Source organism: Camelina sativa, chromosome 2 (genome assembly GCF_030686135.1).
Source record: "Camelina sativa cultivar CO46 ecotype springtype chromosome 2, ASM3068613v1".
In the NCBI taxonomy this organism is placed as follows: Eukaryota; Viridiplantae; Streptophyta; class Magnoliopsida; order Brassicales; family Brassicaceae; genus Camelina; species Camelina sativa.
Window position 1 is genome coordinate 1,498,339 of NC_141881.1, and position 135,837 is coordinate 1,634,175.

Below are 135,837 nucleotides of genomic sequence, written 5' to 3' on the forward strand. Positions count from 1 at the left end.
GGTTGTGTTAAGATCAAGGAATTGTTCAAGAGCTGCAATTATGTGTATGAACTTTGCTCTAGGTAAACTCTTGAGGAACTTCTTAACAATTTTTGTTTCTTCAATCGTTTCTCCCAAAGACGCCGATTTGCTTGATATCTCAGAGAGTTTTCCGACAAAATCATCTATTGTATCAGTATCTTTCATCTTCAATCTATCAAATTCAGCCATCAAGGTCTGTAGTCGAGCTTCTTTCACTCTTTCAGCACCAATGTTACGTGATTTAATGGCATCCCAGACTGCTTTGGACTTCTCATGATTACCAACCTGCAGAAGCAGTGCCTCTGGTATGGATTGAAACAGCAAGGCCTTGGCTAGGTCATTCCTCTCGATATCTTCGAACCCTGGATCAATTGTCTCCCAGACTTTGTTTACACGCAGTACCACCGTCATCTTCATAGCCCAAACCGTATAATTTGAGCTCCCAAACATCAGACATTGCAAAGATGAAGAACTACCTTCCTTCGTCTTGTTAGGTGTTGTCGTAGTTGCCAATTCACTCATCTTTCTTCCACGATCGTATCTTGAATATCAAAACGAACCTAGGCTGCTCTGATACCAAATCTAGAATTTGTATAGCAAGATCAAGATATAAAAGCACTCCTTTTATTAGCTTTGAAAATCTCTCAAAACAAAGCCTCTCAATCTCTTTCTCACAAACTTATAGGTTAACCACATCTTGGCAACTCTATATATAAAAACCTCAAAAACACTTTTCCAAAACAATTAGGAAACATAACTTATTTAGATATCTCCTATCACACCAATATGTATATTTGAATATCTCTCAAATATACTTGCCTAATCATCTTTAACCATTGCTCGGTTAGCTTCTTCCTCAAGCTTATCCAACAACCAGGGATAAAGGATTTGTCGCGGATCATCTTGACTAGAAAAGGTCGTCATTTTGAGTTTCATCTCTGGTAGTAAAGTATCCGTTGGAGAATCGAAGCTCTGCCATAAGTAACCTTCCGGGTCGCTGAAGTCCTTCACCACGAAGTTGCCATTATCGAAAAGTTCAGCCACCATCCTAGACCTCACACCTCCTCCGGTCAGATTGGTCCTCCATACAGGGATATTATCTTGTCCGAACAGGACGAGGTTGTTGCCGAAGAGTTTGAGGATTCCGACAGGTTTGGTGAGAGGTTTAACTCTGTTGGCTACCCATAAACTAGTTCTCTTTGGGTCTTCCTTGTACCATATCCCAAGATACCAACGAGAAATGGACTCATTGGGTTTGAAGAGACCTAACTCGAAGACATTTCCTGGAGACACAAGGGTTTGGTTGCTTGAGACTGTAAGACTTTCTGGAGAGTAAAGTACTGACTTAGAAGAAGAAAGCTCATATAAAAAGCAGAAGAGGAAGAAGAATACGGAGGTGACACAAAGTGGAGCTCTCATCTTAACCCAAATCTGAGAGCTAAGTGTTTTCTAGGAAAGACTTGTTTGATTAGATCGCCAAGAAAACAACAGGGACGATGAAAACAGAGAAAAACGAAGATGACTGTCTGCTACAAACAAAAACAACGTTAGACACTTGTCTTTACACCCCCATAAAGTAATAACTTTAAAAAGTCTCGTCCTCAACCAGATCTAGAGTATGGAGTAGAGTATGGAGCAAAATTGATGTTAAGCTATTACCACACAAAGGAGAAAAAATCTACTCATAATAAAGAGCCATTGAGAATTGAGACGACGAAATGTGATCATCTAGTGGTTGTGGAAATACAACTAGCTAGTTAACATTGTTTGTTGTGATGCGATCCCCCATTAACAAAACATGATTGGTTCCGTTCGGCATTGACATGTACGTAAAGCTACGTAATAATTAGTTAAGAGACAGAAGAGTAAATGTTGAAAGACTTTTTTACTTCTGGTTCAGTTTAGGTGTCCTGTGTTTTGTTAGCACACTGATAAAACCAGTTAGATTAGCTTAAGTCAAAGTCTTACCATATTCATGACTAAGAAACGACATGATTGGAAACTAAAATAAATAAAATCCTCAACTGAATTACGTAGAGAATTTTGAATTTTCCTTTTGTATGATAAGTTCCTTCACTGTGGTTATTTTTCCATCTCAATTAGAATTTTTTTTAAACTATCAACCGATTATTGCATCATTTTCTTATACGTAAGCAAAAAAATACAGTTTTTAGCTAGACACTTTAATTCCCTTAAACCCCCATAAGCAAATAAGTTGGAACAACTAAAAAAGTCTCTCGTGCTTTCCTCAAGTACTATATCGATCCAACAGTGCCCATTTTTCTCCCAAGCTTGCTCTCTATTTAATTTAAATTAAAGCATCATTTTTTTTTCTTCTTTATGAATTTATTCGACGTTAGGCGGCTAGCAATGTCATATCTTTCTTTATGGTTGTTGTTGAATTGTGGGGTTGGTTATAGTTTGGGCTAGGTTTAACTTTTTATTCTTAACAATGAAAAATTGTCTTACGAAAGCAGAGAAAACCATGCGTCCATGCATGTGTGTGTGCTCAAGTGGAATGGTGCGAAGGAGTTTGCCTTCTAAATGCATTGAAAACTTAAAAGAAAAACTGAGTATGGAGCAAAAACCTTTCAATGCCACTGCCATCATATTCTAGTTGTTACATACTTACATGCAATGCACACAGCAGAGAAAAAAACCTTCCCGTAATAAGGAGCTAGCCATTCAGACTCTCAGATGCATTTTAGACGACGAAGGATCAAATTAATTAGTAGTTGTGGAAATGCATGGAACTAACATTGTGTTTGGGAAACTACGAAAGATTTCTAATGTGACACTAAGTCACTAACCAAACATAACCACTGGGAAGATATATATATCAGGTATTCAGGTACTCATTTTGAGTGCATCAATTGTTGTTTTCTTTGTAACATGTATATATCATATAGTTAACTAGGTTCGAAACCGCACATACGTGCGAGGTTATGTTTGTAAATATTTTTTTTTGATACAAATTTTTTTGTTTGAATTTATGAAAATAATGATGGTTTCATCAATAATTTATATTTCGGAATGACCTAGGGAACATACCAAAATAAAACCTTAACTTCATTAATGGTCCGTTAGATATTTATTAAACACATGAACTATTAAATTTCGTCTAAAACGACTGAAGCCCGTTTAAAACAAATATAAATATTTTGGAAAGAGACATAATATTTGTTATGTCTTATACATGGTCTCAAATTTCTGTCGCATAATGAACGCATTTCCGCACATACATGTGGGATAATATTTATATAAATATATTTAATATAATATATAAATTCAAACTCATATCAGTTGAGTATTTAGTTTGATTTTTCGTTGGTTTCAATCTAATTTATTATTGTTTGAAAAATTATTTTCAATATTCTGTTCTGTTCTCGTTTTTGCAAAAAAAATTCTCCAATTATTGTTTCCAACCTTAATTAGGGATGTTAACTATGCATGTTTCCTTTATATATAAAATCAAAACATAATCAATGAGTGAAACTGAATTAAAAAATCAAGTGAGTCGTAAACTCCTCAGTCCTCACTAATAAAGTAAAAATACTTGCGATTAAAAAAATCATAAAATAACAGTTTTGTGAAAATCACTTGTTTAACACAATATCTATTATCTTGTAGTTGTATAAAAATTTACACTTGTAACTTGTCCTTAGAAAATTTTGACCACCATTAAAATTTCCACTGGAAATTAGCATCTATCATATTTGAAGGTGCATTAACATGAAATTAAAAGACAGTTCCGTAGGCATAAATGAATAAAAAATTATTTATAACACCATATATGATATTTGAAGTTAAGAATGGAGTTTGATGTTTTGACGTCCTTAAGCTAAAATCTCCCGCTTTGGTCGGTTGTTCACAATCTGAACTATAAGTCTATAATATATGGAAATAGAAAAGAAAAAAAAAAATCAGATTACAATGTATTTTAAAAGAAAACTGATATAAATTAAGTAAATAACATTTATAATATATATATATATATCTTTGTGAATGGATCAATAAGCTGACTTGTGATCAAGTGTTATACGTGAAACCAAAAAAAATAAGAATAAGCATCAAAGTTAGTAGAATTTGGTAATATACATAAAGATTTACTTTAAAATTTCCTGATTGGTTGTAAGGTTACTGCGTCGAGATATGCATAGTATTTATAGGAAATAATTTGTATTTCAAAGTTAGGCTTACAACTATTATTCTATTATTTTGTGATCGAAGAAATCATGAAGTAATATATAATTAGGAAGAAAAAACCAAATGTCACATAAATACAATAGAGTAGAAACTCATAAAATGATAGTTTTGTGTAAAAGTAAAGTTAAGGGAAACAACACTTACGTTATCTTTTATCAACTTCTGCTATGACTTCTTGATGCATGGTAGAGTCCATCTCTCATACTATACTCGTTTATGGCGACTTCAACTCATCCATCCTGATAAACCTGCGGAAACGATATACATAAGTCGAATATAACATCATCACAATTTATGATTAAAAATCCAAAAAAATAATACGATTTTAAAATAATTCAAAAAAAACTCGTAGTAAAAATGATGAGAAGTAAGATTTAACCTTTAAACGCAAAGAGAAAGAACTCCATTATCTTCAAAATTCTTGAGTGGTTTTCATGTGTCTGTAAAGATCAACGACATGTTCGAAGTCAAAATCTACCGACAAACATGATTCCAGCAACACAAAGACACACTCTGTGTTAGTGTCCTAAACGAAAAGAAAAAAAAAAGCACATGAACTAAAGAGAAATAAAAACGACGACAATAAGTGATTATAAAAACAACGTCGAATAGCCTTTTTATATTGGGAATATAATTGCAGAAACAAAAATGTTGGAAATATTGGGAGATATTATTGTTTACTATTTAATGGATAAACTAGGTAGTAACCCGTACCATAGCACAGGATAAATATTTTTTATAAACGTTATTTTCATGTAAATTAAAATAAAAAACCTAGTCGTGTTTAGTTTGGAACGAGAAATACGTCATATTCTGTCCAACCCCTCACATCCCAACTCATCCCCTCTTGTTATGTCTCATCCGTTTGTTCTCGTTTCGTCTCGTTCCGTATCCATCAAATTTTTTATCTGATGTTCTTTCTCTTTTATATAATTACTCGGTAGACAATGTTTACTAAAAAAAAATTAGGTAAGCTCCGTTGAATATTTTATTTATTTAGTTAGTTGAAAGTATTCAAAATTATAATTTTCAACAATATAATTGTTTTCAAAAATAGCAAAATTTTCAAAGTGTCAATTCCAAAATGGTTTATTACCTGTCACATAGTCAATCTTTATCTAAATTAGTGGAAACTTGAGAATTGAATTTATCTACCTATATTTTCTGATTTATACTTTTACTTAAAATTTAATGTCTCCGTTGAATTTAAAAAAATTAGGTAAGCTCCATTGAATATTTTATTTATTTAGTTAGTTGAAAGTATTCAAAATTATAATTTTCAACAATAAAATTGTTTTCAAAAATAGCAAAATTTTCAAAGTGTCCATTTCAAAATGGTTTATTACCTGTCACATAGTCAATCCTTATCTAAATTAGTGGAAACTTGAGAATTGAATTTATCTACCTATATTTTCTGATTTATACTTTTATTTAAAATTTAATGTCTCTCTTTTTTTTTTTTTTTAAAAAATTGATCAGTATATTGTTTTTCAATATTTGAATTAACCGTTTCAGTTTACTTATACTATTTCAGTATATGTACTTAATTAGTAAAATAAATTACTTAAAAACACTGATAAAACATATATTCAGTCAAATAATAAACATTTTTAGGTTGTAAAATTTTAATTGTATAATATTAATATATTCCATAAAAATTAGGTTGCCACTCTTTTATGGTGTTTTGTCAATATTTTGGTGTATATGTAGAATACTGCAACCCGTAGCTAAAATAAATATGATCATCATCTTCATCAGTTGGAAAATATACATTTTTGCAATCTATCTATAATAATCAAGCACAATCCGTGTTTGTTAAAAATGTTAAAGTAATTTTGTTACGGGGTGTTAAATCTCGTTCCGTCGCATCCCATTCCGTCTTGTCCCGATCTATCCTGTTAGAAATTTTCAGTGTTCAAGAAAGCGCTAGGCGTTAACTAGGCGGTGATGCAACGCCTAGCGCCTAGAACGCCTAATCGGAATTTAGACGGTTTTAGGCGGTTTAGGCGTTTACATTATAAACTATTATATATCTGATATTATATACAAAATATATATAAAATAATAAAAATATTAAATCAAAAACAGAAAAATAAATAAAAACATTATTTTAATTCATTTTAAATAACATATTAAACATTTATAATTATGTTTATAGAAGTAAACTTTAAATATTTTAAATTTGTGCAATTAAAATTTTAAAAATACACTAAAATGATGATACTACAATTTTAGGCGGTCAAAGCGGTTTGTCTAGGCGGTGCTATAGCGCCTAGCGCCTAGACGGGGCGGAGGCGGACGCCTAGACCGCTTTTTCGAACAGTGGAAATTTTATGTCCCATAACCATTTCCTTTTAAAGAATTACTCATATAATAATGTTAGAAATTTAGAAAAAACACATGATTCTTCATTTGAATGTTTAATATATATATATATATATATAGTTATAATTCCATTTGGGCTGAATTTTTTTTTTAAATATGTTTTAGAGGAATTTTATTTTAAGTTGTGAAAATTATTGACCATGGATCCATACGTACATGCAGGATTATATTTTATAAATTTATTTATTTGGTATAATATTTATAATACAAACCTATATTAGTTTAAGAATATTTTAAACTAATAATCGTCTCGCCATGAGCTTTGGATTGACATGATGGAAAATCTGGATCAGATGTCAACCGAATTAGCGATCGTTAAAAACTTGAATAATTAAATAAGATAAAAAGCCGAGAAAAAAATAAAACTTCCTGAACCAAATGATCTAAATAAAATTGGCAAACGTGTCAAACCCGTCTGCTAAGGGCATCTGCATTGGGAGAACATTTTTGGGTGTTCTTAGAGTAAAAATATTATGAAAATAATGTATGATCCTAGAATGTTAACTCAAATCCACTTCTGTAAAAAGGAGAGTGTACGAAAATCTCTAAGCTACAATCCTACCAAAAATAAATACCTTTCGAAACGATTTAACCAGTCGTATCCTCCTTCTCCAAAACACTGACAGTTCTGTTTCTCTCTTTATTCTAAGGAAAAAGGTTGATCTCCTTCTCTTTCTCCTTTACACCAAATAACCAAGAGTTATCTCTTTTTCTATTAATTAAACCAAAATCAATTAAAATCCATCCCTTTGGATTACTCAACACATCCCAAACTCTATTCCTGGAACACGGATGTTACAAATCCTAACAATTATTTAATTTGATTTTTCTGAATTTTCCTGAACCTATCTTCTCTCTTATTGAATTAAATCTTGTTTTTATTACTTTTTCTGTTCTTTTTATTTTAATAATATTTATTCTGTTTAGCATAATTAATAGACTATTAAATATATGGTAGAGTCTCTGACTCTCCGTAGATCTGATCCCTAAATACTACAATGATTTCTTAATTTGAGACAGTAGCTTTATGGTAAATTTGAGCATATCAAATTTTGGCTCAGTTGCTGGAGACTCTTCGATTTACCAATAGATGAAAGTCTTTGTTTTTGTCTAAATTTTTATTTTTTTTATTTTTACTAACACGCTTTTTGTTTATCTTCTTTTGTGTGTTTCAGGTACATGCCTCCTAAGCCTAACATTAGGAACAATAAAACTGGTCAGTTTACGAACCAAGAGTTAGGTAAACTAGAGCGTGAGAACAAAAAAACAACCCAAAAAAAAGATTCTTTCCATATTTTTATTAGTTAAGACCACATCAGTAGCAAACAACTTTGGAATGTGAAGATAATAGCAACATAAGGAATCTTGGTGAAGAACATAATTAAAAGTTTAAAACCCACGGACCATGTGAAAACTGTCTCTTATCATCGATTTATCATTTATCCTGGAATCAAATATTTTGTGCATAGTCTCATAGATCACATAAATTCAATGACGAAGACTCAACTCATTTCAAAAATTAGAGTAAATTAGTTTTTTTAATCCCAAGAAAGTAGAAAGAGTATAAATTTTATTATCAAAGCTACTTTAAATGTAAGCATTAATTTCATGCGTTCAGTTTACAATAAATTATCTAGAAGGCCATGGGGGCTAAGGCGTTTGCTGCTATGAGCTAGTTTCGTTTTTGTTGGAAATTGAGATCTGCAGGTAGACCAACAGGAGTAGATTCAAGCTTGTGTGAAGTGTCTCGTGGATTTTTCGGCGGCGTGAGCGGTTCCTTTACAAAACCGGGTGGTCGAATATCCGGTACATCCTCATCGGCTGGAGTCTTCGGATTCGCTACATCATCCAAACCCTACAAACAACATAGAACAAACAACTTAGTTCTAACAGCTAAACTTGAAATAAATTTGAAATGAATGACAAAAACAACCCAAGTTAAAAATGGATAATACTTTATGCAAACATATATAAATATATAATATCAGGTGCTAAAGTTTAAGTAAATATAATGAACATACTTCGGGGTCTGATGGAAAAAGACCAGGCTCGTCTCCATCGTTACGAGCATGAATCTTCGGATCAGCGGTTCGACCAGAAGAAGCTAGTCTCTTCGCATTAAGACGACGACCAAGAGTAGTACGTGCTGCAGTAAGAGATGGTGAAGACAGCATTTTATCTGGCTATGCTATGTTGTTTTTGTCTGCTCGATAAAACAATGAGGGTGTTTAAGTGTTTTAAATACACGAAATAAATAGTCACAAAGCCAAACCCTAGTTTCATGGTCGATGGCTCTTGTTTTGAATCTAAGACCTATTCTACCTCCTCTGTTTTCTAATATTGCGGGTCAAAATAATTTACCTATTGAATAAATAAATAAAAAGTTTATGGTTTTGCTTAGACATAACCACGATTTTTGTAATAGCACTAGATTTTCACCCGCGGTACACCGCGAGGCTATTTTAAAAAAAAAGTATAATGTAATTTATTTAGTAAATTAACTATATATTTAACTAATATTTTTTAATATTTTATATGTATATCCGCTATATATCTATATTACGTTATATATCTATATTATTTAGTGTTCAATTACCATATTTTAGGTTTAATGGTTTAAAATATATGACGGACTGGGAAGTGTCTTTAGTCAAGTGGTTACAGCACCACCTCTGCGACCAATCCCACCGGAGTTTGACTCCACTAAGTCGCGTTACCCCGCGTAGTAGGGTTTTTCATAGAGTGAATTCACTAAAAAGTGGGTACTTGGAAATATACACAGTTATTTTTTTAAAAAAATTTGTAGCTAATAGTATATATTTTTATCATCCCATAATTTTAACTGTTAGTGAAGGACAATTTAGCTTTCTCATTTTCAATTCATATATAAATAATTTAACACTTTAGTATATAATTAGTAAATTCTCAAAGACAAAGCAAACTTACATGCAGATCCACTCAAAAAACTCACCATAATTATGAAACCAATATAATTACGTCAGCGTAACTAAGTCAATAAAATAAATAATCTATCGCAGTAGTATTGTATTAGACAAAAAGAGTTATGTTAATTGTTAGCTTATGACAGAGACTGTGACGTCCATCCGTTCAAGTCCGCTCTTCATTTTGAAATATCCCTCCAAAAGCCAGAGGGCTATGGTGGTCAAGCTCACTCTGACTAAAAACAGTGGTATTCTCCAACAATGTGGTGCACCGCAAAATTTCTGTTCCAAATCTGTCAATTTTCCAAGAGTAAGATGCACCAGTTAGAATTAGTGAACACATGTAGTCAGTAGGACACCAATGAATGGAGAGACAACATAGTTAATTGAGTTGGCAAAGAATAGTTTTTTTCTCTTACTCTATAGTTAAATAGAATGACATAAGTCACTATAAGAATACAGAATTAGTAATTTCGTGTTCTAGTACTTTAACGTTAATCTCTATGTGGGTTGTAAAATTAGACAATAACCCACCTTTTATATTACCTCGAACTGCTAGCTATTACTTATTATATATGTATTTTTTAGCAGCAATTTAAGTGTTCGTCAGCTATATGAGAGCTTAAAAGTTTTGAAGCAAGGAATGAATATAGATTATAAACAACAAAAACCACAACCGCTTATGACGCTCCGCAAGTAACTCAGAAAGATACCTGCCAAAACAGAAACATGTGCATAGTATCCAAATTAGTAAAGCCTCAACAACAAAGCAAACGTACAGGCAGAACTACGTTCCACCCAAAAAGCTCAGGAAGTCAGGATATAGTCAAGCTTTACTATGAACACTTGCATATTTCTTCGATTCTGTATTTTTCAATCTCATCAGATCATAAATTCTCTCTTTTTGCACTTGTTTTCCATAATCTAGGTAAGGTGTTGCATGATCTATCATTCACAAAGTATGATTTAAAAAAAATCAAAAGTAGCAAAGAGAAGAATCAAACCATTACAATCCTGTCTTTGCACTTGATTCCAACAACAATCATGCCAAAAAAAGAGAGAAAGGAAAACACCTTTAAAACTCCTAATGTTGATATGGTGATTTGGCACACATCCTTATCTCGATTTCACCGTATCGAGAGAGAATCACAAAGTTTTTCTAGTCATAATCTATTGAGATACCAACACAAAGTTTCACAAAAAAAAAAAAGAGACAGTGAATACACACACATATGTCCCACACCCTACAAATTTAGCACAAAAAATGACAAATACATCCATAATTCATGTTGTCTAGAGAAATCATCAGTTTATAGAGTAGAGAAATGAATCAAATTATTAACCTCAATCAAAACATAAATTGAGAACCCCTTCACTATCATCTTGAAGCCCTCGAATTCTCTGGTAAGTTGTTGTGTTTTCTCTGCTTAACCCATTAAAAAAAACTGCAATAAGCCTTTGGAATTGTGATGAAGCCATTTATGTTTTATCTCTATTGTAGATGATAATGATGAATCAGTTTATCAGAAGAGGATATAGCGGCAAGAGAGATATAAGATATATTGTACCAAAATAAAAGCTCTAAGATTTTCTAATTTTCATGGATGATGATTTGATTTAGGCAATGTTACTTTCTCAAATTTGTCATGGAATATATGGAGAATATGCCAATTAATTTGTTTCTCATTTAACAACTGAACTATGAAATATTTCCTTATCCATTGTTAATATCAAAGAGTTATTTTTGATATATACTAATTATCGTTAGCATTGAATCTTTTTTTTTTTTGATTTTTGGATATTTAATACAATGGCAGTCTTGTAAATAGGTGGCAAGTTTAGGATTTATCTGCTAAATGTACTTGCAAAATGTATATATAGATGGAATGATATTATCATAAAAGAGAAGAAAAAAGTGAACTTTATTCGAAAAAAAACGAAATAATAATGGCCAAACTGAATAACATTGAGACAAACTTCCAAAAATAAAACCCATATCCACGTACAAATGTTTCTTCATATCCACGAGTTGAGGAGTGGGCATGGAGAGAAAGAGAAGAGAGATATTTCTTCTTCGTGACGTTACCACCGTTCAATATGTGACTTACTTTATAATAAGGTCCAAAGCAACTATTACTCAATTCAACTTTTTATACCTTTCAAATAAAGTTGAAGTGACCAGGGGGAGGAACATTAGCGCTTCCGAACTGGAAACCAGATTGTGGAGCATGATTCTCATCGTTGCCTTCTTCTTCATTGTCTTCAGTCCAAAAATTTTCAAGGATCTTCACGGCTCTTTTGTATATATCATTGTTGTCGTGACTCTGAAGATTCTCAATCTTCTCAAGTCCTTCAGCTTCATCAATCATTTGAGCGTAGAGGTTGTCATCTCCTGTGTGACCTAACTTCTTCTCTGCTTCTCCAACCACGAGAATGTTCTCTAGCGCTTCTAAGCAAACCGTTATGACCTTCAGATCCGAGCAAGTAAGGAGATCGCATATCGGTTTTATACAGCCTTGGTTCACCATAAACCTGAGAAGAAACAATGGATATATATATAACAAATCAATGACCTTCTTTAATTGACGGAAACATTTGTTTTCTGTTTATGTGTTTTACTTGATTTGATCATGAGTGCCACCAGAAGTAGCATTTGAGATTGCCCAAGCAGCTTCTTTTTTTACTTCAAATTCTGCACTTTGAAGCACCCAAACAAGGGACTGGATTATACCTGCTTCAATCACTGCCTGCACATCCGGGTTTTAACTAAAATCAGACACGGGAAAGTTCAACTTTCAGCTTTGTTGTTAAGTGCCATATATAAAACTAAACTCACTTGTATCTGATCTGCAATCCCAGCTGTAATGTTTGAGATAGTCCAGCAAGCTTCCTTCTTGATACTCTTCTTGTAAGTGTTTTTTAAAAGGTCCAATAGACAAGGAAGCGCTTGATGGTCGATAACCATCTGTGTTAGGAGAATAAGTTAGAGACACATTTTCTTCTGAAAACTCGAAAGTAGAAATATATTATATGCACCTGAGTCTGTAGATCATCGCCGGTTACAATATTTCCAATGGTACGAAGAGCGGGAATCAGCACTGATGGTGACGAATGGCTAAGCAGAGGAAGAAGAAGCATATAATTCAGATAGTGTATATTCATGCCTGGCCTGTAAAATTAAGATCACTATCAGATGCTTACGCTAAGAGCTCGATGAGGCGAGGGACAACTCCTGCTTGGATGACCGCTTCTATTCTGTCATTTGAATTATCCGAGAGGTATGACAGGGCCCAGCATGCATCTGTGAGAACTTCTTCATCTGTTGATTGCACAAGGCGCTCAAGAACTGGTAAAGCTGGTTGTGTCTGCTCAGAAAATGTAAAGAAACAACATATCAGACGCATGTTAAAAATATTGTAGAGAGTTCATGATCGGTCAATAAAAAGAGTGTATAATCTTTAAGAAAACCTGTTCAAGTGAAGGTTGGGGCTTCCCTCTGCAGAAGTTTGATAATGTCCATGTAGCATTCCTCAACATTGAAAGCTTTGTATTCTCATTGAATTGAGTCAGAAGAGGCATCATGGCACCATAACTTAGGACAAGATCACGGCATTTTGGTGAGTCTCCAGCAACATTTCCCAACGCCCAAACAGCCTATACTCAGGAAATAAAAAAATAAAAAAAACAGACCTCAATGTGGTAACAGTCTCATTGAATTTACTCCTAAGGTCTAAGAGTTTCTCTGAAAACATTAGAAAAACAAACCAACAACAGTGGGGATTTGAAGCAAATACCTGTTCGCGGACATCTTCGCTTGCAGAGCTGAGAAGTTGGATGAATATCGGGACAGCGCCACTTTCAATGATGACATTCGTATTCTCTGATGTCCCTGAAGCAATATTGGTGAGCGCCCAAGCTGCCTCAAACTAAAAGCACAAGACATAAATGAACAGCAAAAGGCAAGTTAACAAAATTACATCAAACTAGTAAGTAAACTATCATATCTATCCATAAAAAAAAAAACCAAAATCGCAGAGATCAACTCACCTGAAGTTTGGGGAAGTCATCCCTGGAAAGAAACTTCACAACACGAGGAACAACACCAGAGTGTACAACCTCATTGATAGGAGGGTTTTGCTCTACAAATATTAAAAAAACAAATTGCTAAAGACTTCCCAACCCAAAACGCTGATTGTCATATACTACTACTACTATTGATTGATGATTAATAATAACATAAAATCACAAACCAATCGAAAGCAGTTTCCGCAAGAGATTTGTCGCCTCCAATTGTGAATTGCTATCCTCTGACCAGATTCCATCTACCAATGCTGGTAGATTTTCTTTTAACTGCAACACGAAGAAGAGACAACTATAATAATAATCCACAAATCTACTCTCTCTCTCAGGTAGCTAAAAGCAAAATCTGACAATCTCCGTTGAGATATTAAACTCTAATTCTCTCTACATGTCAAATTCAACACACAGAGCTCAACCTAGATCCCATATAGCAAATCTCCAGTTCAATTAGAAACAAACACTTGCAATCTAATACAAAAATCGATCTCCAATTACATAATTCATATGAAGTAGATACGATCCCTAAACCAAAACAAAATCAATCTCCAATTAGATCCATAAAAAAAAAAAGAAATCATCGGAAAGGTGAAATCGTAAACACAAGAAAAGAATTCACATACTTGCTTGGCTGAAGAAAGATCCTGTGACGCGGCTGAGCCAAAAGCCGCAGAAGAAGCCGTGAGTCCTTCGCGCCGCTTCTTCTGTAAATTCTCCTCTCTCTTGTTCTTCCTGATCTCAACCATGTTATCCTCTCGCCTCCGCCGTCCTTCATCCGCATCCACCGCTACTTTGTACCGATTCCTTCGTACCTCCGTCTTCGCGCTCGGTCTGAGTGACATCGCCGCTAAATCGAATTCGAAATCGGAAGAGAGTATCAACGATCGGAAGGTTTTTTTTTTTTTGTTTTTTTAACAAACAACACCACACCACACCACACACACGAGTTCGATTGAAGAGAGTAGTGGGGGTTGTATTAAGTAAGGGTTTTGGAGTTTTGATGCGAGTGTATATTTATACAAAGAGCGTCTACACGATTCAGGAGACTTGTTGTTAATTAAATCCAATATTGACCCTGCCTCTTGTTATTAATTACGACGCTGCCACGTAATTCTTTTTTTTGTTTTCTTTTCTTTTTTTGAATTTGAATCTTAACGTCTCTCTGCTTTTTTAGGTACACCGACTAATTATGGGATTAACCCTAAATACAAATATATCTTTTCCTTTATTCTCTCCACGCAAATATTTTATTTCCTTTTCTGCAGCAAATGTTTTGATTTAGAGAGGCTTTTAAAAGGCCCAAATATATTAATGATTACATAGCCCAAACTTGACTTAAATATAGCTCCCAACGTAACAAGACGATTCTGAAATGGGGGTTAAAAGGTCAATGTGAGTGAGAGCATTACAAAGCGAGATTAAACTTTAAACATAGCAGCCACACTCCACAAAACTATTTGCTCTTCTATGCATCTTGGAAAGATGAGAACAATATGCACAAACAAACTTTGTTTGCTATATGAATATGATGTGTTATGCATCTGGCTTTGCCATATATATGGATACTGGATACACCTTCCAGGCTTCCACCATATCAACTAATTAGCAACAACTCTCATATATACGTACTGCTAGAAGCTAAGGAGTTACATTCAGCTACGTACTGTCATTCCAAAATTTTTTTTAAAAAAAAACACAAAAAGCTAGCTGCAGTTTGGTTCTAGCATCATGACTTTAAGAGGATATATAAAGTTATAAATACATAACTAATATAAATTACGTACAAATTCATCAATTAATACAAATACACTCAAGAATCTATAACTGAATTCAGTATATATATATATATATATATATCATAACTTAAATCAAATTAAATGTACGTATAAAAATAATTAAAGGCAAAGACTACGTAAGAACCAAATTAATAACGTTTTCAATTAATATATACGCACATCTCCATGCATATATGTACGTATATTCGTTTAATATATAAAATATGCTTAAATGACTAGAATTACAATATGCGTTTTAGACAATCATCATCTCTGATTTAGCTTTGTAACGTTCTGTATAAGCCTGGTTTTGCACCCTCATTTGTTCATAAAATCTCACAATAAACTCCTCAGCTTTCGCATCAATCATCTCATCACCTCCATCATCATTACCATAATCATCATCATCATCATCATAATCATCTTCATCGAGACAATCCATATCGCGCAACGACTTTGCTGATCCATATCCCGCGATTCCCGAAGAGCAAGAACTAGACGTCGCCGTGAAAACCTCGACCATCTCCGATACCTGATCGTCACTACTCGCCGCAGCCTCCTCCATGGCCGCCGGAGAAGACGATAGTGGAGTTATCGTAATATTTGACGATGGCAGTGTCTTAATATCGTCGTTTCTCAACTGACGAAAGGAATCGGCAAATCTTCCCCAAAACCCGTTATTAAACGGCTTGCTCCTCCTCCTCCGACGGCGAAGCATGTACAAAACCACACCGATCACATGCAAACCACGTGACCGTTTCTTCTTCATCATATTCTTGATCTCTTCTTGGCCACCATCGATCATCATCTGATTTTGAATTTCCATATATGGTGATTAAAATTGAGTCAAGATGGGGGAGACTTTTCCCTGCTCATAGCAGGGAAGAGAGATTTTGGAAGAAGATCCCAAGGTTCTTTTGCGTACAAACCAAGTCTATTTATATGAGAATAAAATAAAAGGGTGTATTTTACTATTTTAAAAAGTGTATTGGGGTGAAAGCTGTAAGTCATGAAGAGTTTGGGGTTTAATAGTGAAAGTTAAGGCTGTCTCTTAACTGCTTTTGTTACGAGAAGCGGAAGTTAAAAGAAAAACAAAAGACAGCTAAAACCAAACATATATTATTTAATATTACTAGTACTAATTGTTCTGTTAATCAAATTAGTTATTGGCTTAATTTAATTGTAGTACGTCGTCGTTGATGCATACTTTATCATCTCCATGCACTGATAATCAACGTGTTTGGGGTCATTATAGACACGTGATCGGATATTCGAAGGCCAGTAGTACCTGATCCGCTTTCTATATAATGCTTTGTGAAGTAACCAAAAACAATGCAATTATAGGCTTATAGCCTAGTAAACTATATTACTACTGTACCATCACAAGAGACAGAAACCACCTATTGATGTATATAATGTTGTAGAGACTTACTTACTTCCTGGATGGACTTTGCTGGTGGAGGATGAAATACTATGTTATACTGAACATTAAGAAAAGAGTGGCATCGGCGAATATATGTCATTCTCGGTTAAACATGGATCCTTCAATTCAATCTATTGTCGAAGGAGAAACACCGATATTTGATTCTCATGTTTAGACGGTTTCAACTTCCCCTGTTGAGAAGTGTAGGCATTTTTTTGTGACAGTTGATCTTGGGTGGAATTAAGCTCTGTTGTTTTGATGTTGATGCTTGCTGATCAAAAGCTTTTCGATAAAGTGAAAATAAAAAGAAGATATTGCTCCAAATTCTAAAACTTCTAACTCGAGTACTATAGCAATTTCTTTGATTTATTATGTACGTAGGAGGCTGCATAGCATCCAACATTGAGTTATTGTCAAAACAGCAAACATTTGGTTTAGAAGCATGGTTAATGAACCCAAAAGAAGAAAGAAACATCATCTCTAATGGACATGTTAGAAATGCTACATCGAAAGGGAAAAGAGACCAAGATTGACGTTTTGCACATATATATATATACGATACGAACTTGTTACATTTTAAAGTATTTTGAGTTTTACTTTACCTTTTATCAATGCTTTTACTGAATCGTATATGGATTCATCTTATATTAATTTAGTTTTGAGTTTAGTTTTCATTTATTAATGTGCGTTTTATTGTATATGATTACTTGCGATAAAAAGAAGAAGAGAAAAAAAATCGTTTATTTTAAGAATTCATATATAGTGCATGGAGTCAAATAATTGTGGACATAGCCACCTAAAATTAAAAATAATTAAAACTGTGGTCTACTATAGTAAAATAATATATAAGTACGATGATGTTTGGTGTACAATATACATTCACCCACCCACCCAAAAAAGAAAGCGTAGAAAAAGTCCATCAAAGTAAAAGAAAAGTATTGGAGAGAGAGAAAGACTTGAAAGAAGATTTCAGATTCAATTTTTCTTCTTTCTTCATCAAAATCTTGTAGAGAAAGACCATGGATTCTGAGGGAGTGTTAATGCCGTTGGTCCATGAGCATCCTTTGGAGGTAAACCATTCTTACCATCCTTGGCACCCTCTTAAGCTCCACACAGGTAAGCCACCAGACTATTCTGACAGAGCATGTCGTCTTTGCCTAAGAATGGTTGATGAGATGTTTTATCATTGTTCTTCGTGTAACTTTACCTTGGATATGGGTTGTGTTTCAAACCCACCACCAAAAACTCTGATGGATTTGAAAGCTCATGATCATCAACTCACCCTTCTCCCAAGACTCGATTCTTTTACATGTAATGCTTGTGGGCTGAAGGGATCTCGAAGCCCTTACGTATGTTTTCAATGTGGTTTCATGATCCATCAACACTGTCTTAACCTTCCACGCCTCATAAACATTAATAGGCATGATCACCGTGTTTCTCGAACTTCCATTCTTGGTGTTGTGAATTCTGTTTGTGGAGTTTGTCACCAAAAGGTGGATTGGACTTATGGAGGTTATTCTTGTCAGCGGTGTCCTAGTTATGTCGTTCATTCGAGATGTGCTACTAGATATGATGTGTGGAACGGGATAGAACTCGAAGGAGTACCTGAAGAAATAGAAGATATAGAGCCGTTTGTGGTGATAGATGACAACACAATACAACATTTCAGCCACAATGAGCATTACCTAAAACTCCACGTTAATGGTGTTCTGTGTGATGACAACAAGCGGTGCAGCGCGTGCAGCCATCCCATATGTCTCCAGTCCTTCTACGGATGTATGGACTGTGATTTTATTCTCCATCAAAACTGTGCTGGATTTCTTAGAAAGAAACGACATGTGCTACACAATGAACGACTTACTCTAGTGACAACCGATAACAAATTCTTTACATGTCATGCTTGTGGTAACATGTCCAATGGTTTCAGGTACCAGCATGGGGATATAAAAATCGATGTTCGGTGCAGTTCAATTTCTGAGCCATTTGTCCATTCAAGTCATCCTGATCATCCCTTATATTACACTGTATTACATGAGTGTAGATTTTGCCATGGTTGCAACACGAATCGTTACCATGTGCTTAGATGCATTGAAGATGGTTGCAAATTTTCATTGTGCTTCAAATGCGCCACTCTACCACTAGTGGTAAAGCACAGAGTTGAAAATCATCCTCTCTCACTATGCTATGGAGAAAAGGCAAGTGGTAAATACTGGTGTGATATTTGTGAGAAAGAAACTAATCCAGAAACATGGTTCTACACATGTAAAGATCACCAAGCTAGTTTGCATAGAGATTGTGTGCTCGGAGACTTTTTAGGTCTGATGCCAAGAAGCACAATAGAGGGTGACCCTGAATTATATGAGGTGGTGCTCAATAACAGTATATATCGTCCATTATGCAGAAAGTGCAAGTTGCATTGCATTTACCCTATCGTCGTGAAGATGCTTGGAACCTCAGATGAATACTTGTGCTCTTTAAGATGCGCCACTTACGATTAAAGCCCAAAATGAAACAGAAAGCATGCATGTTAATGTATCGTTATTTCTTTAGATTTCTTGTGTCATTTCTTTTACAAGTTCATTTGCATTGTGAATTGATTTCCTTAATGTATCGATTTGATATATATGATATGATCTACCTGGTTTTCTACACAATCTTCCCATATCTCTTAGTTTGATGAAGTAACCAAAAACAGTAAAGTTATATATAAATCTTGCAAACTGACTCTCCGTAATTTTTTCTCAAGCTCTAAAATCTGCATAACGTAAAAGTCAGCCAATCATGTGATCTAAAAAAAATTTATAAAAACGATGTGAAAACTAAATTCAAGTTTCTTATTTTAATATCTAATTTAATAGATTTTAAGGATTATTATATGTTAAATAAGAAAATATAAAATAATTAATTTCTCGTGGAGTGTGAATATATATATATTTTTTTTTGCTAAACTGCAAATATCATATAAAATGAAATAGTAGTGTTTCCACCCTTACAATTGTTTTCTTGGCAAAAAAATAAAACAAGAGAACAATAAATCTCAGTCAAGACTGATTCCTTACAACCAACAACTCATTAGTTTCTCAAACCGTTTGTTTAAGCGCCTAGCGATGATCACGTTCCTTATCTCCCGGTAAATGCCTTTGAAGAGTACAGATGGTAGCACTTGAGCTTGATTATGAAGAAGGTTGTTTCTCTGTTTCCAAATGGCATATATGACTGATTGAGCAACCAGTTTCCTAAGCGTTGGTGGGGACCTGCAATTCTTTGTTCTTGTCCATACAATCAAGTCCAACCAAGAGGTGAAAGATAACTGAGGGAGGTGTAGTCTCACTCTTACTGCTTCCCAAAGGACGAGGGCATAATCACAATGTAGCATCAGATGATCCCTCGATTCCAACTGAGAAGAACATAGATCACAAGTTGTATCGATATTCAGTCCCCAATGAGCAAGCCTTACTTTCGTTGGAAGACAGTTAAGGTTTGTGACCCACATATTGAACGCATGCTTCGGTATTGCTCCCTTGTACCAAACCGTGTGAAACCAATCAACCAAGTCTGCTCTGGGTCGTACGCTAGCCCAAGTGCGAGATGAAGAGAAGCCTTCACATATATGATCCTGCACCACCCAGTCATAAGAGTCCATACCTTGATCATCATGAGGAATTTGAATGGTTGTTAGATAAATCTGGAGGTTTAGGGCCTGGTCCGATCTCGGGTTGGCGATAATCCATCCATCACTTGCGCAAAGTTCACGAACTTTGGCATTTTCGGGAACTCGCAAATCCCTGGGGCCATCCGCACCGATATAGTCAATGAGGGGGCCATAAGGAGTCCATATATCATACCAAAAACTGGCTGACCTTCCATTTCCCACATTACATCTGACAAATTCCCTTGCCAAACCTCGTAATCTTAATAAGCTTTTCCAGTTCCATGAGTCTGAAACTTTCTCCGACTGGTCCCAGAAACTTAACCGAGAATTCCAATTTTGGTGTTTATGCCAAGCTACCCACAGTGAACCACTATTGGAGAATAATAGCCAGATCATGCGGAGACAGAAAGTTTTGTTTAAAGGTGCAAACCTCCGAAGACCCAGGCCTCCCTCTTCTTTTGGCAGACAGACTTGAGACCAAGCTACTTTTGCCATTCCTCTAGAGTCACTTCTGCCTGACCATAGAAACTGGGAGCACAAGGATTCAATTTTTCTTATACAACCCAAAGGAAGGATGAATGTAGAGATCCAAAAGGTTACAATTCCTGAGATGACTGTAGCTAGAAGTTGGACTCTACCCGCAAAAGATAAGGATCTGACAGACCATGAGTTGAATTTAGCTTGGATCTTCTCAATCAGTGGTGCATATTCAGCCACTTTCAATTTTCTACTCATCAAGGGGAGTCCCAAGTATCGAATAGGGAGCGAGCCAGTAGCAAATCCATAGGAAGTTAAAGCCTCAGTTTCTGCCTGGCTCAATCCTGCATGAAATATTTGAGTCTTCTCTGGATTCATGTGCAGACCAGACCAACCAGCAAAGTCTTCGAGAGTTTCATAAATACCGTGAAGAGAAGAGCTGTCTCCATTGAAGAAGATCATCATGTCATCAGCAAACATCAGGTGAGATATCTTCAAATCGGAGGTGTTTGGGTGATATGAAATGTACCCTGAGTCAAACCTGGACTGAAGGAGATTTGAGAACACCTCCATCGCTAAAACAAATAAGTAAGGAGAAAGGGAGTCTCCTTGCCTTAGACCTTTGGTACTTTTGAAATATCCTCCCGTCTGACCATTTACCAAAACAGAGAAGGAGGCGGTGGACATGCATTCTTGAATCCAACCTATGAATTTTTCTGGCAATTCGATTGCTCTCAACATTGCTATAATGAAATCCCACATGATTGTGTCGAAAGCTTTCCGCAGGTCCACCTTGAGCATTGCACTAGGCGCCACATTTTTCTTGTTATAACCATGAACTATCTCCGTAGCAAGGAGAACATTCTCCAGCAACAGTCTGCCTGGTAAGAAAGCTGATTGGGAGTGGTTGATTATAGATGGGAGGATCTCCTTAAGCCTGCCTGCCAACAGCTTTGAGATTACCTTATAGAGAGTATTTAGACAAGAGATAGGTCTGAACTCTGACATGGAAGATGCATTTTGAATTTTGGGGATCAAAACCAAATTTGTGGTGTTCCACTGCTTCAATATTTGACCCGATCTGAAGAATTCTTGCACTGCTTTTGTAACTTCTCCGCCAATGACAGGCCAACAAGCACAAAAGAATTCCGGTGTGTAACCGTCTGGACCAGATGCTTTATTTTTTGGAAGACTGATGAAAGCTGCTTTTATATCTTCGGTTGAGAAAGGAGCCTCTAGAGATGCTATATCTTGAGGAGAGCATCTGTAGCTCAGCAGATTTGAGATATCCTCCTGAATGAAGTTTGGTTGGTCTTGATACCCTCCCAGGTTACTTTGAAAGAACTCCACACAAACGTCTTGGATACCTTGTTGTGACTCTACTCGACTGCCATGTTGATCCGTAAGAAAATGAATATGATTCATTGATTGTCTAGCAGAAGCCATTTTATGGAAGTAGGACGTGTTCATATCCCCTTCCCGAAACCAGGTTACTCTGGATCTTTGAAGAAAGAAACTTTCCTCTGCTGTAGATAGGATGTTCCACTTCCTCTGGCAATCAAGCTCAATCTCAGCATTTGAAGAAGTTGGATGAGAAAGCATAATGTTTTGAGCCTCACTTAACTTTTCTAGAGCTTCTTGAGTTCTCTTTTCCAGGTTAGAATAGTTTTGCTTACTGAACTCCTTGATAACTCGCTTCAACACTTTCAACTTCCTTGAGACTCTAAACATAGCAGATCCAACAACATTTAGAGAGAACCACTGCTCGCCAATCAGGGGGAGGAAGTTTTCATTTTTCAGCACATAATTGTAAAACCGAAACGGTTTTTTTGATCTAGGATTTGATGCGTCCAGAGTCACCTCACAACAGGAATGATCAGAGAAAAGAGGTTCACCAAACTGTCCCATGGATACAGGAAAGAGTGACGACCACTTATCATTCACAAGAATGCGATCGAGTTTCTTAGCAACTGGATCCCTCTTCCTTTTGTTCCACCAAGTGTAAGTGTTTCCCCTGTAATTTAGATCCACTAGCTCAGCATTCATCAAGGTGTCCTTGAAAATTCTGGTAGATCTATCAACATTAGGTCCTGAGGAAGTAGAATGCTCATTTGGGGATAATATCTGATTGAAGTCTCCCATAACCAACCAAGCTTTGTTCAAAACCGTATTTGATGTAGAGAAAGAGACAAGCTCATCCCAAAGAAGCAACCGAGATGCCTCATCATTTGCCGCATAGACCGAGGAAACAATGAAGGATTCAGAGCAATCTGGAAGCTTCACTTCGCAGCAAATCATTTGGAGAGACTTTGTTATAATATCCACTTTGACACTCGGGTGCCATAACAACCAAATTTTACCTAAATCCGAATATTCATAATTATTATCAAAAGACCAACCTGGCAACAATGCATTAAGGAATTTCTGTTGCTTTGGTTGCTTGACATGAGTCTCCACCAGACTCCCAAAAAGAGGAAGATGGCGTCTATGCCATTTCTTAAAACCGCGGCGGTGTGAGGAAGAATTTAATCCGCGAACATTCCAACAAAAAACGTCTATACACATGATTGTTTATGGGATTTGGGGCCTTTGCCCCTGGCACTTCGTTGTTGTCTTTGAGACAACACTTCCGTGAACCTCTCTTCATCTTCTAGATCTAATTCATCTTCTTCAGATTGACTAGATGGTTGGTCCGAAGAATCCTCCTCTTCCTTAGAGGACGATTTGTCGTCTAACCCTTGATCAATACGACTTCTCGATCCCTTGGGAATTGGGAGAGAGACCTCACCCTTTGATGAAGAGGACTCCTTTGACATAGACGGGGTGGAGTTTTCCAAGGAAAGAACCTTGTTTCGAGAGCCAACCCTCACCCATTCTCCCTCCTTTGCCATTGGTTTTGGGGTTTTTGATCGTCTTCTCCTGGGCTTAGCCTTCGGAGTCTGCTGCTTATTTCGGAGACAGTCCTCCGAGGAGTGGAGAGTAGAATTACATCCTTTACAAAGGATTGGGGCAGCACGACACCGCTTCAGGCTATGTCCCACCTCTTTGCAAAAGGCACAAACAGGAGGCATCCAAGGACTTGAAACCTCAATACGTCTTATGTCGCCTGAGTCGAATTGTACATTTACCGCCTCAGGGAGGGGCTTTCTCGGGTCGATGATCGTGAAGACCTTTGCTACTTCAAGATTTCTTTTGCTTGCCGTGTCAGGATGAAGAAATTTGGGGTGGCCAACCAAGCTCGCAATTCTCTCCAATCCTCCCTCATTAAAGAATTGGAGGGGAACCTTCCGAAGCTCCAACCAGATTGGCGCTGATGAGAGTTCAGGTTTCACCGGAATGACACCCGGTTCCCATTTCGCTACAAACATTGTTTGGCCTTCAATTTGCCAGAGGCGTTGGTTTAAAACCCAATTCTTTGTATTCACATTTGGGATTCAGAAAAGGAAAGCATTTCCTTCCATCTTTGATACCGATACATCCCGAAATTGCTTACTCCATATCCCATTAACAATATTGTGAATTGTTCCTTGAGCAGGAGGGTCGGAGTAAAATTGCCCCAGAATGAAGGATTCCCAAGATTTCTTATGTTTCTCGATTATTGAGTCTGGAATCTTCACACAAGGTTTACTCGAGGGCAGTGTGAAGGCTGTGCCAACCTTTTTCAGTCTCGTTGATGTTCCCTTGAACATGTCGCACCAACTTTCTTCTTCAGCCGGTGTATTAACTGTAGCAGATACTGGGCTTGCCGCAACAACCGAAACGGGTGCAGCTTGCGCAGATGAGGTGGGGAGAGTCTGAGCCGTAGCTAGTTTCTCAGCCAGTGAAGGAGGTACCTCTGAAGATTCGACTCCTTTTTGCTCAACCGATTGACCTTGAGTTTCCAGATCTAGAGCAGGTCTTAGATCTGGTTTTTTGGTGGCGACCGAGACTGTCTTAGAGACTGCTGCGAGGTCAGCCATACCAAGTGGGAGAGTGCCTTCGACGGTGGAGGTAACTTTCTTAGAAACAGCTGAAGAGACGGACTCCGGAGAGGAGGATCCTCCCTTCACAGGATTCAATTTTCCACTGGAAATGGGTTTCTTGAGACGGTTTTGTTTCCCCATGGTAAAGCTTGGGCTTGGCGATTCGGAAGATGCGAGGATCCGGCGCCGTTGAAGACGCCGGAGGTTTGCTGAGAACAAAACCACTGTTCACCGGTTTGGGAGAAAAGACGCACTTGGGAGAGAAACCTGTTTTGTCGTGGAGTGTGAATATATATATATATATGATATATCTTACTTACCTTGTTGTAATTAATGAATCTCGGCAAATATCTAGTGATGTCTGAGACAATTATGGGTACCGTTGATTCAAACAGAAGAGCAAAGAGTCTGCTATCTCAGCCAGTCTAAACACAGTTCTGTGTTCCCATGTGTACATAAGTAACATTGATTTGAAGCCTTTAATTTACTCTATCTGTCAACTGAAGCGCTTCTGTTCCGATACGTACAATCTTTGAGACCATCTTCCCTGAACTCTCATGTATCGATAAATGTAACTATGTGCAGAGAAATTTAACCAATTATAAACATCATAATATAAAATACTAGTTTTCTCACAAAATACATGTCAAAAAACGTCACAGGCAATAGTAAAACAAGACTTCTTTATACTTTGGCGGTGCCAAGCCTTATAATATTACCAATATAGTGTGGGCGGCACTAATTTGCATGAAGATATATTTTTATTTTATTTTTAACATTATTGTTGTTCCTTTTTTTGGTTGTCAATATCGTTGTTCTAGAAGTTGAGAAATATACATATATATATATATTTTATTTTCATTTTCATTAATCTATATACTTTCTGAGATCCAACAAAGAACGCACGTTACAAATACAGTATCTGGAAATGGAACACGGTTTCGTGGAAACTGGAAACTATGATAAAGAGACAGCCGCAACAACATGATTCAATGGCACACACAACTAAACTAATACAGCCTACTCTCCCAAGTTTTAATTATTCATTACTTTTTAATAATAATCCCTATTTAATTATAATGATAGTTCAATTTTTGTGTATTCGTTTTCTTCTATTAGATTATTAACCCCTATTTTCTAACCGTTGCAAGTTCAGTAATGATCCAGCTTAACTACCACATAATTATAGACTTGGAACTATTCGTTTATCAATTTATTTTATCCAAAATAAAATTGCATTTCTTAAAAGACAAAACTCTTTCTAGTCAAATCATGTAGAACTCTTCTAACACTTTTATTTGTTGTAGCATCTACAAAAATTTGTAATACAAACGGCAAGAACCATTATGTAAATATAACGTATAAACATCTAAGTTAATTTTAAGATAGATTGATAAATAAATGAAAAGAAGACGATATCTAAACGTATACACATCTGGAGATTGAAAACGTGAAACTAATAATTATGTTGAAAACAACAAAAATGTATATGCATAAAGACTAAAAGTCTAATAAAAGCATAACAGACAAAAGAAACAAAACGAAAAAGCATAAATTGAGAAACAAAACGGCTAACACAGCTAAGATATGGTCCGAGTCCAGCCGTGAGTCCGTGACCCACATGAGTTATTTGTAAAAGTTTTTCTTTTAAAATTTTGTTTGTAAACGCTTTTTTTTCCCCCATTTTATGAGTAATGAAGAAAATTAAATGATAATATCTTAAGTTTTTAAATTTCGGGGGCATTCTTGTTTATAGATTTTTGTTTCTTAAATCGAGTACAAAAACTAGTAATAAAAAAAAATATATATTTTATACAAAATAGCTTACTTTATGCACTAAATGTCAGTCACGTTAAATATGATAATTTATTTATTTTTGTTACTCCGCGTTGGGCAAATTGCAAACAGCAAGCAAAAGTTGCACAACTTTTGCGTTTATATATCACACAATCATTTCAAGAAACCATAAGCCACACACAACAAAAAACACTCTTCATTAAGAAAAGAAAAAAAAAAAAACCATATCAGATCAAATCACTACTACAATTATTAAGATTTTGCAGAGTATATATCAAACCATCAATGGCGGATTCGTCTCAGAAGAAAACCAGAAGAAACGCAATAACACATAAAGCATGGAGTCTCGTCAGGATGGCTCTTCTATGGGGAAGAAAAGGTGGAGTTTTCAAAAGATGGCCTTTGTTCGAACTACGTAGCTTGTTCTCCAAGCATCTCAAAGCCCTAGCGCATATGCGTCATCATAGTAGTAGTAACGGTGACCGTTATTACGGAGAACGCCAGCTTTCGTTTGATGAAACGCCGTTATTTAACGTCAAGAAACATTGTCCTACTACATCGTCTATGAGGTTCCTCCTCCTTCCCTGCATTGCTCCTCCCGTAGATTTTGACTACGACTTTGAAATGGACGGTCAGGATTATTCCAATGAGGTAAAATTGTACGGTTACGATGAATTAAAGTATGAATCTTGTACGGAAGAAGATGATGAGGAAGAAGAGAAAGGGGTGGATGTGAGAGCAGAGGAGTTCATTGCTAAGTTTTATGAGCAGATCAAGTTGCAGAGACAAGTCTCTTATTTGGAATACAAACAGCACAAAGACGCCGTATAGTTTATAGATTTATGGTGATGATGCTTATTATTTTTGTTTATTTATGAATGCAGCTTTTGTCTTTTTTCTTTTCTTTTCTTTTGTAGAATATTTTCTAATTACGACAAGCACATAAATATTTCAATTTTTTTTTTTAAATCTTTTTCTTAATTTGCACTCACATATTTCCCCATATATTATGATTTTTTTACCATATGTTATTGTTTAGAAAAATAAATTCATGGTAGTATTAAAGTGGCCCAATTACACCAAAGTGAGAGATTTGATCGATGTTAGTGTCACCAGACCCAGTTTGCTTCAGATCCGGAAATTATTTGGTCCAACCAAATATGGATTCGGTCTTAATAGTTTAGGATAAGTTGGTGCATTTTGGGTCAGATCATCCAATGATTCGATTTGCACTTTCACCATGAAGGAGGGAGTAGGCGTCGTTCGTTTCACGTCGCTGTTCAAACGAATTGATGGAGTGAGTGCAAAGAGAAATTGAAAGCTAATGGGCTCTCAGAGAGCCAAAGTCATAATCTCATAACTCAAAAGCTAAAGTCATAAACTCATAACTCAAAAACCAAAGTCATAATCTCATAACTCAAAAACCAAAGTCATAAACTTAGACAGCAACAATATTCCCTTCCTCTTCAACAAACTTGAACTCTTCATCACCTACGACATTCAAATCAATAAAGTTAAAAATTCATCACCTACAACATTCAAATCAACTGTTGAATTTGAATTCCAACTGTTTCCATACAATTCTGAAACAAATCAATCCTAGACTGAGATCCCTTGACATACTTAATACTATCTCTGATGTTATCCAAAGTTCCACTAAGCACATCCAAACCATCTTGCACAATCAAATTTAAGATGTGCGCTGAACATCTTACATGAAAAAATTCCCTATTGCAAACCAAATCTTTTTGTAGCTTTCTCTTCAAAATACCTTGCATACTATCATTTGCAGAAGCGTTATCTACTGTTAGAGTAAACACCTTCTTCTCTATTCCCCAATCTTTCAATAACTCAATAAGCTTCATTGCTATAGCTACACCAGTATGAGGAGGCGGAAAAGCACAGAAAGATAGTATCTTGGTTTTCAAAACCCAATCAACATCTATGTAGTGAGCTGTTAAGCAAATGTAACCCTCTATTGTTATAGCTCTCCACAAATCCGTTGTCAAACAAATCCTACCAGAGATTTTACTTAAAACTGTCTTAAGCTTACTTTTCTCCATCTCAAAAATCTTGAAACAATCTGATGCTGCAGTATTTCTACTCCAAAACTCTATAGAAGGATTAGCATAAGTAAAAGCCTCCCTAATCTTTTCATATTCAACAAAGGAATATGGGAGATTATGCTGAATTAAAGCCACTGCAATTTTTTCTCTAAAGACAACCATATCCAGCTTCCTATTAATGCTAGGTGTGCTCCCAGGAGTCTTTGAACAAGATCGCATATGGCGATTCATGGTGTTAGTACCATTTCGACTCAGATTCAAACAATAATATCTCTTACAGTGTTTGCATGTAACATCATGTTTACCAGCCTTAGGTCCATCAACATGTTTCTTTCCTAGTGTAAAGTTCTTCCAACATCTAGCATGACGTCTACTAGAAGGTTTTGAACTACTTGTACCTTGTTCAGTAGAAGAAGCAGTTTCCTGAGGTACAATCTCATTTGCTGGTGGCATATCTTCATCAGCCAAACTGTCTTCATCAGCCAAATTGTCTTCATCAGTCAAGTGTTCTTCATTAGCCAATTGATCAATCAGATTTTGACTATCCAAATCCATTATCCTAACCTGAGAGTAGCAAAAAAAAAAACCAATATACTTGACTATCCTTCTCGGTAAAGAATTAATCAATTATTAAAGTATAGAACAATTATTAAAGTATAGAACAATACCATGTCTCCTTCTCTTTCAGCAAAATTCTGGAACCATACGAGATGTTCTTCAGCTCTTGTACTTGGTTGAATCAATCTGAAACGCAAGGAATATCAAAATGATAACCATGTAAGAGTCGTATATACGTATAATTCTCGATGAAATGAAAGAGATGATGAACTCGATGATGAACTCTTAAAAAACAGAAGCTTATCATATTTATATACTCGATGATGAACTCTTAAAAAACAGAGAGAGATTGATTACCAGAGCAAGAGTGCTGGTACCAAAGTAAAGTCTAATGTTTCCCGTAGTAATGATGCTCAGCTTCAAACAATCCCAGCTTCAAACACCTGAATTACATGTTACGCAATGCTATATGAGAAAGATGAATGAAACAATCAGAAATTTACAAGCTTAGAGCTTTAGAAAGAGACAGAGAGACAAAGAGTAAAACGGGTGATCAGGTTGGAGACTCATGCTCAAGCAAACTTGACTACACACCTCTATGGTTAGAACTTCTAACAAAAGCTTCGTGCTTTACAGGCACATGATCAAGTGACTAAGTAAGGCAAGATACGGCTGTAAGAGAAACATAGAGATTCGAGTTTGTTCCTTATCATCTAAACAACTTAAAAACTACCGAGAAAAGCATTCTCAATCCCAATCATTTGTTTTTTCAGTGTTTTGCATCAAAGTGTGTTTTATAATAATGCCCATACATATACATATGTAACCCTTAGCCAAAGCAATAAGCTTTGATCAGAAATGAACAAAGTAAGAATTCTGAGTTAAAGATCAAAAACAAAGTCTACACTTCTATTATTTTTGCGATACATCTTGAACTATTAAGGATCAATCAATCACTCATTCAAAAACACAAAAACGTTGTTTCATTGCTGTTTATGAGAAACAACGAACCAGATCAATCAATCACTCAATCAATCAATGCTATTGTGTCTCTATGCATAAACCCATTTACTAAAAAACCCACTAGGTTCATAAGCTCAAATCAAGTTCGTACCTATGAAGAGGTACTTGGAGATCTCACGGCGATTCTTCTCTGATATGATCTGCAAATATGAGAAACAAGGGTCAGTTTGCTTTATACTCAGCATTTGGAATCAGTGTTGGATTAAGGTAACGAGTGATTTAGAGAGCAGAGATGCCTACCATGGTTGCGATGAGATTGACAGAGGAAGAGGCGACAGAGAAGGTGACTGCGTTTGTATGTGTTTTGCTTTCACTTCTTCTGCGTTTGCAAGACGAACACGAGAGAAGAAGAAGAGAGTATCTATGATGAACGATGGTTGAATCCTCTCATCTGATGTGAAATTATAAGAATTTGATCTGTAAATACGATTGTAGAAGAAGAAGGAAGAAGACTTTGATGATCGATTGTAAAATCTAATTTTCCCCCAAAATTACATAACCCTAGAATTTTAGAGAATTGGGCATGCCCAATGTCCATATGGTTTTGCCCATTTGGTCATGGTTCAAATTTGGTCTTTGGACCAATGGGACCATTTAATTATTGGGCATGTCCATAGCCCGCCCGTAATAGTTTGGACTGGTCTCGACCATGGGCCGAGAGCCCAATTGACAGCTATAGGCTCTCTTTTAGTCTCTCATTGTAATTGTGCTTTAGTTTGATCCTTTGAGCATCACCAGTGTCTCCATCTTCTTCTTTAATTTTGACCTCTCTACATCACTTAGTAATTGGTTCAGTGAAGAACCAAGGAGAGATGGGGCAACCGGGAGATGAGTCTATGGAGGCGATACTGTACGTTAATGGTATTCGTAGAGGTGTTGCCCTGATGGCTTGACTCATATGACCCTTCTTGAATATCTCAAATTAATCAATTTTAGATACATGATCACTTGACTCTAAGCTCAATTTCTTAAAAATCAATTTTACTCTGGTGTTGGAAATATTCTTCTTAGATATGCAGATATGTGTATGTGTGCCTATTAGTTGAGTTGTGCAACTTTAGATTTTTTATAAACAGAGAGATGTGTTCCACTTTCTCTTTATGTCTCTTAGTTTAAAGATGGCTTGGTAAGGCTATGCTCCAACAAGAGTCAGAGATGATGTTTTTTTCTTCTAACTTGCTCATACTTTTGTTGTTTCCTTTAGATTTAGGACGACTTACCGGGACAAAGCTCGGGTCCGGCGAAGGTGGTTGTGGAGCTTGCACGGTGATGGTCTCTAATTATGACAGAAAATTAAACATATACGTGTGCGTTTCTTTTTCTCTATATGTTGTTGCTTCTGTTTTTCTTAAAAGTTTAGGCCTTCTTGTTGATTCTCTCGACCCCAACTGTAACTTTTGATTGTAGGCATTATGCTCTCAATGCTTGTTTACCACCTCTCTATATAGTATAAGAAAAGGAATGCATGTAATATCCATTGAGGGAGTTGGTCATCGCAAACTTGGCTTGCAAGTTGCACCCCACCCCGTTCAGGTAACTTTACTTTTGCAGCGGTTCTTTCAGGTTCTAGTTTCTTCTCTATTTTGGAGAATCGATGTCGCTAAACCGGTGATGTGTTCTTGTTCTCTCAGGAGTCATTGGCATCTTCCTTAATTAAGACATCGCTTTGGAGTTATTGGCATCTTCTCATGTGTTCTGCTGGGTTTATCAAAGCTATGTCTTAATTAAGGAAGAATGCTCCTGGTGGCTGGTGGAGTTTCGGAAATCTCTAACCCAAAGCTTCTTCTTTCAATTTTTCTTATGGGTTTCTCATCATAAACATGATGTCAAGCAAACTAATAGAGAGACTTTCCCAACCTCACCCATATGACAGCTATGCAGATCTGTATCTCGGAAATGTAGAATTGGAAGACAAAGACACCATGTTGGGAAAGTCTATCTTGTTATAGAATCAAACCTTCAATTCTAAAATAGAGTTGGTGAAAAAGAGCCTAGTACTAGTGTAGCAAAGCTTCGGGATGAGCTAGAGTCTTTAAAAACACAAGGAGTTTTAAAAAAGCACGTGGGAATCACGTGAAGTCTGTTACAAAACTCTGTTTTTCTTCAAAAAAAATACTCTGTTTCGGTGATCTATCAACTGTGCGTCTGTGCCAGACTGCCAGTTTTGGTGTTTCGTTCGTTTTAATAATAATATGATTTTTCGGATTATACGTTCGTCTATGTTTAGTCATCTAGTGGACTTTTGTTATTAATTTTCCCCACAGTTATATTGTGCACTATTCAACCATAATACTTATTTTTATTGTTGTTAATGAAAGAGAAAGACCACCAATGCAAAAGTCTGATATATTAGAATTCAACTAATAATTTTTTAAGAGTGTCGTCGTTGAGATTAACGAGAGAAGACTTTTGAGACAGGATCATATCTTTGTTGAGATTTCAGATCCAACCTTTTTCTTCTACTTCTTCTTCTTCTTCCCAATCTCTCCTAGTCTAAAGACCATGAATTCTGAGGGAGTGTCACTACCGCTGTTCCACGAACATCTTATGATGCCTTGGAATGATATGAGGAGAGGCGACTGCTGTAGACGCTTTGAAGCTATCAGTGACGGTTACTATTGCAAGTTCTGCGACTTTTTCGTCCATGAAAAATGTGCGGAGTTCTCTGAATATATCGAACACCCATCTCACTCCATTCATACTCTTCGGCTTCGAAATAGACCACGTCATGTATGTGATTTATGTGGAAGGTCCATAAAGGATCTATGCTTTTGTTGTGATCTTTGTGACTTCGACGTGGATTTATACTGTGCAAAGCACCCACCACCGGAGGTTATTGACATCTCCGAGACGCATCACCACAAGCTCACCCTTCTCAAGGACATGAAGCTGATCCAGTTCGTTTGTGATGCTAAATGTGGGAAGGTTTCTTATGGGTTTCCATACAAATGTCTTGAATGTGATTTAGCCTTCCATGTGGATTGCGTATGGCAACCGTCAGAGGCTAAGCATCCCTCACAAGTAAGCCACGCTCACCACTCCTTACATACTCTTAAGCTTCTTACTGGTCAACCACCGGCTTATTCTGATGGAAAATGTCGTCTTTGCGGAAGAAAAGTTGATGATGAAATGTTTTATCATTGTTCGTCGTGTAACTTGACTTTGGATATGCGTTGTGTTTTACACCCACCACCGCAGTCTCTTTTGGATTTGAAAACTCATGATCACCAACTCATCCTTCTCCCAAGACTCATCTCTTTTACATGTAATGCTTGCGGCTTGAAGGGTGATCGAAGCCCTTACGCTTGTTTTGTATGTGATTTCATGATCCATAAAGACTGTTTTGGCCTTCCACGCCTCATAAACATCAATCGACATGATCATCGTGTTTCTCGTACTTCTCTTCTCGGAGTCGTAAATTCTGTGTGTGGGGTTTGTCGGCAGGAGGTGGATTGGACTTGTGGAGGTTATCTTTGTCAGAGGTGTCCTGGCTATGTCGTTCATTCTAAATGTGCTACAAGAAAAGATGTGTGGAACGGGAAAGAACTTGAAGGAGAGCCTGAAGAAACAGAAGATGTAGAGCCATATGTGGTTATAGATGACAACACAATACAACATTTTAGCCACAAAGAGCATTACCTAAGGCTCCACGTTAATGGTGTTCTATGTGAGGACAACAAGCGATGCAATGCATGCATTGATCCCATATCTTTTCAACCCTTCTATTGCTGTATGGATTGTGATTTCATTCTTCACCAAAACTGTGCTCAATTGCCTAGAAAGAAACGGCATGTTCTACACAATGAACGACTTACATTAGTTACAAGCGAGACCAATTTCTTCACATGTGAGGCTTGTTTTAGAATGTCCAATGGTTTCAGATATCAGGGTGGGAATAAGACATTTGATGTTAGGTGCGGTTCAATTTCTGAGCCATTTGTTCATCCAAGTCATCCTCATCATTCCTTATATTACATTTCACCAGAGAACAATGAAATATGCAATGGTTGCAACAAGAGAGCAAATTTTGTGCTTAGATGCATTGAAGATAGTTGTGGGTTTGTCTTGGACTTCAGATGTGCCACGTTACCACAAATGGTAAAGCATAGAATTGACGATCATCCTCTCTCACTATGCTATGGTGAAAAGGCGAGTGGTAAATATTGGTGTGACATTTGTGAGAAAGAAACCAATCCGAAGACATGGTTTTACACGTGCAAAGATCACTGGGCCAGTTTGCATATAGAGTGTGTGCTCGGATTCTTTACAGGGCTCATGCCAAGAAGCACACTAGACCTTTTACATATATCAGTTGAGGTGATGCTCAATAATGGTGTATCTCGGCCATTATGCGGGTATTGTAAATCTCGTTGCATGAATCCTATCATCTTGAAGACGATCGGAACCTCAAACTCATACTTTTGCTCTTTACGATGCCCTATTTTGTACTCAAAGCCCGTGCGAATGATGTGAAGATATATTGTTGAAGCCCGAGATGAAATGAACTAATAAAGTATGATGATAAATCGTTGGTTTTTTTTTCTTCTTCTTTTACAATTAAGCGCAAAAAGTATCTTTCAAACTTTCTTAATATTTCTTCTACAATTTCCTTGTTTATCATGTACGTGTTGATTGCATTAATAATGCTATACTGTATAGTCTGTATGTCTTAGGCCATCATTACAGGGAAACATCAAAAGTATTCTAAACCCAAAAAAATTAGAAAATAATGAATAGTGGCTTAGAACACTTTTTTTAGTTCTTGATGTAAAACTGATTTTGGCTCAGTTCTAAGCTGACGTGGCAAGCTGTGAATTGATACAATTTTTTGCAAACAATTTTTCACAAATTAAAAGAGGATCTGATTGAGAATATATGGAATAAATTTGGACATTAAACTATGTAGTAATTAAATAAAATGTTTGTGTGCTTTAATTAAGTAATATGTTTTTTTATCTTTAATGTTTTTTTTGTTACATAAAAATTTGGTATTGTATTTTGAATTTTAGTAAAAGTTTTATAAGTTTGCAATTTAAATGTTATTTTTAAAGTTTTTCTAAATGTAATATGTTTAAGATTATTATATTATTAAATCTTATGATCTTAAACATGTTCTCCTAATAACAAACTTCTTAACAAAAATCTAAACTAATGATCTTACATTATTTTCATAATATTTTAACTCTAAGAACACCCAAAAGTGTTCTCCCACTAAAGATGCCCTTAGGATTTCATATGAAGAACTGATGCAGCGCATTTTCAACGCAAACGTTTGAGCTCATTCATTATTTAGGTTTTGTTTCTTATGGGCTTAATGTATATTTGGGCTTGTATTTGTTTGCTTCTTCTTTCGGTTAGGATTTTCATCATCTTCTTCTTATTTAAAGAGACCGACTCATTATTGATTATTGAATAAACAAATTTTACGAGAGCTTTATGTAAAGCATAGAGAGGAGGATTTTTAACCTAAGAGCTTGTTTTCAAACCCTGCAAGAAAGACTTGCAATACCACGTTGATATCGCTCCCAATCTCGATCCTATCCTTATTGCTTCTTCGTCAAGTTACGACAAATTACGACGTTCTAAGCAAGATCTATTTGTAAATCCAAATTCTCCTAGAGTTCTAACGTTTTCGACAGTTATTAAGCTTTCGCTCTCTATCAAGAACTAATATATTAATATAAATATTCACAAACATTTTAAATTTCGTATAGAATCTTTTAAACATTTTATAAAAATGGAAAAGAAAAACGAAGACAGCTAATAATTATAACCAAAATTGACTAATTTTGGCAAGTGGTTCGTCTTAATAATATTTCATGGTTTTCGAAAACACCAAAAGATTCCTTCGTCTATGTTAAGTCATCTAGTGGATTTTGTAATTGCTTTTTTTAATATAACGACTAAGGATCGTTGAGATTAACGAGACAAGACTTTGATTCGCAAGAAACAACTTTTCTTCTTTCTTCTTCCAAATTTTGTAGTATACGACCATGGATTCTGAGGGAGTGTTGATGTCGTTTCTCCATGAGCATCCTATGATGCCTTGGAATGATCTGAGCAGAGGTGAATGCTGTGGATTCTTTGAAACTATCAGTGATGGTTACTACTGCAAACGCTGCGATTTTTTTGTCCACAAAGAATGTGCCGAGTCCTCCGAAACAGTCAAGGATCCATCTCACTCCATCCACACTCTTTTCCTTAAAAGTCATTACGATAAACACTGCAGCTTATGTGGGATATACATCGAGAATCTATTCTATCGTTGTGATGGCAACTGTGACTTCAGCGCTCATTTACGTTGTCTAAGGAATCCACCACCAGAGGTTATTGACGTTTCTGAGAAGCATCACCATAAGCTCACACTTCTCAAGGAGCGGATCCACTTCGACTGTGATGCAAAATGTGGGAAGATGATAGGTGCACAGTTTCCATACAAATGTCATGAATGTGAATTATTCTTCCATGTGGATTGTGTATGGCGCCAATCAGAGTTAATTCACCCTTCAGAGGTAAACCACTCTTCCCACTCGTGGCACCCTCTTAAGCTCCACACAAGTCCATTACCGGGCTATTCTGATGGAAATTGTCGTCTTTGTGCGAGAAAAATTGATAATAGATTGTTTTATCATTGTTCTTTTTGTAACTTCACCTTGGATATGCGTTGTGTTTTGAATCCACCACAACAATATCTTCTGAATCTGAAAGCACATGATCACCAACTCACCCTTCTCCCACGACTCGATTCTTTTACATGTAATGCTTGCGGTTTGAAGGGAGATCGAAGCCCTTACGTGTGTTTTCAATGTGGTTTTATGATTCATCAAGACTGTCTTGACCTTCCACGCGTCATAAACATTAATCGGCATGATCACCGTGTTTCTAGAATTTCTGTTCTTGGTGTTGTGAATTCTGTTTGTGGAGTTTGTCACCAGAAGGTGGATTGGACTTGTGGAGGTTATTCTTGTTTGCGGTGTCTCGGCTATGTCGTTCATTCGAAATGTGCTATTAGGAATGATGTGTGGAATGGGAAAGAACTTGAAGGAGTACCTGAAGAAACAGAAGATATAGAGCCGTATGTGGTAATAGATGACAACACAATACAACATTTTAGCTACAAAGAGCATTACCTAAGACTCCACGTTAATAGTGTTCTATGTGATGACAACAAGCGGTGCAGCGCATGTGCCCATCCCATCTGTCTCCAATCATTCTATTGTTGTGTGGATTGTGACTTCATTCTCCACCAAGATTGCGCTGGATTTCCTAAACTGAAATGACATGTGCTACACAATGACCGTCTTACTTTAGTTACAAGAGATGCTGATGTTTTTAACTGTTGTGCTTGTGGTAGAAAGTCTAGTGGTTTCAGGTATCAGCATGGGGATAGAAAGTTTGATGTTCGATGCAGTTCAATTTCTGAGCCATTTTTCCATCCAAGTCATCCCCAACACCCCTTATATTACACGACACGTTCGAGGTTCGATGAAAAAGTTTTATGCAATGGTTGCAACAAGAGTTCATACGATGTGCTAAGTTGCATTGAAGATGATTGTGGATTTGCCTTATGCTTTGAGTGCGCCACTTTACCAATAATAGTAAAGCATAGAGTGGACGATCATCCTCTTTCACTATGTTATGGCGAAAAGGCAAGTGGTAAATACTGGTGTGACATTTGTGAAAAAGAAACCGATCCAGAGACATGGTTCTACACGTGTAAAGACCACCATGCTAGTTTGCATACAATGTGTGTGCTTGGAGACTATTCAAATCTCATGCCAAAAAGCACAATAGAGAGTTGGTACAAATACTATGAGGCGGTGCTCAATAATAGTATATCTCGTCCATTTTGCAAGATGTGCAAGTCGCGTTGCATTTTTCCTACCATCATAAAGATTCTTGAAATCTCAAATGAATATGTTTGCTCTCGTGAATGTCTAAATAGGAGGATATTTGAGGGCCTGTATTGAAAGCAATCAAAAGGTTATCTTTTTTTAGATTTCTTGTATTACCTTTTTTTAAAGTGTTTATTTTTATGAGTTAAGTATTCCTATAATGTATCATTATCTAATAATCTTGCAATTTTAATTAATCTATATAAAACGAAAAAAACACAAGTTTATCAAATGCAATTTGCTAACTGAGAATGTCCACAAGATGGTGGTAATCAAAGAGTTGCATATGAGGATCGGATCATTTAACCACCTCTACTATGCTAGAGTCAATGAGCATACTACTATGCGCTTTTCGCTTTTACCGACGTCCGAAACCATGGTGGCTAAGAGTGTCTTGGTAACTATGTCTGGGAGAGTTTCCGATATTTTTTTGAAGTCGGGTTAATAAAACAATTATGATTTCGAGAACATTAAAGATATACTCGTTCTATGTTAGTCATCTAGTGAATTTTTGTAATCTTGTAAAAGTGAAAGGTTCTATCACACATTATTCTCAATATCTTCAGCATTGCACAAAATATATTAATCCTTAAACTAAGTCAGCAATACAATTTGAAAAAAATTGACTATTTTTTACAAGTGGTTCGTTTTAATAAAATATTCTAGATTTTTTAAGCTTTTTTTTGTTCCATTTTATAAGATTTTTTCAAGTTAAATTGTATAATATTATTGAACATAAAATAATAAAATATACAAAAATTTGAAATTTCATCGAGATTAGAACGTCTCATCGTGTTTCGGAACCGATGGTACAGTTGGCCTTTATTTGGATGGTTACCAAAAGTCAGCTAAAGAATAAAAAAAATGACTGTTTTTTTTTACAAGTGGTTTGTTTTGATTATACAATATGATTATTTCTAAATATTGTCACTATCATACAAAAGTAATAACTATTCATATTGTTAACGGAAGACCACTAAAACAAAACGTCTGGAAATATCTAAAATATAACTGTTACAGTATTTTGATAAGAGCATTGTTGGGATTAATTAAGAGAAGACTTTTAACTGTGGAAGAAACATGAAAGGAGCATTGATTTCAGATCCAACCATTTTCTACTTCTTCTTCTTCTCTTATTTTTCTTCTTCCTCTTTCCTTTTTTATTCCAAACATCGTAGTATACAACTATGAATTCTATGGGAGTGTCACTACCGTTGATCCACGAGCATCTTATGATGCCTTGGAATGATCCTAGGAGAGGTGATTGCTGTGGCCAATTTGAAGCTACCATCAGTGATGGCTACTATTGTAAAAGCTGCAATTTTTTCGTTCACAAGAAATGTGTCAATGAGTCCTCCGAATATATCGAGCATCCATCTCACCCCAATCACACTCTTCAGCTTCGACGTCCTGACCCAGACGGCCGTGTATGTTGTGATTTATGTAGCAAGTATATCAAGACTCTATACTATGGTTGTGAGATCTGTAGCTTCGACGTGGATCTATACTGTGCCAAATACCCACCACCAGATGTTGTTGACAATTCTGAGACTCATCACCACAGGCTCACCCTTCTCAAGGAGCTGATCCACTTCGGTTGTGATCAATGTGGGAGGATTGGTTATGGGTTTCCTTACAACTGCACTGAATGTGATTTATCATTCCATGACCATTGTGTATTGCTTCCGTTAGAGGTAAACCACTCTTACCACCTCTGGCACCCACTTAAGCTCCACAGAGGTAAATTACCAGAAGATTCTGATGGAAAATGTCGGCTTTGTGCAAGAAATATTAACTTTTATGATAAATCTTCTTATCATTGTTCTTCCTGTAACTTCACCTTGGATATGTATTGTGTTTTAAACCCACCGCTACCACATCTTCTGAATTTGAAAGCTCATGATCACCAACTCACCCTTCTCCCAAGACTCCGTTCTTTTACATGTAACGCTTGCGGGTTGACTGGCGATCGAAGCCCTTACATATGTGTTCAGTGTGACTTTATGATCCATCAGGACTGTCTTCACCTTCCACGCGTCATAAACATTAATCGGCATGATCACCGTGTCTCTCGAACCTCTGTTCTTGGTGTCATGAATTCTGTATGTGGAGTTTGTAGGAAGAAGGTGGATTGGACTTGTGGAGGATTTTTTTGTCAGCGGTGTCCTGGCTATGTGGTTCATTCAAAATGTGCTACTAGGTATGATGTGTGGAATGGGAAAGAGCTCCAAGGAGTACCTGAAGAAACAGAGGATATAGAGCCATATGTGGTGATAGATGACAACACAATAATACAACATTTTAGCCACAAAGAGCATTACCTTAGACTCCACGTTAATAGTGTTCTTTGTGACGACAACAAGCGGTGCAACGCATGCACACATCCCATTTGTCTCCAGTCCTTCTACGGCTGTATGGATTGCGACTTCATTCTCCACCAAAACTGTGGCGGATTTCTTAGAAAGAAATGGCATGTGCTACACAATGAACGTCTTACTTTACTTACAAACGAGGCTGATTACGAGGCTGATTACTTTAAGTGTGATGCTTGCAAGAGATGGTCCAATGGTTTCAGATACCATCACGGGCATAACACATTCGATGTTCAGTGCATTTCAATTACTGAGCCATTTTTTCATCCAAGTCATACTGATCATCCTTTATATAACATTTCGAAAGATAGAGAGATGAGTTGCAATGGCTGCAATGAGAAGGGTTATGATGTGTTAAGATGCATTGAAGATGATTGTAAATTTGTCTTATGCTTCAAATGCGCCACTTTACCACAAGTGGTAAAGCATAGAGTTGATGATCATCCTCTGTCACTATGCTATGGCGAAAAGGCAAGTGGTAAATTCTGGTGTGACATTTGCGAAAAAGAAACCGACCCAATGACATGGTTCTACACGTGTAAAGGTCACCATGCTAGTTTGCATACGAAGTGTGTGCTCGGAGACTTTTCAAATCTCATGCCAAGAAGCACAATTGAGAATTGGTTCCAATTGTTTGAGGTGGTGCTCAATGATACCATATCTCGTCCATTTTGTAGTTACTGTAAGTTGCGTTGTATTTTTCCTATCATTTTGAAGAGAGCTGGAACCTCAGATGAATACTTTTGCTCTACTTTTTGCTATAGTACCGTCTGAAGCAAGATGTCTAGCGAGTGGGGGTTTTCTTTTAGATTTGTACCATTTCTTTTTACAACAGTTCATTTCCATTATAAGTTGATTTCCTTTAATGTGTCATTTATCTAAGAATCTTGCAGTTTTAGTTCTATATGACCTAACCTGTTCTGCCTTTCGTTTTCTACACAATCTCACCTTAAACAAAAAAAAAAAAAAAAAACCCAAGCTTGTCAAATACAATTTGCTAACTGAGAATGTCCACAAGATGGTGGTAATCAAAGAGTTGCATATGAGGATCATTTAACCACCTATACTTTGCTAGAATCAATGAAGCATATACTACTAATGCTAGAATTAATTAGGGATGAGTTAAGAGAGTCTTTGAAACACAAGGAGTAAAATGGCACGTGGAGTAGTCTATTTATATTCTGTTACTCTGTATCTTCAGTGAAGCTATAAACCGAAAAGAATTAATGCTGTTTCTATCGAGTCTGTGATTGAGAGCGATACTCCATTGTTGTAACACATTCGCCCTCGAGTTGATACGACAATCTGTTGATAAGACTCTGTCACGTAGGCACTGTACCAGTTTTGGCATATTGAGCTCGTATATATATTTTTGTGTCGTCTCTCTTCTTCGGTTTTATTGACAATAATAAAGAATCAAGAGTTGACTTCTTTTTTATTTTGTGTTTCGGTTTAATAAAACAATTATGATTTTCGAGAACACTAAAGATACCTTCGTTCTATGTTATAGTCATCTAGTGAATTTTTGTAATTTTGCAAGTGGAAGGTTCTATCACACATTACTCTCAAGTCTCAATATCTTCAGCATTGCACAAAATTTATCAATCTTCAAACTAAGTCAGCAAAACAATTTGAAAAAAATTGACTATTTTTTACAAGTGGATTGTTTTAATAAAATAATACGATTAGATATATTGTCACTATTACAAATAGTAACAAGTTTTTTATTTATTGTTTTTAGTGTCAATGAAAGGCCAACAGACAGAATCAAAAGGTCTGACACCTATTATTTTTATAAGACCATCGTCGTTGAGATTTAAGAGAAGACTTTTAATATAGGAAGAAACGTGAAAGGAGAAAGCTTTGAGATTTCAGACCCAAACCTTTTTCTTCTTCTTCTTGTTCCAAATCGCCATAGTATACGAACATGGATTCTGAGGGAGTGTTAATGCCGTGGGTCCATGAACATCTTATGATGCCTTGTAATGATCTAAGGAAAGGTGATTGCTGTGGACTCTTGTTGCAAGAAGCTATCAGTGATGGCTACTATTGCAAAAGCTGCGACTTTTACGTCCACAAGAAATGTGTCGATGAGCCCTCTGAATATGTCAAACACCCATCTCACCCGGAACACACTCTTCAGCTTCTAAGTACTAAAGGACCAAGTAGATACTGCGATTTATGTGGAAGGAGCATCAGTGACCTGTTCTATCATTGTGAGATCTGTGACTTCGACGTGGATCTATACTGCGCCAAGTACCCACCACCAGAGGTCATTGACATTTCCGAGACGCATCACCACAAGCTTACCCTTCACAAGGAACAGAGCAAGTTCAGATGTGATGCTAAATGTGGGAAGACTGGAGCTGAGTTTCCTTACGTATGTTTGGAGTGTGAGTTAGCTTTCCATGAAGGTTGCGTATCGAGGCCATCTGAGTTTAAAAAACACCCGTCAGAGGTAAACCATTCGTACCACCCTTTACACCCTCTTAAGCTCTTCACAGGTCAGTCACCGGACTATTCTGATGGAAAATGTCGTCTTTGCACAAGAAAGATTGATGATAGGTTGTTTTATCATTGCTCTCCGTGCAACTTCTCCTTGGATATGCGTTGTGTTTTAAACCCACCACAACAGTCTCTTCTGAATTTGAAAGCTCATGACCACCAACTCACCCTTCTCCCAAGACTCTTTTCGTTTACATGTAATGCTTGTGGACTGAACGGAGATAGAAGCCCTTACATTTGTGTTCAATGTGACTTCATGATTCACCAAGACTGTCTTGACTTACCGCGCCTCATCAACATTAATCGGCATGATCACCGTGTCTCTCGAGTTTCTCTTCTTGGTGTTGTGAATTCTGTGTGTAGAGTTTGTAGGAAGAAGGTGGACTGGACTTGTGGAGGTTTTTGTTGTGAGAGGTGTCCAGGCTACGTCGTTCATTCGAAATGTGCTACTACGAAAGATGTGTGGAATGGGAAAGAACTCGAAGGAGTACCTGAAGAAACAGAGGATATAGAGCCATACGTAATAATAGATGACAACATAATACAACATTTTAGCCACAAAGAGCATCACCTAAGACTCCACGTTAATGGTGTTCTTTGTGACGACGACAACAAATGGTGCCGCGCATGCACCCATCCAATATGTCTTCAGTCCTTCTATGGTTGTATGGATTGTGACTTCATTCTTCACCAAAACTGCGCTGGATTTCCTAGAATGAAATGGCATGTGTTACACAATGAACGTCTTACTTTAGTTACAAACAAGGCTGATTTATTTGAGTGTGCTGCTTGTGGTAGATATTCCAATGGTTTCAGATACCAGCATGGGGATAAGACATTCGATGTTCGGTGCGGTTCAATATCTGAGCCATTTTCCCATCCAACTAGTCTTGATCATCCCTTATATTACATTTCACAAGTTGGAGAGATTAAGAGGTGCAATGGCTGCAACGAGAAGGGTAATGATGTGCTTAGATGCATTGAAGATGATTGCAAATTTGTCTTATGCTTCAAATGCGCCACTCTACCACAAGTGGTAAAGCATAGAGTTGACGATCATCCTCTCTCATTATGCTATGACGAAAAAGCAAGTGGTACATATTGGTGTGACATTTGTGAAAAAGAAACCGATCCAAAGAAATGGTTCTACACATGTAAAGATCACCAGACTAGTTTGCATACAAAGTGTGTGCTCGGAAACTTTTCAAATCTCATGCCAAGAAGCACAATTGAAGATAGAAATGTATCATATGAGGTGGTGCTCAATAATAGTGTATCTCGTCCATTTTGCAGCTCATGTAAGTTGCATTGCATTTTTCCTGTCATCCTGAAGATGCTTGGATCCTCAGATGAATATTTTTGCTCTTTAGAATGCCTGAAGCAAGATGAGGTGGTTGATTGCAACACAATACTTCATTCTCCACCAACACTGAGCTGGATTTCTAAGGAAGAAACGACATGTGCTATACAATGAGCAGTTTACTCTAGTTACAAACGAGGTTCATTACTTTCGCTGCCTGTAGTAAAATAAATGTCTAATGGTTATTAGCACCAGCATAGGGCGGTGCGGTTCAATTTCTGAGCCATTTGTCCGTCCAAGTCATCCCCATCGTCCATTATATTACACTTCACCAGATGAAGCAAATAAGATAAGCAATGGCTGCATTGAATTAAATTGTAGATTTGTCATATATATGCTTATATTTTAATGTGCTCAGGATTTTTCTTTTCGATTTCTTGTATTTTACATGTTCATTTCCGTTATGAGTCATTATTATCTAAGAATCTTGCAATCTTATTTTGATATGATTTACCTATTTCAAACATTTTGAGCCTTTCATTTTCTACAAAAAAATCTCATTGGAAAAATGAAGAACAAGAAAAGAAAACATGGTTATGGTTTGTTACAACAAAAGACAAGGTGTGTATAACTAAAGCAAAAGATTCTTAAGGACTAAAAGAACAATCATTATGAAACAAAGTATAAGGAGTATCGTCGCACATTTCACCATTGGTCCTTCTCGTTGTGTTCTCTCCGCCTGTTGAAATGTCACTATAAGGTGAAAATTCTGTAGTATTCACAAAGAGTTTTTTTTTGGTAAAGAATCAAACCTTTTGTAGTTGTTTAAAGCCTTCCTCGACTGATGTAGAAACATTTTGGACATTGTAATCTATCCGATCAACAATAGTGCCCTAATTGATACAAGAACATGAGAAAACTAATTGTTGAGAAACCAATAAAAACTTTGTATCCATTTATATGCCGCTTATTAAAAAGTCAGCAAGAAGAAACCTGGTCAATCACAAGAGCTGATAAGTCCTTCATTATCTGAGCAAGGTCATTCACGGACCCTAAAACCTAAAAAGAAATCTGAAGTTAAAATCACCATTGAAAAATGAAACAAACAGCACCGTAAAATATGATAAGAGTAACAGCTTGCAAGCTACCTGTTGTATCTCTTTTTCCCTTTCCGCTGAGACATGTTGCCCTTTCTTCAACTTGATTGTCTGGTGTTCATCGAAACCCTAAGATTTGTTGAAGACCAGTGAATCTCAGTATGGTATTGGCAATGTAAGCAATGCAATGGTAATTGATTGGGAAAACTGAATTGTTCTAGCTTGATAACCATAAGAAGTGTTTCGTAATGTCAATTATATACTTTTTACACATCGATTAAGCACTTACCATCCCACCAAGTTCATCGTCTTCATCCAGTCTCGGCATCTTTCCATTCATGTTAAACTCCAAATCTACTCCATCCTGACCCTATGATTAGAGAAGCCAAAATATAAATAAAAGCACCAAATTCGTCCATCTTAGGGTGCGTTAACTGAATAAAAGCACCAAATATAAATAAAAGCACCAAAATATTAATAAAAGCTTCCAAGCTACCTGTTGTTAACTGAAAATAAAGGAACCATACCTCTCTCTGCTGTTGGAGACGTTTCAAATAAGTAGACTGTTTTCTGCGGAGCTCCATGGAGAGGCTCTGAAGATCTGTTGCAAGAGAACGCTGTCAAAAACAGTATGTCAAAGAGTAGGTCAAGTCCATTGGAGAACCCCACTATACATACATGTAGACAGAACTTCAACCTCATTCTATAAACTTTAAACATACAATAACCCAAAGATTGTTATATACAAGAGAGAAAAGACCCCAAATTTACTTCATACAATTTGCTAATTGATAATGTCCATAAGATGGTAATCAAGAAAGTTTCATATGAGGATCATTTTACCACCACCACCTACCCCTATCTGACTGTCTAAAAGCACAAAAGAAAAGCTAACGGCCACACATTCTTTATAGTTAACATAGTCCAACAATACCTGCACATTTTTCCTGAGATTAGATTCTTCTGAAGGCCCTCTAGTAGATAACTTCTGCAACCTCTTTTCTGAATTCCTCAACAAATCAGTGATATCATGAATGAGCAACTCCACTTCACGTTGAATCCCTTTGTTATCTCCAAACGTAGGCATCAAAGCCTTTGAATGAGCCTTTGATAATTCACCCATTTTGTCTCTCACCTTCTGTATATTATAAGTTATCTCCTCAGAATCGTCAACCCAAGCTGGTGGCATACCAATTGTGAAAGCATCATCACTACTGCAAACAATCACAACAAAGATCAGAATGAACAAATACGTCAAAAGCAAGAAAACAAAGCTTTTTTTAAAACCCTAAAAATTTCGAATCAATTTCCCCAATTTTTTTTCAGAATCAAATCACAAAATCGGAACAAACAAGAACCCTTATTACCTTGATGGACCAGGTTCGTTGGTGTTCAAAGGAGCATAAGAAGAGTGATTTGACCGAGAAAACGAACCGCTGACCATTTCGATCACCGGACCACCGAAAGAATCAGACGCCGATAGAGATAAAGGAGCACGCGCGCTCTTACACGCGTCCCTGTGTTTCCTGTACACCGTCGTTCGATTCCTAGTCGCCATCAATGCCCAACAATAATAAGTTCCTATACACCGTCGTTCTGTTCCTCGTCGGAGAAAAAAAAGAACACGATCTCGGATTCGGAGCTTGCGTCGTCGGAGAAAAAGCGAACGAATCTGAATCGCAAATAAACAACGTTTCAGTGTTTCAGACGAAGGATTATGATTATTTGGGCTTTATTAAAATGGGCTTGAAAAGGCTCAATTATATATTATTAGGCTTTTTTTTTTTGCCACTTGTGATATTGGGTCAATATCAGTGTGTGGAGCACACGTTTTAAGACGATGACGTAAAAGACGAAAGTACCCGTGGACTCTACGCGGCTAAGAAGTCAACAAAGAGACGGCGGTTGTTCAGGGTAAACTACTCAGTTAGGGGTAGTTTGGTCAGTTTAGCTTTACCTCAATAGATTCGTGTCCATGGATTCTTCTTGTAAGAAAAAAGAAGACCACATTTAAAGGTCTTCTTGCCTTTTTTAGGTGTGTTTCCTCGCACTTTCAGGCTGAACAAAAAAGTACTGACAGATGCTAATAAATTATAAATACACGAGCAAGAATATGCTCATTTAATAATTGTAATAATAAAAAAAAAGTGATCTGAGATTTTCATTTCAGGTTCTTTTGTTTTTTTTTTCTTTTGGATTCAGAATCAAATGGAAGAAGCTTTGTTGGGCATTTGTGGGTTTGATTCTTCCAAGAAATATCGATTAGAAGAACTTGCCAAGTTTCAGTCTGGTTAGCTTCAAAATCCCTTCTTTTTTTTTTTTTTTACCAATTTGCATTAGCTTTGAGTTTTTGGGTACAGTGTAGTAGTGGGTTTAAATTTTGTGACTTTTTGTGTTGTTAATAAAGGTTTTGTGAAACATTTTGTTTAATAGGTTCATGTATCGAGTTTGAAGATGATGAAATGGCAGTGGAGTATCCGTGCCCGTTTAGCTCAGATGATTATGATTTAGTTGAATTGTGTCACCATATCGACGAGGAGCATCATCAACTAGACGCTAACAATGGGGTAATTGCAGTTCTTATACATCTTGTTACGAATATTTCTATTTACCTACTTAGGATTATTTCTATTTTTATTTCCTTTTCTCATAGGGTTTTATCTTACGGTTTATTATATACATATAGAGATGAAGTCTAGGTTGTAATGACTCATCCAAGCTAGAGAGTGCTTTGGAAGTTTCGATCGGGTTAGGCCAGAGAACTTAGTTCTCTTTGAGAGTTTTACTCTTGTTACGTTAGTGTTCTGTTTCTCTACTATTATAATAAAGGGTTTTGTTCTGAAACTGGTTCCATCTCTAACACATCTTCAAAATTCATTTGCTTTTCTTTTTGTTAGACACTGAGGTTTTACAGTGAAACAGTAGTTAGTTGTGAATTTCGATGTTCTTTGTACTCTAGTGCTTTTTGCATGCTTACTTTAGTAGGTAGGATTGTGGTTCTGTAATGAGAGAGAGAGTTGGTAGGGATTTCTTGGACTATTCCCCTGATGCTTATAGAGATCACCTTTAGAAATTATAACCGGTTCAGGTTTGAGTGATGAAAGTAGTCTTTTTCGTGATGATAAATGTAATAACTTCTTACGAAATTAGCTTTGGTTTGTGATGTAGATATGTCCGGTTTGTAGCAGATGGGTGAAAATGCATATGGTTGATCACATTACCACGCAGCACAGAGATGTCTTAAAGATATCCTTTTTTAAATTTACTCTTCTTGGTTTTTAACCTTTTTCCAAATGATGGTATACTTCTATCAGAGGCATTTGGGTTCCTTGACGAAAACTTACCTTGAACAAAAGCAGAGACTTCACAAGGATGAGACATTTTCAGCGTTTTCTCCAGGGACTAGGAAATATTTACAGTCTCTAATGGATGAGCCACTGTCTACTAACCATACATCTAAAAGTGTTCCTGACCCGTTATTATCATTTATCTACAATCCGCCGTCACAAAACCAGTCCAAGCTTGTACTGCCTAACTTGTCAGGTGAAGCAAGCTTGGAAGAGAAGAGCTCTATTAGGGATTCATCGGAGAAGTAAGCATCTTCTTTGTTCTGTGTCTCTTGTTTCACTTTCTCAAACCTTGTCTTAAGATTCATTTTGTTTTTTTGCATGTTTTCAGAGACGGGAAACTGCTGTCTCCCTTGTCAGATACGGAGCTACTAGAGAAGGCAAAGAAGAGAGAGTTTGTAAAATGTTTAATATCGTCAGCCATATTCGATCACATCGACAACTTTTGAGTAAGAATTAGAAAAGATGTGATACATTGTTTGAATCTTTGTTGCTCTTAGTGTTGAAGTAATTATATATGAAACTCTGGCAAAGTACACTAGAGTAGTCTATAATATAAGCCAATGAGCTTCTTCTGTTTATCTTCAAACGTCTACTTTGTTTGTATACAGCTCATAATTCTTTAGTTACTTGAGGTCGTAGTTTCCTTAACAACCACTTCTTGCGTAGTTTTACATCTAGAGCCAAGAAAGTTTTCGCCTTGAGTTCATCTTCAAGCAGATCACAAGCATCTAATATAAGTTCCTCATCCATGTCTGGTAACGCTTGAATAGCCTCAACTGCATCCTCTATTGCCATGGTTTGGGTTTCATCAACTCGAGGCTTCTTTGGGTTTATAGGGCTTGTATCAGTATTAGCAAGTTGATCCCTTTTGTTCTTGGGGTCAAACAAAAGAGAGTTGCTATCTTCTTCCTCAGCTGAAATAGACAAATCTGTGGTTCCACTGGTCTTGAATTCGTGGAACTCAGTTTCGGGGTCAAACCAATCCATAGCTACAAAGCAGTTGTTTTCTTCCATCTCAGAATCACCACAGAGCACACACAGATCTTTATAGTACGGAATTGGCCGAGTCATAAATTGCCTTGCATCTCTATGAGCCTGTAATTGTTTCAGACGAAGATCAAATTTAAAAAAGAAGAGACATAACACCATTAGCTTATACCACAGAGCAATCAGTTACCTTTATATAGTCTTGCCAGACTATATCATCAGCTGTAACCATTTGACGCTCATCATCCCAAGCAAACCCATCTGATCGAAGAATACAGTTGATCGCGTTGAACTGTCTTCTCAGAGTCTTATACCGATTCTTCAACACATCAACATTAAAGTAAGACTCGAACTTTGCATTGAAGAGATTAACCATCTCAGTCCAAGCTTGTTTCCGAAAAACACCTTCAATCTGGTTCCCTCTCCTCTCTTGGTCCAGCATCAGATCAATGAAATATCTGTCCATTGGAGGATGCCAAGTAGTCCTGCTCCGTGTGATGATGCTACCTCCTTTTGTGTTAGACATGACTGTCGACGATTCACATATCCTGTTGTAACCTTCTTCTTCCTGAATCAATATCTTGGTTTCTCCCTCAGTATTATTCTCCTCAGCTGAATCATTCACAAAGTACTTACAACTCAGGTGAAGAGTCTTTGTGACAAATGTACAGGGAATGATTCAAGTAACAATAGACTAAAAGATTGTACCTTTGTGCTCAGACATGTAAATCAAGCACAGATCTTTGTAAAAAGGTATCGGCTTTATCCGAAAACATCTCAAATCAGGATGAACCTTCAAGAAATCAAAACCAAAAACACAAGTAAACCCTCAAGAACAAGACACAAATCTCACAAGGAAAAAAAAAAAAAAAAAACACCTTGAGATACTCATCCCAAACGCAGTTATCAGCAACAACCATAAGTCTAGTTTCATCCCAACTAAAACCATCTTCTCTCAAAAGACTCTTGACAGATTTAAACAAGTTCCTCAACGTCTTATGCCTGTTTTTCAAAACATCTTTACCATATGGAAACTTAAACTTGGCAGTGAAGGAACAAGACATCATCTTCCAAGCTCGTTTGCTAAACAAATGGTCTTCGAATCTGTTGCCTTTTCTCACTTGTTCCACCATCAGCTCGATGAAGTACTCATCCATTTCAGGTGTCCACACCGTTCTTAATCTCTCGTTTCCGTTTCTACTAAGTGTGCTCATATTTGTATCTTTCTCCTTCTTTTATCTATCCCTGTAAAAAATTCGAAATTGAGAAAATCAAATTACAAAATCAGATATGAGATTCGCGACCCTTAAACTTAGATTAGACTAAATAAGCTAGAGAGCAGAGAATCGTCGCTTACAGAGAGCTCCGGTGAACGGGGAAATTGGAGTTCCGGTGAGATTTTAGGGATTAAGGTTGTCCACGATAAGGTTAGGTTTACTCGCGTAACCAATTTAGAAATCTCTATTGGGCTTATATTACTTTGTTGGGCTTTAACTAATTATGGGCCTAAAATATTAAAACGACAACGTTTCTTCTAGGGTTTATGGTTTGGGAGTGTTTTCTCGCTTTCGTCGTCATCGTCTTCTTCGTGAGAGATATCCACAAAATTTTGGGGTTTAAATTGACAGAAGAAGAAGATTCCATTTCTCTAAGGCTATCTGAAGAACATATCCATCACGCACTGGTGTTGTAAGTTTTCCTTTTTCATAATTTTTAACCCTAAAAATTATGTGATTTGTAATTAGCTCAGTATCACTAAGTTTAGTTTTTGAGAGGTTTTATGAAATGAAACGAAAGAGTAAAAACCCTAAAAATTCAGTTTCTTGTTTTTTTGTTTCAATTCAATAGATAAGTAGATGAGTAGCTTCAACGGAGACTCAATGGATGATTTCAAAGGCCTCCGGATAACTCAGCTCGATGATGATAATGAAGATGAGGAAACTGCAATGGAACCCGTAAACATTGATGAATTTGATGATGATGATGAGGATGATGAAGAAGATTATGAGCCTGTGACGTTAGGTTTCGTTGAGAGTCCTCGATTCCCTTGGTCGATTCATCGTCACCTGTTCCCTAATCTAGCTGGTGGTGTTCCGGTACTATGTTTAAACCATCTTTTATGTTTCTTATGTATTGATTCTTGGTTCTTCCTTTTTATGTGTTCTTATGTATTGATTTCTTGGTATAGGCATGGTTAGATCCAGTTAATTTACCGTCAGGGAAGTCAATTCTGTGTGATCTATGTGAAAAACCTATGCAATTTGTACTGCAAGTAAGTTTCATACAAGTTAGTTTTGTTGTTTTTTGTATGTTTTTGAATCAGTTTGTTTAATGGGATTTTGTGGGGGAATTTGGCAGCTTTATGCTCCTATAATGGACAAGGAATCAACTTTTCATCGGTCGTTGTTTCTCTTCATGTGTCCATCTATGTCATGTCTCCTCCGTGATCAACATGAGCAATGGAAACGTGCCCCCGAGAAGGCTATGCGGAGGTAGAAAGACACCTCTTACTATATTCATTGCATCTTTGTATTGTTTTGTTTCCTCTTTTATACTAAAGTAATGTTTTTGTTTTGGTTCCTGAAGTATGAAGGTTTTCCGTTGCCAATTGCCTCGCGTTAATCCTTTTTACTCGAGTGAAGCTCCAAAGCACGATGGAACAGACAAGCCATTGGGAAATGGAGGTATTGTGAACTGATTGATGTGTTTGACTCAATTCCGAGAGAATTCTCTTTTTAATCGTCAGTTCTTGATATTGTCTGTTTTACTTTTAGCTCCACTTTGCACGTGGTGTGGAACGTGGAAAGGAAATCAACTATGTAGTGGCTGCAAAAGTGCTCGATATTGTTCACCGACACACCAGGTGTGTGCATATGTGCATCGTAGTTTCTGTTGTTTTCCGCTAGAAGTGAACTGCTCTTTTTAACAAATCTTTTACAATCTGTCTGATTTACAGACCCTGCATTGGCGCATGGGTCATAAAACCGAATGCCAACAGCTTCGAGCGGTTATTGAGACATCTGACTCAGACCCTGCCAATAATGGGGTCGACCTAACTCAAAAGCAGAAAGGTTTAGCAAAAAATTCACAAACTTTTCTTAGCCTTGGAACTGTGTGTAATCCTAAGTGATATTAATTAATATTTTGATTTGTGCAGTTGCGAGTAAGAGTCTATGGAAAGAATTTGTAGTGATCCATGAGGATGAAAGTGAGTATGACACAGAGATGTCAGGAGATGATGAAATAGCTAAATCTTTGGTCTCAACGAGAGAAGTTAACGACCAAATGAAATCGCTAATGAACGATTATGAGGTAAAAGTCACTTGTCATGGCCATTTTTCCAAACTTCAAAATGCCTTGAATGATTTCTCAATTTTCATGCTTGTACAGGGAGATGCTGATAAAAAGATTTGGGTTGATTTCCAGCAACGTGTAGCCAAAGCCCCTGAACAAGTTCTAAGGTGTGACTCAAAACACACAGAAGTTGTGAATTTTTGCATACATTTTTCTTGATTCTCTTATAACATCAAATTGTGAAATACATATTGATCCAGATATTCCCGGAGCTCTGGTGCTAAACCTCTTTGGCCAATGGCAAGCGGACGAGCCTCTAAATCTGAGATACCCAATTGCAAATCTTGTGGTGGTTCTCTTTGTTTTGAATTTCAGGTAATTCTTTCGCTTTTCACTTAGATTTAATGAACTCTTCTCTCATGAAACTTGTATTGGCCTTGTCTTAGTCACTTCTTTTGTTTATATTATAAAGTGGTTTAAGAATTGTTGACCAACATTTTTTAGCTGAATCAAATAAACTTTTGACCAAGAAAAACACAAATACATTTCTCTGTTCTTGCATATTGGAAGCTTGGCTCTGTTCTTATCATTTTAATGGCGGTTTTATCAGGTAATGCCGCAGCTACTGTTCTTCTTCGGCGGGAAGAACGATAGGGAATCTCTCGATTGGGCAACAATTGTGGTGTACACGTGTGCGAACTCATGTGACTCGAGCTTAAGTTACAAGGAAGAGTTCGTCTGGGTTCAACTATATAGTCAGACAACTTAGAATATTCTCCTCTGTTTCTGTTCCTTGCTTGCTGTTGCCTCGAAAGTTTTGTTCCTAAAGGATCCGATCGAACCGAACCTAGTATTTGTAAACTTTTCATGGGTTTTTAAAATTTTAAAATTGCTTCGTCTATAGTAAACTTGGATTTACACTTAACTTATATCTCGCTATAAGCACAAACAATTTATTGAATAATGTGATTTGACAAATCCTACATTATTGGATCATATAGATTATGGACAAAGCTGTCTCTTGTAGTTCACCTATGATCCCAGCTCAACTATGATAATGTGCTAGAACATGTAGGTAAGGGTATTACTAAGATGATTAAGAGAGAAAAAGGGCTGGAAGATGGAATTAAGTCTCCTGAAACAGTACGAACTACTGACAAAAGTTATCATATTTGTCACAAACAAAGAGTTTTCACAAAGCTGGAACACAAAAACCATTCAAAATCACACTGCTAAAGAGAATTCACAACTGAGCAAACTTCTCACTTCTTAGACTTTTTTGCTGGTACCCTGCAAAACAAACGGACCCAATGAAAAGAGTTTAGAATGTGACCACAAGAAATTACAAATCTGGTTCAAAAGTGACTAAGATCAAAAACTTACTCAGCGGTTTGAGCAGGTGGTGCAACGTCAGATATGTCTCCTCCAGGACCCTTGGCAAGACGCTCCTCTCGTCGAGCATGTTTCCTTTCTCGGCTAGCCTTGTTCTTAGCCCTCTTAGCCTCAAACTGGTCAGACAAAGTCTTCTCTCTAGCCTTCTCAGCCTTGGATTTGTGAATACTTTCCATCAAGACACGCTTGTTCTTGTAGACGTTTCCCTTAACTTTCATGTACATGTCATGGTACATGTGTCTGTCAATCTTCTTCGTATCCCTATACTTCTTTAGAAGACGCCTCAGAACTCTCATCCTCCTCATCCACAATACCTTAGTTGGCAACCTTGCCTCCCTGGTACCCTTCCTCTTACCTTAAACAATATATACACAATAGCCGCATAAAACATCTGTGTAGAGTTTTCAATAGAGTGTGTGTGGATCAAATGTTACATACCATAACCAGAGTGACGTCCCTTTCTCTTGGCTACATTCAACTGACGTGCTCTGGAACGTGAGTGGATCTTTGTTGGCTTCCTTATGATGAATCCATCCTTCACAAGCTTCCTGATGTTTTGGCCTAAATTAACACAACAATCCAAAATCAGAAATTAAACCCAAATTGCCAAATGCATACAGATGCGTCACCATTTCATATCTAAAGAACAAAACAACAATCATGAACCAACAGTGTTATATGGCATGTTGATTCAGTAACTAACAGAAACCATAGTGAATCCAAAGCAATCTAATAGCAAGACCATTTCCTAGCTCAAATTCATCAGACTTAAGTTCAAATCATTCAACGTCTCCTACAAAATTAAGCTACAGAAATCCATAATCTTCTGTATTTTTCTACGAATCTTCAATCGCAGATATAAAACCAGAACGAGAGTGAGAAAGTTAAATCTAATCAAACAACATTTGAAAGTATGAAGAACAACATACGCGAATTGGCCATGGAGATATCACTCCCTTCGTTCGGATCGAGCCATACTTTCTTCTTCCCGCACTTAAGCACTGATGCTGAGAGCCGCTTCTGAAGCTTCAACGAAACCATTTCAGCGTGATTTTGGCGGAGAAGAGCTGGTCGTAGAAGACGATATCATTATATATGACATTTTCTAGGGTTACTCTTCAGCCGAAAAAAAATCATTTTCTAACTGGGCTTTATGGTAAGCCCAGTAACGGTCCTAGTTTTCAATTAAACACCCAACCATGTAGGCCCATCATTGACTTTGTACAAATAGGCGTTGACCTTCTTTCTCGTAACGCAAAACTCTCCCAACCCAAAACAAGAAACAAGGCAAAAAAAAAAAGACCAATAGCCTAAATATAGATTGAGAGAGAAGATGAAAACTTAAAATAGAACAACCGATGTAAAAGATGTTAAAAAAAAATAGAAAGAACCCAAAAATAAATTTTTCTACGCTCTTTAAATAACAATTTTCTATATTGATTATTCTTCTTAATAATTAAGAACCACGAGAAGAAGAGAAGTTGAGAAAGAAGGGAAAAAAAAACAAAAAAAAAGATGAAAATGGTTGGAAGGATCTTTCTCCTTTTCCTCTCCGTGTACGTCACGGTAGCCATAGCCGGTAAAGCTCCACCACCAACATTCACCGAGAAAGGCAAAGCCCTAGTGGAGAAACTCTGCGAGAAATCCGAAGACAAAGCTTTTTGCGTTGCAAGTCTAACCTCACGTCCTGAGGCAGCAACCGCAACAGCACCAAAACTAGGCGTGATCGCTTTAAGCATCGCGTCCTCAAATGCTTCGGACACATCTTTCTACATCAAAGCCAAACTGAAGCAAAAGAACCTCGAGCCGGCACTCGAAGACACCCTCGACGATTGTTCTAAGAATTACTTAGACGCGGTCGCCCAGCTCGACGATTCTCTCGCAGCTTTGATGCAAAACTCGTTCATCGACGTGGATATTTGGCTCAATACGGCTATTAGCGACGGTGAGGCTTGTGAAAATGCTTTGGACGATCGTGCCGGTAGTGATGCTGAGCTTGCTCGTAGGAACTCAAACTTGTTGAAGCTTTGCAAGGACGCTCTTCTCATTAACACTATTTTAACACCCTAAATCTAAATTTGTTGCTGAATGAAATATTTATAATGTGTTCACTTGTTTTACTTTTTTTTAAAAAAAAAATGCCTCGCTGATTTGTACTGAGTGTAAATTTTAACGATATTTGAAAAACTTGTTTTTGGAAATTTTGGATGAACATATTGGAATATTATATATAGTTCATACAATAAATATGCGAATTTTCTTGTTACATTCCCCTAGTAGTGCGACCAGTGAATGTAATCAAATTGTGTATTTTCTTTTCCCTCCTTCTAGTAAAATACAATTAAAGAAAATATGATATCATTAATTACTTGAAATAGGATATAAGAATTAATACCTCATCAAAGCATTAAAGATATGAAAGACAACTAAACATATACAATTGGTAACATAATGAATTTCCACGTTGTTTTCAATACAAAAACCTTAATGATCACTAACATATTGAATTTGATTTTCCACGTTGTTTTCAATACAAAAACCTTGACCATTAACATAGTACTATTAAATTTGTTTATTTTTTCTTTCTTAATTATCAATGACGGCGATATGATGAGTTCATCGTTTTTGTCTTGAAGAAACTCCAAAGTTTTCTAAAAGTATCGGTGAAAAATTAAAAAAAGTAAAATTTTTAATTAATTTAATAATTGGTGAATAAAGTAATAACCAATAATATTACTAAATTTTCATGATGATTTGAATTTGACAACCACATAACTATGTTTACAAAATAATTCACTATATTTACAGAGAAGCATTTTCTTGAAAAAGTTGATGTGTCACCGTCAGAGAGCTCGAGACACATTTAGATATTTACCTTCCATTTAATTTATTATTTACAGCTATTTGTCATTGTGTTTTTAACCAAAAAAACAAAAAAAAACAAATGTGTTATTCTTAAATTTTTTATCATGTGTACTATATTTTTTTAATGTATACTTTTAAAAATCTTTTAAAATCTAATGTCTAATTATATTAAAAAAAATATAGTTATTCATCAAATAATATACTAAGAATTGTTCCCAAACACTTAAAAAATATATTTATCAAGAAATCAGCAAAAAGAATTTCAAAATGAACAAGATGGTACTCATATCTTTACATTTTATGTGAATGTATATATATTACACTTCTTAAAAATTCTAAAATTTCAAATAGTTTTTTTATTTAATCATCTCTCATGTTTTAATAAATTGGTCATACCAATTTAGATTACAAATTGATGTATATAAATATTAAAATACCAAATAAGTTGTTATATTAGGTTAAGATTACAAAAAAATGTATTTACACATTTCTTTTTTTTTGTAAAATATTTTGATAACAATGGTAAACAAAATGAAATATATTACATCCCCTATATATTAATAGAGAAGCATTCTCAAAGAAAAAAACTGACGTATCGCACTCACATAGCTTCGTAACTTATTTATAAAATTATGTTAATTGATTTTCATATATAATTACGTTAATTTTCCATACATAAATTTATTAAAAATTACACATAAATATCATAAACATTAATATCTTTTAGTTTTCAATTTCAAAACTTTCACTGATAATTATATTTTTTTTTACCACTGAACTCCTCGGATTTAAAGACTTTCTGCAGACTTTTGAAAACAACTAATAGAGGGAGTGGTCGTAATTAAGCCGCGTGGCAATATTCGCCAAAAAGGATTCTTTTATTTTTAGGGGCGGGGCTTCAAGCAGAATAGATGCAAAGACATTTTACGGCTCAAAATATTTAAAGTTGTTGCAGGACGGCTTAGCGGACGGGTTTGACCAGGTTAACAATTTTATTTAAATCATTTGGTTCATGAAATTTTAGATGGTTCACTAGAATAGTACCCGCGCTATGCCGCAGGATTGTTTTATATTTTGTTTTTATTTTTATTTATTTTCATAATTTTATATGTTTTTGTAATTAAAAATAACAATCACCGATGACTGATTACGGCGGCTGGGTCTGTTCTCCACGGTACAGAATAAGAAGAATTGTCCCTTGCCATTGATGAATCCACCTTATGATCAAAAAATGCTTCTGTTTACGAATCTACGGGTTTAAATTCTCTCTTGATGATTTGATTCTATTTGATTTATGTCTTTATTATATTATATTCAGTTCGGAAAAATTATGAAAAAAAATTAACGATTTCTGAATATTATAATGTTTTTTTTCCAATCTACTGCAATAATTTGAGTTCAACCAAATCAGTCTACATAGAAGAAATCACAGACCAGACGTCTCTTTTTCTCTCATTTTTATATTGACGAGATCAAAGCCTCACTCAATGACATCCCTACATGATACCTCACTTCTCCTATTCCAGTTAATGAGATTTTGTGTTCTAGACTCCTAGCCGTTTCTCTCTTTTGATAAGACGGAGTCAACCAAACACCAATGACGATATATGGATTCAACTAAAACGACAGCAAAATAACTTTGGTTCGATCTCTTTACTCTCATAAACGAAAGATGGCAACATGTTTGCTTTTTTAGTGTCTCCGATTTCTGCTAAGGTTGTTGTGTGCTCTTGATGCTCAGTTTGCTTCTTTTTTTTTTGTTAACGTAGTGAGAGAAAGAAACAGAGAAATTAGTGGAATATATATTTTTTCAATTCTATTAAAAAACTCTCTTTTATTCTATTAAAGGGTTGCAAAATATAATTGTTAGAATTTACGAGAAAGATTTGAAAGTCTTTAGAATGCTTGTAAATCTATCGTATATTATGGGAATAACGTCCTATTTCCCCCTCGTAACTATAACATCGTATCAATTCTACACAGAACTTTAACCTCGTTACGTGTCTCCCTAAATCAATAGTTTTAGACCTATTTCCACCCGAATCAATAGTTTTATTGTCATTTCCCCCTCAAATATCAAATATCATCTATTACTCCTTGAATCTGGATTTATGTGGTTTACTATTGGTTTAATAATTGCTTAACCAACTAATTAATCTTATTAACCGAACTAAACCTTATTTCAACCCGATTTTAAATTAAATCCATCAAAACCTAACATTAAGAACCTATACCGGTTCTTCCCTCTTCCCCAGCCTCCTTAAAAATATCTCCAAACTCAGACAAAAAATCACCAACCTCGAACAATCCTTCTGGATAAGTATTCTATTCACTTGAAAGATTAGAGGTTGAGAACTTATGTGTTGATTGATTATAACGTGATACACATACAGAATCACATACATATATACTCGAGAGAAAGAGATCTTTAGAAATCAGATCCATACAAATAATAAAATAGAATTAACTATGATTATATTGTGGAACTTCGTTGATCTTACGTGATTGATCCATCTTAACCCAGATTAACTATGCTGAAGCAGCTTGGTGACCAATCCATCTTAACCCAGACTGAACCAACTTCAATTATAGTTAAACGTGACCAATATCAATCTTCTACATCACTAAACCAATTTTTTCAAGACTCTTTACTAAATAGAACCAAACGTTTCAAAAAAATCACGAAGTAAAAAAAAATTCTATTGAATTCTACGTATGAATTCTTTCATCCAATTTTATCCAATAAAAATTCTTCAAATCTATTCAATCAAATTCTATTGAATTCTTTCATCCAATTATTTTAAGCCCACTTATTTTAAAAAGTAAGCCCAACAAAATAAGATCAAGTATAATAGAAAAAGTGACATGGAAAAAAAGAGACTTATCATAGGTTAAGACATGTTGAGTTGTATTATTTAAAATGTTTTTATTGGCTAACAATTTTACTGAGATGTCAAACTGAGAAAAAGCTAAAATGCTGAGTTGTCAGATAGGGAGAGCAACACATTCTACTTTTATTTTATTGATTAATTTCTTTTCAACATTCAAATTTTTTTGTTTTTAAATGTTAATTCTTCTAATTTAAGATTTACAAGTATATTTATAAAACATGTTATTTAAGGAGGTCATTTAATATAACTCATAATCCTAATATATTAAGTATGACTTAAAAAAATATTTTAACACAAAGGGAGAGAACAAATATACAATAACTAGGAGAGTTACCCGCACGCTTGTGCGGGCAAGAACTGAATAGAAAAGAAAAACTAATTTAATTCTTCATAATGTTGAATCAAATTTTTATTATATTTTAAAAACCTGTTTAATTTTTTTTAATTTTTATAGTAGTTCGTATGTTCAAATATATATATTTTTAAAAGTTTCATATTAAATATTATTATTTTCACTTTTTAAAATAATAAAATGAATAGTTAATAAAATGTTTATAGTATTACTCTACATATGCAAAATATAAATTGAAATTTTAAAGTCTATTTTTAAAGTTTAATTGAAATTTTAAAGGCTATTTTCAAAGTTTAAGCCCAAATTGACCGTAACAAAATTTTAAATGAGCCAAATACAATTGTTACGGTCAATTTTAATTATCTTGATATAATAATTTAGGATAATATAATATGTAATTTCGTTTAGACTATTAAAATAATATTTTAAGCAACCCATAAATGTACTTCTATTTAGACCATTGTATTTGGTACTATAAACATTCAAAATTATACTAAAGTTTACATATACAAAAAGTTAATTAAGCCACTGTATCTTTATTTCTGAGTCCATTCTTTATGACTGAGTCCCTGGGCTCTCACTTTGATGCTCCATCACATGGTTTATGTAATAACGTCCAACAAACTCAGACTTGTAAATATATAAAGTGTATGAAACAAAATTATTTTAACATCATACATAATCATATATAAAGTGTATAAAGTTATTTTTACATAATCAAATCTTACATAGCCTGGTGATTCTCCAGTCCTTCGAACTGTGGTTTTATAAACATTTGCAGTTTAAAATTAATATATTGGTTACCTTATGATGATTATATCAGAACTATTTTATGTTACACACCTTCATATTCTCCGAGTTTCACAAACCGCATTACACAAAAAAGGGTTTGGATTTGTATATGAGATGGCACCCGTTTGATTGCCATTTAGACATGAATTCAGAAGTGTAGTTGTTGTTTGACACGACATTTCACAGTTTCATTCCTACATGTTTATCAAATTAATAAAAAATCTTAATAGAGACAACTTTAAAACGTAACTGTCCTAAAGGTAGAGTAAATGTCTTTTACCTGCCATTCAACAACGTGAGAACATCATTACTATTATTGGCACTCTCAGGTCTTCTTTTATCTTCCACATCTACTATACACTCACAGACAACTAATTTGGGAAAAAGACAGAATTTAGCTTTCCAAAGTGTTGCAAATCTATATTTGGTAAAAGTTTAATTCATACTTTTCTAAGGGAGGGACCAATACGCAAAGTTACAACAAATCCTATAAATATTCTAGATTCCCGAACACAAAGTTACAATTAACTATACTCACATATTGTACCATATCAATATTAAATTAATTAACGAAACACTTACCGAATGAGATGGGATGATTTATTTTTCCATGATATATATCATCCAAATACTCGAATCAAAAGTAATTCTTTGGACTCAATTGTTGGACCAGCGTCATAGTGGTATCGTCGGTGAATTTAATTTGATAAGGATGATGAGTATTCCTCTCATTCATGGTTGGATTGATTACTTTAAAATTTCTAATATCATACCATTCAACATCGTCGATATATTTCTGGAGTTTAGCGAGTGTATTTGGTAAAAAAGTAGTTTTGATTGTGTTACTCTTCACAGTTTAATAACAATTGTGTAGGAATTCATATATATAAGAATTGTTAAAAAATGGACTTTAAGTAAGAATGATGTTCAATTAACGTTACTAACCTCTACATCCACAAGAAGCAGTACTCTTTTTGTAAAGAACTCGCTGATACTCCAAGAATGTAAGACCTTGGCGTGTATACGCCGATTAGTTCTTTCGGGAAGAAGATCAATTAGACCTTGACCTTGGCGCTAATCGAATCTCATGATTTTCTCCAATTAGGGTTTTTCCTGTTTCTTCTCTGTTATCGAAAACGAAAAGAGAATTTCAGATTTGTAAGAATACAAACAGTCACGATTAAACGTTGCCTCTTAATCGTTTTAGTGTCTCACCTTTTGTTTGACTATTAAATATTTTTTAATATTTATTATTATATATATAATTACAGATTAAAGATAAAGTTTGTAGTTAATAGTTATGATGTAAAATTATATATACATTTTATGACACAGCTAACAATTATATGTTTATAAACAACATTGTTGAAACCAAATAAAATATAATCATGTGAATTTTTTTAATAAAATGTTCTTAGACCATCTACAATGTATTTATCTTTTATTTTATAATATAAAATAAGTCAAAATTAGAAAATGGTTTTTTCCAATGTGAAAGTCTATATCTGACTATTAAATAGAGGTAGTGTTAAAGATATTAAAAATTACTTTATTTAAGAGAAGAAATATAATTCAAGTCTAAATATCCAAAACAATTATCCAACTACAAACCATAATTATACAGTCTCAAATACCTCTTTGAAAACAACATTAAGTGTTTTATTCTGCCATTTCCCATATTTATCTGTAATTAATACCTTTAAGCATTTTTTGGTTGTGACTCGAGAGAAGGCAACATAAAGCTGTCCATGTGTGAAAACCGGTTTCGGTAGAAACAATCCAACATGTTCTAGCGTCTGACCTTGACTTTTGTTTATAGTAATTGCAAACTCCACGGTAACAGAAAACTTTCGTCACCTCATACGAAAGGGAAACTTTGCATCAGGTGGACTAACATACATCCTAGAGATAAGTACTTTATCACCAACCTTTTTTCCTGTCATGACTCTTGCTTCGATTATATGATTGGTCATCTGAGTAATAATTAACCTTGTACCGTTACTCAAACCTCCCTTAGGGTCTATATTCCTTAGCAACATGACATGTGCTCCTATTTTCAACGTTAAAGCATAGCTTGACAATCCAGAAACTTGTATATTGTTTAGTAAATCCTAAGTGTAGATCATATTATCATGAGCACTTTTATCTGACGTTTCAATACTATCAAAGTTAAGATATCGTCTCTCCTCACCTGTAAATAAAAAAATAAAGAAGGAATTTTAGATATGTGATATCTTGTTTTTTGTTGGGTTTTAAGCCTTGTTTTTGGTTAGTTTTGTTGCATAATCTTGTCATTCTAGGTTGTTTTAGGAGCATATGCATATAGTGTGCTACCTCTCAGGTTTTTAGAGTAATATCATCACATTTGGAGCATTTGGACTTGTTTTGATGCAAAGAAGCAAAGAAGAGTGAACTGGAGAAGAGGCACTTGATCACCACCATCAGCGGCCAAGACCATCGGCCAAACGGTGGCCGAGTGAAGCAAGCGGTCAAGACCAGCAGCCAAACACAAGCCGATGGAAGAGGAGACGCACTTGATCGCCACCATCAGCGGCCACCTCCCGCGGCCAAACCTTTTCCGCGTGAAGCCAGCGGCCACCTCCCGCGGCCACCTCCCGCGGCCAAACCATGCCTACGTGAAGCCATCGGCCACCTCCCATCAGCCAAACCTTGCTCGCATGAAGCAAGCGGTCAAGACCAGCAGCCAAACAAAAGCCGAAGGAGACGCACTTGATCGCCACCATCAGCGGCCCTCCCGCGGCCAAACCTTTTCTGCGTGAAGCCAGCAACCACCTCCCGCGGCCAAACCATGCTTGCGTGAAGCCATCGGCCACCTCCCATCAGCCAAACCTTGCCCGCGTGAAGCAAGCGGTCAAGACCAGCAGCCAAACAAAAGCTGATGGAACAGGAGACGCACTTGATCGCCACCATCAGCGGCCACCTCCCGCGGCCAAACCTTTTCCACGTGAAGCCAGCGGCCACCTCCCGCGGCCAAACCATGCCCGCGTGAAGCCATCGGCCACCTCCCATCAGCCACCCCCCATCAGCCAAACCTTGCCCGCGTGAAGCCAGCGGCCACCTCCCGCGGCCAAACCATACCGGCGTGAAGCCATCGACCACCTCCCATCAGCCAAACTTTGCCCGCATGAAGCAAGCGGTCAAAACCATCAGCCAAACACTAGCCGAAGGAGACGCACTTGATCGCCACCATCAGCAGCCACCTCCCGCGGCCAAACCTTTTCCGCGTGAAGCCAGCGGCCACCTCCCGTGGCAAAACCATGCCTGCGTGAAGCCATCGGCCACCTCCCATCAGCCAAACCTTGCCTGTATGAAGCAAGCAGTCAAGACCAGCAGCCAAACAAAAGCCGAAGGAGACGCACTTGATCGCCACCATCAGCGGCCCTCCCGCGGCCAAACCTTTTCCGCGTGAAGCCAGCGGCCACCTCCCGCGGCCAAACCATGCTTGCGTGAAGCCATCGGCCACCTCCCATCAGCCAAACCTTGCCCGCATGAAGCAAGCGGTCAAGACCAGCAGCCAAACAAAAGCTGATGGAACAGGAGACGCACTTGATCGCCACCATCAGCCGCCACCTCCCACGGCCAAACATTTTCCACGTGAAGCAAGCGGCCACCTCCCGCGGCCAAACCATGCCCGCGTGAAGCCATCGGCCACCTCCCATCAGCCACCCCCCATCGGCCAAACCTTGCCCGCGTGAAGCCAGCGGCCACCTCCCGCGGCCAAACCATGCCTGCGTGAAGCCATCGGCCACCTCCCATCAGCCAAACTTTGCCCGCATGAAGCAAGCGGTCAAGACCATCAGCCAAACAAAAGCCGAAGGAGACGCACTTGATCGCCACCATCAGCAGCCATCTCCCGCGGCCAAACCTTTTCCGCGTGAAGCCAGCGGCCACCTCCCGCGGCAAAACCATGCCTGCGTGAAGCCATCGACCACCTCCCATCAGCCAAACCTTGCCTGTATGAAGCAAGCAGTCAAGACCAGCAGCCAAACAAAAGCCGAAGGAGACGCACTTGATCGCCAGCATCAGCGGCCCTCCCGCGGCCAAACCTTTTCCGCGTGAAGCCAGCGGCCACCTCCCGCGGCCAAACCATGCCTGCGTGAAGCCATCGGCCACCTCCCATCAGCCAAACCTTGCCCGCGTGAAGCAAGCGGTCAAGACCAGCAGCAAAACAAAAGCTGATGGAACAGGAGACGCACTTGATCGCCACCATCAGCGGCCACCTCCCGCGGCCAAACCTTTTCCACGTGAAGCCAGCGGCCACCTCCCGCGGCCAAACCATGCCCGCGTGAAGCCATCGGCCACCTCCCATCAGCCACCCCCCATCGGCCAAACCTTGCCCGCGTGAAGCCAGCGGCCACCTCCCGCGGCCAAACCATGCCTGCGTGAAGCCAGCGGCCACCTCCCATCAGCCAAACCTTGCCCGCCTGAAGCAAGCGGTCAAGACCATCAGCCAAACAAAAGCCGAAGGAGACGCACTTGATCGCCACCATCAGCAGCCTTCTCCCGTGGCCAAACCTTTTCCGCGTGAAGCCAGCGGCCACCTCCCGCGGCAAAACCATGCCTGCGTGAAGCCATCGGCCACCTCCCATCAGCCAAACCTTGCCTGTATGAAGCAAGCGGTCAAGATCAGCAGCCAAACAAAAGCCGAAGGAGACGCACTTGATCGCCACCATCAGCGGCCCTCCCGCGGCCAAACCTTTTCCGCGTGAAGCCAGTGGCCACCTCCCGCGGCCAAACCATGCCAGCGTGAAGCCATCGGCCACCTCCCATCAGCCAAACCTTGCGCGCGTGAAGCAAGCGGTCAAGACCAGCAGCCAAACAAAAGCTGATGGAACAGGAGACGCACTTGATCGCCACCATCAGCGGCCACCTCTCGCGGCCAAACCTTTTCCACGTGAAGCCAGCGGCCACCTCCCGCGGCCAAACCATTCCCGCGTGAAGCCATCGGCTACCTCCCATCGGCCACCCCCCATCGGCCAAACCTTGCCCGCGTGAAGCCAGCGGCCACCTCCCGCGGCCAAACCATGCCTGCGTGAAGCCATCGGCCACCTCCCATCAGCCAAACCTTGCCCGCACGAAGCAAGCGGTCAAGACCAGCAGCAATACAAAAGCCGAAGGAGACGCACTTGATCGCCACCTCCCGCGGCCAAACCTTTTCCGCGTGAAGCCAGCGGCCACCTCCCGTGGCCAAACCATGCCTGCGTGAAGCCATCGGCCACCTCCCATCAGCCAAACCTTGCCCGCGTGAAGAAAGCAGTCAAGACCAATAGCCAAACAAAAGCTGATGGAACAGGAGACGCACTTGATCGCCACCATCAGCAGCCACCTCCCGCGGCCAAACCTTTTCCACAATTAGCCAGCGGCCACCTCCCATGGCCAAACCATGCCCGCGTGAAGCCATTGGCCACCCCCATCGGCCAAACCTTGCCCGCGTGAAGCCATCGGCCACCTCCCATCGGCCAAACCCTGCCCGCGCGGAGCCGCCAGGCTCCTCACTTGTTTTAGTTTTGATCCGGGTTTAAACCGGTTTGAACTGGATTGACCCGGCTCCCTTTTATCCTTTATCTTATATTCTGTTTAGCAGCCACTTAGGGTTCTTAAGCTTATCTACTCTTGGTTTGTTGAATGATTGAGTTTAGCAGCCACTAAGTTTTTAATAGCAATTTCTCCTTTAAATCTCTTATTATGATTTCACAAAGATCAAACTCTTTCCTTTGTGTGATCATGATGATGAGTGAGTAGATCCTTAAAACTTTGGGCTAGGTAGATTAAGGAGATAGATGATTGATCTTTGATGTCTAAGGCTTTATTTATGTGTTTCCTATCTTGATTAGTGTTAATAATGCTAGATAGCCTTGATCATGCTTGAATCTAGACATTAGGATTTTCATGCCCATAAGGTGTTTGATGAAATTCCCGAACCAAATTAATCAAGAGCTTTGTATTCCTAGCCAATGGAAATTGATGATTAGGGTGCTTAGTGGTATTTAGACTTGTTCTTAATGCATGCTTGCCTTGTGATTGCCTTTGGAAATAGTTGATTATCACTTGATTAGCATAGGAATCTCTATCATGGAAATGAATTGATTTGCATAAGTGTTTTTAGCCATAGGATTGTTCTTGATTGTTGCTTAGACATCTAGGATTGGTTAGCTATCTCCCAAGTCAATTACCTTGCCTAAGGTTCACTTGTTTAATCTTGATTTAAAGTTTGTTGCTAGTTGTGTTATGTTTCTTTGAGTTTGCATTGTTTGAATTGTCTTGTTTTCTTTCTTTGAATCAGTTTGTTAGTTATGATTGTTACAAAAGAACATTTTCCTGTTTAAGAATAGATTAAGCATCTTTGTATATTCTTAGTGAGTTGATTAATGCAAATTGTAGATTGATAATTTAATTGATAGAAAAATACTACATCAATATGTATTTAATATTAGTATTTTTAAAAATTATTACTTCAATATCCATATTCCATATCCTATTTAATTTGCATACCTGGTAGCTTGCTAAGCATAAATTGATTTATCTTATCAACATCACCATTTCTTGGACTTAGAATAGCTCTTTCCCTAAAGAACTTTGGATCAGTTATGCTTGCAAAAATTTTCACTTTAGATTTTTGTAACTATTGCTTGAATAGAATTTCCACTTGTATTCATTAATAAATCATCCGGAATTTCTATCTCCACATCTCTACTATTTGTTTCGTTGATTTTGCCATCCCCGATATCAAAAAGCCACTTTGAAAAAGTGGCGAGAGCACCCGCATCCATACTATTATGTGCCTTGCCAAGTCTCAAATTTTCGGTAAGTTTAAGAACCTTACAACTATTCCAAAGAACAGATGAGTTGATAGATGCTAAAACTGTCGCTACTCTTCCTCCTTCTGTAATAACATGTAGAATCTGTCACACACCTCATGATATCTCGCAAACTCCTATCCAAAGTTTCGTAACAAAGCTTGTTCATCATTGGAGCCTCGTCCCATATTATGAGCTTTGCTTCTCTAATTAAGTCAGCAAGATCAGATTCGGCATCGATCGTACACACAGAATATTCATTAAGATTGATTGGAATACCAAATATTGAATGAGCTGTTCTACCACCTTCCAAAAGTAAAGCAGCTATACCACTTGAAGCAACATTCAGAACAATATTACCTTTAAACCTTATATCAGCACCAAGAATAGTCCACAAGAAAGTTTTCCTACTACCACCAAATCCATGAACAACAAACATACCACCTTTGTCGTGATTCACAGAGTGAATGATTTCTTCATAAACACGTCTTTGCTCCTCAGTTAGCATAGGTAACAACTCATTGTACAATTCTTGTTGTTTATGAGGCTTATATATTCTCTTATCTGTGATAAGCCTATTTACACATGTGTTCATCATACTATTATCTGGTTTAGGAATTTTCTCAACGGCCGTAAGAGACGTCCTATTCGATCGCAACATCAGTTCTATTTCAGTTAAACATATATTTTTTATCTGAACATGTGTCAACATTAGACCTACAACAGTAAAGTTAAACACTTCTTTATAGTTTTGTTTGCGAAAAAATAAATTACATTCAATTAACAAAATAACAATTTGACTTGTGTGGGCAAAAACATTTTAAAAACAATTATTGGCTAAACTTTTTGTGGTCAAATATAACACTAATTCAATTCTTTTATAAATTTGTGTAGGCAAATATATTTTTAAATAATAGTTCAACTTAACAAAATAAAAAGTAAATTAATTATAGGGCTAAAAAGGATTCCAACAAAAATGTAAATAGAAAAGAATTAACTAAAAGAAAAGCTATAATTTAATCTTCAAAAATAGTATTCATTTTGAGAATTTGTTAGAAATGCCCTTTTTGGCATACCATTTTCAAAAAGTCACTTTTTTTGAATATTTTCACTTTTGTCATCTTTTACACAATTTCCCTATGTTAAATTAATTTATAGAATTTGTTTTTTTTTGGTTTGGGTTCCCAATTTACACATTTAGGGTATAGTTTTTAAGGGATAGGGTTTAGTATTTGGAGTTTAGGGTTTATAATTTTGTCATTTTATATACTAAAATGGGGTATTTTTGAAAATGGACACCATCAAATGGTAATTTTTAAAAGTAACATAGAAAAAGGGGTATTTTTGAAAACCCTCCATTTATTTTCCATTTTTTAATAATTTAAAATGGGATAAGATTATTTTATTTCTAAGATTTTCTAATTTTAGTTTAAAAAATAATAATTCGTTTTTTTAAACATTTTATTTTTAAAAGTGAAAGAAAATAATTTGTTAAAATTACTCATATACATATTAATTGTCATGAACTTTTGTCTTATTTAGAATCTTTGTTATTCCTTTTGGTGATAGAATATTCAGCCGGAATAACATGGTTTTTCCAGAGATTTACAGCAACCCTATGAGATTTTGTCGAGATCACAAAAATGTGTCATATCTTCAAATTAAATGGATGTTTGTGGTATATCCTCACGAGATTTTCAGTTCCTTCAATCCAAATCAAACCGTTATAGTTATCTATAGAAGTTTAACATTTTAGAACATATAAATTTTCTTGAAACAAATATTTACAAAAGATTTTATTATTGAATATTTGATTTCTATTTTTTTAATTTTTGTTTAAAAAAAATTAGGGTAAAAAATAAAAGGTCTGTAGAAATTTAATAATTTTAAAAACAGAAATATTCTCAAAGAAATATTTGCAATATTTTGTACAGTATTTATTTTCTTTTACTTTAGTATAATACATTAATTTGCTGTGCACATGTGACTATGCCTTTTTTTTCCGATATATATAGGAACGAAATTTGTAATCCGTATCCACCACATTCCAACATATTTATAATATGACCGCAACTTAGCTTGATTTTATTTTTATTTTGGGTCAAAACCGCAACTTAGCTTGATTTGTGTTTCTTTTATCAACTTTAACCTTACGTATTAAAAATCCCATTTAATTTGGAACTTGTTTGTTCCTCGTTAAATCAGTTACGCATTGAAATTTTGATTGCTTGGTGATATTGTAATGAATGTACTTTATATATATATATATATATATAAATATATATTTATATACATATACGTAATAAATGTTACTTTATATAGGTTCTATCTTAAATAATATTTTGTTAAAATTTGTCAACTTTCAAGTTTTATTTTCTAAATTACGAATGTAAAATAATAAAAATATACAGGCGTTAGCAAATATTTACATAAATGGTGATATTTCTAAAATTACTAATTCTTCTAACTTTTTTTTGTTCATACAAAACTTGCAGAGTAGTTTGCTTCAATTGGTTAACTTGTAATTGTATGCCCTTGTATGTATAGTCGAATAAAAAAAACCATTAACCAAAATGGTACTCCGACACACATATAACATAACTAATCGAAGGACACAAACATTAACTAAAACTTTAACAGGAAACACTGTATTTTTCGTGTTTAAATGAAAAATAATTTTATAAGTGAAACAAAAGATCTTTAGAAATTTAATAATTTTAAAAACAAGAATATTCTCAGAGAAATATTTGCAATATATTTTAGTATTTATTTTCTATTACTTTTAAATTTTAAATAAGATATAAAATTTAGATTTTAGATTTTTTTTATTAAACTAAATGCGAAATTTACAATTTGTAATATAGATTATTTATCCATCTAAAGCAATTTCAAATAAATAATAATTGTAAATTGTTAAAAAAGCTATTCCTAATCTTCCTTAATCTCTTTCTTTCTTGAAAAACCTGAAGATATAAAGTCCTGAATCCAATTAATATTTCTTCCTTCTTCTTTCTATTTTTAAGAGGAAGAATAAATATTAATCACAAATATTTATGAAAAAATATTTAATCTATTTGTAAATGGAAAGAAATCAATTTTTTTAAGAAATTACCATATTTTTTTATGAATAGAATCCACCATAGTTTTTGTCCAACTATAATCATTACAAAAAATATTAGCAACAATATTATTTTTAAAAATTAAGGATTCGGGTTATCAAAATTAATACCTGAATTTCATTATATTCAATTTTGTAGATCCACAATTATGATCAATGATCATCCATGAATTCAACTGAAACAAAAAAAATTATATAATAGGTTACATATAAATACAATTCTAGTTTAAATGTATTTGTAAACAGAACGAAATCCAAGTTCTTAGAAAATTACCATATATTTGTTATAAACAGAATCCATCATAATTTTCTGCAACTATAATCATTACAAAAAAACATTAGCAACAATATTATTTTAAAAAATTAAAGATTCAGATTAGCAAAAATTAATATATGAATTTTATTATATTCAGTTTTGTAGATCCACAATTATGATCAATGATCATCCATAAATTCAACTGAAAAAAAAAATATGTATTAGGTTACATATAAAAGTTTTTCAAATTACTAAACTACAAAAAAAAATATAGAAAATAATAAATATATATGTTTAAACAGATGGAGAAACCACATACAAAGTCTATGATTGCTTGATCTTGCTTTCCAAACAACCACTACAAAAAAAAAAGCATAAAAATTAGAATCTGATGAATCATATAAAATTGTGAAAAGTTGTATTTGCTCATTTGCTTGTAGAATAAAAAATCATCGAATAAAAATATGATCATGTTTAGCCAAGAGAATAAAATTGAATAACAATCACCACTTAAAAAAACACACAATTATTAATAATAATTTACCGAATTGATTATTTTTGCTTGCTTCATCAACTTGTTCGTCCAATCTTGTTTTTGATATACAAAAAAACATCTATGGTCCATGGCAAGTACACCTAAAACACAATCAAACAGAACAAAATGAGTAAAATTTTTGATATGATTCAACATAATAATTAAAAATTATAGCAGCATAAAATTTAATTATGCAAAGCACCAAAGCATATGGATAGTACATCAACATGAAAAAAAAATCAAAATCATACAATAGTAAAGTTGATTCATTAGAACCAATAATACAAAAGAAAAATTATACTCTCAAAACTATATGTTTAGCTTATTGAATCTGATTTCTACTGTTTTGGCTGAGCGTCTATATATATAGCTTAGAAGGAAAATCGTCATAATTATCTTTACCATTTTAATATTTTAAAAAATAGAAATTTTCTTTAAACAAATATTCGTAATATATTGTAATATTTATCTTCTATTTTTTTAAAGAGAGATATTGCATAAATATATTAGATTTCCGATTCTGTAAACAAATTTCGTTTTTTTTTTAATTTTCGTTTTTTAATTTATTTAAAAAAATTAAAACTTAGAAAAAGGGTATAATTGTCCAGTTTTGAATCTCATTAATAGCAAGTTAGTAATCTTAAGTCTGAGGATGAATGTGGTGTGTTTCAGCAACCTAAATAGAGAGTAAAAGCTTGTTCGAAATATTTATAAGGGTATTTTTCATTAAGAGCAAAGGAGGTTAATTTTTGTAAGATTAGCTGTGAGCTCTCTCGACTTCTCCTTTAATATATTAGATCTGTGACCACCACAAGCAAGCACAAGGGAAAAAAAAACAATATCTTTTTTTTTTTTTTTTTTTTTTTTCTGGTTTTTGTATATCGGACGGGCAATTGTGTGGCCAGGGAGGGGCTTACCTGAGGACTCTTTGATATCTCTCTCTCTCTCTCTTCTCTTCTTCCTTCTTCCTCTTCCTCTTCCTCTTCACATCACTGTGTGCGTCTCTCTCTCTCTCTCCTCTCTCCTTCTCTCTCTCTCTCTATTCTATCTTTTCAAATATCTTCCCCTATCCTAATTTTTGAACTCGCCTCTTCTTCCCAAAAAGAGTTTATCATACCAAATCTCCCGTCTCTGCGATTTCGGAGTCTGTAGAATTTTGAAAATTCTTTGTTCGAAATCAATCAAATGGTGGATCGATTTAGTGGGATTGCTTTGCCTCATTAGCAATGACTTCTGCTTCTTCCATGTCCGGTTCGTTTCCTTCTCTTTTTTTACTTTTGTTTCATCCCTTTTCTATTATCCGAATTGGTTTCAAAGAGCAATTGAATTTGGAAAGCTTCTTTGTTTTGTGTATGTGTACGGAGGGAGAAAGTTTGAATTTTTGAGGTGATTAGGTTATATAGACTAGTGGCTTCTTTTGAGTAAGTTCATGTGCCAACTAAACATATCCTACCTTACCTTTGTTGTTGAGGACCAACAGTTACTACTTAAAGAACCTAGCTTTGACTTCATGAATCTACTTTTATCCTCTTTTTTTGGCTGGTTCTGTTTTGGGTTTGCTGATTTGATTATGTGTGTGTGCAAATGCAGTGTCTGTGGAATGTGTGAACATATGTAATCTAACCAAAGGAGAAGGGAATGCAAGAAGCGATTGCAATGCTCTCTCCTGTGCTTGGAAAGCTCCAAGGGCGTTAACTGGGTTTCTAGCTAGCACTGCTCATCCACCTGTTTCTTCTTTGTATTCATGCGGCAGAAATGGAAGAACGACCAGAATGAAATCATCTGTAAGTATAGTACTTTTCTATTGCTTTCTGTTTAGTAGGGTTAAAGATTATCTTTGAATGCATATTTCAAGCTACTGATTTCTTGCATGATCACCTTGTTTATGTTGCCATGTTGGCAGTATTTGCTATCTGTTTTGAGGTTTCTTATGGTAACTCCTTTGGATAATGCAGTGCGCCTGGCAGAGGTATGAATATGAAGTAGGCTTTTCTGAGGCTCCATACTTTGTAAATGTGAGAAATATCTTGAAGTCCAGATTATCTTGTGGAAGTCATAAAAGATGGGAACTTTATTGCGTATCAGCTGAATCTTCTGGTGCATCCGATGATGTTACCGTTGAAACATTGTGGGAGGTACGAATACACTGGCCTCTTCTTTATCATTTGTCACTGTACTAGAATGATACGCTCAATCATTTTAATTAATGGTTATATCTGCAGGACCTTTTCCCATCAATATCTTACTTACCCTGTAAAGAATTAGAATTTGTTCGAAAGGGCCTTAAGGTATGATGATATATAAGTTGCTTTATATTTCTAAGGCTTCTGTCAACAACATTCCTATACGATTTCCCGTTCGACATGTTATTATTGAAGTTTTGTTTCAGTTTTCTGGTATTCATTTCTTAATTCAGTAAGAAAGGTTTGTGCAGTTAGCGTTTGAGGCACATCATGGTCAAAAGAGACGTAGTGGGGAACCATTCATTATACATCCAGTCGCAGTTGCTTGTATCCTTGGGGAACTTGTGAGTTGCATGATACGTCGTTCTGAATATGGATTCACATGAAGATTAGATGGAAAGCTTAATAACTTACTTTTGTACTTGTTTAGGAACTGGATTGGGAGTCTATTGTTGCTGGATTACTCCATGATACAGTTGAAGATACAAATTTCATTACTTTTGAAAAGATAGAAGAAGAGTTTGGTGCAACTGTGCGTCACATTGTAGAAGGGGAGACCAAGGTCTGCCTATGTGTGTTTGCTGAAATATTATTCCACGCTTCCTTTGCCACGAAGTTCAGTATTAATAGAAGCTTTTTTCCCTTTTAGGTGTCAAAACTGGGAAAGTTAAAGTGTAAAACAGATAGTGAATCAATACAAGATGTAAAAGCTGATGATTTGCGGCAGATGTTTTTGGCAATGACGGACGAGGTTTCAATCTCTTAACTTAAGATTCTGTTTCAGTTGGTGCTGTTATATTATACATCAGCAAACCTAACTGCTTCATTCCAGGTCCGCGTCATTATCGTCAAGCTAGCTGACCGGTTGCATAATATGCGAACTCTCTGCCACATGCCTCCGCATAAGCAGGTGATTCCTTTAAGTAATTTAGATTTTTACCAAGCCAGCTCTCAGCTCTATGTTTCATTTAGGATAACTAATGAATTTGTGAGTTTCGTCCAGTCCAGCATTGCAGGGGAGACATTGCAGGTCTTTGCACCTCTAGCGAAATTGCTTGGAATGTATTCCATAAAGGTATAAAACTTTACGTATTGTTTTCGCTTGCTATAATTTCGTATAACAATATTATGCCACGAGGTGCCCATATTTTTTTGTCACATCAGTTAAATTGTTCGTGTGTATATGAAACCTAATTGTCTCAGCTATTGTGTCCTATGGCATTCTGAGTTCTGTGGTGGTTATTTTGCAGTCTGAATTGGAAAATCTATCTTTCATGTACGTTAGTGCTGAGGATTATGATAGAGTCACAAGCAGGATCGCTAACCTCTATAAAGAGCATGAAAAAGAACTCACTGAGGTAATTTCAACAATTATCGTGTCTGAGCTTATACTGCCAAAATATTGGTTTAAAAAGAAAAGGAGCTTAGAGAAGGATGTTGATTATCAACATGCGCGCTCTCTGACCTTCTGAACTGTAAATTCATCTGGGAGTTTATTTATTTCATCTGCATTCACAGAGTCCTACTATGTATCTTAGGCAAACAGAATTTTGGTGAAAAAGATTGAAGATGATCAGTTTCTGGACCTTGTGACTGTGAATACTGATGTTCGATCTGTTTGCAAGGAAACTTACAGGTAAATTCATAAACGACTACTTCATTTTACTATGTAACCTATCCTTTTCTTCAGCATCTGAAGTCTCTTATTTCTACCTGCAGCATATATAAAGCTGCGCTTAAATCGAAAGGATCAATCAATGATTATAACCAGATTGCTCAGGTTTGTGTTGTACTTCCGTCTCCAAGTTGTACCAAAGGTTTCAGAACTTCCATCTGTGAGCTTAATATTATTGTTAACACGCTACTTCTTGTAACTTGATTATTTTAGCAGTTACGGATTGTTGTAAAGCCAAAACCTTCTGTGGGGGTCGGGCCTTTGTGCAGTCCACAACAGGTGAAACCCCAATGAAAAGGAAGTGGGTATCTTTTATTCCGATTTATACTGGTGTGTTACTTAGCTTTCTTGCTCTGTTGTCAATGCAGATATGCTATCACGTTCTTGGGCTAGTCCATGAGATCTGGAAACCTATTCCCCGAACTGTAAGTGCCTGATCTGCTGTACTTTCAAGATAGATTTTCACTACATTATGTCTGCTGAGCATGTCTGACCTTTTTATTACAGGTAAAAGATTACATTGCAACCCCAAAGCCTAATGGCTACCAGAGCCTCCATACTACTGTGATTCCGTTCTTGTACGAGAGTATGTTTCGACTGGAGGTTCAGGTATTTGAGATAGTAATATTTCATCACATTTCGTAGAAAATTCCCAATAACTTGTTTATTTCTTTCTTAGAGAATATTAGGTTCAGGCCGATTTAATTGGGTAAGTCTACATTTTTCTCTGCAGATCAGAACTGAGGAGATGGACTTGATTGCTGAAAGGGGCATTGCTGTTTACTATAATGGCAAGGCTCTTTCTGCTGGATTAGTTGGAAATGCGATTCCTTTAGGTAGAAATTCAAGGGGGAAGACGGGTTGCCTCAACAATGCAGATTTTGCACTCAGGGTATTTACTGACCATACTCAGAAGTAAAAATGCATAGAGACGTGCTAGATGTAGGCAGTGATATTTTCTTTTTTGCCCTTCCCAGTATGATGTTAGTTATGACAGTTTATTATTCCAGGTTGGGTGGCTCAATGCAATAAGGGAATGGCAAGAGGAGTTTGTGGGTAACATGAGCTCTAGAGAATTTGTGGATACCATTACGAGGGATCTTTTAGGTAGTCGTGTGTTTGTATTCACACCTAAAGGAGAGGTAAGAACTACACTTCGATGCCTCATAAACATCATCAAATTCTCTTCGTGTTTACTTAAATGCGTTGGTATTCTATTTGTAGATAAAGAACCTCCCGAAAGGGGCCACCGTTGTTGACTACGCTTATCTGATTCACACGGAAATTGGAAACAAGATGGTAGCAGCGAAGGTATTTTTTTTTCATTCTTGTTGTTCATTCCATGGTATCTTTAAATAACAACTGGACCAGACTTTAAGGATACTTCATGGCTTGACATTGCAGGTCAATGGTAATCTTGTTTCTCCAACGCACGTTCTTGAGAATGCTGAGGTCGTGGAGATTGTCACCTACAACGTTTGTACCTTTTCTCTCATTGTTTTTCATTTCTCCTTTTCTGTTGGTCCTGCGTAGGGAAATTATGTTTGGCTTCATCAGCTCAAGTACCTAGGTTTCACTTTCACGAGCTCTCATGTTTATTATTATTGTCACATCACAGGCCCTCTCAAGTAAATCTGCTTTCCAGAGACATAAACAGTGGTTGCAACATGCCAAAACAAGGAGTGCTAGACACAAGATTATGAGGGTATGTTATTGGAGTTCGCTTACTTTATGCTTATTGGCTTGCTATTACGGTATTACTAAGTCTTCATGTCTCTCCTCTTGTTTTAGTTCCTAAGGGAACAAGCTGCACAATGTGCTGCCGAAATTACGCAAGATCAAGTCAATGACTTTGTGGCAGACTCTGATAGTGATGTGGAAGATCTCACAGAAGATTCAAGCAAGAGCCTACAATGGTGGGAGAAAATCCTCGTCAATGTTAAGCAATTCCAGTCACAAGACAAAAGCAAAGATACATCACAAGAAAAAGGTAGAGATACAACACCCACGTCTCAAAATGGAAGCGTTTGGGTCCCAAAGGTGAATGGAAAACACAACAAAGCAATAAAAAAGTCGAGTTTGGATGAGCCAGAGTTCCTCCTACCAGGAGATGGAATTGCCAAGATTTTTCCTGCTAACATCCCTGCTTATAAAGAAGTGTTGCCTGGCTTAGACAGTTGGCGAGACAGTAAAATTGCCTCATGGCATCATCTCGAAGGTCACTCCATCGAATGGTTATGTGTAGTGTCCATGGATCGCAAAGGTATGTAATGATTGATTTCTTGTTGTCGTGATTGATGATCCCAACAACTCGAAAGGAAAATCAGAACTGTTTGTTACAATTTGGCAGGCATAATCGCAGAGGTTACAACAGTCCTTGCAGCTGAAGGCATCGCAGTATGTTCTTGTGTGGTGCGTGCCTTAATAATATTAATTAACTTACTTCTGAACATTTTATAGTTTCCAACGACTCATCTCACAAGGCTCATGGTTTATTGCAGGCCGAGATTGACAGAGGAAGAGGATTAGCGGTAATGTTGCTTCAAATAGAAGCAAACGTTGAAAGTTTGGTAATATGTCCTTAATGTTCTAAACTCTCTTTTTGTTCTTTTTGGACCTTCGGCTACTAAGCACTAACCCGTGTCTCTGTGGATATGTAACTCCCAGGTTAGTGTTTGCGCTAAGGTGGATCTAATCTTGGGTGTGTTGGGATGGTCGAGTGGTTGTAGCTGGCCAAAATCAACAGATAATGCTCAAGTTCTTGAGTGTTAAAGCCAAAGGACTCACACGTTCTTGGCCGTGAAGTTTTGTCATGTTCACTGGAAAAATAAGCAAACTGAAGAAGAGAGAGTCTGGTTGCTCCAAGTAGAGGTAGAGAGCCCTTATAATATTCTTGAAAATATATATCATTTTGTTTCGAAAAAAAAAACAAGAAAAAAGAGAGTCAAATTCTTTTAGATGTGTTATGTTCAATAAATCAAGGTCATTGTATATAAAGACCAAAAGAGTGAGATGAACATACGATGTAATATGTAGATACTCCTGTAAAACCTATACTTGCACATAGAAGAAGATAAAAAAACGGATGCATTTCCCATAACGGATTGTATATTTTGTACGTAATTTTTGTTTTCTTGAAAGTTGAAACGATAATTTTGATACCATAATTATAGCCATGAAATTTAACACAAGTTTGATCACAATTAGGCAAGTCAAAATAAGCAATTAGATGATTTTATAAAACGAATCCAATTATAAAACATAAGATACATGAAACAGTCATACGACATGAAATAAAAACAAAGAAAACAAACTCTTAGCTCATTTTCATTTTCGAACAAACGTTTTACGACGAATCAAACAAAAGGAAAAGATTCTCCCATCGCAAGAACACGTTAGAATTTCATGTTCAATCAGAATATATCACAATTAGTAGTAAGTAGGTTCAGAGGTGAAGAAGAAAGGACCAGCCCAGTAAAGCTTGAAGCTCTTGTCTTCAAGAACACGGTACTTGCTCAACGACTGTCCTCTAACACCTTTGTTCACATCGGTCGGGAAATCGCAGTCAGCGATTGGAGATTGGTAAAGGTAAGCTTTGCATCTGGTCACGGTCCTTCCTGCACGAAGCTGCGAAGGGAATATCGTGGCGAAGAAGTAACCTTTGGCATCGGTTTTGCTGCTCATTATCGATATTGGAGCTATCTCTTTCCCGTATGCGTCAGTCTTCACACATGCAATTCTTGCCGTTGCACCTGTCAAAAATAAACAATGCCATAATTAAATGATAATCTTTTCGTACGTAATAACGAGAAAAAATAGAGCAAACGTGACCTTTCTATATATACTCTAATGTTCTCGTACCATTAGACCAATTCGTGTTGGTAAATTATAGACGTACCTTGGATTGGGTAAGTTTTGTCACCGGACCTGCACATGATGACTCCTTCAACAGCGATCGGAATCAATTTTCCAGTCTCTGGATCGGCTTCATTGCCGTAATAAGCAACTGAGGATATAATTAGAGATGAGAAGACTACGAGAGAAGCAGCAAATGAGATGCGTGAGAAAGCCATTTCCTCCTCTCTTGTGTTTTTTTTTGCTTTGCCTTGCTTATACTATGTTGTTTAAGCAAGTGAAATTTTTTGAAACCTAATACCATGGGTTTTATAGGTTAATTGCGTTGACAAAGAGGCAGGGTTACTTTTCTAATTAAATTAATTGGTTTAGTGTACATTAATTTATTTGTCTCAATAAGAAAACGAGCAACTTGTTTTAATAAAACCAAATAAAAAGAACTTGTAATAAGAACGTGTATGCACGGCAGACAAATATAGTGTCATTGTCCCGATCGACGTGAGTCGCATTATATAGTGTGTGGATTACCAATTCCGAAGGCGGTTCAAACATTATGGATGGTCAAAATATCCGGAAATGATATTAGATGCTAATACTATCCGTTTCATAAGTTCGGATAATCGAATGTCTCTAAAAGTTTTGAATTCTAGTCTAAATAATAAAATTATGGATTTGTTGGTTAGAACCGAAATCTGAAATTATAGAGTAGTTCAAAATATTAGGCGAACATGCAACTTCCAAAAGCCATATCAAAAGGCTATATATCTGACTTATTATCAAGATGAAGGGAAAACCTCGGACATGCATAGAATTTGTATGAAGATATCAAAATGGAAGCCAACGTATGAATAAGATAGTGAATTGGTTACGTACGGTTACGTGATCCTTTATGAAGGAGTTTCTTCACTTTGTGAAATAGTCCAATGACTTGCGCTGCTTTAGAAGGGAGAGCAAATATAAGAACGATATATAAGACAAGAGATCGTTGAAATAAAAGAAACTTCCTTATCTTTCTAGCTTGAGTTGATTAGCGAATCTGTTCATTTTTTTTTTTTTTTGAATTTAATGTTAAATTATATTCAAAAGAAAAATAAACGTTTTACAAAGAAATTGTGGTACTTTGCTCTAAACCATTCAAACAAATTTTAATAAAATTTTGCAGCAAACCAGACTTGAATGCTCTCTTCTTCCCCTTTTATGGTGCTCAAACGATTTCGTATGTTCTTGTCGATGATCTCAGAGCCGTGCTTACCCTTGGGCAAGAAGGGCAAATGCCCCAAGTCACCAAAAAAATACTAAAATTTTAGGCCACATTTTATAGAAAAAGTAAGTTTATATTTAGTTAACTTAATATAATGTGTTTTTAATAATGGAAACTTTTCATTAGAAATTGTATATTTTAAAAAATACTTTTAAGTTTTATTGAGATTTTCTTATGTTGAAAATAAATTCCTTACTAATATATAGCAACATAAGTAAAAAACAGTATTTAAACAAAGAATTATTAAAAGTAGTACATGTGGATAATTACTATAGAACATTGTGATTTAAAAAAATGATTTTAATTTTAATTTTCGTGGTTTTGTTATTAACATTTTATTTTTATTTAATATTAAAATAATTTACTAAATATTCAAAATTCAAAAAAAAAAATTTGCCCTAGGCCTCCATGGCACTGGATGATCTTGATCAGCTGCTCCGCCGGTGAAGAGTGTTCTCCGTGTCGTCGTGCATTCCGTTCTCTCCATATTGCGTGAATTGTATTCTGCAAAACATACCTCACTATGAACTTTGTTTTCTTGTCCAGACCATTTCCTGCAGTCAGAGTTAGGACCTCTTGCCAGTGATTTGTGAACTTATCTGCAAGTAGTTTTTTGAGAAGCCGCCGCTCCCAGACCAGCTGAGAGTAAGTGCATTGAAAGAACAGGTGCTCTCTTGTCTCTGAAGGGTGACCACATAGGATACAACTTGTGTTGGCGTGTGAGAATCTGTTCATGATAAGACTCCATGACGTAAGTACCAGTTTTGTTATTGAGCTCGTATATTATATATTTTGTGTCCTCTCTTTCTCTTATTTTCTTCTCTAGTCACGCTTCTTTATTGTTAAACAACAAAATATGTTTGTTTTACTCTTTGTTTATTATCTTGTACAGGTTACTATAGTGGTTTCGTTTCTCTTATTTAAGCATTCTCTGTATCTCACTTTACACTGCAACGAAGAAAATATATTTTGCGAGATATTGTTTCATCTCTCTCGATCTGTTCAGGAGAAAATCTAATAAATATTGACTATTTTCTTTTTTTTTGCAATTGATTCGGTTAAATAAAATAATGTGATTTTCGAAAACACCAAAGATACCTTCGTTGGTGTTAGAGCAAGTTTATTGGGAGGTTCATATAAGGGGAGTTCTTAAATTTTTTATGAATTAATTGTGTACTGTTTGGAATATAAGAACCTATGATCTCTTAGATAAAATTTTCTCTTTTATTGGTAGGTTCTTATTTTGGGTCTCTTATTTTTGAAAATATTGTTTCTTATTTTTGAAAATATTGTTTTTTAAAATTTTAAAATTTTAAATAGAATAGAAGTGGTATAAATGTGTAAATATTTAAGATTTTATAAAAATAAAAAAAAAATATTTCATTTTTATTAATTTTCAAACATACAAAACATAATAAAACATTAATACATATTACAACAAGAGTCACAAGAGTCAGATATATTATTATGCCACTGAAACACATCATTTTGTACTATGTTACAATACTTACACATGAAGCTTTGAGGCTAGCAGTGTACGCCTCACAGTTCTCAACCTCACCCCGTCTCCATCTCTCATAGAACAAAAAGAACTTCACAACCTCGTGACCGAGGTTCACATGCTCCGTCTTGCACTCTAAGAAGTCAGAGACATCCCTTGGAGAAAGGTTTGGACCAAGCTTGAAGTGACCAATGGCTTCTATAATCCCACTTGCACACCTCTCCTTTGCATGGATCACTTTTGGGTTGTCTTTTGCATTTTCAGCATGCCACTTCAACAGCTCTTCTTGAGCATTGCTTACCTGGGAGAACAAACTAACAATTCTCAACATCGATATGAAAACGAAAATGCAGAGAGATGGCTGAACATGATTTGAAAACAAAAAAACCAACCATGACGCCATAAACATCAGGAATGCTAAACAGTTCAGCATCGTTTCCTGAGTCGCCACAAGCAAGAGTATTAACAGGGAGCTTTCCTTCAGTCTTCAGCTTCTTAAGCAGATACGCAAGCGCTTGTCCCTTTCCAGCACCTTGTGGTAAAATATCCAAATCCATACCTCCACTGTAAATGATTTTGACATCCAACTGAAACAACCAACATAAACAATCTGTTAAGTAACAAAACCTCAATAGAGAACAACACAAAAGCTGCAGATGCTACAATAGCATTATCAAATCAAAAACTCACCCCACGTTTCTCAAACCGTCGTGATAACTCCTTAGTAACTTCCTGAGCCTTACTCTTATCAACATAAAAGCTAACCTTGTGTGGCCTCTGCTCAGTTTCAGCCTACAAATCAGCAATTGAGTAACCATTGAGTAAACCACTAGAGAGAGATAAAGAAACTTTTGTAAAACCAGTGAGAGAGTGAGTACCTGAAGCTTCAACTCAGAAAACTTGCAAGCTTCTTCTTTGACAATACCCAAATCCCATTTATGGTTCTTCAAAGTATCAACCCAACCATGATCAGGAACCATAGAGTTACCATAAGTAATCGTTTCACCTAACCAAAAGAAACAATTAAACAAGCTTATTTGATATTACTACAAGCTAAATCAAACAAGAACAATGTACTCTTAAATTATACAATCATGTGTCAAGAACACAAACAATTACAAAAACAGTGATATTGAAAGAGATATTGTTTTGACAAAATCAGTTAAATCGGCGAGACATGAAGGCCAAATCTTTTCAAATTCATCATAATCGGAGATTAAGAAGACAACATCTACTAAACATATGGATCATATCAGAACACATGAACACCAAGAACCCTAATTTTCTAACAAACATAAAAACCCCCTAAATTGCGATCAAAAATCAAAGTACCCTAATCATAAAACACTAATCGGGACTGATTCAGTCACTAATTGTATTGATAAACTTACCATATGATTCAAATTGCTTCAATCTCTTCTGATTGAGTGGGATCCAAATTCAAATCGCCTCTCATAGATCCTCTCGGAGATGAGGCATCGTCGATTCAATCGACGGAGAGAGAGAGGAAAAAAGAAAAACTTCTGATTGAGTGGAATCCAAATTCAAATCGCCTCTCATGCATCCTCATGAATCCAGATTCAATCGCAACCGAGAGAGAGAGAGCGCGAGAGCGAGAGAGAAAGAGAGGAAAAAAGAAAAAAATCGAAGGGGAAATGTTTTTTTTTTTTTTCCTTTTTGTATTATTCTTTCAACCAACCGAATGGTGACACATACCGCCCCTTAAACCAAGATTCAGTCTCTTATATAAGGGGAGATCTTACCATTTTTCTTCATTTCTGATTATTTTTTTTTTAACAAAAGACTAAGAGCTCTTCCCTGAACCCCGGATAAATAAGGCCTTACACTCAATTCGAAAGTCAGACATATTAAGTTATAACAATTAATTTTGTAAGAGCATTGTTGATATTAACGAGACAAGACTTTTGAGTTTAAGAGGCAAAGAAACGTGAAAGGAAGCAAGCATAGCTTTGAGATTTCAGATCCAACTTTTTTTCTTTTTCTTCTTCCAAACCTCTTTTACTATACGACCATGGATTCTGAAGGAGTGTTAATGCCGTTTCTCCACGAGCATGTTATGATGCCTTGGAATGATAGGAGAAAAGGAGACTGTTGTGGAAACTTCGAAGCTATTAGTGATGGTTTATACTGCAAAATCTGCAAATTTTTCGTCCATAAGAAATGTGGCGAGTCCTCCGAATTTATCGAACACCCATCTCACCCCAATCACACTCTACGGCTTCAACGTTATGGTCGTTGTGATTTATGCGGTGAGTGCAAAAACGTCAATACATACTATCATTGTGAGATTTGTGACTTTGACATGGATATATTCTGTGTTAAGTATCCACCACCAGATGTTATTGCATTCCCGAGACGCATCACCATAAGCTCACCTTTCTCAAGGACCGGATCATCTGTAACTGTGATGCTAAATGTGGGAAGCATGGTTATGGGTTTCCATGCGAATGTCATGAATGTGATTTAGCCTTCCATGTGGATTGCATATAGCACCCGTTAGAGAATAATAACCCCTTAGAGGTAAACCACTCTTACCATCCCTGGCACCCACTTAAGCTCCACACAGGTCCACCACCGGACTATATATTCTGATGGAACATGTCGTCTTTGCGCAACAAAGATTGATGATAGATTGTTTTATCATTGTTCTTTGTGTAACTTCACCTTGGATATGTGTTGTATTCTACACCCACCACCACAATCTCTTCTGAATTTGAAAGCTCATGATCACCAACTCACCGTTACTCCCAAGACTCCGTACCTGAACCCGAAGAAATAGAAGATATAGAGCCATATGTGGTAATATATGATAACACAATACAACATTTCAGCCACAAAGAGCATTACCTAAAACTCCACGTTAATGGTGTTCTTTGTGACGAAAACAAGCGGTGCAGCGCATGCACCTATCCTATCACTCTCCAATCCTTCTACGGCTGTATGGATTGGGACTTCATTCTCCACCAAAACTGTGCTGAGTTTTGTAGAATGAAATGGCATGTGCTACACTATGAGCGTCTTGCTCTAGTTACAAACGAGACATTATATTGGTGTGATGCTTGCAGTAGAATGTCCAATGGTTTTAGATAACAGCATAAAAATACTACAATTGATGTTCGGTGCGAATCAATTTCGGAGCCATTTTTCCATCCCAGTCATCCTCAACATCCCTTATATCACACTTCACCATATGAAATTAAAACATGCAATGGCTGCAACGAGAGTTGTTATCATTTGCTAAGATGCATTGAAGATGATTGTAGATTTGACTTATGCTTCAAATGTGTCACTTTACCACAAGTGGTAAAGCATAGAGTTGACGATCATCCTCTCTCACTATGCTATGGCGAAAAGGCAAGTGGTAAATACTGGTGTGACATTTGTGAAGAAGATACTAATCCAGAGGGATGGTTCTATACATGTAAAGACCATCGGGCTAGTTTGCATATAACGTGTGTGCTCGGAGATTTGTCAGCGCTCATGCCAGGAAGCACAATAGTAATAGAGGCTTGGGGCAGATCATTTCAGGTTGTGCTTAATAATAGTATATCTCGTCTATTTTGCAGGTTTTGTAACTTGCATTGCATTTTTCCAATCAGCTTGAAGATGCTTGGAACCACATATGAATATGTTTGCTCTTATGATGTCTGTAGAATGAAAATAATAAAAAACATGTGAAACTAAAATTTCTTTTGGATTTCTTGTAATATTTCTTTTACATATTCATTTCCATTATAAGTTGATTTCTTAATTGTATAAGTCTGATATGTCTTCTTGTTATGATACAACATTTCAGCCACAAAGAACATTACCTAAGACTTCATGTTAATGTTGTTCTATGTGACGACAACAAGCGGTTCAAAGCATGAACCCATGTCATATGTCTCCAATCCTTCTACAACTGTATGGATTGCGAGTTCTTTCTCCACCAATATTTTGCTAAATTTCTTAGAATGAAATGGCATGTGCTACACAATATCATCTTACTTTAGTTACAATTACAAACGAGGCTAATTTCTTTTTGTGTTATGCTTGTGATAGATGGTCCAATGGTTTCGATACCAGCATAGGGATAAGACATCCCATGTTCGGTGTGCTTCAATTTCAGAGCCATTGTTTCATCCCTAGCATCCTTTATATCACACTCCATCATATGTAGAATTTTTTTTTTGAAATTGTTGCAACATGAATAGTATCATATGCTAAGAAGCAATTGTGGATTTTCCTTGGACTTCAAATGTGCCAATCTACCACAAGTGGTTCAAGCATAGTAATGATCATCCTCTCTCACTGTGCTATGGCAAAAAGGCTAGCTAGCTAGTTTGCATAGTAACAATCATCCTCTCTCACCACAAGTGGTACATTTTGGTGTGACATTTGTGAAGACAAAAAAAACAACCCAGAGACATGGTTCTATATGTGTAAAAACCACTGAGCTAGTTTGCATACAGTGTGTGTTCTTAGAGATGTTTTAGGAGTCATGCTATGAAGCACGCTAAGTGGGAGCAAAGTAGGCTAAGGTTGACAAATGGTTTTTCGGTTTGGTTTTTGTGACAACCCATCCCGCGAACCCCACTAGCCCACCGCTAGCTGCCCCAACGGACCGTCTGTGGACCCTGCTAGCCCACTGCTAGCCGGCCCAACAGACTCCAAGCTGGCCCTGCAGGGCATCGATTTTTATGTGACAACCCGTCCCGCAGACCCCACTAGCCCACCGCTAGCTTGCCCCCATAGGCCCGAAGCTGGCCCTGCAGCGCATCGATCCTAACCCCTCACTGGGCAAATGGAACTATTCATCCAAATCCACAGTAGGTTATTGGTGCGTCAGGCGTTCCTCGAACCCTGGTCCCCACCCTTTAACAACCTTCCCACAGGACAAGCTGTCACCAATTGATCTGCAGGTCAATTGGTGACAGCTTGTCCTGTGGGAAGGTTGTTAAAGGGTGAGGACCAGGGTTCGAGGAACGCCTGGCGCACCAATAACCTACTGGTGGATTGGGATATCCACAGTGATGGGTTAGGATCGATGCCCTGCAGGGCCAGCTTGGAGTCCGTTGGGACGGCTAGCGGTGGGCTAGTGGGGTCCACGGATGGTCCGTTGGGGCAGCTAGAGGTGGGCTAGTGGGGTCCACGGGACGGGTTGTCACACATCCACCAGTAGGTTATTGGTGCGCCAGGCATTCCTCGAACCCTGGTCCCCACCCTTTAACAACATTCCCACAGGACAAGTTGCCACCAATTGATGGTTTGGTATTTTTGGTTTACGGTGTTTTTAGTTTTGCATAAATTAAAAACATGTGTACTTCAGTCTAGTTACGGTTTGGTTTATATAGTTTTACGGTTTATCGGTTTTACAAAAAATGTAAGATCATATATGTATCTCGGTTTGGCTTGGTTTTAGTTTGGTTCTGGGTTTTAAGGTTAATTCCATATTTTACACACAACAAAAAATAAGTTTGTTGCATAAATAAATGTATAATCTAAATAACATAGCATAACAAAATATCAATCAATAAGTTATACATAATCTATATATAATAGCAATCTGAATAAATGTCACCAAAAGTTGTGTTTCTTCAATCGTACCATTTGGATAATTATCCAATAAAAGATGTAGAAAATTTAAATTGTGTGCTTTACAAAAAGTTGCGATTGTTCATTGTGAGTTTGTAAAGTTGCAACTGTTCATTGTAGAGTTGTGTTTATTCGAATATTCGTATCTTTTGAAATCTATATATATTTGTCTGTTTGAACTGATTCATTTTTTAGCCATGACACAAAATAATATAAATTTTCAATCTCAACAGTTTTTACAGCTTCTAAATTATTCTCTAGCATTCATTCTTTTAAAAGTAAAGGAATTCCTCCAATTCTTGATTTAACAAAAGATTTTTGGAATGATAAATCTAATTTACAACTTTTAGTTAATTTTAAATATAAAAATACCTAGAGTTTTTTTTCCAACAGTAAGATGGATTATATAGTGAGTTTTGAATTTGACTTTTCAATATGGTAATAAAGATGTCTTCTATTTAAACTCGGTTTATATGGATTATTAGGTATAATCAAGTGCAGACAGTTGCAATTTTTCGTTGTATATTTTCGTAAAATTTTGGTTTTTGTTTTTTTTTTTTTAAACGGTTGTATCTATTCATTGTAGAGTTTTGTCCTTTCACTATATTTTATTTATATTTTTTCATTTCAACTTTTCGTTCTACTATGTGTGTAATGTGTGTCTATTTAAATAGTCATGTTTTTGAACTCTCTTTATATTTGTCTCTTCAGCAGTAATTAACAAGTTCATTGAAACAAATTTTTTTTTTTGTTAAAGGGTATTCAATTTATAAAAATATAATGCCCAATGGGCTATTTCCGGAGTAGGCCCATACAAAAATCCCAAAGGGTGGACTCATTTACATCTAACCAAAAACTAAATCGATGGGAACAAAACCGGCCGGGTTCACAAACCGAACTAAACCGGGGACCGTGAAACCCTAATCTGCAAACAAAAAACTCGTTTGTAGCCGCCGCCCATACTTGCAGATACTCAGCCGGAACAGGACCTCCGGTGAGCCTGGACGACGGTAACCGAACAGAGATGGTGATCCAAGATCCGTTGCCATCCTGCCACCGTAGATCCGTTTTGAGAAGGAGGAAGAGATCCGATCTGCTCTTTGTCGAGGAGGTTTTCACGCTCAGTCGTGAGAGAGAGAGAGAGAGGCAGCAGGGAGTAGATAAGCGGACCTTTGACGGTGTCTTAGCTTCGCCGGATCGGAGACTACCTCCCCTATCATAACCGATCCTGTGAAGCCTCCAAAATCTCCAGTCTTCCGATCTATCTACCTTCTTCTCTCGTTCCTTGCCGTGAATCTCCCTCTTCCGCTCCGTGTAGCAACACCTCTGGTAGAGCTCTTACCATCGGCGTCCCGCAGATTCTTTTCCTCTCCACTGCTCCCTTGATTTCGTCCATCAGTTTCGCCGGTAACATGCAAAGAGTCGCGAATGAAGAACCATGGGCCGAGGGGTCCTCATCGTCACCGGAATTGACGGAGGACCCGACGTCGGAGCACGAGCTTGTAGTCAGAAGAAGAAGAAACTTCGGGAGAGAAAAAATCGCCGAGCGTGAGGTTCACTCGCTCGACTTTCTCTCTCGACTCTTTTTTCCATTTTATGTAGAATGTAAATAATTGAATATTAATATCTAATATTTAACATTATCTATAATCTAACTAAAATTTAAGAAATGATTGTAGCAATAGAGAAATTTAATACAACTTAATATATAATTTAGAGTTACGTCTATTTATCGTAACTTTCGTTAAAAAAAATAGTTTAATATTTAAATTTGTTTTGTTTTGTTTTTGAAAGTTATGTATTTTAATTTTAATCTTTCTTTGATACAGTTTCACTCATTATTAAATATATTTTTAATTATAATTATTTAATAGAAATTTACTTTTACTCTTACAACCATTAGTTCAATATTCTCAGTTAGGATCACTTTTTCATAATGATTTTTTTAATTGTACCTATTTACCATAATTTTTCATAAAATTTTATATATTTATAATACTTTAAACAATGTTTTTTTTTTACAAATTTGCGTCTATTCTACATAATCTTTTTTATTTTATAAGTTACTATTTTAATGGTTATGCTTTTAGTAACAGTTTATGTTTAATGATGATGTATTCAAACTATTATATTACATTCAAATATTTTATAATGTATAATTTTAAATTTTAAATTTTATTTACATTTTTTTAAATTACTTCCCCCGCAAGGGCGTCTAGTTAAAATGGCGTGAATTGCCTTGAAGGTTGGCGATAACAAGTCTTTTGATAATGGCTTCGAACAAGTCGCTACATTTTTTTTCCTTTCAAGACTTTAGTTTCACATCATTAGCTTTTTAAATTGACGATCAAAGAATCCGGTTAGAAGATTGGGTTTCTTGAACCATTATTTTCAGATCGCAACTTACTTGAAATACATAACCCAAAAAGGCTTCTACAAAATGCTACCATGTATTCATGTGGGATTTTTGGAACCAGAATTGTCGAAGCTGGTAATGTTGGAGCCAAATAAATTGGAATTATTATTAGACAAATAGTTGTTTGGTTAAATTAAATTGCAACCAAGATAACAGCACAATTAAACCAAAATCAAAGCATTTGGACCAATTTAGACCAACGGTTATTTGGTTAAATTGCAACCACGTTTAGTACATTTTTGTAAACCGTGAATAGCATAAATACTGACCCGGCTCGTCAATGAATTTCAAAATGATCACAACATGCCATGTAACTTTAGAAGTACTCTACCTTTTAAGTGAAGGCTTGAAAGCCATTCCTTCATTCCTTTGCTAATCTGTAATGTAAATTTTGTTGTTCATTCAAATATTATCGAATCATAATTAAAAAAAATATTCTAAAAATGAATTTCTCGTTTCAATTTATCTTCTCCAGTCTCTCCACCATCTAATTGACATATCTAGTTAAAAACAATACAATGAAGTGATGCGTTCAAATTTTCTGTAGAATCAGCTCCACATGTTTTACATTAATTTTCATGTAAATGTATTTTAAGCTATATTGAACTCATCATATTTGATATATATAAAACCTAAATTAAAATCAAACTGTGTGAAAGCACAATAAAAATTTGATAACATCAGGAGAAATTTATCTTTATACAACTTATATAATTTAGTGCAAATTTATGTAAACTTTCACTACACGTTTTTTATTCATTGTGTTTTTCTCTTAATTATGACACATACAGCTCTATATTTAAGAGACAAAAATGATACATAAATTACAAAATTAAGATAACCGGATAATATATGATAAGAACGCTTAAATCTACATTTAAGAGACAAAAATTAATATATAAATTACAAAATTAAAATTAAGATAACCAGATCATATTTGATAAGAACGGCTTAATTTTTATTTAGTTAGTTCAACAAACATATTTTGTTTTAAGGAAATGATGTTTAGCCGTTTAGTTATATGTTTGATAACTCTTCAAACACCTCATCATGCTTTATTTATTATTTTTATTTATTAAAAATAATAAAATAATAAAATCATTCATTAACTCTTCATTATTTATATAAATTTTGATATATGACTTATTAATTGCATATATACATAAAAGAAATAGAATCATAATTTAATTATAATTTTATAAAAGTATAAACATTACATGATATGCTAACAGAATTCATTTCTTTTCGTCTTACTGTGGGTTTGAAGTGCTGTGGGGTTTGTGGGTTTGGAGTATGTTATCTTTTCGTCTATGTCATCTTCAGTACCCTACAAAAAGAACCGCCGCATAGCTAAGAATTAATGTTTTAGCATCATTTATATTTATTTATTACTAATATGTTATAATTGTATCTACCATGTTGCCTCGTATCTCGATACATGTACCAATTGAGTGTATAATAACTAATAAATGACAATTCCGGTAATGATATAAATTACAAAGAATTATTTTAGGGCTGGGCAAAATAACCAATAACCAAATAACCGACCGAAACCGAACCGAAAAAAACCAAACCGAACCGAACCGAAATTCTTCAAATACCCGAATGGTTAGTAAAAATCTATATCCAAACTAACTGAAACCGAACCGAACCGAACCGACAATTAAATGGTTAACCGAAATATTCGAAAACCTAGAAGATATCAAATATTATATACTTAATATTATGCAAAACTATAAAATAAACTTAAAATATAAATTATTTCTAGATTCAAAACAATTAAATATTTTAAATAATCAATATATGTAAATGTTATTATTTTGAATTTACAAAGTTAAATACTATTTTGTAAAATTGAATCCATATTTTTCCCTTTTTTGTATTTTTGTTATTGTATATTTGGTTAATTTTGGTTATATTCGGTTAGTTTTGGTTATATTTGGTTTATTTGGTTAATGTTAATATAATTTATGTTAGTTATGGTTATTTATTTAAATAACCAAACCGAAACCGAACCGAAAGAAACCGAACCGAACCGAAATTTCAAAAATATCCAAATGGTTACTATATTACTATATCCAAAATAACCGAAACCGAATACAACCGAACCGAAACCGAATGGTTAACCGAATGCCCAGGCCTAAATTACTTGATTGAAAAACAAACTAGTCAAAAGTACAACGAATGTAAATTTACAAATAATTATTTTAATAATTGAGTAAAGATTTGTTACAATAATAATCCTACTCAATCATTTTTTCAGAATTTGACTAATGTAAATTGTATATTTTCTGTACAAGTGTATTTTGTTGAATGGGTATTTGATTTCAATATTTAAAGTGATTGTTAAACTAAAATAGTAATACTTATTATTGTGTGTATTACGTATAGAAAATATTACAATTGTTGACTAATACTTGAAAAATTAATAGTTTTGTTTCATGACTATCAAAATTTTTACATAGAAGATGAGATTGATTATTTGAGGATCATTTATATTAACATTTTTGGAACACTATATATTTTGTGTTCTACCCTTTAAGTTATTCTTCTTAAAAAAATTATTTACAACATTAATCCATACAAAATTGCACTAAAAACAATAATTGAAATATGGTAAATCGATAAAATATACCTAAAAATTGCACTATATCTACATGCTTGCTAAAATCTCTCTATAAAATCAATAAGGTTGCTAAAAAACATATATAAACCATTTTTCTCTTGAAATATCTATACCTTCTCCCTAAATAAATGATGTAATCAATAAGTTTCTTAAAATCTCTCTATGATCTCTCTAATCAGTAAGCTTACTAAATATGACAACACTAAGGGGTGTGTATTGAAAGTGGAATTTTGAAGGATTTTGTGAGATTTATGATGTTTTGGATTTTAGGAGATTTAAAGTGGGGTTTTAAGGTATTTGGTGGATTTGGTGTTATTTTCATTTTTAATAAGAAAAATTAGTTTGTGATTTCTTGAGATTTGGTGAGATTTTAAAAATAACTTTGGGATGATTTTATGAGATTCTCCACAAAATCACATTAAATACAAAAGTCACCATCATATTTTCCGGGCAAGTCATGTTCGTATTCTTTGGTTTTGTTTAATTTATATTGTTGAGTATAACCATGGTGCGTAGTATAATTTACATGTGACATCAGTTTGAATTTGAACCCTGTTGATTCCTACTTTTCTGGGCAATGTTACTTGGGTATTACTTTTAAAATTGCAGCTTAATTAAATTGTTAAACCGAATAGCTACTGTGAACATGATAGGACTGTTGAGTTTTGAAGTTTCGGCTGATGCTATAACAAAATTTTGTTAGAAGATTTCAACTAAGTGTTCTGATGAAATGGTTAGAATTAGACCAATGATTTTGCAGCCATAGATTTTGTTTGTTTTTCATTCAACTGTCTTTGGGATAACTATGAAGCTAAATACTTGTGTAAGATTCGATGCTCTAGTTTAAATAATAGAACTAGGTACTAACCCGCGGGTATATCGCGGGCTGAACATTTTATTTTAAGAAAATCTGTAATAATAAATTTTATAAATAAATTATATATACTGGTTTGTAATTGAAAATAATTGAAAATGTTGGTTTATTATCTGGGCAATCAGGGGATATTTTAAAAACGTTTATTGAAAGCCTGACATCTTCAAAACAATAAGGAATAAAATTGTTTAAACAACTATAACTGAAAAGAACATCTTTGGTATAGTTCTGAAGTAAGTAAAAAGATGTAACATGTAAACAGAAAAATTAAACAACATTCTTTGTTATTTTTTGTGGCTTCCCTTTGTTATCTGTAATAAGCACCTTCAAACCTGCTTTTGATTTCACCCTAGACATTGCTACATAGAGTTGCCCATGAGAAAAAACAGGTCTTGGCAAGTACAACCCTACAGAAGTTAAACTCTAGCCTTGACTTTTGTTGATGGTCATAGCAAAAACAACTGATAGAGGAAATTGTCTTTGACAATAACTTTTTCAACGTTACTCTTGATTTATTATTAAAAATAACTGGAAACAACATCCTTATTGAATTGGAAAAATTAAAGGAAATCCTAGTAAGTGCTTTAAGCACCAAAATCACTAAAACCGATAACGCAATCAAATTTCTGTAACGTTGAGGAGGTCAATACAACATGATGCTTACTTAGTCCCTCCGTTCTTGACATCCTCTTCCTTGGCCAGTCCAACAACTGATCCTTCATTGGGACTCTCATCTTTCTTATCATCCAGAGTTGGCATCTTAGGGATGGCTGGGCATTGCTTCTTAGTCGTAGATTTTTGATCACTCCCATCTGAACTGTCATCTGATTTACGTTTCGATGATGGCGTTGAGCTGTCGTACTCGTACATACTAACTTCAGGGTCACCAGCACTGTTAGTGATCATCAATACTTCCTGAATTGTGCAAATATATTTTGTCTCTGTTATTCAAATGTTGGAGATCGCCCTGGGAATTATAACCGAACCGATTTATCCGAACCGAACCGAACCGAGATTTAGACAAATCGGTTCGGTTAGTGTTGCTTCGTTCGGTTCAATCGGCACAAGTTGTGCAGAGAATTCGGTTATGTCATTCGGGTCGGTTCGGTCGGGTTATCCGAACGGTTAACCGATAACCGAAAATTAAGGACACTACTATAAATTCTTTCTAAACCTAATAACCCTAATTTTCTTTTTGTTTCACTCGCAGCCTCTCCCACCAAAGAACACGAAGACTCACCACCAAACATCGAATCTTCTTTCATTCAATTCACCATTCTTCTGTTATTCTTCTTCTTCTTCTTCTTCTCCTTCATCTTCGATCTACTTCTTCTTTGATCTTCTTCTCCTTCATCTTCGATCTACTTCTTCTTTGATCTTCTTCTCTTCACCTCGTCGCTGCAATAGCCCATGATGGTTTCTTCTTCTTCCGCCTTCGTCGCTGCAACAGCTCAGACTCAGGAGTGAACTGCCGTTGTAAGCAACCGGAGTCTGAGAGAACCGCCGCCGTCTACTATCGGAGCCGGAGTAAATCGCCGCCGCTGCATGCCATCTTTTCAGAGAAAGAAGAAAACCCTAATTGTTTTATTTTATGGGTTTGTATTGACGGGCCTTTTTTGTTGGGCCTTTTTAAACTAAAATGTTGGTATTAAAACCCAAACAAAATCGAAATTATTATTGTTTTTAAAAAATCGGTTATTTCGGGTTTTTAACCTCATAACCGAATAAACCGATATCCGAACCGAACCGAACCGTATTTAATTTCGGTTAGTTTCGGTACAACTTCAAAATTATGTAAATACCCGATTACCGACTTACCTGACCCGAACCGAACCGAATTACCCGAATTCGCAGGCCTAGTTGGAGATAATGATGAAACATGCAACATGGAAACCAAAAGTAAATGGAACCTCGTTAGCAGAAGGAATTGTATTTGGGTCAACAGAAGATTCAGATCCTTCACTGTTAATCGCCCACCCCATATCAACATCTGACCAAACCTTGGCAACTTTGTATGTATCATAACGACCGTAAATGTTCTCCTTTCCAATAGCAAGACATAATTGGAATGTCTTCCCAATCAAATTCTTTATTGGGTCAGGCACATTTTCTGGATCCTCTAGCTAGTATCACCAAAACATATAAACTCAATTGTAAAATATAAGATTGTACAACAGATAAATATTATAGTACAATATATGTCCTTACTAATTAACATACCTCATCCAAGGAACCCCCAAGTAATGGGATAGCAGTTAATGATCTAAACCATTAGATATAATTTTATTTTGTTAAGTTAAAAATAGAGGACATAAAAAAGGGAAAGACGTACTTCTCGTTCCTCATTTGGAAGTCAATCTTAGTTTTTATTGAATTTGAGGCATTAACGACTTGCAGCTCTCCAACCACTTGACCGATGACATCTATTAAATATACGGGATATACATAAATAGTTAGTAAGTGATCACATAAACAAACAAATGAATGAATTAGCAAGGAACCAAATAACACTCACCAACTAACACGTTTGTGTTAAGAGTTCCAGCAAGAATTTGATCAAATTTCAGTAAGCGCAGATTGCCTCCACATATGTAGAATTTTAACGCGTATACGCCATGAATTCTTAAAAGGCTTCAGTTGTTTCAAAGGTGTGAAAGGTAATGGCAAGGCTAACATGTTTCTAGCTAAGTTTGTTTTAGTAAATGTTTGAACGTGAGACTGGATGATGGTGTTAAAGAGAATAGACTATTGTATTTCTAGGGTTGAGCACGGGATATTTGGTTAGGATCGTATTTTACTGATATTATTATTGTGAGTATTATTTAAAAATAAGGGGTATTTGTTATTTTTAAGAGTATATTCTTTCTTTTAGTTATGAAAATCTTTTCCGTGTAATCTTCTTTTTGGATAACCAAATAATTGATCGGGAGTTTATGATATTGAGTATCTAATGATATATATTTGTTAAGAGAATATCTTATGGGAATATTTGATTCGATTTTGTTAAGGGAATAATTTTTTTAATTGGAATATTTGGTTAGTGAAAGCGTTAGACACAAGCGTTAGACGCAAACCTCGCAAACCATTAAAATTCACTGGATAATATATCTTATGAAGCAGTAATTAATAATTAATAATAATTATTATTATCTTTTTTACCCTTGAAAATTTTACCTGTTATTTAATAATTTCTAATGGCATTTGTATGTAATTTTTTACACTTTTCAAGGTTACTTTTAATTTTGTACTTCCCAATTAATATAGTAGGATTCATATCTAATTTTGTAAATCTAATACTCCAAAATAGTTTAAAGAGTAAAATCCAAAGAATATTATTCAAATAATTATAAGTCAAATAAAAAATCTTAAGGAAAACATTAAACACAATATAAACTGAAAAGATTTTTTTTTTGTTTTCAGCATAAACTGAAAAGATATAATTATATATATATATATATGTATTCAAAAACCAAAAACAAATAATCAGTTTTACGGGTTTTTATGACAACCAAATAAATTTTTAGACTAACCATAACCATATCAAATCACTTATGTTGATTAGATCAGAGGCCCAACAAGGATCAGATAGGCTCAGAATATAAGGTAGATCAAAATTCAAAAGTTCAGAAGAGATCCATAAAAATGTTGTGTAAACAAACATTAATTTATATTTATTTTTAAATGACAAAAGAAAAAAAAAACATATTTTTAGAATCTACGTGGCGAGAAAACAGAGCAGCAGTTGTCTACTTCCTCTGAAGTTTCTCGATAAAACCGCTTTCAAAGCAGAGCAACACTCAGACGTCGCCGGAGCTTTCCACTGCTTTACTAGTTACTACTCCCCCTAAAACTATAAAAATACATTACACTCTATAACACAGTCACATGTGTACTCTGCTTTAGCACTAAACACGTCACTCGTTGCAGCAGAAAAAAAAAAGTAAAAAAAAAAAAAAAAAACAGTATCAAGAAACAGAGAAGATCAAACACGTCTTCTTCTCTCTCTCTCTCTTTGTCCTCTAAAATTCCAGAATCGTTCTGCTTTTTTAGTCCTCTTTATCAGTGATTTTTTACTTTTCAATAGCTACCTTTGGTGATTCGATTTGATCAAACAAAGCGGAAAAAATCAAAACTTTTTTCTCGATTCTTTTGGATTCTGGGTTTTTTTTTAAGGATCATCTGAATATTCATGGCAAACCCTAAACTCACTAGGGTTCTAAGCACTAGGGATCGCGTGCAAGATACGCTCTCCGCTCATCGCAACGAACTCGTCGCTCTTCTCTCCAGGTTCTTCGTCAAGATCCTAAACTGATTCCCCTGTTTTTGTTTTTTCCGGGAAAGTTTCGACCTTTGGTTTTAAATTTGTATATCGTGTGTGTGTTTTTGTGAAGGTATGTGGATCAGGGAAAAGGGATACTTCAGCCGCATAACTTAATCGACGAACTCGAATCTGTAATCGGAGACGATGAAACTAAGAAGAGTCTCTCTGATGGTCCCTTTGGCGAAATCCTTAAATCAGCAATGGTAAAAAAAAAACTTCTCCTTCTTATTCAAATCGTCAAGAAACTAAAACTTTAAGTTTCAGAATGATTCGTTACTAATTTTGGTTGTAGGAAGCAATAGTTGTACCACCTTTTGTTGCCTTAGCCGTTAGACCAAGACCTGGTGTTTGGGAATATGTTCGTGTTAACGTCTTCGAGCTAAGTGTTGAACAATTAACAGTCTCTGAGTATCTTTGTTTCAAAGAAGAACTCGTTGATGGACCTACTAGTGACCCTTTTCGTCTTGAGCTTGATTTCGAACCCTTCAACGCAAACGTGCCACGTCCTTCTCGTTCGTCTTCTATTGGTAATGGAGTTCAGTTTCTGAACCGTCACTTGTCTTCTGTAATGTTCCGTAACAAAGATTGCTTGGAGCCTCTCCTTGATTTCCTAAGAGTTCATAAGTACAAGGGTCATGTAAGACAATTCTTTTATATATTGTTTGCTTATCAAAAAGTTGGATTTGGTAAAACAAAATGTGAACTTTTTTTATTTTATGTGTGTGTAGCCATTGATGTTGAATGATCGGATTCAAAGCATATCTAGGCTTGAGAGCCAACTTAGTAAAGCAGAAGATCATATCTCTAAGCTTCCAGAAGAAACACCGTTCTTGGAATTTGAATATTCGCTTCAAGGGATGGGTTTTGAGAAAGGATGGGGAGATACAGCAGGGCGAGTACTCGAGATGATGCATCTTCTCTCTGATATTCTTCAAGCTCCCGATCCTTCTTCCTTGGAGAAGTTTCTTGGGATGGTACCAATGGTTTTCAACGTTGTGATATTATCTCCACATGGATACTTTGGCCAAGCCAATGTCTTAGGCTTACCTGACACTGGTGGACAAGTACTCCCCTTAAACCCTTAGTTGTTAATCTGTTTTTCAGATTTTTGTTAGCCTTCAAGATACTTCGATGTTTCAGGTTGTCTATATTCTAGACCAAGTTCGAGCCCTTGAGACCGAGATGTTGTTGAGAATAAAGAGACAGGGTTTGGATATAACTCCTAGGATTCTTATTGTAAGCATATATGTTTTTATGTTTATTAATGTTTAATGATCTCAAGATACTAAACTGTGGTTGTGGACTATATTTTTCAAGGTAACGAGGTTGATACCGGATGCTAAAGGAACTACATGTAACCAGCGGTTAGAGAGAGTTAGCGGAACAGAGCATACTCATATTCTCCGGGTTCCTTTTAGGTCTGATAAAGGAATCCTTCATAAGTGGATTTCAAGATTTGACGTATGGCCTTATCTAGAGAACTATGCTCAGGTTTCAAAATCTTAACTTTCTTAAGTTTTGTTTACTTCTTATGTAAGAATAAGAACAGTAACTGATATTTCTTTCTTTTTTTTAAAAAGGATGCAGCAAGTGAGATTGTTGGTGAACTACAAGGTGTACCAGATTTTATCATTGGTAACTATAGTGATGGAAACCTTGTTGCATCGTTAATGGCACATAAAATGGGTGTTACACAGGTAAGAGCTTCAAGTTTTTTCAGATATATGATTGTTATGTTTTTTTTTGTCTATGGAAAGGAACATCACAGATTTGGTTTCCTTGTGTGTGTATAAACAGTGTACTATTGCACATGCTCTGGAGAAAACCAAGTATCCAGATTCAGACATTTACTGGAAAGATTTCGACAACAAGTATCATTTCTCTTGTCAATTCACAGCTGATCTAATCGCAATGAACAAAGCAGATTTCATCATCACAAGCACTTACCAAGAAATCGCAGGAACGTAAGTGACTTAATAATATAATATCGAGAAGTGTTTTTTTTTGTTTTCAGGTTTCCATCGGCAATACTAATATTGTATTACTTTATCAGGAAGAACACGGTCGGTCAATATGAAAGCCATGGGGCTTTTACGCTCCCTGGACTATACAGAGTAGTACACGGCGTTGATGTGTTTGATCCTAAGTTCAACATTGTCTCGCCTGGCGCCGACATGACCATCTATTTCCCGTTTTCTGAAGAAACCAAGAGACTTACAGCTTTACATGGTTCCATAGAGGACATGCTCTATAGCCCTGATCAGACTGATGAGCATGTGTAAGTTTGTTATTTGTCATTCTGTTATTAAATTTGGTTTGATTCATAACCGAAAACCAAAGTCATTTCCGGTTTGGTGTTGAGTTGTGTGTTTGCAGTGGTACATTGAGTGATCGATCAAAGCCAATACTCTTCTCTATGGCGAGGCTGGACAAAGTGAAGAACATTTCTGGTTTAGTTGAGATGTACTGCAAGAACACAAAGTTGAGGGAGCTGGTTAACCTGGTTGTAATAGCTGGTAACATTGATGTGAGCAAGTCCAAAGACAGAGAAGAAATCGCAGAGATTGAGAAAATGCATAACCTGATGAAAAAATACAAGCTTGATGGACAGTTTCGTTGGATAACGGCTCAGACTAACCGAGCTCGTAACGGTGAGCTTTACCGCTATATCGCCGATTCAAGAGGTGCTTTTGCTCAGGTAATAATAATATTGGTTCAATTTTTTCGGTTTGGTTTGGTTTAAATGCTAACCATGAAACTTATCGTGTATTGATTACTATATTTAGCCTGCATTCTACGAGGCGTTTGGGCTTACGGTAGTGGAAGCAATGACTTGTGGGCTTCCGACATTCGCAACTTGTCATGGTGGTCCAGCAGAGATCATTGAGCACGGGCTCTCGGGTTTCCATATTGATCCATACCATCCGGAGCAAGCGGGTAACATAATGGCTGACTTCTTTGAACGTTGTAAGGAAGATCCAACCCATTGGAAAAATGTATCAGACGGTGGACTCCAAAGGATATACGAGAGGTAAGCAAAACGTTTTAGTTATTTTATCAGTTAAGCGTGCTTGATATAAATCTTCGATATGGTTTTTGTGTTAGGTACACATGGAAGATATACTCAGAGAGATTGATGACACTAGCTGGTGTCTATGGTTTCTGGAAATACGTATCGAAATTGGAGCGTCGTGAGACTCGGAGATACCTTGAAATGTTCTACATTCTCAAATTCCGCGACTTGGTCACAATTCACAAACACTTTCTTTTATACTAGCTAGTTCCCTCTATATAAGCTCTCAAGGATCTCATGATTTGTTCTCTTTGTTTCAGGTGAAAACTGTTCCTTTAACCGCTGATGACTGACCCGGTTCCGCGTTGGATGAACTGTTGGGAGTGTAAAAAAAAAAGAATAAATCCGGCTATGTAACCTATGTTGTGTCTTACTGTCTTGACAGTCTTGTGTGTATGGAAAAGAAGATTTGTTGGATGGAGTTAATACGCGAACTTGTTTGTGTTCGTGGTACGTTTTGTGTTGTGTGATGTATGTGTGACTGACATGTTGAATAAGAGTCACGTGAAGTTTGTATCTTACACCAAGAAAGTCTTCGATGGAGCTTTCATTTCACATCTAATTCGTTTCTCAAGGTAAAATAACTAGATCGATTCCAACATTCCAATCTGATTTTCACATGTTTTAGAAACTAAGAGTAGATTTCATAATTTTGAAAATAATTCACATTAGACATTAGCATTCCTTAGTTCCAAAAAGTTATCAAAATTTTAGTACTATCTTTTATACTGGAAAACTACACGAGAAAATTTAAAAGCTAAGAAACAATATTAAAAAAAAAAAAAGTTTATTCAGCATTGTTTGTAAAGCTTTAAACGTGGATTTTTTTTCTTGTGATAGAGGAGATTTGATCTTGTTTTTAAGTTCACAACATTCTTCTCTTCAGCAAAAGAGGATTTGATAGTGAAGATGTATTGGTCTGTCTGAAGTAGTGTCTGTGTATTCAAGACGTGATACAATATGGCTGTTGTTTTATGTGCGTGAGAAGTTTCTAGAAGACTTGAGAAGGCAATATTGAAGGACGGTTTGAGGATAAATTGAAGAGGAAAACTACTATTTTTTTTGGTTGATTAAATTGGAGTTTTACAAAGAAAAGGAAAATAGCAAAAAGGAAAAAGTATTTTTCTTATGAGATTTGGAAATCTTCTCCTATGGTGATTAGGAAGTATTGATGGGTATATAAGGAGGTGTTAGGCACGTCCTAAAGAAGCAAGAGAGCTGAGGCATAAAGGTTAGAATCCTAGAGAGCTTTCTGTTGGTGTGCGGCTTAGTTTCGCGGTTTGGTGCTTGTGTTGTTCAAGCTTCTTTGTTCGTCGGTGTGACGTGTGTGTGAAGGTTGCTCAAGAGAGTTGAAGATCTGAAGTCTAGGCTCAGGGGGAGTTTAGCCCAAGGTTAGGTTATTTTGGTTTGAATCTAGGCTTGGTGTTAGTCTAGTTAAGGGTAGAGAATTATCCTTAAGATTTCATGTTATAGAACAGAGCGGTGAATTAAGAGGGTTGTGCTTAATTTACGCGTTTGCGAATAGGTTGTATTTGCTTTCTTGTTCTAGTGAAATCGAAATCTGGACTAGGTCCCGGGGAGTAGGAAAAACCGAACCTCGTTAACAAAGTTCTTGTGTTCTTTACTTTCTGTACTTTATTATTGCCTCATCCGCATTTACAGAGATATTTAGAAATGCTGATTACAGATTTGACTGGATGCATAACTAAAACTAAAAGCATAAACGAGACATTATGGGTCTAAGTTTAAAAATTTCTTTCACATTTACAGATAAATATCGAGATACACAATTGATGCGTGAGTAATATAACATAGAAATCGAAAAAAAAAAAAAAGAAAAACTGACAGAAGAGAAGAGTGACATATGCAGCTTTAATTGACTTTACTATTGAACCAAATCCACAAAGGACACATTTCTTCTCTCTCTCTCTCTCTGGTCAATTGCTCGCTTCCCGTGTCGTGGAAAATGATTCTTCCAATGCAATTAATAAACATCAATCATCACTCTTTCTTTTATTACTCCTCTGTATCATAATAGATGATGTTTTAGGATTTTTACATAAATCAATAGGATTTTTACATAAATCAAGAAAAACATTTATTATTTAATAATAAGTGTATTATTATTTTCTAATAATATATTTTTATAATTATTAACCAATAATATTTCATCAAACTCTTAAATTTTCATTTAATGATTCTTGAACTTTGCAATTTCTTAGCATTAATTGATAAAAGTATATAGAAAATCATCTATTCTGATACAAAATAAAATCCTACAACATCATCTATTCTGATACAGAGTGAGTATTATTTTACACTCTTTTTATTTTATTTTTATTTTCTCTCTGTTCTTAAAAATATAAACTTCTTGGCCAATAGAAAAAAAACAAAAAAAAAATTACTCCAATAACAACGTTTCAATCAGAAAGTTACTAGACATTTTTTCGTGACAAATAAACACATTTATGAGAATGAGGTATGTGGTGAAACTTAAAATCTTTGTCAGACGTATTACAATTTTATATTTTTTTCTTTTTCAGTTAAAACTTTTATTCTCCTAGTCACGTTTATATAAATATTTTTTTAGAATCTCGATGTCTTTTTAGGAAATTGTTTTAATAAAACCAATAAATTCCGGAACTCGAAATTCCACTTGAGCTGTTAAATTAGTATACTAATTGCATGTTGTCCTTTCATAATTAATCATCCACTACAAGCTGAAGCAAAATTTTTGCTCATTTTATGTGAATCCTTTTTTTTCTTTCATTTTATGTGAATTTTCCTACTTAGTTTAAGTTTGATTAAGAGATTATTAACACAAACACATAAAAGTTAGTTACCTATTAAACCAATGTTGTTAGATTTTCTTGAGTTTTGTCTATTTACCAACACTCCGAGAAAGTGGGAACCAATCAAGAAATCCCAATCTCATCTCTATTTTAACGCTAAACAGCTGTAGATTCTATCCAGTCCCCCAAAAATAAAAATAAATCACATAAACATACAAAAATTAACGACATGGATATCATAATTAATAGGATGATAACATTTTAATAACCACGATAAGATTACACTTGACGTTTATATAATAACGAACCAAATAAACCCATCTCTCAGACCAATGTCCTCTTGTGATCTCATTTTCGATCCACAATACTTATATACTAAAATAACATAAAAAATAAAAATAAAGATAGCTTCCTTCATTTTTATTTTTACTTGGAACTACTAATTAATACACTCACGATTACTAAATCAACGCCAACTGTTACAGCTAGAGTTGACCATAAGCATGAGCAAAGTAGGAAAGAGCTCCAACTAGTGGTGCATTGATGTAAGTAGCCGGTTCGGACTGTTCGTAATCAGACCGTTTGTCCGGGAAGCGATCATGCTGGTCCGGACCACCAACGACTGCCCCAACAAGGAAATTAGGGTTCGGAGATTGAGAGTTCATGCTTGCGAACCCTTGGTGGCATTGGATCTTGGCTGGGTGGCTTGCAACGCAAGGTAAAGATGAGCCACGGTGGTGGATCCGACGTGGGAATTTCGGACCGTAACCAACCATGTAAGACATTCTTAATGGGTTGTCTCCAAGTAAATAATCCACCTATTAATTAATTAAATCAAGAACTAATTAATTATTAAAAAAAATGTTTCAACAAAATCATCTAAAATGAGAGATTTTGTTTAGAAGTAGACCTGTCTCTTGGCGATGGAGCGGAGGCGGCCAGGAGTGTAGACGGAACCACCACAATGGACGACGGTTTTGGCGGAGGTTAAGTATTTGGCATAGGTTAAGAGCAAGAACGATGTTGACGTCACGTATTGCATGTTGGCGTCTGCCATCTTAAATAGTAATCCACCTACATAACAGTAAAATAGGTAACAAAGTTAGTTCTATGGGTTTAACGAGAATGAAAGGGGCAGAGATGAAAACAAGTGAAAAGAAGAGGGAGGAAAATGCAAGAACCTGGGGTATACTGAGTAGAAGAGAAAGGAGCTCCAGGAATAACAGAGCAGATGAAATTATCAGCATGACCTTTGTACTCATGTAGTGTCTTCACATTCTGAACCAAAAATGCCTTCACACACACACAAAATTAAAACCACACATTTAGTTAAGTATTTTTGTTTATATTTATAAACCAAAAAAGATTAGATTTCTTTAATTCAAATTTAACCTTTGTAAGAAGAATTCTGGCACCAGCGTGCTTGTTATCCCAACCAAAAGTGTTGTCATACTCAGCAGCTCCAAGGATTTGTCCATTAGTTTTTATGTAATTCAAATATTTAAGATTCTTTGTAGCTTTGTGTAACCAAGCAGCTCCCCACAACAACTCATCCTACAAAAAAAAAAAATATCCATTTAAAATTACAAAATCTTTATCCAAAAATCTGATAATTATTGTATGTAAAGAGAAACTCATTTTTTTATTACCTGATAACCAGAGTAAGAGCAATAAAATGGACAAACGTCAGGTTTCAACCCTGCACTGTAAGTTCCTCTGTATCTGTCTGCAAATGCAAAGACACTGATGGCTCGTTTGAGGAGGACTTTGGAGTAGGAAGGATCAGATTTCCTGAATACAATAGCGGCTGCGGCTAGAGCTGCTGCGGTTTCAGCGGCGACATCAGAACCAGGAGTGTTCTTGTCAACTTTAAACACACTTCTTACAGTATCCATGTCTTCTGGTCTTTCCCAGCAAGAATGGTCTTTGTTAGCATCACCAACTTGAACATAAATGGTGTCAGGATGTGAAGTGGCTTTGAGGAGGTAATCAGTAGCCCAACGAATCGCTGTTTTAGCGTTTTGTAGTTCAGATTTCATCAGACCACCGAATTCAATTACACTCCATGACAGCATTGTGGTTGTGAATGCCATTGGGAAACCAAACTTGATATTGTCTCCTGCATCATAGTATCCTCCAACCAAGTCCACCTAATCAACAAAACACAAAAACCCCAATTTTAACACAAATTAGAGATTTTTGAAACAGAGGTAGTAAAAGCATAGAATAAAGGTTTGATCTTTTCAAGATATTGATACAGATTATAACCTACATTGTTGAGAATCTTTGAGATCTATCACTAACTTAGCAAACCCATTTATGAAAAAATTAGGGATTTGAGAAAAGGGGAAAAAAAAAACAAAAACCCTAACTTTTTATCCTCTGTTTTTTTTTTCTATACAGTAAACTCATGAATAAAGGTTGAGTCTTTTGAGGATATTGATACAGAACTTAACCTACATTGTTGAGATCTCAAGCTAACCAACCAAACCCATTTCATATTTCCACAAAAAAAAAAAAAGAGAAAACAAAAAAACTCCAAAAAAAAGAGGAGAAGAGAGTGAGAAAAGTTGAGGTGGTTTACATGAAGAGCAGAGCCATCAGAGAGACCAGAGTCTTTTCTCCAATTCATTCTCTGGTTAGGAGGAAGCTTCCCAGACCTTTGGCCTTCAAAGAAAAGGATTGATTTGGTGAGAGCGTCTTTGTAGTTGTGTTTGGCCAAGTGGTGACGATGGTGATGGGTGGCGTAAAAAGAAGAAGTAGAGTAGGAGGAGAAGCCATTGCAGAGAAAGAAGAAGAAAGAGAGGAAAATAGTGACTCTGAAAGCTTTGGAAGAAGAAGAAAACAGAAGAAGAGCCATTTCGATCTCTAAAGAGAAAGAAAGAGAGAGATAAAGAGAGAGCTGCTTCTATTAACCAACCAACGAATTAGATTTTAGAAGCTGCTTTGTGGGAAACAGAGGAAGTGGCTCAGCTTTTTATAGAGGGAAATAAAGGTTAACACCTCTCTCTCTCTCTGTGGCTAAGTTAAAAAGTTTTTGACTACTCTTTTTTTGTGTGTTTGCCATATGGTTAAAAGAGAGCTGAGATTTTGGTTTGGTTTGTCAGAGATGTAGCCGAGTGAAAGGAAAAAAATGACAAATTCGATAGCTTTTGTCCAAAATTAGAATAAATAAATAATTGAGGGGTTTATTGGAAAATATTCAAAAAGAACTCATTGTCCGTACTTATGCTTGTTTCTACTCGTTTGGGAGATGGTAGTTCATTCGCAGTATAACTTGTAACATGACTAAGACCATGTACGGTTATCATATTCAACCAATCAGAATAAAGCAAGTCTTTTCAAAGATAAAAAGAAAATTCTTACTCGCGCATGTACAATAAATTCACCCTCTTCTCCTTTCATAACTCGTCATGTAGCAATGCATATTCCATTTTTTCAGATTCAACTAGTTGAATCTTTTCAACTCGTCATGTAGCAATGTTGAATATTTTCAACTCAGTTTAATCCACATGTGTTTTCTAAAAAATTCAACAATCTCATTGCATTGATTAAACAGTTGAAATTTTTTATTCAACACCTTCGTTGTACATGGTCTAAGATTCATTTTATTTCTGTATCAGATTTCATATTCTGAATAAATATGGATAATATTCATTTTATTTCTGTGGCTAGTTAAAAAGCTTTTTACTACTCTTTCTTGTGTGTTTCCCTTATGGCTAAAAGAGAGCTGAGATTTTTGGTTTGGTTTGTAGTCGAGTGAAAGGAAAAAAATGAATAATTGGATAGCTTTTGTCCAAAATCAGAATAAATAAATAATTGAGGGGTTTTTGAAAAATATTCAAAAAGAACTCATTGTCCGTACTTATGCTTGTTTTCTACTCGTTTGGGAGATGGTAGCCCATTCATAATCTAACTTGTAATACGACTAAGATTCATTTTATTTTTGTATCAGATTTCATATTCTGAATACATATGGATAAGATTCGGCGCTTCTGAACTATATGTAAATGACAAAACGTTATATTTCAAAATATATTTCCTTTCAATTAGGTTAACAAAATAAAATTGTTTCATTCATAATCTAAATTGTTTTTTTTTTTTACAATATTTGTCTTCTGAGTAAAGTTGAAATGAACAACATCTGACTAAAAGGTCGATCTGATTTGGGGATCTGTTTGGGGTTTTTTCATTGCTTATGAGGGGGATCCCCGCTGGAGATTCTTTTTGGTTGTGACTATCGGTACGGTTTCTGATTTTTCGGATCTGCAATGGATTTTCAATTGTTTCGGGTTTCCCTTTTCTGGGACTTATTCCCTGTTACCAGATCTCTATTCGGTTCTGTTGATACGGTCATTAGAGGAAGGGGCAATTTTTATGCCTTGTTTGGTGCTGAATTTGTTGGGCGTGGATTATGTCTTTGGTTTATTGAGGATGATTCTTTTCGATCTGAGCGATCTGGCTCTTATGGAGGGGATTCGGGTCTTTGATATGAGGGATCTGAGAGGGATTACGTTTTTTTCTTCTGATGCTCTGTGTGCATCTCTTTGGGATTCCGGTCATGATATGGCTCGGTGGCGCATGAAGGAATGGGGGATTCAGTTTCCTTATTTGTCTACGGGTTTTGATGTGTTTAGGGTTGTGGCGCTGGTGTATATATTCTTCTCACGAGCTGTGGTTGTTCCTCATCCCACAATCCTTTCAGATTCATATCTTCAAGTTTTTGAGAGGTTTAGCTTCGGTTTTTATCTGGGTGTTGTGTTTCGGTCGATTTTTGTTTGCAGTGTTTCTTTTTTTCTCGGGGAAACAATGTCTCAAAGTGGTTTGCTGACTCAGGGCTCAAATGTGAGTGGTTCGGGGGCTGGACTCAAGCCTAAGATCAAGGTCCCACAGTTTGATAACTCTGCCATGATTGAGGGTTACTCTAAGACCCTCATTGGAAGGTGCATGAACCCGGCGGTACAGGATATGAAAGCTTTGCTGTTCATGCTACCTCGGATTTGGAAGGTTGAGGAGAGAGTGGCTGGTGCTGATCTGGGGATGGGTCGGTTTCAGTTTGATTTTGAGCATGAGGAGGATATCCAGGAGATCTTGAAGATGGAGCCTTTCCATTTTGATCACTGGATGCTGTCTTTGGTAAGATGGAAGCCGGTGGTCGACCAACGCTATCCTCACTTTATCAAGTTTTGGGTTCGAGTTATGGGAGTTCCTTTGCATTTTTGGGCTGATGAAACTTTCCGCTGTATTGGTTCTGATCTGGGAGATGTAGAGGAGGTGGATCTGGATAATGGCCGAGTTAAGGTATTGTTGGATGGTTTCAAACCCTTGTCGTTTGATGCTTCAGTAGAGTTCCATAGTGGGGAGGAGACGACTGTTATTCTGAGGTACGAAAGGCTATATGGTTTTTGTCGGCGGTGCAATAGTCTCTGTCATGAGACGTCGCGGTGTCCTCTCCTTGGTGACAATGGGAAGCAGAAGGTGGATGTCCGGTTGGAACCTCGACCAGATGATAAGTTACAGAGCTATAAGGGTGCTACAACTCAAGGTCTCAATCCTGGTTTGGGGGGAGGTTTGAGTGGTGAGGGTTCAGGGGTATCTCATCAAGGGTCTTTTGCTGGTAATGGCCGTGGGTCAGGTTCTCAGGCTACCAATTTTCGCTACAAACAGGGATATGGTCACAAGGGAAAGAATGGCAAAAGGGGTCATCAGGCTGAGGAACGTTTGGTGAAGCAGCATAGGAGCTCAGTTGAGGCACCTAAAAGTTCAAGCCTTCAGTTGGCTGTGTCTGGTAGTGGTTTAGATCAACTCAAAACCAGTGAGGTTGGGCATCAGTTTTCGGATAATGAACAAAAGATGTTGGATGCGTTTTTGGGCTCTACCTTGGAAGACTTAGTGGTCTCGGATGGTCAACTTGTGGATGGAGTGTCAGTTCCTGCAGGGGTTTCTGATATGAGGGTTCGCAAAAATTTATTCCCAGGGACAGTGGTGGCAAGTGATTCTGATATAATCAATATGGAGCTGATGCAGCAGGAGGTGACTTTTACGGAGGTTTTGGGTGACTTCCTGGCTCAAGATTTCCCTCCTAAGGAGGGTCAATCGCTAGCTTTTCTGGGCGCAATCCCGGAGGAGAGGGGTACTGAAACAGAGGTATCCCCACAGGGGGAAGCAGAGGCAGAGGGGGAAGAAGAAGCAGAGGGAACGGAGGACTTTCTGGTAGAGGAGGAGGCTAATGTTGAGGATCTCTCTGATCAGGGGCTTGCGGAGGATATTTCCAAGGACACACTCCCAAGTGATGAGACTGGTGGTACGTTTCCACCACCGCGGTCTAAAGTGGTCAAGGGTAAGGGGTTTCTTCAAGGGGTGAGTACCAAGAAGCGGAACATGGTCACTATGGCGTCGCCTCGTAAGAAGGTTGTTACTAAGGGTGCAGGTCTGATGGGTAAGGTGGGTTCTTCTCACCAGGGAGGGAAGCCTCCGAGTAATGCGGCTGCCTAATGCAAGTTATAAGCAAGTGTGGGCAAGGGTGTGGGTTCTCCTCCCATCTTACAAGGAGAGGGTCTTATATTTGGCAGCAGTCTTTGTTTTTTTTTACCTTAGGTTCTTTCGCTTTGCACAATTTTCTGCTTTTGAATAATTTACCATCGGTTGTTCTGTATGGTTTTCGTTGTTGTTTGCTTCTTTTTCCCTTCGTTGGTTATGATTATCTGGGTTTGGATAATTGTGGTTGTATTCATTTTGTTCGTGTCTTAATAAACCTTTGCCACGGTCTCCTTTACGTCTTGTGTCTCTTTTTCTATGACTTTTCATCTTTTGGTGGTGTAATTTTGGTTACGGGTTTCCTATTTACAAGTAACGTGGTCGAGTTTTCAAGATTTGCAATAAACCCTTCATGTTTGCCCTTAATTTGGTTTAATGAATTACTGTTATACAAGCCTCGGTATTGGGATAATTATGGGATGCGTTGTAATTTTAGTTTGAGGTTTCGGTGTGTTACAAGATATGGGTCCTTATTGGGCTTTTTTCTTTGTCTCATGACAGTTTTGTTTCTTGGGCCTTTTATGGATAAATTAGTCTCGAGTTTCTGGTTATTTTTACCTTCCGTGAGTTTTAATCTTCTCCAATCCTCTCGTCCTATTTCCGCTGTTATTTTTACTCTTGTTTCTTTTCATATTACTATGGGTTTTTCTGTTTTGCACTTTTGTGACATGCTTGGTACAACGTTTTATTTCTGGTTCTTGTCTTGGTATCCTTATCCAGAGGGTGGGAGAAGGAAACATTGGGGTTTCTCATACCCATTTTGTGAAAAGTTTTTATGAATATAATAAGTTGGAATTGTCAAGGCCTGGGTAACAAGGCCACTATTGGACATCTCAGGGATTTATGGTCTAACCATCGGCCTGATTTTTTATTCCTTATGGAGACGAAACAATCATATTTTGTTGTTGAGAAATTTGTAGGACACTTTGGGTATAAGAATTTAAAAACAATTGAACCTATTGGGTGTAGTGGGGGTCTGGCCCTTTTTTATAATCAAGCTGATTTTCAGGTAAACGTTTTATTTGAGTCTAATCGGTTAATTGATATTGAAGCGGTTTTCAAAGGACGGATAATATACTTAACGTTTATTTATGGTGATCCAGTCCCTAAGAACCGCGATTTGGTTTGGGAACGTCTAGTACGAATTAGTACTACTCGTTCCTCTCCATGGTTTGTGGTTGGAGATTTTAATGAGCTGAGAGGGAATCATGAGAAGCGTGGGGGGAAGTTACGTCCTCCTTCCTCCTTCCTCTCTTTTAATGGTATGATCCAGGACTGTGGTTTTTTGGAATTCCCCTATCTTGGGGACTGCCTGTCTTGGAGGGGCTGGCGGGATAAAAAACCTATTCGCTGTCGTTTGGATAGAGCTTTAGGGAATGAGGATTGGCATGATTTGTTCCCAGATACTGTGACTGAATATTTGCCGATGATAGCATCCGATCATAAGCCACTCTTGGTTAATATCGGTGCCAAGCGGCCACGGGGAAAGCGGGCTTTTATTTTTGACCGGCGCTGGATTGGTAAGTCAGGGTTGATGGATGCGATTAATTCGGGCTGGGAGGGGGCTTTGGACCCGGGACCAGATTCTTTCGTGAAAAAAATTGGAAATTGCAGACGGGCAATCTCCCAGTGGCGCAAGGCACAAGTTCCTTTTGGCAGGGAAACAATTGAGGATTTGAAACGACAATTAGAGGTCGCTCTGGAGGATGATACTATTCCTCCTGCTGTTATCTCAGATTTACAAAATAGGTTGCGCCAAGCTTATGGGGATGAGGAAATTCATTGGTATCAGAAGAGTCGGAATAAGTGGATGCGATTGGGAGATCACAATACAAAATATTTTCATGCCCAAACAAAGCAAAGACGGGCTCGCAATCGGATTACTGGCTTGTTTTCTAAGGACAATGTCTGGTCAACTGAGGATGGGGATATTTGCCACACAGCGGTATCATATTTTGAGGAATTGTTTACCTCAACAAATCCGGACAACTTTGAAGAGATTTTAAGGGAGATAATTCCGGTAATTACCGATGAGGAGAATGAGCGGCTTATAAGTCCGGTAACAGAGGCCGAGGTAAAGTCAGCTTTGTTTATGATGCATCCGGATAAAGCCCCAGGTCCGGACGGGATGACTGCTCTATTTTTCCAGAAAGCTTGGGGAATAGTGAAAAGGGACGTAGTGGCTTTAGTTAATAGGTTTTTTGTGGAGGGGATTTTTGAAAAGGATCTGAATCGTACTCATCTTTGTCTTATTCCAAAGGTGGCCAAGCCTACTAGGATGGCAAAATTGCGTCCGATTAGTCTATGTAATGTGGGATATAAAATAATCTCGAAAATACTATGTCAGCGGCTTAAGAGGGTTTTACCTGGTCTTATCTCTGAGACCCAATCGGCCTTTGTTCCCGGCCGGTTGATCTCAGATAATATACTTATTGCACAAGAGATGTTTCACGGTTTACGTACTAACCCGTCTTGTAAGACGAAATTTATGGCCATAAAAACAGACATGAGTAAGGCTTATGATAGGGTTGAGTGGGATTTTGTGGCAGCTTTGTTACGAAAAATGGGGTTCGCAGAGACATGGGTGTCCTGGATAATGTTTTGTGTCACTTCGGTTGAGTATAGAGTTCTCCTAAATGGCCAGCCAAATGGTTTGATTATTCCACAGAGAGGTTTACGACAGGGAGACCCTTTATCTCCTTATCTGTTCATTCTATGTACAGAAGTTTTAATTGCAAATATACGAAAGGCAGAAAGGGACAAGCTTATTACCGGGATCAAAGTAGCGAATAAATGCCCGCCAATTACGCATTTGTTGTTCGCGGATGATAGCCTGTTCTTTTGTAAGGCAGACAGAGAACAATGTCGGGTTATTCTAGATATCCTAAAGCAGTATGAATCCGCTTCGGGTCAACAGATTAATTTTGCAAAGTCATCGGTACAGTTTGGTCATAAAATTGATGACACAACGAAGTCGGAATTACAGGATGTCCTTGGGATCACCACTTTGAGTGGTATGGGGTCATATCTTGGTTTACCTGAAAGCTTGGGTGGGGCCAAAACCAAAGTTTTCTCTTTTGTTCGTGAACGGCTTCAGAGTCGCACGAATAGTTGGACGGCAAATTTGCTCTCGAAAGGGGGGAAAGAAGTAATGAAGTTGTGCCGACCTTCGTGATGTCTTGTTTTCGGATCCCTAAAACAATCACATCCAAACTTACTAGTGCGGTGGCGAATTTTTGGTGGAGTTCTAATGGACAGTCAGGGGGCATGCATTGGCTTGCTTGGGAAAAATTATGTGTTAGTAAGCAGCTAGGGGGTCTTGGATTTAGGAATGTGGATGATTTTAATACAGCCTTGCTGGCTAAACAGCTTTGGCGACTAATTGATGCTCCGGATTCCCTGTTTGCCAGGGTTTTTAAAAGTAGATACTATAGGAATACGCATCCGTTGGATCCAATTAGGTCTTACTCCCCATCGTATGGGTGGAGGAGTATCTGTTCCGCTCGCTCTCTGGTTAACTAAGGACTTATTAAACGGGTTGGCTTCGGAGACACCATTTCCATATGGTCTGATCCTTGGGTGCCAGCTCAATTCCCGAGACCAGCTTTAAGTAGGGGCCCGGTAAAGGACCTCTCCCTTCAAATGACTCATTTAATTGATCGTCAGACTAACTCTTGGCGGATGGACATGCTCTATGAGCATTTTGATCCAGATGATGTGGCTTTGATCCAGGCTATACCTTTAGGTCGTAATCAGAGGGCTGACCTTTTCGGTTGGCATTTTACGAAAACAGGGCGGTATACAGTCAAATCGGGCTATCACACAGCACGATTTGATGAAAAGCGGTTTTTTAAGCCCTGTGGTTCTGGGCCGGAAATTACCCCCCTCCTAGCTAACGTTTGGAGGGTCCGTTGCCCCCCTAAAATTCAACATTTTATGTGGCAAGTCCTAACTGGATGCATTTCGGTTTCGGCTAACCTGGGACGTCGAGGTATTGCATGTGACATTAGATGTATTCGTTGTGGAGCGGATGAGGAGACAATAAATCATGCAATTTTTGTCTGCCCTCCTGCTCGTCAGGTATGGGCTTTGGCCCATGTCCCGGTGGGCCCACTCTCCTTTCCGACGGAATCGGTGTATGCAAATGTGGACCACTTCTTAGGGCAGCAAAATCCAGGGGCAAATATTGTGGCATTTCCTTGGCTTATGTGGTATATTTGGAAAGCCCGGAATGCACGAGTTTTTGAAAATATTGTGGAGAAACCGGAGGATATTGTTAGGATTGCAGAAGGAGAAGCTACAGGGTGGCAGAAGGCACAAGTGGAGGAGGATATCGGTATCTCTGTTTCTTTCCCTGTAGGGTTATCGGTTACGGCGGCCACGACCTCACTTCCAACTGTGTTCTCGGGTTACCGCTGCTTTATAGATGGTTCCTGGAAAGCAGGAGACCAATTTGCAGGCGCTGGATGGTGCAGTACCTCACTACAGGCGGCGTCACCGCTGATGGGCGCTAGGAGTTTTCGTCGAAGTCTATCTCCATTACATGCCGAAGTTGAAGCTCTCCTGTGGGCGATGCGGTGCATGATTGGCCATGATTTCCGGGACGTGGCTTTCTATACGGACTGTGCAGATCTGGTGAAGATGGTGTCTTCTCCTTCTGACTGGCCAGCTTTCTCGACGTACTTGGACGACATCACGATGGATAGGGAAGAATTTTCTTCTTTCTCTTTATCTTATATTTCAAGAAAAGCTAATGTAAGTGCGGACTCCTTGGCACGCCAAGCGCGTACCTCTCCGCATCATGTTCTGTTTGTAAACAATTTTCCTTCCCATTGGCTCATTTGAGCTGATCTTTTGTAGCCAAAAAAAAAAAAAAAAAATATTGTTTCAGTTTGTTTTCTTGTTAACTTTGGTTTCAATGAGTTTACAAGAGTTTTTAAAAGAACATTACAACAAATGAAGTTTCGAAACACGCCTCTAGCTAGGTTTGGGTTAAGATCATGAATTGAGTCTGTAGCCTCAAAAGATCGTTCCTCCACACTTGTTTTGTATAACTGTTTCTCGAGGGCTGATTACGTTTGAGACCACACACCTATACGGTTGGGTTAGTTTTCTCAAGCCTAGGTTCTCCTTTCCCAAATTTACTCCTAAGGATGAGTACATATTCACATGGACAATCTTGATGGGCAAATCGGTCTTCAAATCATATTGTTTAAACAAAATAAAGTTTGTTCATTATCCAAATCATGTTATACAGAACACACATTTCATGCTTAATTTGTCGTTTTATATTGTTCGAGATTATTATTTACTTTTGGTAGGGTGTTCGAGATTAATGTATACTTATTAATTTAATAAATGATATGAAACAGTTCAAAATTATTTACTATATAATTTTAAGGAAACGACGAATCACTAAAGTGTGGGGTACTCACACTATATAAGTTTTGGACGTTATGAATCAAGATTCGATTTTAACCAAATAGCAAATTTGTGTTTACTGTTCTATCATGCATGTATCACCTTTAATATATATATTTTTTTAATTGTAGCTATGAGAACTAAGATTGAACTTCTCTTTCCGAAGTGATTTGAATACGGAGGAGCTTATCGCTGTTGGAGCAGTTCCGAACTGAATTGAGAGAGTTTTTGAGTATTTGAATTTGTATTGCTTTTTTGGAAAAAATGTTCGACCCCTTACAACTGACACCCCCTTACATATTTATACCGACCAATTTATTACTAAATTAATGCACCATTAATAGAACGCGATTTGCACGGTCTAATTAATCCTCTTGAATGCGGGAATCTTTAACCGGGCCCGAGCTGCGAGCTGACCAGCACGAAGCATCTCCGCGCTCTCTTCCTTTCTCCGGGCCTGATGGGCCGATCAGTAATTTCCTCTTGGCCCAGTAGACAAGCCTAGCCTAGGCCCTCTTGCCTATTGTCCGAGATGGCAGATCGTGGGTACAACAGTTGCCCCCCAAGTCTCCCGAGCTGAACAGTTCGGGGGACTTTAAATCTTCAAGCGATCAATTTCGGGAAACTGAATATTCCCCATATCTCCACGATTTGATCGTGGTAATGATGGGATTTGCCTTCCCGAACAAGACTCGGGGCCCACTAGGTGGCGTGTTAACTATAAGAGAGAGAGAAAACGGTGCGAGACCTTTCACTTCCCCAGATAATCATTGCTCCCTGGTTCCGTGTATAAAGGTAAACTCGGCTTCTCTCTCTTTCACTCTTAATCCCCAATTGTGCTTGTGTTTTCCGTTCTCCAATTTTCTTTATTTTCCTCTGTAAACTTCTTTACTTTCGCCGGAAAACCCTTCACTCTTCCTTTATTTTCTTGCTACTTTTACCGGAAAAGCATGTCTCCGCCGAAATCCTCATCGGGAAAAACCGCAAAACCCTTGATTCCAGGCGTTTTCGGCCCCCACCAACCGTCGAATCTTTCTGCGGAGAACATAGCCGAGATTAGAGGATCCACCGGGATTCCGTCGGAGGTAGAGATCAAATTCCCGGAGGCGCATGAGTCTCCGGAGAACCCCCCTCCAGGGTACTGCTGCGCGTTCGAGATTTTCTTCTCTGCGTGCGGTCTGTCATTCCCCCTTCCCGAACTCATCGTGAAGATGATGTTCGAACTGGGCTTCGCTCTTCCTCAGATGTGCCCCAACTTTGTTCGGACTGTCTTGTGCCTTCAAACTCTGGGGGAGGAGTTCAACTACCAGCTGTCATTGGCCGACTTCCTCCAGGTGTACATGGTGAAGACTGGTCGTACCAAGGGCACACTTTACGTAAGCCCGCTTGCCGGGCTAAAGGTCTTTGATGACCTGCCCGAGAAGGATGAAAAGTGGCGGAAGTCCTACTTCTTTTTCCCGGTTAACGAGCTCACTTTTGGCCAGCGCGTGAGTTCGCACGTATCGAAGTGGACTTCGAAAATCGGTAGAATGGAGTTCCTTGCTAGGTCCAGGTTAGGTGTTGCTTGACTTTTATACCTTTGACTGTTCGATAGTTGATGACTGAAATGACTTTGCTCAAAAATCTTTCAGTCCCCCCTGCATCCCCAGCCGATCTAATGAGGAGCTACATTCGACCCGGGGTTCGAATTCCGGCATTTGCTGACATGACCGAGGTCAACCGTGCGAATTTCTTTCGCTTCACGGATAAAATCGGCGAGGTAAGTATTTTTATTTTATTATTTTTTTTTTTGCCAAACAGTCGCTTACTAAGCTACCTTTTTCAGCTAATGATCGAGTTTAACTCCTCGGTGGCTTCCTATGAGGAGCAACTGTTCGCTTCCCCGTCATCTTCCGAAGTACATCTCCTTCAAGAAAGGATTGCCGACCTAGAAGCTCAGGTAAAGGAATATGCCCGACTGGAAGCCGAAAATGCTGCACCGTAGCGAAAGCCAAGCGGATCCGAGCTCGGATGAAGAAGGCTGAGTAGAGGTGCTCGACCTCAGGGTTGCTAATGAAGACCTCCGCGACAAGCTGAAGAAGGCGGGGGACCTTTACTTTGAGGCGGCGGAAGATGCCAAGGCAGCAAAAAATAGACTGCACGAGATCGAACTTCGCAATCAGTTACTCGAAGCTGGCAACAGCTGCAAGATTGAAAGGGTACGGAGGGAAGAAAGGCAGGCGATGAGGCGAACTCTCCGCCCCTTGGTTGAGGAGGTAAAGGTCACTTTCGAAGAGAGGGAGAAGCTAGCCCCGCTCCAGATCCGAGCAGCCGAGATCAGGGCTAACCGAATGCTGGTCGAGGAGATCTCCAGGGGCGAGATCCAAGATATGGAGGCCGAGCTCGGGCTCCTGAAAACTGATGAGGAGGAAGCCGACGAAAAGGTTTCAAAGGTAACTCCCCGTGATCTCAACCTCACTGCATTCTCAGACCTCTTGGCGGATACGCCCGATCTCTTGTGTAACGAGCATCCGCTTAGCGTCACGATCAATGAGTCTGGTACTAACCTCGGGCAAATCTCGAATCAGGGGGTGGACGACTATCTAGCGAACATCAGGTCGGAAGGGGAGCTCGCAGAAATGGGCCTGGCCTTATCCGAAGCGGCGTCAGATCCTGCTGTCCCTAATCCTTAGTTTTTACTTTGGGGTTGTTTTGGCACGTGTTGCCCCCCGTTTGTAATATTTATTTTCAGACTTCTTTGGAGTGTTTTGGTCGTGGTGACCACTCCATAAAAAAATTTTGTTGTGCCATGCAAACTAAATTTCCATAACCTTTGGTTTTGAAAAGATGATGAGCAGAAATGAACTCGAAGTGAGAACTTCGGTTAAATAGTTCGAAAATGGCACCCCAACTCTAATAAGTAAAGCTGAGTACGAAGTGAATACTTTGGTTTAAAAAGAAATTTGCGAAACTAAGCTTTGATTTTAAAGCGGAATACGAAGCGAGAACTTCGGTTTAGAGTTTTCGCAACAATAAGCTTTTAAAGTAAAGCTAAGTACGAAGTGAGTACTTCGGTTTAGGTTTGCGAGGTTAAACCTCAGCTTTAAATGATAGATACGAAGTCAGACTTCGGTTTTTTGTTTGTTTTTTTTTTTTGGCGTACCATTATTAACAAAAAAGTTTAAGAAAACTTTAAGTTTTATTAATATGGATAGCTGGACCCGAAGTGGGCTGCCTACGTACCCTTATCGGGATCAAGCTGAATCATAGTTCGATACAAATAAATTAGCTGTAAAAAAGTTTAAGGTGTAGAGAATTCCAAGACCTCGGGACTGGTTTTCCCTCTGAATCCTCGAGCTGATAAACTCTATTTCGGACTTCGCGAGTAATTCTGTATGGTCCTTCCCAATTAATTCCCAGTTTTCCTGCATTGAGCTCCTCGGTATTTTCATAGACTTTCCGGAGGACGAGGTCGCCCACTGCCAAGGGTCTGCCTCGGATTTTGGAGTTATAGTATCGAGCTACCGCGTTCTGGTAATTCTGGATCCGAACTAACGCCTGGTCCCGACACTCGAGTGGGTTCAGCGAGGTACGGACTCCAGAGACCTCTATATCAGCTGGGACTACGGCATCGACTCCGTAGACCAGGGAGAAAGGTGTTTCACTAGTGGCCCGGCGAGGTGTTGTTCGGATTGCCCAAAGAACGCCTTGCAGCTCGTCTGGCCAGCGCCCTTTGCGAGAGTCGAGCCGTTTCTTCAAGTTAGCAAGAATAACCTTATTCATCGCCTCGGCCTGCCCATTACCTTGCGAGTAACGCGGAGTTGACTTATTGAGTCGAATCTTCCACTTTGCGCAGAACTCTTCGAACTTCGAGGAGATGAACTGCGGACCATTGTCCGTGACGATTTCGTGGGGGACCCCGTAGCGATAGATTATACTTTTTAGCACGAACTGTTCCACTTTGTCGTTTGTTACTTTCGCATAGGCTGCCGCTTCCACCCACTTGGAGAAATAATCAGTAAGAGCGAGCACGTACTGAACTCCTCCTGGTCCCCGATGTAATGGACCGATGATATCCATCGACCACCTCATGAATGGGTAAGGTGCGGACACTGAAGACAGGAGCTCGGTGGGTTGATGAATTGACGGGGCGTGCTTCTAACACTTCTCACAAGTCCGAGAATATTTTTCGCAGTCCGTGACCATGGTAGGCCAGAAGTAACCTTGCCGTTTGATTTTGAAAGCCAGAGTCCACCCTCCGGAGTGACTTCCATTGGGACCATCGTGGACAGCTCGCATCAGCATCGCGGGTTCTCTACCAGCCACACAAGTTAAATAAGGACCAGCTACACTTCGGTGTAGAAGTATTCCGTTGTGAACGCAGTACCGCGCACTGACGACCTTGAGCTTCCTGGCTGCCCATTTGTCGGCTGGGAGTTCCCCTTTTTCCAGGTAAGCCTAGATTGGGCTCCCCCAGTCATCTGCCCCCAGCTGTTAGAATTCGTGCCGCTAGGAGCAGCATGTGGGATAATAGCTCGATTGTCAACTGATGAGCTCGATTGGTCCGGAGTTGAACTCGCGTCTAGCTCAGCTTGAGGTGGATGAACTTCCATCGGAGTGGGCATAACGGGAGCCGGATCTTCCGAGGGTAAAGAGTCCGCAGCCGCTTTACGAGCTGCTTCCTCAGCAGCCAACTGTTTTTTCATCGTCCGGGTGACAACGTTTGAGCTCTCTAGTCGAATACTTGGAAACTGAATAACTTCGACGGGGATGATTCTTGTCAATGCGGGATCCGAAGTGGATGCCAAAGATGCTAAAGCATCCGCAGCGGAGTTCTCACTTCGTGGGATCTTAGTGATTTCGAACTCCTCGAACTTAGCGACTAACTCCCGAGCTGTGGACAAATAAGCCGCCATACGACCATTCTTTGTCTCGTACTCCCCCAAAAACTGGTTGGTGACCAGCTGCGAATCGCAAAAAGCTCGAAGTTTTCGGACACCAATCCCCACTGCGAGGCGTAAGCCACCAAGGAAAGATTCGTACTCGGCTTCATTGTTGGACGCACTGAAAGCTAAGCGAAATGACTGCTCGATCACTTCGCCTGTAGGAGAAGTGAGGCGGACCCCAATTCCTGCTCCCGATTTGGAAGAAGCACCATCCACATACAACGCCCACGGGGCTTCCACATTGTCGCTAACAGAAGAGGCTAGTGGGAGTTCGATCAAGAAATCTGCCAGCACCTGCGCCTTAGCACAGGTTCGAGTCTGGAACTCGATGTCGTATTCGCTCAACTCGACAGACCATTTAGCTAGCCGCCCGGATTGGCTCGGACTATGTAATACCGTCCGAAGTGGCTGCGTCGTCAGGATTATGATTGTATGGGACTGGAAGTAAGGCTGCAGCTTTCTTGCCGAAGTGACCACTGCTAGGGCCAATTTCTCTATCATAGGGTACCGAGACTCCGCCCCAGTAAATGACTTGCTGATATAGAAAATTGGTCACTGCTCCCCCCTTTCTTCACGAACCAAAACTCCGCTGACCGCACTATCCGATATGGCTACGTAAAGAAAGAGCGGTTCTCCGAACTCAGGCTTTGCCAAGACCGGCGGTTCAGATAGATAGGCTTTGAGTTGGGCGAACGCCTCCTCACACTTCGCATCTCATAAGAAGTTTTTTCCCCCTTTCCGCAGCAGCTGGTAGAAAGGGAGGCATTTGTCCGTAGATCGAGAAATGAAGCGGTTGAGAGCTGCGATCCGTCCGTTAAGGCGTTGCACTTCGCGCAAGGTCCTAGGAGAACTCATCGACAGGAAAGCATTAATCTGCCTTGGGTTCGCTTCAATTCCTCTTTCTATGACGATATACCCCAAAAATTCCCCTGATGGGACTGCAAAGGTACATTTCGTGGGGTTAAGTTTCATCCCGAACTGATTCAGGATGTCGAAGCAGACCTTCAGATCGGCGAGATGCGAGCTGGCTTCCATTGATTTGACCAGCATGTCATCGATGTAGACTTCCATGGTCTTTCCGAGTTGATGCTTGAACATTCGATTCACCAGTCTATGGTAAGTTGCACCCGCATTCTTTAACCCAAAAGGCATCACCTTGTAGCAATAGATCCCGCGGTCCGTAATGAATGCAGTCTTCTCCTGATCGTCCGGGTTCATAAGGATTTGGTTGTAGCCAGAGAATGCGTCCATGAAAGACATCAGCTCGTGACCCGAAGTGGACTCAACTAACCGGTCAATATACGGAAGTGGAAAGCTGCCTTTGGGGCACGCCTTATTTAGGTCGGTGAAATCAACGCAAACTCGTGACTTTCCATTCTTCTTTTTGACTACCACTGTGTTTGCGAGCCACTCAGAGTATTTTACTTCGCGTATCTGTCCTGCCTTCAGCAAATGTTCAACCTCTTTGTTAACGATTTCAGCTCGCTCAGGACCCAGCTTCCTTCGCTTCTGCTTTACAGGTCGGAACGTAGGGTCCAAATTCAGCTCGTGGGAGATAACTTCTGGACTGATGCCGGGCATCTCGTCTACAGACCACGCGAAGGTGGCCATTCTTTCTTTTAGGAAGGTTATCAGACTGGCGCGGAGCTCGCTATCCAATCCCACTCCGATCTTGATTTCCTGATCCGGAAACTTATCATTGATGAAAATGGACTCGGTGAGGTCGCCTTTTAACTGTTTCCGGACTGGATTCTTCGGGACCTCGAGCTGTGGTTGCTATTGGATCAGGAGCTTGTGACTTGCGAGGTAACAGCTCCTTGCCGTCCTTTGGCTTCCTAGAACCTCCCGGACTCCTTGCGGGGTCGGAAATTTAACGCACTGATGGTACGTTGAGGCCACTGCCTTCATCTGGTAGAGCCATGGAGTTCCCAAAATAACATTGTAGGCCGCAGGTCGGTCGAAAACCGTGAACTCCACCATTTTAACCACTCCTTGAGTGGATACCAGTAATGTGATCGTGCCCAAAGACATTGACGTCTCGCTAGTAAACGAGACCAAAGGTGAGGGTGGTCCTACGATGTGTTCTTTCCCGATACCCATTCTAGTGAGCGTTTCGAGGAAAATCAAGTCTACCGAACTCCCAGTGTCAATTAGGATTCGGCAGACCTCGTGGTTCGCTACGTCAAGTGAAATGACGAGTGCGTCGTCATGCGGAGTGACCAGCCCCTCAGTTTCCTTCTCAGAGAAAGTAATTTCAGGAAGATCGTTTGCTACTACCTTAGCTCGCTTCGGCTGGGGGCTAGTGAGCTTCCGCTGGTGGTCTTTGATCGCAGTGATGGAGTTCCGAAATAGACGCGATCCCCCCATTATCACGTCGATTCTTTTCTTGGGGGTTTCACTGCCATCGGACTGCTTCGGTTTTTTCGAAGGTGGAGCATCTTCGTCCACCTCGGGAGTCAATTTCTGCTCTAACTCCTCTATTGTTACGTTTGGCATTTCCTCCGCCACGTACTTTTCTGCGAGGAGGTGCATCAGCTTTTTACAGTCACGAGTGGAATGACTGTTGGTTTTGTGGAGTTCGCAGTAGGTGTCCTCATCTCGGACCCACTTGTTACTTGGGAGCACACCACTCTTGGAGCGCGGCGAGAATGGCGGTTTGGACGGCGAATTCTTTGGAGAATTCTTTTTAGGAGATTGGGTGACTGCGATCGTGCTCGGCCCGGACTTCGGAGTCGTAGGCGGAGTCTTTTTGGCGGGCGGTTCGAACCGTGGTTTTCCTGCAGGCGGAGTGTTTTGTTTTTGTGCAGCGGCGAGTTTGTCTTCCTCCGCGACTATCCAGTTCGAAGCCCGGTGTAGTGCGTCCTGAATGGTTGGGAACCGATTTACGGACAGCTCTTTGCGGATGCGAGATTCATGCCAGAGGCCGTTCTTGAGCGCGGCCAGGGCTGTGGAGTCCGAGAGTCCGGGAATCTTGACCTGGATCTCCTTGAACTTTGTTATGTAAGACCGGAGAGACTCTCCAGCCTTTTGGCTTAAGTTCCAAAGCTGAGCGTCCGTCACCGCAGTTTCGATTAGGCTAGAATACTGCTTGACGAACGAGGTCGACAGCTCGGTAAAGTTTGAAATGGATCCGGCTGCTAAAGATGCGAACCAAAGCAGTACCGGTCCACTAAACGTTTCTGCGAACAACTTGCAGTACCCAGCGTCTGCTTCGTGGGGCTCGAGGTCCACCCGGCTAGCTGTCAGCAAGAACATCTTGAGATGATTGGTCGGATCTCCTTTTCCTTCGTAGCTCGAGAACTTAATTTTGCCCGTATCTTTGATGCGGACTCGGGCTATTTGATCGGGAAAAGGAGTTCGTCTTGACTCCTTGATCACTCGAAAGATGTCTGGAGCTGAAGTGGTTGCACTGTACATCACAGACCGCATGTCTCGGATTTCGCTCTGCATGCGGAAGATCTCGGGATTAGTAGCATACCCCAAAGTAGAAATATTTCCATCCACAGGGAGAGGAAGACGGACTGGGACCTCGGAAGATTGGACGACGCCGGGCTGAACCGGAGTGTGGCTACCGCCAACCAGCGGTGGCGCTGTTTGCGTATTGGTTTGAGGTGGGAACGAATCTCCCGGAGTGACATCTGTTGCTGCCTCCTGCGAGGTGGAAGGTGGAGTCACACCGAAGAAATCCAAAGCACGTCGACGTGGGTTTTGGTCAGAGGACAGGAGATCGACCCGATCGGCGTACGCGCGGTGGGAGGCTGAGAGGTCTGCTACGGACATCGTAACTTCCTCCAGACGAACGGAGATCTGACCCTCCAAGGTGTCGAATCGTTCAGTAAGAGCGGCGGAGGCGGCTTGCTGACGGTCGGACTTTTCGGACAAGTCCTGCAGGAGCTTCTGGATCACCTCCAAAGATGCCTGATTGGGAGAGCTGGTTGCCATAGTGGTGGTTGCGTGGAGTGTATTTGTGTAAGAAATCAGAACTAACGAGAGTCAGGCGATAACTCCCCTCCTTCTAGCGCCAAATGTGAGAACTGAGATTGAACTTCTCCTTCCGAAGTGATTTGAATACGGAGGAGCTTATCGCCGTTGGAGCAGTTCCGAACTGAATTGAGAGAGTTTTTGAGTATTTGAATTTGTATTGCTTTTTTGGAAAAAATGTTCGACCCCTTACAACTGACACCCCCCTTACATATTTATACCGACCAATTTATTACTAAATTAATACACCATTAATAGGACGCGATTTGCGCGGTCTAATTAATCCTCTTGAATGCGGGAATCTTTGAGCGGGCCCGAGCTGCGAACTGACCAGCACGAAGTATCTCCGCGCTCTCTTCCTTTCTCCGGGCCTGATGGGCCGATCAGTAATTCCCTCTTGGCCCAGTAGACAAGCCCGGCCTAGGCCCTCTTGCCTATTGTCCGAGATGGCAGATTGTAGGTACAACAGTGGCGATTGATTTTGTTATTTATGCACCATATAAGCCATATAAGTCAAGTTTATTTTTTTCTTTAAATATAATTTAACATTAGATTCAAAAAAAAAAAAAAAAAAAAAAAAAAAAAAAAAAGTCATATAGATGCCAAATAATTAATCATAGCAGTTTTAGACCGTTGAACTGGTCTAGACAATTTTATGGACATTTGTTTTTGGGTAGATTGTATATTGATGATGAGACTTGGACTTGTGACTTTAAAATTTCAATCATTCCACATACATGTGTGCATGTGATCAGCCTTTTAATACGAATCTATAATGAAGTATAAACTCTGGCCACTATAACAATTATTAGGAACTAGTAGTGGTTTTTTTTTTCTTTTTTCTTTTTAGTCTAATCCGTAACATATATATATGAGCGCTAATTGGAATTGTTATGCGTTCTGCTAAGAAAAGGTTACAATTATTTGAATAATAATGTACGGTAAAAGCGTTACAGCAATGATCATCATAACATTATCGGCAAGCCAATCACTTAATTTACGGAAAATTAAAATAAACGTCTGAGGGCCCAAATCATATCACAGGTAAATAGTGCTTCACTTTATCTAGACAATTTCATATATTCTCACAAGTTCCAAAATTAAACTGTTTTGGATTTGTTATATACAAATTGAGTAAAGGAAAACTGAACTTGAACCAGGAGTACGTAGTTTTCATGAATGAATAGCTATGGCAAAGTGAGTATGCTAGGAAATTTAAGGTGAGAAGGTTATCGTATACGATTCGGGATGGCATGCGGGACAATACGGTTTCGAACAGTTTTTGTCAATAATGTTAGCTAGCGAAGTGTGCAACCGGGTGGTGATTGTTACGTCTATGTGCATTCTTTTCGAACATGGTAAATTGTCAGCTAGAGAGCCAAAAAGTGCGAATTTGTTATTGACAAAATGCAATGCAATGCAACATGGTGTCGAACTATGGAACTAGTTTGGCGTTTGGCTTTATGCCCAAAACATCAATGAATACATCCAACCAAATAGTGAAAGTGTTATGGGCATATATAAAGTAGATGATGATCTTTGATTTTGTCAAGACTCACCGTCACCGCAAAGGAAATTAACGAGCATGCGGAGCACCCCCAACTTTATTAAATTTGTCAAGAATCTCAAAATGAAACTGTTTTAGATTTTTCAGGGTCTCAAATTAAATATTTGTCCTTTTCTTCATAATAAAACAAAGTTGATGAAAGACAGAATTGATCAAATCCATCTAATTTTACCATGTAGCTCATTTTGAATAACAACTAAACAAGATCGGTAGTAAAGCGTTTGGCTCTTACTTCTTATAAATCAGTACTTGTGCACCATGTTGCAAGTTCAATTTTTAGAAAATGCAAATGTTTTTTTGCTTATTTATATAGATCGTGAATTCGAACTTCTCGAATGTTTCATCGCTGTTCAAATTGAGCCATCTATATATTATGAATTCCAAATGTGTGTGCTACGTATGATCCATCTTTTAAAATATAAAAGATAATTAAAAAAGAAATATTATTTTCTAATTTACATTTAATTTATAACCAATAGAATCTTAACACAACATTACTCTTTGTATAATATTATTTATTCAATAATACTTTTCTTGATTTTTTTTAGTTATATATTTTATAAATTTTAATCACTACGAACGTAAATTAAAGATTTTAAGAAAATCATTTTTAGTATTGTTAAGTATTTCAAAAAATATTTTTGAAAATTTATAATACATAATTACGCAAAATCATATAATCTAAGATGTATGAATGATGATCCTCCACGTTATGGCATTGTTGGATGCCGTTATCCAGCTCCCACATTATGAACTAGCTAGGACTAGAGAGACTCACAACCACATTATATTATTTCCTTTTGGAGTAGCTAGAAAAAAAAACAGTAAATCGCCAAAGAGCACATTGTCATATTATGTGGATATTGTTGTTTAAAATGTTGAGAAATATTGATATATATGAATAACAAAAATATATGTTTGTGTATATGTAAACGTAGAAAGAATAGCGTTGAATAATAATGGAGAGGAGAGGATGGGAATGTCGTACTTATATCATGTGCGCTTCTGTGATGATTCCACATGCATTATGACCCTCCAAAACAAAACACGATATAAAGAGAGGAACAAAAAAAATGAAAAATAAAAGTTTGGATTCATGTTCTTATTCTCCTTTTTCCTGCTTCTCTGTAAAAGTTTTTTTCCATTATTGCACAACCAAGAAAACAGATGGTAAAGGCTTTAAACTTCACTGGAAAAACAAAGAATTACATATGTGGGCAAATAAATAAGTTTCTTTGACTAAATTATAGTTTTAACTTTTTCGTTTAATTTCATGATACGGTTATGAAGTATGAACAATCTTTTTTGTCTATCATATTCTCTCAAAATATTAGACTGAAATTGAGAACTCAAGCTGTCTGTCACAATATTTTAATCTCATTTAGTCTGAGATTTATCTATAATCTGTAGACTAACCATAATAGCTACATTTACATGTACTCATGTCACATTGAAAACATAGCAGCTCTGAAACTGTAATACACAAATACTATACGTGCAATAAAACGTATCAAGAATATTGATATATTTATAAGTCTTGATCCCATCTTTACGATCCAATATGGTGGTTACAACATTTTAGCTTGCTTCATGATTATCAATTCTAACGATTAATAGGAGGCCGAGACTAAAAGGGATACCAGTAGAATTAAGCCATGTGTCACCATTGATAAATGGACCGACGGTGAATTGGGTTGCCTCCGCTGAGTTCTCAATGCGTCTAAAACCGGACCATTTGACCCGCTCTGTCGTGTTTGCACCAGGCCCTTCATTCATGTACTCTCCATAGTATAAGGGTTCAAGTGGAGAACTCTTATTCCACTCCAACCATCCAGAAGGATTTATGAGACCATCAATATATGATTTTATGATAACCGTCCTAGAATATTTTCTCCATGGTCGACCGAAGTACGCCGTGAAGTTACCTTTCACAGGGATCAGATCAGGTGCGGCCAAGATTCTACTATGAATTATAGATATACCAGTGGTTTGGTTCGAGTCATTGCGGCTTTGAGCGGTAAATGCAATCTTCTGGTGAGGATTTGGTCTTCGAGCATAAAGACTACAGTTCTGGAACACAACAGCCGCGTTGCCGCATATGAAATCGATAGTACCATATATATCGCATTCTCGGTAAAACTGTCTGGCTGTATGAACATAAAGGGTGTCTTGGTAACCATAAAACGCGCAACGGTAGAAGGCAGAGTGATCAGAGCCGCTTCGAAATGCCACAGCCTGTTTTTTGTCCGGTCCAGCAAAATTAACGAATGTTATGTCCTTAGCTATGAAGCCTTTCCCTTTCACGCCTGCATAGGTTATGAAAAAAAAACAGAGGAATTGTATGAATTAATTTTGTTGCGGAGAGATTAATAGATATCTTTTAGTTAGATTTTGTTTGGGCTTAAGATATAATTGGGTCTCAGCCCATCAAGATATCTCTAAATTTAAATTGAAATTTTTATCTTTTGGCTCTACTACTAACTAACCTACGGTAGCAGTTTGAAAAGTTGGCCATCCATCAACGCAGTTGCGGTTTGCTTTTATGACTGTTTTTCCGATACCGTCTCCGACAAACATTATCATTGTCGTCTTCTTCGGTACTTCGACGTTCTCAAAATATTCCCCACCTTTTATATAAATAATAAATCTACCCAAAAAATTGAAGATTAATATTAGACAATGACTTGGGAAACAAAAACATGACATGTATAAATACGGTTAAAACCAAAAAGAGTATCATTTCACTTTCGTAGACCTGAATTGCATGTGTCACGTCTCAAGTGTGTTAGTGCTCAGTGGCTCACATACCACAGATATTAATAAGGAATGTATTGTTGTTAGACTTAGACATTTGCAGAATCGTGAAACTATTTTACGTGTGTACCAATTAGATTTAAGTGACTTAATACGGTGCATGCAATTCATTTTAATTTTAAATAAATGAATTAAACTTCTGAGAAATTGTGATTAGTGAAAACTTGGGAAATCATTTCTTCATTATTGGTGCCATGTTTGTAATTTTTTCTTTTTTTTTCAAATGTTAACTTGATTACATAATGGGTTAAGATTTTATGTACCTAGTTTCGCTAGAGTTTGGAGCGGCAGAGACGGCGGCACTAATGGTTGTGAAGTCTCCGGTTCCATCTTTCGCCACCGAGAGATTGAAACTGATCTCTTGTACTGGAGCTTGAAGGAGTCTCTGGTCAAACTCTGAGACCCAACCCGGGTACTCAACGTGAACATCAGATGATTCCCGGGACGGGTTCTTCCTCGACATCACCTGAAGCATGTAGAGGGAGTTACTGAGGTTGTTAGAGATATTTAAGATGCTCTCCTTCAAGTTCTTAGGCAATTCAACACTCATATCATTGTTAGTCTCATTGCCACATTTCGAGAAACCATCTAGACACGTGTCTTGGTTTGTCATGGCGTTGCTGAGCAACATTTTGACGTCATGGGACTCAAAGGATGAAGATCGGAGGTTAGATAGTGCGGCTTGGAGATCTGAGATGGTGTCGTCGAGTAGACCAAGACAGTCTTCTAATGCGCAACGTTCACGGTTGGTTAGATTTGGACCAAAACTGTTTTGGTGTTCGGAGAAGCTGGAGGAAGAGACACTAACCTTTAAGATGGTTAGGTTTAAGGTGGCGATTACGAGCTCAGGGGTGACTTTGGTTTCGGTCAAGTGCTGTGTTTTGTGAGCGGTGTATGATGGTGAATGAGATGAAACGACGGTGGATAAGAAGATTATGTGATAGGTTAATGGCAGTAAGTTGAAAATTAAGTGTTTTGGTTTCTTTCTAATTGGATTATTCATCTTTCTTTTTTTCTTTAAGATTGTAGTAGAATCGAAAGAAAAAAAATAAAAGACAAAGCTGAAATGTAAAAAAAGGGAATGGTGTGTGGTCTTATGTAAACTTCGCAAGGTATATATATGCGAAGAATGTTATATACAACAAATTAAATAAAAGAGAAACTGGGAATTTAATATTATGTTGACTAACACAAATCCTTTTAATAGTAATTGTTTCAACTTAATATATACTTATTTAGATAAATTGATTTAAAAGGATAATTTTGGTTTGCTTTGTCCATCTGCTCTATTTGTAGCTTATTTCTACATTTGAAAAGACGTTGTGAATATTCCTTTCCATGCTTACATAAAAAATAATAATACAGAGATTAGAGAACACATCTTACTAGCTAGTAGCTACTACCCAAAACGAATTGATACAAAGATCAACACATCTTACTAGCTAGTAGCTACTAACCAAAAATAATTAACACAAAGATCAAAACACATCTTACTAGCTAGTACCTACTTACCAAAAACCATTAACACCCGAAGGTCAGAACACATCTTACTAGCTGGTACCTACTTACCAAAATCAATTAACACAAAGATCAAACACACATCGATCTTACATTATAGCAAGTAATAAATTGTCGAATGAGTTGATCCCCTGCAGCTTACAATTTCTTTTCTTTTTTTGATAATCCAGCTTACATTATATGTGCATGGTATTGTATTAATGAAATTTTGCTTATATGCAAAGATCAAAACACTTCTTACTAGCTAGTACCTACTTACCAAAACCCATTAACACCCAAAGGTCAGAACACATCTTACTAGCTGGTACCTACTTCTCAAAATCAATTAATACAAAGATCAAAACACATCGATCTTATATTATAGCAAGTAATAAATAAACTAAATGACTTGATCCCCTGCAGCTTACATTTTTTTTTTTGATAATCCAGCTTACAACTATATGTGCATGGTAATGTATTAATGAAATTTTGCTTATATGCTACTATCAAAATTTGTAATGATTAGACTAGAGGTCAAGAGTAAAAGGAATTCCGGTAGAATTAAGCCATTTGTTGCCTTCGATAAATGGACCAACAGAGAACTCAGTTGCTTCCTCCAAGGTTTCTATACGCTTAAAACCAGGCCACTGGACCCGGTTGGTCAGGTTCGACCCCGGCCCTTCGTTCATGTACTCTCCATAATATAAGGTTTCAAGTGCAAAATCATCTTTCCACTTCAACCATCCGGCAGGATCCACCAGATCGTCAATAAACGATTTCATGATAACCGTCCTAGAATATAGTTGCCACGGACGGCCTAAATATGCTTTGAAGTTGGCTTGCACAGGGATCAATTCAGGTGCGGCCAAGATCTTGCAATGAATTATAGAAATGCCTGTGGGTAGACGTGAGTCTTCCCGGCCTTGAGCGGTATATATGATTCTCTGGTTAGGATTTGGTCTACGAGCAAAGAGACTACAATTCTGGAACACAACCGATGCGTCGCCAAATATGAAGTCGACCGTGCCATATATATCACATTCTCGATAAAACTGTTTGTGTGAATGGGCATAGATGGTGTCTTGGTAACTTTCAAAGCTGCATCTGTAGTAGGCAGAGAGGTCAGAACTACTTCGTAATGCCACAGCCTGGTGTTTAGCCGGTCCGGATCATTCACGAATGATAAGTCCTTAGCTATGAAGCCACTACCTCTCACGCCTGCATATACAATTATATATTGTATTTAAGATAATACAATAATATGATAGACATATATAGAGTTGTCGTAAATGACTTGCAAAAAATTGCAAACATTGTCGTAAATTGCCTAATATTTAATACAAGCTGCAAAATTGTATAGCATTTTAAATCTGAAGGACTTACCAACGGTGGCAGAGTAATATGCTGTCCATCCATCTCCATAACTACGGTTAGCTTTTATTACTGTCAGTCCGATTCCATCCCCGACGAACATTATCATTGTCTTCTCCCTCGGTATTTCAATGTTTTCGAAATATACCCCACATTTTATATATATCACAAACCTACCATAAAAAAAATCAATATACACTCATTGAGGCGTCGACTTTATAGATATTCAAAAGTTCAAAAGAAAGGCATAGCTATGAAATTTTAAGCTACAAGAAAATAAAGACATGTATATACTATATAGTAAAATAAAGAGAAATACCCTAAAATAGCACTAAAACAATTTTTATAGACAACTATAGCACATATTCCATAAATTTCTAAAAATAGCAATATTTATTATATTAAAATATTTAAAATTAATTTTTAGAATTTGTTTTTTTAGGTTTGGGTTCTCAATTTCATATTTAGGGTATAGTTTTGAGATGTAGGGTTTAGTATTTTGAATTTAGGATTTAATTTTGAAAGATTAATTGGTGCTATTTTTGGAATTTTAAAGATGTGGTGCTAAGTTTGAGAAAAAAAACTTATTTTGATGCTATTTTTGAGAATCTTCCAAAAGTAAATCAAGTATGAGTATTGGCGACGACCATGAGAAAATTAAAATATGTACACACGTATCCCACTCACTACAATGTGATACGGTTCCGATTAAAGTGATCATGCAAATATAATGTAAATGATATGCTTTAAACATATTTAGATTTTTTTGGATTAATGTTACATACTTAGAATTTTATCAGAATGATTTAAAATTAAATGGACAGGACAATGATATCTTTGAAAATTTCATGTAATTTTGTGTTTAATTTGGCTTCATTAATGCATTATTTGATTACATGTTGATCATAGTTTATTTTGAGATCTTTTTCATTCATCATGTAGATTTTTTTCTTGATTCTCTTTGAGTAACGTTTATGGAAATTTTGGTTACATACTTACATTGTATCATTAGTGTTAACGTTCTTCGTTATTTTTTTTTGTCTCACACACAAAAGGAACAAAAAGAAACTAGTGATATCAACGCAACTAAAATTTCCGTAGACACTAGTGATTACACAATATTATGAAGATTTGAGTACAGATGTGTTTGGTCATTTATTTTGCGTAGAATAGAAGAAACAAACCTTGTTCTTCGAGTTTAAGATATGTTGTTTGTTGTAACTGTGATGAGTATAGAACAAGTTTAAATTATTATTTTTTTCAAAAATTTTAAAACCAAGTTTGAGATATATCGTTGAAACAAGCAAAGTAACTTGAAAGAAAGAAATATAATTCTATTGGAAACTTGGAAAAACGTTGTTAAAAAACAGAATGAAGATTTTCGAAAATACGAATATTCAAGGCAAGACTAAAGAAGAATTATCTGCTCACTAACTTACTCAGAATTATTTGTGAGTTGTATCACTTTTTGAGCGCAAATTAAGTTTAGATTTCTTTTATTTTTTCCTTTCCATCTATCTAAAATTTTAGTCTCTATAAATAAAAAAGAATCAAATTCAAAATCAAGGAAATTGATCGAATGAATCATGAACCAAAACAAATTTTGGAAAATAAATTAATTACAAAAAAAAAAAAAATGCAGAATGCTATAGTCATCTACACGTTACCACCTCAGTTTACCAAAAAAAAATCTACACGTTACCACCTTTACCAACCAAACCTAATATTTAACGTTTTCGTACCTGCTGTTGCTCGAGTTGGGAGCGGCGAATACGGCATCGCCTATGGTTGTATAGTTTCCTGTACCATTTTGAGCCACCACGAGATCAACCTTACTCTCATCCACGGGATCTTGAAGTAGGTTGCGGTCACTCCCTGAGACCCACATCGGAAACCCAACGTCCTCCTCAAGTTTCCCCGGAATATTCTCAAGCATATCTAACGAGTTCCTGACGTGGCTAGAGATATCGAATAGGCTCTCCTTCAAGCTCTCAGCCACTCCATACGTCTTGTTATTATTATAATTCGAATCTTCCTCGTCGTCTTCGTCGCTAGAAGCAAAACCATCGATACACGTTCGTGTATTTGTCATCGTGGCGCTGAGTAACATTTTGACGTTATGGATCTCCGGAGAATGAGATCGGAGCTCGGATATCGCGGCGGTGAGATCAAAGACGGTGTCATCGAGTAGCTGGAGACAGTCGTCGAATGCGCAGCGGTCGCGATGGCTTAGGTTAGAGCTTAGACGGTTTTGGAGGTCGGAGAAGTTGGAGGAAGAGAGATTGACCTTTGAGATAGTTTGGTTTAGTGCGGCGATGATGTCATCGGAGGATGTAAAACGCTGCGTTTTGTGTGGTGAGTGAGAAGAGAATACGGTGGATAAGAAGAAGAGTAGGAGAAAGGTCAATCGAAGAATATTGAGAATAATCTGTTTAGACTCTTTCTTCATCTCGGATTATTCAAAATATAGTGATCGGAGCTGTATGAAAGAGGAACTTATATAAGAAATTGAGAATTTGTTAAAAACGCCTTTTTTGATATACCCCTTTTCAAAAATACCCTCTTTTCTGGCCATTTTTATTTTTGCCCTCTTTTAATTTTTAATGACCATTTTACCCTTAGATGAAATTTATTTTATTCAATAAAAAGAAAAACAAAATTTTTCGGCCAAAAAATTTCCGACATATTTTCCCGCCAAAAATTTTTCGAAAAAATTTTCCCGCCAAAAATTTTTTTTGTCAAAAAAATTTTGTTAAAAAATTTCGACAAAAAAAATTTCCCGCCAAAATTTTTCCCGCCAAAAAAAATTTACAAGGTTTTTAAAAGGTTTTATAAGGTTTCTACCTTATAAACACCTTGTAAAGGCTTTTACAAGATTTTTTAAAGAGTTTTAAAAGGTTTTTTAAACAACTTGTAAACGCTTTTACAAGATTTTTAAAAGGTTTTTAAAAGGTTTTTAAAAAGTTTTCAAATAGTTATTAAAAAGATTTTTAAAAGGTTTTTAAACACCTTATAAACGCTTTTACAATGATTTTAAAAACCTTGTAAAAGTTTTTATAAGATTTTTAAAAGGTTTTTAAACACCTTGTAAATGCTTTAAAAGCGTTTATAAGGTGTTTAAAAACCTTTTAAAAGCATTTACAACCTTTTTAAAAGCATTTACAAGGTTTTTAAAAGCGTTTACAATGTGTTTAAAAACTTTTTAAAAACCTTGTAAACACTTTTAAAAGATTTTTAAAAGCGTTTACAATGTTTTTAAAATGTATAAATTTCAATATTTTTGGCGGGAAAAATTTTCGATTTTGGCGGGAAAAAATTTTTTTTTGGCAGGAAAAGATAATTTTTTCGGGAAAAATTTTCGATTTTGGC

General features: G+C 37.2%; 24 protein-coding genes, 1 non-coding gene and 5 pseudogenes across 42 annotated transcripts; 17 read left to right on the forward strand and 13 right to left on the reverse strand.

Annotated features, from left to right (window-relative positions):
- Positions 1–840: 840 nt before the first annotated feature.
- LOC104713735 (S-locus-specific glycoprotein S13 pseudogene) lies at positions 841–1,440 on the reverse strand (annotated as a pseudogene).
- A 6,723-nt stretch (positions 1,441–8,163) lies between these two features.
- Positions 8,164–8,835, reverse strand: LOC104713747 (uncharacterized). The gene is made up of 2 exons (XM_010430950.2): positions 8,634–8,835; positions 8,164–8,467 (listed from the first exon to the last, which is right to left on the reverse strand). Exons 1-2 carry the CDS (start codon positions 8,784–8,786, stop codon positions 8,285–8,287), a joined length of 336 nt encoding a protein of 111 aa, XP_010429252.1. The 5' UTR covers positions 8,787–8,835; the 3' UTR covers positions 8,164–8,284.
- A 2,622-nt stretch (positions 8,836–11,457) lies between these two features.
- LOC104713757 (importin subunit alpha-3) lies at positions 11,458–14,690 on the reverse strand. Its single transcript, XM_010430960.3, has 10 exons — positions 14,255–14,690; positions 13,805–13,904; positions 13,602–13,693; positions 13,349–13,480; positions 13,023–13,208; positions 12,756–12,919; positions 12,591–12,669; positions 12,391–12,519; positions 12,174–12,301; positions 11,458–12,086 (listed from the first exon to the last, which is right to left on the reverse strand). The coding sequence occupies exons 1-10, from the start codon at positions 14,471–14,473 to the stop codon at positions 11,714–11,716; spliced, it is 1,602 nt and encodes a 533-aa protein (XP_010429262.1). The 5' UTR covers positions 14,474–14,690; the 3' UTR covers positions 11,458–11,713.
- An 883-nt stretch (positions 14,691–15,573) lies between these two features.
- On the reverse strand, positions 15,574–16,308 carry LOC104713767 (uncharacterized). Its single transcript, XM_010430971.3, has one exon. It carries the CDS (start codon positions 16,230–16,232, stop codon positions 15,663–15,665), a length of 570 nt encoding a protein of 189 aa, XP_010429273.2. The 5' UTR covers positions 16,233–16,308; the 3' UTR covers positions 15,574–15,662.
- A 1,432-nt stretch (positions 16,309–17,740) lies between these two features.
- LOC104747067 (uncharacterized) lies at positions 17,741–19,478 on the forward strand. The gene has a single exon (XM_010468639.3). The coding sequence runs from the start codon at positions 17,849–17,851 to the stop codon at positions 19,325–19,327; it is 1,479 nt and encodes a 492-aa protein (XP_010466941.1). The 5' UTR covers positions 17,741–17,848; the 3' UTR covers positions 19,328–19,478.
- A 7,413-nt stretch (positions 19,479–26,891) lies between these two features.
- LOC104713786 (uncharacterized) lies at positions 26,892–27,690 on the forward strand. The gene has a single exon (XM_010430994.3). The coding sequence runs from the start codon at positions 27,003–27,005 to the stop codon at positions 27,546–27,548; it is 546 nt and encodes a 181-aa protein (XP_010429296.1). The 5' UTR covers positions 26,892–27,002; the 3' UTR covers positions 27,549–27,690.
- A 5,059-nt stretch (positions 27,691–32,749) lies between these two features.
- Positions 32,750–35,029, forward strand: LOC104713811 (uncharacterized). Its single transcript, XM_010431020.2, has one exon. It carries the CDS (start codon positions 32,867–32,869, stop codon positions 34,835–34,837), a length of 1,971 nt encoding a protein of 656 aa, XP_010429322.2. The 5' UTR covers positions 32,750–32,866; the 3' UTR covers positions 34,838–35,029.
- A 1,274-nt stretch (positions 35,030–36,303) lies between these two features.
- LOC104713818 (DC1 domain-containing protein) lies at positions 36,304–41,535 on the forward strand. Its single transcript, XM_010431033.3, has 2 exons — positions 36,304–37,269; positions 39,438–41,535. Exons 1-2 carry the CDS (start codon positions 36,358–36,360, stop codon positions 41,403–41,405), a joined length of 2,880 nt encoding a protein of 959 aa, XP_010429335.3. The 5' UTR covers positions 36,304–36,357; the 3' UTR covers positions 41,406–41,535.
- LOC147948077 (uncharacterized) lies at positions 37,349–38,334 on the forward strand (annotated as a pseudogene).
- Positions 41,536–42,475: 940 nt separating the features above from the next.
- On the forward strand, positions 42,476–44,971 carry LOC104713828 (uncharacterized). Its single transcript, XM_010431044.3, has one exon. The coding sequence runs from the start codon at positions 42,559–42,561 to the stop codon at positions 44,608–44,610; it is 2,052 nt and encodes a 683-aa protein (XP_010429346.1). The 5' UTR covers positions 42,476–42,558; the 3' UTR covers positions 44,611–44,971.
- Positions 44,972–44,976: 5 nt separating this feature from the next.
- On the reverse strand, positions 44,977–47,287 carry LOC104713839 (syntaxin-42). Of its 4 annotated transcripts, none has more exons than XM_010431061.3 (8): positions 46,901–47,287; positions 46,468–46,744; positions 46,061–46,150; positions 45,823–45,903; positions 45,585–45,662; positions 45,430–45,495; positions 45,249–45,329; positions 44,977–45,175 (listed from the first exon to the last, which is right to left on the reverse strand). In XM_010431061.3, the coding sequence occupies exons 1-8, from the start codon at positions 47,089–47,091 to the stop codon at positions 45,068–45,070; spliced, it is 972 nt and encodes a 323-aa protein (XP_010429363.1). In that variant the 5' UTR covers positions 47,092–47,287; the 3' UTR covers positions 44,977–45,067. The 4 variants fall into 4 exon arrangements, with proteins under 4 accessions (XP_010429363.1, XP_087335674.1, XP_087335673.1 ...); XM_087479548.1 differs by having other exon boundaries at positions 46,061–46,134; positions 46,901–47,270; XM_087479547.1 differs by having other exon boundaries at positions 46,061–46,134; positions 46,468–46,747; positions 46,901–47,270.
- Positions 47,288–47,525: 238 nt separating this feature from the next.
- Positions 47,526–49,461, forward strand: LOC104713870 (protein DEHYDRATION-INDUCED 19 homolog 5-like). 2 transcript variants are annotated; one of them, XM_019233357.2, is made up of 5 exons: positions 47,526–47,823; positions 47,967–48,100; positions 48,702–48,779; positions 48,878–49,125; positions 49,212–49,461. In XM_019233357.2, exons 1-5 carry the CDS (start codon positions 47,742–47,744, stop codon positions 49,327–49,329), a joined length of 660 nt encoding a protein of 219 aa, XP_019088902.2. In that variant the 5' UTR covers positions 47,526–47,741; the 3' UTR covers positions 49,330–49,461. The 2 variants fall into 2 exon arrangements, with proteins under 2 accessions (XP_019088902.2, XP_010429402.2); XM_010431100.3 differs by lacking the exon at positions 48,702–48,779 and having other exon boundaries at positions 48,848–49,125.
- LOC147948078 (L10-interacting MYB domain-containing protein-like) lies at positions 49,276–51,264 on the reverse strand. 2 transcript variants are annotated; one of them, XM_087479536.1, is made up of 5 exons: positions 51,228–51,264; positions 50,895–51,115; positions 50,579–50,663; positions 50,061–50,482; positions 49,276–49,978 (listed from the first exon to the last, which is right to left on the reverse strand). In XM_087479536.1, the coding sequence occupies exons 2-5, from the start codon at positions 50,895–50,897 to the stop codon at positions 49,493–49,495; spliced, it is 996 nt and encodes a 331-aa protein (XP_087335662.1). In that variant the 5' UTR covers positions 50,898–51,115; positions 51,228–51,264; the 3' UTR covers positions 49,276–49,492. The 2 variants fall into 2 exon arrangements, with proteins under 2 accessions (XP_087335662.1, XP_087335660.1); XM_087479534.1 differs by having other exon boundaries at positions 50,749–51,115.
- LOC104713884 (uncharacterized) lies at positions 51,112–54,065 on the forward strand. Its single transcript, XM_010431112.3, has 12 exons — positions 51,112–51,297; positions 51,409–51,559; positions 51,719–51,966; positions 52,059–52,142; positions 52,229–52,362; positions 52,457–52,554; positions 52,645–52,733; positions 52,827–52,941; positions 53,028–53,182; positions 53,261–53,331; positions 53,425–53,539; positions 53,775–54,065. Exons 3-12 carry the CDS (start codon positions 51,727–51,729, stop codon positions 53,931–53,933), a joined length of 1,260 nt encoding a protein of 419 aa, XP_010429414.1. The 5' UTR covers positions 51,112–51,297; positions 51,409–51,559; positions 51,719–51,726; the 3' UTR covers positions 53,934–54,065.
- Positions 54,066–54,260: 195 nt separating this feature from the next.
- Positions 54,261–55,702, reverse strand: LOC104713901 (large ribosomal subunit protein eL19y). The gene is made up of 4 exons (XM_087479554.1): positions 55,486–55,702; positions 54,995–55,117; positions 54,548–54,911; positions 54,261–54,454 (listed from the first exon to the last, which is right to left on the reverse strand). Exons 1-4 carry the CDS (start codon positions 55,595–55,597, stop codon positions 54,427–54,429), a joined length of 627 nt encoding a protein of 208 aa, XP_087335680.1. The 5' UTR covers positions 55,598–55,702; the 3' UTR covers positions 54,261–54,426.
- Positions 55,703–55,995: 293 nt separating this feature from the next.
- Positions 55,996–56,803, forward strand: LOC104713912 (putative invertase inhibitor). Its single transcript, XM_010431145.2, has one exon. The coding sequence runs from the start codon at positions 56,072–56,074 to the stop codon at positions 56,624–56,626; it is 555 nt and encodes a 184-aa protein (XP_010429447.1). The 5' UTR covers positions 55,996–56,071; the 3' UTR covers positions 56,627–56,803.
- A 16,038-nt stretch (positions 56,804–72,841) lies between these two features.
- LOC104747094 (putative GTP diphosphokinase RSH1, chloroplastic) lies at positions 72,842–79,141 on the forward strand. 12 transcript variants are annotated; one of them, XM_087479501.1, is made up of 24 exons: positions 72,842–73,434; positions 73,774–73,967; positions 74,139–74,318; positions 74,406–74,471; positions 74,618–74,710; positions 74,797–74,928; positions 75,016–75,117; positions 75,199–75,276; positions 75,370–75,441; positions 75,617–75,724; positions 75,905–76,002; positions 76,086–76,146; positions 76,258–76,320; positions 76,410–76,466; positions 76,549–76,650; positions 76,775–76,933; positions 77,052–77,183; positions 77,266–77,352; positions 77,446–77,517; positions 77,660–77,746; positions 77,833–78,304; positions 78,392–78,453; positions 78,543–78,611; positions 78,709–79,141. In XM_087479501.1, exons 1-24 carry the CDS (start codon positions 73,410–73,412, stop codon positions 78,811–78,813), a joined length of 2,676 nt encoding a protein of 891 aa, XP_087335627.1. In that variant the 5' UTR covers positions 72,842–73,409; the 3' UTR covers positions 78,814–79,141. The 12 variants fall into 12 exon arrangements, 8 of the variants coding, with proteins under 8 accessions (XP_087335627.1, XP_087335624.1, XP_087335639.1 ...); XM_087479498.1 differs by having other exon boundaries at positions 73,000–73,434; positions 76,255–76,320; XM_087479513.1 differs by having other exon boundaries at positions 73,000–73,434; positions 75,375–75,441; positions 76,255–76,320.
- Positions 79,142–79,259: 118 nt separating this feature from the next.
- On the reverse strand, positions 79,260–80,177 carry LOC104713923 (protein SEED AND ROOT HAIR PROTECTIVE PROTEIN-like). The gene is made up of 2 exons (XM_087479527.1): positions 79,940–80,177; positions 79,260–79,793 (listed from the first exon to the last, which is right to left on the reverse strand). The coding sequence occupies exons 1-2, from the start codon at positions 80,112–80,114 to the stop codon at positions 79,471–79,473; spliced, it is 498 nt and encodes a 165-aa protein (XP_087335653.1). The 5' UTR covers positions 80,115–80,177; the 3' UTR covers positions 79,260–79,470.
- A 2,348-nt stretch (positions 80,178–82,525) lies between these two features.
- LOC104713932 (putative sucrose-phosphatase 2) lies at positions 82,526–84,342 on the reverse strand. The gene is made up of 5 exons (XM_010431163.3): positions 84,050–84,342; positions 83,537–83,664; positions 83,349–83,450; positions 83,051–83,245; positions 82,526–82,959 (listed from the first exon to the last, which is right to left on the reverse strand). Exons 2-5 carry the CDS (start codon positions 83,636–83,638, stop codon positions 82,651–82,653), a joined length of 708 nt encoding a protein of 235 aa, XP_010429465.2. The 5' UTR covers positions 83,639–83,664; positions 84,050–84,342; the 3' UTR covers positions 82,526–82,650.
- A 348-nt stretch (positions 84,343–84,690) lies between these two features.
- LOC104747103 (uncharacterized) lies at positions 84,691–85,437 on the forward strand (annotated as a pseudogene).
- An 11-nt stretch (positions 85,438–85,448) lies between these two features.
- On the forward strand, positions 85,449–86,357 carry LOC147948079 (protein VACUOLELESS GAMETOPHYTES-like; annotated as a pseudogene).
- A 4,099-nt stretch (positions 86,358–90,456) lies between these two features.
- Positions 90,457–90,548, forward strand: LOC147948080 (small nucleolar RNA snoR86). The gene has a single exon (XR_015586048.1). It is a non-coding gene; the product is annotated as a small nucleolar RNA snoR86 (small nucleolar RNA).
- Positions 90,549–97,800: 7,252 nt separating this feature from the next.
- LOC104713942 (sucrose synthase 3) lies at positions 97,801–102,084 on the forward strand. The gene is made up of 13 exons (XM_010431173.3): positions 97,801–98,456; positions 98,561–98,693; positions 98,783–99,127; positions 99,219–99,554; positions 99,631–99,726; positions 99,808–99,981; positions 100,071–100,187; positions 100,288–100,454; positions 100,544–100,768; positions 100,867–101,188; positions 101,277–101,521; positions 101,596–101,734; positions 101,824–102,084. The coding sequence occupies exons 1-13, from the start codon at positions 98,359–98,361 to the stop codon at positions 101,854–101,856; spliced, it is 2,430 nt and encodes an 809-aa protein (XP_010429475.1). The 5' UTR covers positions 97,801–98,358; the 3' UTR covers positions 101,857–102,084.
- Positions 102,085–104,591: 2,507 nt separating this feature from the next.
- LOC104713952 (endoglucanase 17-like) lies at positions 104,592–107,439 on the reverse strand. Its single transcript, XM_087479558.1, has 6 exons — positions 106,940–107,439; positions 106,005–106,505; positions 105,748–105,909; positions 105,537–105,648; positions 105,266–105,429; positions 104,592–105,173 (listed from the first exon to the last, which is right to left on the reverse strand). Exons 1-6 carry the CDS (start codon positions 107,213–107,215, stop codon positions 104,841–104,843), a joined length of 1,548 nt encoding a protein of 515 aa, XP_087335684.1. The 5' UTR covers positions 107,216–107,439; the 3' UTR covers positions 104,592–104,840.
- A 1,350-nt stretch (positions 107,440–108,789) lies between these two features.
- On the forward strand, positions 108,790–110,850 carry LOC147948081 (uncharacterized). The gene has a single exon (XM_087492508.1). It carries the CDS (start codon positions 108,790–108,792, stop codon positions 110,848–110,850), a length of 2,061 nt encoding a protein of 686 aa, XP_087348634.1.
- A 3,723-nt stretch (positions 110,851–114,573) lies between these two features.
- LOC147948082 (uncharacterized) lies at positions 114,574–116,228 on the forward strand. The gene is made up of 2 exons (XM_087492557.1): positions 114,574–115,647; positions 116,214–116,228. The coding sequence occupies exons 1-2, from the start codon at positions 114,574–114,576 to the stop codon at positions 116,226–116,228; spliced, it is 1,089 nt and encodes a 362-aa protein (XP_087348683.1).
- Positions 116,229–117,263: 1,035 nt separating this feature from the next.
- LOC147948083 (uncharacterized) lies at positions 117,264–118,985 on the forward strand. The gene is made up of 4 exons (XM_087492581.1): positions 117,264–117,800; positions 117,908–118,072; positions 118,139–118,293; positions 118,358–118,985. The coding sequence occupies exons 1-4, from the start codon at positions 117,264–117,266 to the stop codon at positions 118,983–118,985; spliced, it is 1,485 nt and encodes a 494-aa protein (XP_087348707.1).
- Positions 118,986–123,014: 4,029 nt separating this feature from the next.
- LOC147948084 (uncharacterized) lies at positions 123,015–125,180 on the reverse strand. The gene has a single exon (XM_087492773.1). The coding sequence runs from the start codon at positions 125,178–125,180 to the stop codon at positions 123,015–123,017; it is 2,166 nt and encodes a 721-aa protein (XP_087348899.1).
- Positions 125,181–128,145: 2,965 nt separating this feature from the next.
- LOC104747122 (putative pectinesterase/pectinesterase inhibitor 39) lies at positions 128,146–130,706 on the reverse strand. Its single transcript, XM_087479560.1, has 3 exons — positions 129,864–130,706; positions 129,273–129,433; positions 128,146–129,092 (listed from the first exon to the last, which is right to left on the reverse strand). Exons 1-3 carry the CDS (start codon positions 130,601–130,603, stop codon positions 128,365–128,367), a joined length of 1,629 nt encoding a protein of 542 aa, XP_087335686.1. The 5' UTR covers positions 130,604–130,706; the 3' UTR covers positions 128,146–128,364.
- Positions 130,707–131,453: 747 nt separating this feature from the next.
- On the reverse strand, positions 131,454–135,090 carry LOC104713963 (putative pectinesterase/pectinesterase inhibitor 40; annotated as a pseudogene). The gene is made up of 3 exons (XR_015575301.1): positions 134,211–135,090; positions 132,481–132,641; positions 131,454–132,315 (listed from the first exon to the last, which is right to left on the reverse strand). The product of XR_015575301.1 is annotated as a putative pectinesterase/pectinesterase inhibitor 40 (transcript).
- Positions 135,091–135,837: the final 747 nt, after the last annotated feature.

What these genes read in the sequence shown, in the direction of transcription:
- LOC104713923 (XM_087479527.1), bottom strand. Translation starts at nt 80,114, where the DNA reads ATGGCTTTCTCACGCATCTCATTTGCTGCTTCTCTCGTAGTCTTCTCA. An exon ending in CAAAACTTACCCAATCCAAG is followed by an intron (nt 79,794 to 79,939) that starts GTACGTCTATAA and finishes TATTTTTGACAG; the next exon opens with GTGCAACGGCAAGAATTGCA.
- LOC104713839 (XM_010431054.3), bottom strand. Translation starts at nt 47,091, where the DNA reads ATGGCGACTAGGAATCGAACGACGGTGTACAGGAAACACAGGGACGCG. An exon ending in ATCTCAGGAAAAATGTGCAG is followed by an intron (nt 46,151 to 46,467) that starts GTATTGTTGGAC and finishes TGTTTTTGACAG; the next exon opens with CGTTCTCTTGCAACAGATCT. An exon ending in CAGCTCTTGTGATTGACCAG is followed by an intron (nt 45,330 to 45,429) that starts GTTTCTTCTTGC and finishes TGTATCAATTAG; the next exon opens with GGCACTATTGTTGATCGGAT.
- LOC104713912 (XM_010431145.2), top strand. Translation starts at nt 56,072, where the DNA reads ATGAAAATGGTTGGAAGGATCTTTCTCCTTTTCCTCTCCGTGTACGTC.
- LOC104713767 (XM_010430971.3), bottom strand. Translation starts at nt 16,232, where the DNA reads ATGGAAATTCAAAATCAGATGATGATCGATGGTGGCCAAGAAGAGATC.
- LOC147948082 (XM_087492557.1), top strand. Translation starts at nt 114,574, where the DNA reads ATGGACATGCTCTATGAGCATTTTGATCCAGATGATGTGGCTTTGATC.
- LOC104747122 (XM_087479560.1), bottom strand. Translation starts at nt 130,603, where the DNA reads ATGAATAATCCAATTAGAAAGAAACCAAAACACTTAATTTTCAACTTA. An exon ending in CCAAACTCTAGCGAAACTAG is followed by an intron (nt 129,434 to 129,863) that starts GTACATAAAATC and finishes TTTTTTGGGTAG; the next exon opens with ATTTATTATTTATATAAAAG. An exon ending in TTTTCAAACTGCTACCGTAG is followed by an intron (nt 129,093 to 129,272) that starts GTTAGTTAGTAG and finishes TAACCTATGCAG; the next exon opens with GCGTGAAAGGGAAAGGCTTC.
- LOC104713901 (XM_087479554.1), bottom strand. Translation starts at nt 55,597, where the DNA reads ATGGTTTCGTTGAAGCTTCAGAAGCGGCTCTCAGCATCAGTGCTTAAG. An exon ending in TATCTCCATGGCCAATTCGC is followed by an intron (nt 55,118 to 55,485) that starts GTATGTTGTTCT and finishes GTGTTAATTTAG; the next exon opens with GCCAAAACATCAGGAAGCTT. An exon ending in CCACCTGCTCAAACCGCTGA is followed by an intron (nt 54,455 to 54,547) that starts GTAAGTTTTTGA and finishes TTTGTTTTGCAG; the next exon opens with GGTACCAGCAAAAAAGTCTA.
- LOC147948083 (XM_087492581.1), top strand. Translation starts at nt 117,264, where the DNA reads ATGTCTCCGCCGAAATCCTCATCGGGAAAAACCGCAAAACCCTTGATT. An exon ending in AGCTCACTTTTGGCCAGCGC is followed by an intron (nt 117,801 to 117,907) that starts GTGAGTTCGCAC and finishes ACTGTTCGATAG; the next exon opens with TTGATGACTGAAATGACTTT. An exon ending in GAAGCCGAAAATGCTGCACC is followed by an intron (nt 118,294 to 118,357) that starts GTAGCGAAAGCC and finishes GCTCGACCTCAG; the next exon opens with GGTTGCTAATGAAGACCTCC.
- LOC104713952 (XM_087479558.1), bottom strand. Translation starts at nt 107,215, where the DNA reads ATGGCTCTTCTTCTGTTTTCTTCTTCTTCCAAAGCTTTCAGAGTCACT. An exon ending in CTGATGGCTCTGCTCTTCAT is followed by an intron (nt 106,506 to 106,939) that starts GTAAACCACCTC and finishes TTTGTTGATTAG; the next exon opens with GTGGACTTGGTTGGAGGATA. An exon ending in CCAGAATTCTTCTTACAAAG is followed by an intron (nt 105,649 to 105,747) that starts GTTAAATTTGAA and finishes GTGTGTGTGAAG; the next exon opens with GCATTTTTGGTTCAGAATGT.
- LOC147948081 (XM_087492508.1), top strand. Translation starts at nt 108,790, where the DNA reads ATGATTCTTTTCGATCTGAGCGATCTGGCTCTTATGGAGGGGATTCGG.
- LOC147948078 (XM_087479534.1), bottom strand. Translation starts at nt 51,084, where the DNA reads ATGAGCACACTTAGTAGAAACGGAAACGAGAGATTAAGAACGGTGTGG. An exon ending in TTTGGGATGAGTATCTCAAG is followed by an intron (nt 50,664 to 50,748) that starts GTGTTTTTTTTT and finishes GATTTCTTGAAG; the next exon opens with GTTCATCCTGATTTGAGATG. An exon ending in TCTGGCAAGACTATATAAAG is followed by an intron (nt 49,979 to 50,060) that starts GTAACTGATTGC and finishes AAACAATTACAG; the next exon opens with GCTCATAGAGATGCAAGGCA.
- LOC104713747 (XM_010430950.2), bottom strand. Translation starts at nt 8,786, where the DNA reads ATGCTGTCTTCACCATCTCTTACTGCAGCACGTACTACTCTTGGTCGT. An exon ending in TTTTTCCATCAGACCCCGAA is followed by an intron (nt 8,468 to 8,633) that starts GTATGTTCATTA and finishes TGTTGTTTGTAG; the next exon opens with GGTTTGGATGATGTAGCGAA.
- LOC104713932 (XM_010431163.3), bottom strand. Translation starts at nt 83,638, where the DNA reads ATGGTTCCTGATCATGGTTGGGTTGATACTTTGAAGAACCATAAATGG. An exon ending in GACGGTTTGAGAAACGTGGG is followed by an intron (nt 83,246 to 83,348) that starts GTGAGTTTTTGA and finishes TGGTTGTTTCAG; the next exon opens with TTGGATGTCAAAATCATTTA. An exon ending in CTGATGTTTATGGCGTCATG is followed by an intron (nt 82,960 to 83,050) that starts GTTGGTTTTTTT and finishes TTGTTCTCCCAG; the next exon opens with GTAAGCAATGCTCAAGAAGA.
- LOC104713811 (XM_010431020.2), top strand. Translation starts at nt 32,867, where the DNA reads ATGAATTCTGAGGGAGTGTCACTACCGCTGTTCCACGAACATCTTATG.
- LOC147948084 (XM_087492773.1), bottom strand. Translation starts at nt 125,180, where the DNA reads ATGGCAACCAGCTCTCCCAATCAGGCATCTTTGGAGGTGATCCAGAAG.
- LOC104747067 (XM_010468639.3), top strand. Translation starts at nt 17,849, where the DNA reads ATGGATTCTGAGGGAGTGTTAATGCCGTTGGTCCATGAGCATCCTTTG.
- LOC104713757 (XM_010430960.3), bottom strand. Translation starts at nt 14,473, where the DNA reads ATGTCACTCAGACCGAGCGCGAAGACGGAGGTACGAAGGAATCGGTAC. An exon ending in ATCTTTCTTCAGCCAAGCAA is followed by an intron (nt 13,905 to 14,254) that starts GTATGTGAATTC and finishes TTCGTGTTGCAG; the next exon opens with TTAAAAGAAAATCTACCAGC. An exon ending in GGCACTCATGATCAAATCAA is followed by an intron (nt 12,087 to 12,173) that starts GTAAAACACATA and finishes GTTTCTTCTCAG; the next exon opens with GTTTATGGTGAACCAAGGCT.
- LOC104747094 (XM_087479498.1), top strand. Translation starts at nt 73,410, where the DNA reads ATGACTTCTGCTTCTTCCATGTCCG. An exon ending in TTGTTCGAAAGGGCCTTAAG is followed by an intron (nt 74,472 to 74,617) that starts GTATGATGATAT and finishes AGGTTTGTGCAG; the next exon opens with TTAGCGTTTGAGGCACATCA. An exon ending in TCGCAGTATGTTCTTGTGTG is followed by an intron (nt 78,454 to 78,542) that starts GTGCGTGCCTTA and finishes GGTTTATTGCAG; the next exon opens with GCCGAGATTGACAGAGGAAG.
- LOC104713786 (XM_010430994.3), top strand. Translation starts at nt 27,003, where the DNA reads ATGGCGGATTCGTCTCAGAAGAAAACCAGAAGAAACGCAATAACACAT.
- LOC104713828 (XM_010431044.3), top strand. Translation starts at nt 42,559, where the DNA reads ATGGATTCTGAGGGAGTGTTAATGCCGTGGGTCCATGAACATCTTATG.
- LOC104713870 (XM_019233357.2), top strand. Translation starts at nt 47,742, where the DNA reads ATGGAAGAAGCTTTGTTGGGCATTTGTGGGTTTGATTCTTCCAAGAAA. An exon ending in AACTAGACGCTAACAATGGG is followed by an intron (nt 48,101 to 48,701) that starts GTAATTGCAGTT and finishes TTTGTGATGTAG; the next exon opens with ATATGTCCGGTTTGTAGCAG. An exon ending in AGCACAGAGATGTCTTAAAG is followed by an intron (nt 48,780 to 48,877) that starts ATATCCTTTTTT and finishes ACGAAAACTTAC; the next exon opens with CTTGAACAAAAGCAGAGACT.
- LOC104713818 (XM_010431033.3), top strand. Translation starts at nt 36,358, where the DNA reads ATGGATTCTGAGGGAGTGTTGATGTCGTTTCTCCATGAGCATCCTATG. An exon ending in GAATTTCTGTTCTTGGTGTT is followed by an intron (nt 37,270 to 39,437) that starts GTGAATTCTGTT and finishes CAAACATCGTAG; the next exon opens with TATACAACTATGAATTCTAT.
- LOC104713884 (XM_010431112.3), top strand. Translation starts at nt 51,727, where the DNA reads ATGAGTAGCTTCAACGGAGACTCAATGGATGATTTCAAAGGCCTCCGG. An exon ending in ATTGTTCACCGACACACCAG is followed by an intron (nt 52,734 to 52,826) that starts GTGTGTGCATAT and finishes TCTGATTTACAG; the next exon opens with ACCCTGCATTGGCGCATGGG. An exon ending in CCTAACTCAAAAGCAGAAAG is followed by an intron (nt 52,942 to 53,027) that starts GTTTAGCAAAAA and finishes TGATTTGTGCAG; the next exon opens with TTGCGAGTAAGAGTCTATGG.
- LOC104713942 (XM_010431173.3), top strand. Translation starts at nt 98,359, where the DNA reads ATGGCAAACCCTAAACTCACTAGGGTTCTAAGCACTAGGGATCGCGTG. An exon ending in TTCATAAGTACAAGGGTCAT is followed by an intron (nt 99,128 to 99,218) that starts GTAAGACAATTC and finishes ATGTGTGTGTAG; the next exon opens with CCATTGATGTTGAATGATCG. An exon ending in CTCCAAAGGATATACGAGAG is followed by an intron (nt 101,522 to 101,595) that starts GTAAGCAAAACG and finishes TTTTTGTGTTAG; the next exon opens with GTACACATGGAAGATATACT.